The sequence below is a fragment of the Manduca sexta genome, chromosome 22 (genome assembly GCF_014839805.1).
Source record: "Manduca sexta isolate Smith_Timp_Sample1 chromosome 22, JHU_Msex_v1.0, whole genome shotgun sequence".
Taxonomy (NCBI): domain Eukaryota; kingdom Metazoa; phylum Arthropoda; class Insecta; order Lepidoptera; family Sphingidae; genus Manduca; species Manduca sexta.
This window is the reverse complement of record NC_051136.1, coordinates 13965889-14110067: the sequence shown is the minus strand read 5'-3', so window position 1 is coordinate 14110067 and position 144179 is coordinate 13965889. Positions and strand designations below refer to the sequence as shown.

The 144179-nt window shown below is 37.2% G+C and overlaps 5 protein-coding genes across 7 annotated transcripts; all 5 read left to right on the top strand.

The window, feature by feature from the left end:
- The first annotated feature begins 44867 nt into the window (after positions 1–44867).
- LOC115448025 (protein toll) lies at positions 44868–52520 on the top strand. 2 transcript variants are annotated; one of them, XM_030175325.2, is made up of 7 exons: positions 44868–45692; positions 46335–47286; positions 49628–49791; positions 50352–50497; positions 50587–50700; positions 50967–51326; positions 51412–52520. In XM_030175325.2, the coding sequence occupies exons 1-7, from the start codon at positions 45527–45529 to the stop codon at positions 52393–52395; spliced, it is 2886 nt and encodes a 961-aa protein (XP_030031185.2). In that variant the 5' UTR covers positions 44868–45526; the 3' UTR covers positions 52396–52520. The 2 variants fall into 2 exon arrangements, with proteins under 2 accessions (XP_030031185.2, XP_037297515.1); XM_037441618.1 differs by having other exon boundaries at positions 44869–45692; positions 50349–50497.
- A 6191-nt stretch (positions 52521–58711) lies between these two features.
- Positions 58712–70767, top strand: LOC115448022 (protein toll-like). The gene is made up of 7 exons (XM_030175323.2): positions 58712–59224; positions 60083–61037; positions 67574–67737; positions 68293–68441; positions 68531–68644; positions 68896–69255; positions 69341–70767. The coding sequence occupies exons 1-7, from the start codon at positions 59059–59061 to the stop codon at positions 70322–70324; spliced, it is 2892 nt and encodes a 963-aa protein (XP_030031183.1). The 5' UTR covers positions 58712–59058; the 3' UTR covers positions 70325–70767.
- An 11630-nt stretch (positions 70768–82397) lies between these two features.
- Positions 82398–93364, top strand: LOC115453732 (protein toll). Of its 2 annotated transcripts, none has more exons than XM_030182455.1 (7): positions 82398–83013; positions 83861–84815; positions 90349–90512; positions 91079–91227; positions 91317–91430; positions 91698–92057; positions 92143–93262. In XM_030182455.1, the coding sequence occupies exons 1-7, from the start codon at positions 82848–82850 to the stop codon at positions 93124–93126; spliced, it is 2892 nt and encodes a 963-aa protein (XP_030038315.1). In that variant the 5' UTR covers positions 82398–82847; the 3' UTR covers positions 93127–93262. The 2 variants fall into 2 exon arrangements, with proteins under 2 accessions (XP_030038315.1, XP_037297278.1); XM_037441381.1 differs by having other exon boundaries at positions 82507–83013; positions 91082–91227; positions 92143–93364.
- Positions 93365–105318: 11954 nt separating this feature from the next.
- LOC115442023 (protein toll-like) lies at positions 105319–121706 on the top strand. The gene is given in 8 exon segments (XM_037441380.1): positions 105319–105790; positions 106550–107504; positions 118823–118986; positions 119544–119692; positions 119782–119895; positions 120163–120273; positions 120275–120523; positions 120609–121706. Coding segments are annotated over 8 exon segments (2895 nt in total). The 5' UTR covers positions 105319–105621; the 3' UTR covers positions 121593–121706.
- Positions 121707–126769: 5063 nt separating this feature from the next.
- On the top strand, positions 126770–139545 carry LOC115442022 (protein toll-like). Its single transcript, XM_030166972.2, has 7 exons — positions 126770–127623; positions 128467–129421; positions 136661–136824; positions 137390–137538; positions 137628–137741; positions 137993–138352; positions 138438–139545. The coding sequence occupies exons 2-7, from the start codon at positions 128538–128540 to the stop codon at positions 139419–139421; spliced, it is 2655 nt and encodes an 884-aa protein (XP_030022832.2). The 5' UTR covers positions 126770–127623; positions 128467–128537; the 3' UTR covers positions 139422–139545.
- Positions 139546–144179: the final 4634 nt, after the last annotated feature.

Here is a 144179-nt window from a genome sequence, read left to right as displayed (position 1 = left end):
AGAGCAGGTGTTCTGAAAACTTCAAATTAATACAATTAATTTGATCCTTAACAAACTTTACCTTAAATATACAAACAGTTCATTAAGTTCAATGAAATACTCGTATTTGTGTTCGAAAACTAATAGTCAACAGCTCTAAATAAAATTATTTTATCTTTATTTAACCAAATAAGACAGACGTTGACTCCCCTTAAAAAGTAGTAATACAACCTAAAAAAAAGAATTTACAAAGCACTACATGACATTACGTTTTCGTTCTAGAGATCTTAGATATTAAAGGTGCCTCGCACATCATCTTCATCCACATGAAGTCCACTGACAAACACAGCCATAGTCCACTAACGTCCCCTAAAAATTTTCAGACAATCCTTTCCAAAGTGTCCCGCATTCAATGTATTCCTGTAATCTTTATTGTTTCTTGCACAAGGACTTACTAAACATTAACGCAAATTATATTTTAAATAAAAGTTCTGTCTTTGTCAACTTCTAATAGATGATAGTGACAGCAAGAGGTATAAAAATGTTTAGCGCTAAATATATAGTAAGTCGCTACAATCTAGCCTAAGTTTCATAATAATCTCATTCATTATACTCACTAAATTGCACCGAAACTCAATAAAGCACCCTCGCGTTTGTTAGAAGCAATAGATAAAACATAGCAACCTTCCTAACATAAATCCTTACACACATACTGAAGCGTGGTTATAAAGTTAGTAAATGTTGGAATTGTAAAAAGCGTCACATCATTCCATTTTATTTTGTTTTGAAAGCGTGTGTGGAGTTAGCTACGTTTCAGTTTGTTTCAGGAGGCTTTGAATTATTGTTCTGTAAAATATTACGCGAAACAATGTGTTCTGTACGAAATACAACGCTAAGCGCGTCGTTTGTTTGGAAATGTATTTCACATATTATTATAACCGTAGCTTGTGTCCGTAGGGGTAAATAAATAAATATAGCTAGTGAACAATATTTAACACATATTATTATAATATTATGTGCATAATATTGTTTTATCAATATTTACCAGTGGCGAAAGGTGAAATTTTTCTAAAGGTAATTCGATGCAAAATAAATTTGCCTTAGTTAACATATTGCAGCCAATTTAACAGAAAACAAAAACTAATACAAATATGAGTAAATCTAAAAGGGAAGCCGGTAGGAATCTGGTTCTATGGACGCTTCGCCACTGATATTCTCAAAGCCACGTTAGTTTTGTTGGGAATGGTACGTTCTGCCAAGATGAATGTCGCCAGGTTCAAAATTCCTGGCAAACACATCTGAATTTTCAAATTAACATGTGCATAGGTTATGATCATGCGTTTTTTAAGTATTCCAAGGGTGTGTAAACACGCCAAACCGCACTAGGTGAGCGTGGTGGACCAAGGCCAAAACCCTCTCAGTAATAGAGAAGGTCCATGCCCAGCAGTGGGCAGTATATGATACTGAATTGTATGATTCATATTGGCAATTATTTCGAACTTGTGAAATAGGTTCTACAATATAAAGTATAGTTCGTTTATAATGAAGAATAAAGATAGTAAACAGTGGTTTCCGTTTTGAAAATTCTTATTTCTTTGTCCCATCTGCAGTTCTTCTGTTATTTTGCATTTATAGGCACCTCCACTAGTAAGACTCACACACATAAGACGTGCCACAACATATTTTTTAACACTTCTGTCTCATATTCCACGAACAACCCTTGCATAACACATTATCAAGATTAAATCCCAACTGACAATCGTTACGTTCATTTATTAATCTCACATCACTAGTCAATAGTTTATCGTTGGGTAGACTTTTCTGTCGCAACACTAGTTGTTCAATAGTTGTCGTTGACGGTAGTTCCTGATACAGACGGGCATTCGAATACTAACTGTCGGCAAGGAAACAAATAGCGAAGTGTGCTAGAATAAAGTGATTTCAATCAATTGTGTTTATCCTGCAAATTTCTTCTGAGCGTTTTACACAATATTCGGTATTCCTCGAGTTTGTTAGATATTAGAACATAAACTGCGCATCCAAATTGTAAGCAACAAACGCTTTCGACATTTCATACTAGCGTATAATACTGCCCCCAGGAGGGTAGTTAGACAGATCTTAACAATCATGAGTACGTCCCTATTTTAGATGTACTTCACCAAATATAGCCTTGTCTAAGCTATTTTCAAGTATTAAGATTTATGCTTATAATTAATTATTTTAGACTATTAGCACACTTACTGTTAAGGACATTTGAACTTGCTTCAAAATTATTTCTCAGCTAATGTTATTTATTACTTACTTAATAATATTATTAATGTTTATGTTTGGATGTTTGTTACAAGTAAACTCAAAAAATGTTGAACGTACGTATATGAAATTAGTGTCACAGATAGATCACATCCTGTATTAACTTATAGGCTACCTTTTATCCGAGCAAGCTTTTTTAAGAAATATTTGGTATTTTTTATCTGATTTTTCTAAATAAATAGCGTTGGTGACGTACAGACTGGGGCTATAGATGGTTTCAGTGATTTATATATTATTATGGCATATCGGGCAAAAATTCGAGACTCCGGGCTGATACTGAGAAGAAAAACCTAAATATCATTTAGCAACAACTAGTCGACAAATATTTTATAAAACTGTAGTGATTTTTTTACACAGGGGGTTAAAGTGTAAAATACCGTATTGCTGGAAAAATTGTGATCTTCAAGGAAAGTAATAGGAATTAGCTTGAATAGAGATTTTAAATTGTTTGTTTGCAACAATGATGTTGTTGCTAACATCTATTTAGCTTCTAGAGACCACGTTATTTCAAGTTAATATAAATGTGTGTTTTGAAATAAAAGCAATCTAAATATAAAACGACCTGATTTCGGGGCGATAATTACGTATATCATGTTAACGAGAACAAACACTAAAAGAACAATTTCGCAACAGTGAAAATTTATTTTGTTGGTTATTTTTAGTGAGAATCGCGGTAATTACGCACGCTCTGCGTGAGTGGCAGACGATTTTAATTAATATCAGATTACCCCGCACAGTCGGACCGGTACAACATTTTGATGGAACATGTTGGGATTATAGTTATGTTAATTTTTTTTTATCATAGTTTAAAATTTTGATGAAATATGTTAAGATTATGATTGTGTTAAAACATATTTTTATTATAATCTTTAAAGTGTAAAAGTTAAAAAGGAAGAGGATAAAATCTTTGGTGTTGTTGCATTTCGTCCAGCCCGCAATATTGACAGAATAAATCCTCTGTTCCTTCCATTTCTCTTAACTAAGCCCTTCCCCAAGCAATCGGGTTTGAGCATTAGTTCCGAACATTTAAAGCGCACGAGCTGTGTGTGGACTATCCAAAGATTCGCAAATAATTTCTTTACAAAATCAATTTACGGACTTGTTGAAAATTTTAAGCTACTGAAATATTCTTTACTAAATTGTCTATCTAATAGTGTTGCTTACAATTCGCAATAATGTGTAAGAAGAGATGCACGGACTCAACCATTTAAGTTGCCTTTTCCGGGAAAGATAATATTTTTTTTTTTTCTATATGTACTATGATATTTTTTTTTTAATAAAATAGAGGTAGCGAAGGGTCCACATAACCCTATTCTTGTCGACATCCCTTATTATATCAGATGTAATACAAGATTTATATTTTAATCTTTTCTTAGAATTATTGTAACATTATTTGATCAGAATAAATTTGTATAAAATCATGATTTTAATTATCAACATATTATTTTATAATAATGTGTTCTTTAATTCCAGTTAATTTATTCATTTCACAGAATAATTTCCAAAAGGGACAAACGCCTACGACGTCGTCGCAAATGAGATCACGTAGAATAAACATTAAACAAGAATGTCACACAAACCTTCAGTCTAACAATGTATGAAAATATTTTATATTATTTATCACCAACGCCATCTCGTATCGCTTACTCACTCATAAATTGTCCCTCCGGAGAGCGCTTTTTTCGCTCAGATAAGAGACATCATAAATTATTATTAACCGAAAGATAATATTCAGGGTGGAAAACTTGCACATATCGGGTTAAATAGATATTGGTGCTATATTTATTATCAATGAAATATGATTGAACGAGGTTATAAGGCAACAATCGCGATATGTCCGAAAGCTGATTTAGAGTACACAAAAACAAGCGTCAACTAAAGTGGTCATTGAGTTATTTTATTGCAGTAAAAAAAAAACAAAGAGCCGTTTCAAAATACAATTCCGATCAGAATAACAATCTGATAAAACAAAATCCTGTATAGTTTGTGTTGATTCTGGCTTTGCTGCGCCGATCGCCGTCGGACGCGCGGCTCGGGTAATTTTTAACAGTTTTTTACAGCCTTTTTATTACTTTTTCCATGTAATCTGGGGATGATGGTGGTTTCATCGCTTCGTATAAAAATAACTTCGGGACTTTGTTTTATGGGAGATATTTTTAGGAAGTTCAATTTAATGTTTTTATTTTTCTGCTTTAGCAAAGCTGGCACGTTGTCCTACTGACAAAGAGTATTGCTTAACTACAAACAGTTATAAACCGTATAACTTTGATTTACTAAGTACTGCGTTTTACTGCTTGTTAACACTTGTAAAGTCTTATCATGCTCAGTTGCATGTATAATAATAATATTAGCCCTATATTCTATATATCCCACTGCTGGGCAAGGGCCGACTCTATTACTGAGAGGGATTAGGCCGTAGTCCGACACGCTGCCTATTGCATATTCACATACCATAAAATTTGTTATAGAGAACAAGAATGCAAGTTTCATAACGATGTTTTCGCTGTTATAGCAAATGATAAATCCCAAAGAATACAAATAAATTTAAGTTAATAAGAGGTAAGTGCCCTTGTGTTTTGCACCTGCGGATATTCCTTGGCAGTACATTCTACTGCCAACAAGGCTATCGCCACTACTAATTCCATGTATAATAGTAATGTATATAAAATATTATATATATTGCAAGATTTTGGTCTGCAACAACGGAAGCAGACACTTCATAAACTATAAAATGCATGGAACATGATTTTATTTAAATATTTTTAATTCTGTATATAGAATCGACTAAACTAGCAAACACCATTGGAAAATGAAAAAGTGTATTAAGAGGCTTTTAGTAAAGTGTTTTAGGTTTAATTGTCTGATATCCAAAATGCCTTTGAGCTATATGAAACTTATATATAAAGGTTACCAAAATCATTAACATTAAAATATTTGAAATCCAGTAACAAACCCAATAATAAATATAAAATGTGTAATCCCAATCCAAATAATCATGATACATAGCGGGCACCTACGTATCGTGTCCATCATTGCGATAATTAATTCTATCATACGAAAATGTGGCTTCAACATAACTGACATTCTATTTATTAATGGTATTAATTTGATCGAAAACAAAAGGATTTGTGCTTTTTAAATCCATTTACAATACAAATATTTCCGTTTGTTTAATTAAATTTTATCGCAAGAATAATCCCAATAAATCAAACCGCAAATTAATACCAACATTGGATAATTAATGTTAAATAATTCACATTTAAATTGTAAACACAATTGGATGTTAAAATAATGGAATTGTAAAGTCGGTGTGTTAATAAAGTGACTATTGCATGATTCGTGTCCTCGCTTTCATTCAAATTATTTTGTTGTTTAACGAACGGAATTATTATGTAAATAATGTATTACTTGCATGGACATAATTTTTTTTACAGTGGTAAGTTTTTTTAATCTACGTAATGCAGTAAACCATTTGATCTATCAGTTTTAATCTAGTTTATTTTTTGTTGAGAGCATTATTTGAATTACAGTTAATTGTCTAAACAATATTAAATATTTTTTTTATAAAACCTTTTTGTCACTCCATGGCAATCCCATCAATTATCTACATTATTTCATATTTGACTATTTACGTCATAGGAATTTTCAAGCACCGAAATTAAATAAATATGATTTAAATGACAAATTCAAATTCTATTTGTAGTTCGTAACAACGGCTTGGCGTGCCGTTCGAGAGGGCCAATGTTTTATGGATAAATCTCAAAGGAAGTAAACATTTTAATACAATCGAGGGAATGGAGCGTTGACTGGAGTATAAACTAATAAAGGGAATTCAAAGTTTCATTCTGGAATATTACTTTCAATTTTAATTTGAACGCTTCTTGTATTATTTAAACTGCTTGAGTATCACTTTCCGAAGAATATAATAACTTTATATGTAAATTCATATATTTTAGACTCTGCTAGCTAAATATTTTGGGGTCCTATTCCCATTTAGTCAAGAAGCATTCCAAAGGCCTTCAAGGACATAACAATTCAGCTACTATGAATGATTGTTGTCAATAGAAATAATTTTATATGAGATCCGATGCTCATACATACCATATTTTGATGATTTAAGACTCGGATTTTAAAATAAAGTTTGTAATATTATCTTCTAGGAAGAACTTAAAAGTAAATGCCCTGTCTCTTGACACCAGTCAGTCCAATTATATACTACAATATACATTTCTATCGCAAATCAAAATGCAAGCACTATTGTGTCTCGGTGAAACGACATTATAGTCAGCATACAAATAATTACTGGATATATTTACTGAGAATCAACACTTAAGCAGTATAATGTTCTGGAGTGAAAATCTCAACTACAAGGTGGATAGACGACCTCGTAAAGGTCGTAGGAAAAGGATGCAAGCCGCATCTAACAGCTTAGTCTAATCCTCTGATGATGCAGGACATCTTAACGGGAGGCTAATATTCCACAGTAGACTTTCAAAACTCGAAAAAGCAAAAAGCAGTACGATTTATTTTCACGTATTTCTTTTTTTCTATTCACCTAACTGGTTCTGTCCTTTGGGACAATAGGCCAACGTCAAGTAAGATGGATACACTATAAACTTCGTGGCATACACATATAGAAAAAAAACGATATCAGAATTCAGATGTCAAAGTAGAAACAAGTAAAAACATCGAAGAACAAAACCATACATGAACAAGAATAAACACATTACAAAGAGAAACAGTGGGAGAAGAAAAGTGACGGAAGGAAATTAATATATTGAATATAATATTCAATATATTAGTTTAATGTTATTAATAAAATAAATTTTGATAAAGTTTCAATACATGGGGAATGAACACGAGAAAGCAAGCAGTTAGAGTTTGTGTTGTGAGATTAAATCATATAAGGAAACAGATAATCTTGAGTAATCCACGTATTTCAAAATTGTGGACATTTATGTCACCCGTCATTCAGAATTAAAAATAGAATCGCCATTGAAACAAGCAAAAGATAGCAATAGTATTGAAAATATATAGAATAAAAGCATTTGATTTATGAAATATGTATATTGCATCTCAAATGCGCGCTCTTGTAATATCGAGTTATCGGTGCAATAAAATATTCAATAAAATTGTACAACATGTCGTGTGCATTTATTTCGAGACAGTACGATGAAACTATTTGCTCGGAGCGAATAGCTCAAGCGTGTCAATAGAGATGTCACTCCACTGAGGTTTAAGTTATTGAAATTTATGTGTCACACTGAATGTGATTTCCAATTTGTTATTACTGGTTTCATTTACCAAAGGCTGAACCAATTTTTTTTCTACTAGCATTCACGATAACTTATTTTTGGGTGCACGGCAACTTGCTCTAGTTTGACATCTCATGTCTCAAGATGGCGAGCGCAGTGGAGTACCAAACAGTATTGTATAATTCAAGGTGTTGTATAATTTTTGTACTGGTTATGTGCGGTCGTATTGCTTATCAGGCGAACGGCAAGCTCGTCTCGTCATTCAAAGCAATAAAAAAAATAAAAACGAAGTCGAACGTAACGGCAAGTCAGTGAACTCACAAATCATTTCAATAACATTTTTAGCTTCATTTACACAATGTATATTTTATTACATCTGAGTTGTTATCTTGGTTTCTTATAAAATTAAGATTCGTGAGACGTGAAAGATAATTAGACGTCTACGGGGAAAATTACGCTGTTTATCATCGTCACAGAAAATTATCGCGGCAAATAAAAAATATTACGGCTTTGTTTTGTCTTTTTATAAAAGAAAACATTATGTAACGAAGACTTTGTACCAGAGATTCGAAGAACAAAGTCGAGAAATGCGCATCAAAATAAATTGTTATTATTGTATTCTAAATATAGACCTTAGAACAAATAATCTGACCTTATTAATGTAACTACTATATAGAAAGCACAACACCTATACTAAAGCGTGCAAAAAGGGCTCGCACTAAGCGCTTTGCTTCCACCTTTATTGTGCGGACAGCCAAATTGCGCTACGGTCGTGTCTATTTCCTCATAGATACAATTTGGGGCTCAATTCACGAGTGAATCGGTTTCTTGCTTCACCTTAAGCTACATCATCGCTTAACATCAGGCGGATAGCGGTTAAACCCGAGCCTATTTAGCATAAAAAAAAAGTTTTGTGTCGTTATGAAAGTATACATAAAAAAACCCTTCCACGGTTCCCCATATCACTCACAGTATCAATTTTGGTAGTATCAACGTACTTCATTGCCTGAACCATTGTTTTTTTTTTAGAAATTGTTTATAAATGTTTGTGTGTGCCAGTATTTTGTAGACGAAAAATGTTTTGCTTCTTCCAAATTCAAATTTCTCTAACCAAAATAAACCACTTCAAAACATGCAATAACAAGCTGTAACTTCACCTTGGTTTCTTGTATGTCACCGGGAATACTTCCCACGAGCTGCCCCATTTATTATTACACAGATATAACCTCTCTACTAATTTCTTATATCTAACTAAACAATTACATCTTCTAAATGAAATAGAATTATAACAAGTTTGCCTGTTTTTGCCACCACGTTTTATTTCATTACATATATTTTTTGCTGGCAGCAAGAAGTTTCCCGACGTTACTCAGCGAGGACTTGTGATAAATGTTTGCGCTGGGAAAATATTTATGACAACGTCCCGGTCTGCTGAAATATTCAAGTCGGTGCTCAGGTCTCTTGCTGTGTGATGGCGCTATCTTACTTTGATTGTTTATGATCATGGCATTAGGTATCGAAATGTTGACGGTTATAAATCTAAACTCAGCGAATGGTCGGATGTAAGTTCGAGAATATATAGACGCATTATTCGCATCTTAACCCTATGATAAAGTAGTATGCTTTAATGTTTTTGGAAGTATTATTGAGGGATGAGAAGTTTATTCTATTTTAGTTTATTGTTTACTATGCTTTGTACCACGGCTATACATATAATTTTATAAAGCACTGTGAGTTGATTTTATGCTTAAATATGATAAACGCAGTGAAATAAAGAGCGCTTAAGTTCTAAGTGCTATTGCTTCTGTTTATGGGCAAGCAGAAAGACTATCAGGCAAAAGACTTGCATATCTCACCTCTAAATAATAAACAGTTTATCTATGACTAGATTTCGCCCGCGGCTCCGACCGCGTGAAAGTCTTGTCACGGATTATAAGTCCAATGTTATATAGGGATAAAATTAGCTTATATTTGAATCCATATGCTAGTCTATCTATGTGCCATATTTCATTAACAACCACCCAGTGGTTAATATGTTTCCTTACAAACGTTCCAGTTTCCTAACATTCATACTATCAAACATTTGAACATCGAACATCTACACACACAACAAAGGATACATTTATAATATCAAGACATTACGAAGTCATAAAATACAGCCAAGAAAATTGCTTTATTTGAATTTAACATGTTACTAAACAAAACGCACACAACCCACTTGTTTCAGATGAGCGAAAGTCAGAATAAATTACTGAAGGCAGGAAATTCCGTAAGCCTATGTGTCCCGCGGGCGTAGTACGGAGTACACATCGCATTGTATATTGTTATTTACTTTCCCTTGTGTAGATTGAGGGACTTTCTGGAGCTGTGCCCAAATGTTAATGCTTTACATCCGTGGCGGAGCAGGGACGTGGCAGGACCGTTACCGTGTGACTGCGGAATTGATAATAATTATTGGAGATATATAACGTTCATGAGTTGCTGGCGCGGAATGTAAGCCAAGCTTATATTGCTTCCCTTTCTAAATATTCGTTTCCTAATATATATTCCTTTCTTTCAAGGCTAGTAATGCATACATAATTTTTTGGACTAAGTTGTCTCCATACTGAATCAACTTGAAATTTATAACATGAGTTAATATTAATTTTGAATCGGTAGGGGGCACTCTTCGACCCAAAAGCCTATTCCACAATGATCTTTAAAAAATATGTTTATGTTAGCGCACACACTCGGAAGAATCACTATTGTCTCAATTGGTACATTTGCATTACTACACGTAAATAATAAATACAAGCGGTCTCTTCTGTTCGTACTGGTTAAAATACCTCAACCTTGACCTCCACACTTACATGATACACAAATATCAAAGATGTATATGTGGACTGCTTGTCATGTCAATTCTTTGTTTGATTTATTAGCAATAACAATATCAGCCCAGTATTATATACTGTCCCACTGCTGCGCACGGGCCTTAAAGGGGTTAAGTTAAGTCCACCATGCCCTAGTGCGGATTGACAGACTTCACATATCCTCAAAATTCCTTTTAATGAATTTGTGGTGGTACAATCGATGTATACACCGCCATCTTGTCAACATCGCCGGAACTGCAAGAGGAACTACAGTGATATCACACAGCAATCACGATAGATGGCGACGTCGATCCTGAATCACGCTTGCACAATTTGAGCGACGTGTAGAATATATACCACCTCCGAATAGGAACTGTTGAAGGGGCCGCGGCCGGTCAGGCGCAACATCTGCCTGACTGGGAATCTTCCCCTTCCATAGAGGAACGTAACCATCTGTTCCTCTACAGCGGCGTCTACCTCTTCTCGTCTTACGCCGCTACAAATTTATTAGGTGTTCAGGTTTCCTGGCGATATTTTCCTACACCACTAAAGCAAGTCATAACTCATAGAGAATACACACAACTTTATAAAAGTCACAGGTGTGTGCCTTTGGGTTTTGAACCTGCGGACATTCGTCTCGGCTGTCCGTTCCACTCCCAACTAGGCTATCGTCGCTTTAATTGGTATATACTTTTTGAATATTATTGCTACATCGTGGATTCATTAACTCATTTAAGACGACGTAAAATTTTACACCAATTAAGATGAAAACTTTGGTTCGCGTCGGACCCTTGCCAATTTCGCAACTTTGAATTCAACATTCCAGAATTTGATTTAGCGTCTTTTGAAATGGTCGTGTCTTGAAATTATTTACATTTTAATGTTTTGTGTTTAAATATGTTTCTTAATTAACATGTTTATGCAGAAAAGTTAGGTCTTCTGTTTGTTATCATTTATGAGTTATATTATCGCCCTATTGCTCTAGTGGCAACATGCTTGCATACAGCGAACCGAGGGGCTTAGCACGCAATTCTCAAATAAATATTTTTGTGAATTGTGATCCAAAAATAAACATCTATATATAATATGATATGAAAATTTAATGATTTCTTATGTTTACGCGAATGTTATGGCGGCTGTACACTCTCATGCGAGTGCTTTCGCGAGGTCTCGTCGAGAGCTCTCGCGCGAAAGGTGGAGGGACGAACGTGACCTTGTACACTCTCGTTTATTCAGAACGCATTGGGAACGCCGAGAAAATGGACGCGTTACAGGTTACGGCAGCTGTTACTTGGTTTACAGTGTTTACTGTTCCTTTACATTTGTATAAGTGTGCCAAAAACGAATTCATTAATTCGAAAGCAAACCAAGTTGGTTTGTGAACTTCATCACACCCTGCACCAGATTTCAAAGACGTATTGATGTCCTGTATGTGCCCTCTGAATGTTGCCATAAGCGAAAGCTTCTTTTTTTAACTCATCGATAGGAAAGCCTGAATTAACTGAATGACGCGAGAGTATACAGTGATGCACTTGCGCCGCCTCGCGGCGGGACACTTTGACTCGCGCTCAAACAACCGACACCGAATGGAGAGCCCACGAGTGACTGCGAGGCATCGTGAGACAGAACGAGTGTACCCTGTACACTCTCGCGCTCGCCTAGGCTCGCCGTCCCTCGACGAGAGTGTACAGCCGCCGACATTGAAATTAAACTAATTTTCGGATTCTATCGCGGTTAGTATTTTATTTTTCTCCCGACGTTTCGAAGACTTTGTAGCCTTCATGGTCACGGGGGGACTGAGGTGTTGTTCATCCGTAAAGTCAAAGTTACAATATCTACCTACATTGTACAATTATACAACTTTAAAAAAAAAATGATATTCACAATATAGCATAATCTCCCCTGAGACAATTGTTGTAAGCTCATGGGGGGACATTTGTCACCGCTCTAGACTCACAGTTTAGTGTGTAAGTACCTCATGGTTGCCAATTCACACTGAGGCTCATGTGGGCTCACGAAATTTTTTTGGCCTCCTCCCCTGTATATCAAAACTTTCACATTTATTTCTCTACGAAGTGAGTAGGGGTAAAACGACTCCCGTGGGTATAAATACATCAATGTGGTTTGTAACATTAAAGGCCCTTTTTCACTAAGCTCGTCACAATCTGACAAAGGCACATTTCGCATAAAAGCTGAGTACAAAAACCTCACAGAGGTATGATAAGGTTATCTCGGTTGTTAAGAACAGTATAAGGTTATTTACGTACATTCATTTTTTCCGACTACGGCGACGCGAGGAACGGTAAGGATTTTAATACTCTATTTATGTATCAGTTTTACGTCCTACTTTACGTGGCTTTTGGTAGACTGATTTTGATAAATGAGCTAACAGTCAATTCGTCTTTATTTAATATTTTCTCATGGTAGTGCGACGACTTTTAAGGCATCCTTTAAGTGGAATTTTGCTTGAAAATAAGATCTTAGATTCGATCAAATCGGATCAGAGTGAGAGCTAATACCAATTTTTCTTTCGAAAAAATATATTTTGCCTCCGGCATTAAGTCCGCCTTTACACGTTTTATATGAAGTGCACTAAATAAATAAATAAATATCTAGATTTAAATTAGACTCAACGTGGTGATGAACTAGCATCGTGTCATAATAATGGTATAAAAGTGAAAATATTATAATAGCTACACCTCTGTATTCCCTTTCAGAGGCACAAGCGTGGGATTTTATAATGAATTATATCATTACAATAACATCTTTGACACTTATTTGATTCGTATGAACCAGATCAGAGATTCTTCATCATAGGACGGTATTGGAGCATGCGATTGACTTAATAATAAGAGTTTTCACCGGCTATTAACATCCGCAATACCAAAAAATATGTTACTTCCTAGCCTAGATTCGAACAAAAGACCGGGAATTAGATTGTCCTTAGACCTCCAATATCATTCCGACATAACGCAAACCATACTGTTCCTGAGTACACTCAGATGGACATGGCACTTTAATTTATAAAGTCTATAATTTAATCTTCACTTTCTTCTCCATAAATACTATCGTGATGATACACGAGATTCGCCAAAATTAATAATGTTTAATAACAATAGCCGCGGAAATATAATTTCGGTGATATAATGAAATCTGCCAATTTTCCCCGCTCTCCCGCGCTGGCCCCGTTCCCTCCCTCAACCGTTATTGTGTTTTAAACTGAATTACAAGTTAAACTGCCATTTGTATCGTTTATCTTTATTTTTATCTTTTCCTTTCCTTTGTATGTTTTCTCATTTCCTTTTTCCTATTAGAGGTCGAGCGTTTCGTACTTGGTAATGTTGCTTCGTGGAATAAAACGGAATAATGTGATTTTTGTTTTTATTTTAAGTTACGTACTATTTTATATATTGGATTAGAATAGTGTTCTTATTTTGATTTCAATCTAGTGCTGTAAAGTGTCTACGATTAATATAAAGACAAGTACATTATAGTTAAAATAAGAAAGACTAGTGTATGCTAAACTACATTTTAACATTTATAAAATAAGGATTATAATACCATACCTGAAACTCTAGCCACATCTTAATAGCATAAAGTGAATAAGTAAAGAGAAGAGCCATAAAACGCGAAAGTAAACAGGCAATATGGCGCGGACCGCTCATAAGCAATAAATACAGCAATATTTTAACTTTATAACTCCATTAGTACTCCATCGTGAGCTTACGGAAATTGGCGTTCTCTTCGCGAGCACCTCTGCCCTGCCAGCGCTGCTCAAACTTTACTTTCTTAAATTTGTTTTTGCTTTTCAATATTTTAAAGGCAGTCCATCAATGACATTGAGTGATATTAGGTTTACTTGCCCAGTATCAGTCCGACTACCTCGATAGCATAGGCTCCGAAATCTTGAGTTCGAATTCCTTGTATATAAGATTTTTCTGATACGTATCATCCCGAAGTTTGGAATTTGTACCCGAGACACATGGCAAAAAGAGTATGCACTAGTTGTGCTTCTGCAATTAATAGTCGATGATCATTTTTGAAAAATAACTAAATATTGATTTGTTACACTGACTTATTAAAAACAACACAATTTACATCAACGAGTAAATGAATTAAGTACTTGGATAGTGTAGTGTGTACTTAGTATATAAGTAATGTATTGTATTAAGTCAGTATAAAGTGTCTCAAACGTACAACACATTTCAATATATTCATCCTCCATTACAATAGAAATTAAAAAAAATATATATTTCACTGCGAAAATGCTAAAATTCCATCGTGAACACTAAAGTAATTTCAGTCGAAAGTTTGATAACCATTGGTGAAGGTAAAAGTAGTCCGCAGTTCGCTGTAGTAGAGCACGCTGGTGCTATTAAGAGCTAATGAAAAAGGCCTTGAGCGGAGACTGAACCGATCACTATGGTGTAATTACACCGAGCCATCCGCGCCGTCGCTGGCATTTTATCTGGCTCGAAGGATCATTTCGAAATGCCTCTGAATGTAACAATGTAAGGTCTTCCTTACGCTTTTATAATGTTTATTGAAATGGTGAAATATGTTTTTGTTCAAGCGAGCTACTGGGGTGAATGTTAGGCGACGCGCAGACGATGACTTGTTGAGAAACCCAACACTTCTATGAAATAGACAGTTAATGAAGTAACTATCAGTAGTAGTGGTACTTTTATCTCATAAATTTTTGTGTTGGTTGTGTTTCTCGTAAGTTCACATTGTCCGGGCGATGCAACCATTAACTTGCAATATTGAGAATCCATCATTTTGGCCTGGTTTTGCCATGAATATACAAGATATGTTGTCGAGTATTAAACATACAGAATAATTATAATCTCATATAAGATGTATAGAGCTTCCAATTTAAGAGGCAATTTGGTGTCTCTTTGTTACAAAAATATTAATAAGGTGATTCCAAATCTATCAATATGAATTGCCAATCGAATTTCAAAAGTTCTCTTTAATTCCGCACGAAACAGCAACAAAATTGTAGTCTAGATAAAACCGTCCGAATGCCAAAATTCAATTTCAGATTTCATAAGTGATCCGGTAATCCCCGGGCGAGGTCGTTTCGCCACATCCGCAGCTATTTGCATAATCGATGGCGTTTCAATACACCTATGGGCATGCTGGGATGGATCCAACTAACCGGCATTATGTGGCAGATTACACGCTTTTATATAACTAGGACTACGTGCAGGTCTGTGTGTAAATAATTATTGGGATTAAATAGAATATAATAGCTGATAAAATAGTTTCTGGTTATTAAAACGTAATCAAACCGTGAGCTGTAGTTGAAATAAGCGCGTTCAAACAAAAATTAAAGATCACGTTCTTTTACCTGTAAAGTAACTCCGTTGCATCTGATAGTAAATAAAACGGGATAAGTGTTTCATTCCATACTTGTTTTGGCATACCTAAGACTACATGAGACAAAACACTGATTAACATAATTACTGATGAAATCGTTATTATCAGTTCTTTAACATTGTGTAGGTTTTTCGCACATTTGTTCAAGGTTGTCCCCATAGGGTTCGACATCAGGTAAGGGATCGGTGGCAAAGCCTACAACATGGTCAAAAAATTGACGATCGAGAAACCCTCTCCTTCCTCCCTAAAGTAGGTTCAAAATTAATAAACGAATTAGTCCATGCTTCATTAATACCTCATTCACAAAAAATACAAGGGTACAGTAAATTATAATAGAAGTTACTGAAAAAAATCTTCAAATCGTCTCTATAATATGGTACCCTTCTATACTTGATTTGGTACATTACGTACGAAAAAGAAATATTTTTATGAAATTGCGTTAAAATTGGCCAAGGAATAAGGCAGTTATTTTTTTTCTAACATTACAAAGTGCCTAGTGGGGATATCAGACCATCTCATTCTTTTCCACACATTGATATTCCCGATGACGTCACGCGCACATAGCTGCATATTGCGCCTCTTTTCTTGACTCCGAGTTGCGACTGAGTAATTTTTAAGACAAAAAAACACAGTCTCAATTATTTTGCCCCAACCCTGGATTCGAACCCGGTACCTCAGTGCGGTTGTCGTACTGTACTGTCGTACGTAAACATCGTGAGAGTGATGTTTGTAACAATAGTCTCCGAATGTAATTCAAACGGAATTTAATCAGTTCCTTATAAACAGAAAGGAGCAGCAATTCCAATATAAATATCTGGAAGCTTTAATCTCAGATAAACACTTAAATATTTAAGTGGCACTCGAATCGTTTCTTTCTTTGTATTTCTCGTAAACAGCCTCTCACTAACAATCCGAAATATCTATCCGATAAGTAGAATATTAAGTGACAATACTTCGAGTGCGCACTTGAGAGTTCTAAGCTACATTTATAATTCAGCTTTCATATTAGAGAGTGTGTTTCTTTGTTTATATATTTTACTAGTTGTGACAGCGTCCCGACCCACGCCGTTTATTTACCTGTATTTCTGTATCTTATTACCTAATGTTGCCCTAGAAACTACGCGGGGAAACTTGTTTATGGCCCAAAATAATATATAATATATCTGTCCCACAGCTGGGCACGGGCCTCCTCTACTACTGAGAGGGATTAAGCCTTAGTCTACTACGCTGGCCTAGTGCGGATCGATAGACTTCACACACCCTCTAAAGTCCTTATGTCCTATTTAAAAAATATAGTGTGATATTCTCTAGGGTCCCAAATTCCACAATATTTTTGCACCAGATCGTCCGCCATTACAGTATAATAATTTATACGCATAATATAATATCCATAATATATGACAATAAATCGGAACCAAAGCGAAAAGGCTCATAAATTCGTTTACATCCACGTGTTCCGAACTGGCGTGCAAAGTGCGCGGCGTCACGCCATCACGCATTCTACACGCGTGCCGTATAACGTTACCAAAATCATATCAATTTGTTACAGTTCTGCTAACATGTGATAATTAAATGAAACTATGTTCAGATATCAAGGGAATGTATTTTGATGATATCCTAAGGGTGTGATCATCTTGGTATATCGGTAACAGGAGTGTGCAAACATTTGTCAGACTGCCTTGGTGGCGTAGTTATGTTGCATGCGCGGTACGACAGCGCTCTAAGGTCTTGGGTTCGAATCCCGGGTCGGGCAAAGTGATATTTGAGTTTTTCTGCTCAGTATCAGCCCGGAGTCTGGAATTTGTGCCCGATATGGCGATAGACTCGCCCTCTATCACATCATGGGACGGAACACACTTAACGAAAAGTGGGTGCCCCGGTTACGCCTCTGTATACGCCTTCGGGGATAAATGCGTGATGATGTGTGTGAGTGTGTGCAAACATTTGTGTACCTGTTTAAAAGATATTGTATCTAATTACTGAGTAATAAGCATTATGAGGTATTTATCTGCTTATCTCAGAGCGGCGGGCGCAGTGAAGTTTGTAATAGTTTATTTTAAAATTCTTAATATTTTTCTATTGCAATAGTTCGCTTAGTCTAAAAGACTACGTACCTCACTCGTCTACCATTCATGTGTAAAAGCTTTCAACTTTATTTCCACACATGCATCATTAATGTTTTTAATCCAACTAGATTGTCGGAATCCATTTAAACCCACGTCCGCAATAAAGGCAGCGTAAAGATATTTTTATTATACGATTCGTATCTACTGTTGTTATTTCATTTCGTGCAATTTTCATTCTGCTAAAACACACGAATTTCTACTTTATACCCTAATATTTAAAGTTTTATTTCATTCGGTAGTGCCGTTGAGCTATTGACCCACTATAAATCTCGAAGGCAACACCATAAGTCCAGGAGATAACCTTCGTAATTCTTTTCCGGGACAGATCACTCGGTTCAACATCAGGTGGAAATATGAATGCGTACTAGGGTTTACGTGACTTTTCTTCCAAAAGGTTTATTTTAATAGAGAATATGTTTTTTTATAACTACGAAATAAACGGTATTGTCGCCAGTGCAACTGTTTGATATATTCTATGGAAGTAGTATTCGGTCAATGTAATGTTATGCAATTTTCTGATTCATAGTTTTGAGGGGATTTGTTTCTCTTCGTGGAAGGCCTATTAGTATTCGAGTAGGGTTCTTTGTACTGAATTAAAATGGTATATAAAAGGCATAAGTCTGTCATGCTGGTTTAACCCCGGCTAGAGTTTATAATTTTTATAAAGAAGTCTCAAGTATATCGGTTTCCTTATGATTTTATTTCTCTGATATTTACATATACCCACTTGTTATTTAATTAGGCAATGTAAAAGTATATTTTTGATTCCTTCTGATATAATTTGGGAGTATGCTTCAACTGAGTTTTATATTAAAAAAATTCACGTCGAATTGATAACCTCCTCCTTTTTTTTGAAGTCGGTTAATAATTGGCTACATGTTACTGTATTCAAAAATGAATGAGTTATTTTTGATAGAGATATTACAAATTTATTTTTATTACATAAAGTTATTTATTAGGTAAAAAACTTATACCGTCTAAGAGTGAGAATATTATGCATACTCATGCATTGCATTCTAAAATTTAGAGCTATAAACATGTTTTAAAATTCTTGGTGTAAAAATAGCTCTTGCATAAACCCGTCCAAGCTCGCAGGTACCAAAACCGAAACAATACGAGGCGTGTTCACAAGCGAGAAATACAGTGATATCGCAGAACGCAGTGCCGAGTGGCAAGGCGCCAGGCCGTTGTAAAATTGCCGATAAATTTGCGTCGCAGGTGTTGGACCCGTGACCCAGCGCTGTTTAGGAGCCTAGATTTGTACGGCCTTCTAAATTCGCTTTAAAACATACAAGGCTAGATGCCGCGCTGATTTTGGTGTTACGTTGTTACAGCTTGTGCTTTTCCGTACGTTATACAAGCGTGCTGGCCATAGCCAGTATATAGATACGGTTGTAAAGAACCATTTATTGGAAATTTTAAATTTCGAACACTGAACATGTGCTCACATTTGCCGCTAACAAACAACAACGCAAACAAGGTATATAGTGTTCAGCATTTGCCCACAGCCGTCCATCTAGACATGTATGTAATCAAAGTGTTTGCATTACGGCATTTGTATTTGTTATGAGGGGGCAGCGCTGAGTTATTCAGGCTGTACACGAGTTTCTTGGCTGCTAGTCAAGAGCTTAATACTAAAGCCTTTTCATCTGTACCTTCACACAAATAATAGAATGCAACTACCAACTACCTCGGCGTCTCGACTCGGATTTTCATTTTAAACTCTCGCTTGCATCCTTAAAATGGAAAAGGTTTACCTAGTCCCCGTACTTTTTGGGTAGCGTTATATCGAGGATAAGCTAGCCTGAGCTATTCAGATGTTTATGAAATAATATAAAATTATTAATTTTGATTTCCATAACTAATTTGGAATTTAAATAATAACTGGTTTTAATGTAAGATCTGACGTTCTTGGATTATATTTATGAAAGTAAAGTGACACTTTCCAACTATGTCTTATAATGTATGAATTAAAAACCCCTTAAAAAGGTATTAAGTAATAGTTTACAGCATTTTTTCCTAAACGTAAGAATAAATTGTTAAAATATAATATTGACTTATTTTAATATAATCGTAGTGTGGGTACTATAATTTCCTTTAGAGGAAACAGAACGTAAACTCATAAATAAAGTCGCTGATGTCCAAACTTCGCATATTTCGCGGTCTGAAGAGTTCTTTTACTATAGTTTCAACGGCAACCCGACGATATTAAAAATAGAAAGGCGGAGTTTGTCGCTCGCCGGCGGGTAAACAAGCATTTTCTTTGGAATTAAACTATACATTATAAAACTGACGCAAACTGGCGAAGGTTTAAAAGTTTCGTTAGGGGAATTTATAGTGAGAATTTGAGGACTTATTTTACGTCTATATGTAATATATTAATATTTGTATATATCGTATTATACATATTTATAGTTGAATTTGTATACGGGAACAGTTTTATTTGATGTATCCACCGTGCATATCTTTGGACCACCCTAAGGTTGACTGGGAGAGAATGCCTCCGCTATTAAGCCCGCTTAACAATATAACATTGTATATGATGTGTAAATAAATTAATAATATACGCTATCAATGGCCCAACAGTGGTATCTACAATAACTCGTGTACAGCTAATACGTCTCTACTAGAAACAAATTTAAGTCACATTCCCGACTTAACAAAGTAAATACACTGAACGGGAATTCCCGCCGAACGGTTTCAATGAATAGGTAATTTGAGCAGACTCCTTACTTCGAATAGCTGGCTCGTAAAACGTACCTGAGCTAATCTGTACAGTAGCGATCTTTATCTTAACTCTACTGGCGACGCGATAGAGATGTCTTTAAGACTCTATCTTTTACAAAGTGAACATAGCCTTTAAACACTTAGAGCATTTATTAAAATGTCTTTATTTATATACACGATTATTTAAGTAATAATTAAATATTGTGTAAGTTGTCTTATCATAAACGCAACCATGTTCGCCTACGTGATGAATAAAGTATTTTTTTTATTTTACTCGTGATATCATTTACTTATTTTTTATATAGTTTGATATAATAATATCAGACGTGTAATTTATATTGTCTCACTGCAGGGCACGGGTATCTACTACTGAGAGGGGTTAGGCCCTAGTTCATTACGCTGGCGTAGTGCGGATTGGTAGACTTCACACACTCAAAATTCCTATAGAGAATTTCCCAGGTATGCAGGTTACCTTACGATGTTTTCTTTCACCGTTTTAGTAAGTATAATAAAAATTTAATATAGCTAATAATGTCAACCTCTACTAGTTGATAAAAGAATTTAATAAGGCATTTCCCGAGGTAGAAATCAAACCCTGGATTAGGATCAGACGCTGCCATGAGATCGCCAAGGCGAAAGTCCTCTAAAATGCCTGCACTTAATATTAACGAACGCTATTTTAGTATCATTACACTTTAAACAGAGTTCATTGAGCACTCATCTCATACATTCCACTTAAGTGGTCCTAAATATTTAAGTGATGTTATAAAGTTCAAAAGATCGTGTATTAACTCAATGTCAACCGGCCTGTGCGGAGAAGTCACGTACAGACTTTGGAATGCAGTGAACGCATATTTATTGATAATTTATATCGAATTTGTTTTAATCTATTTTATCGATTAAGTACTTAAAAGAGGCATTTTATAAAAGCGAATGATATGAATTGTCCTTAATGAAAACCACCACGTCTGCCTGCGAACAGTGTTACCATATTCTAGTGTTGTACTCTACCAACCTGTGTTCCTTATTTTGTACTAGATGTTATTCGCGACTACGTATATGTGACAAGTCTTTCACGCTATAATAGTCCTTAAATCACTGCTATGATTCATAATGCTATCTGAGCGACGTAAAGCCACCCAATTATAAAGTCAAATTAAAATGTCAAATATTTCCTACGGCATCAAATTACTGCGATAAAAAGTATATGTTAATCCGGGATGTGTTTTATCCATGTGTAAAATTTCATCCAAATTGGATCAGTGATTGCGTTGACTTGTAATAAAAATGTTCACAAACTTTCGTAGTACACACTTATAATGTATGAGTAAAATAAAATAAATATGTAGGACTTAATGATAATATTAACTGCTCTACTTGCTCTACTGATTGTCATTTTGAATTACAAAAAACTGCATAGAAGTACGTTGCATCCGTCATCCTGAAACATTAGGAATTAAGTCTCGAAATTGATTCTTAATCCGCAAAGATTGTAATTGAATACGATATGCTGTCAATAAAGTTTTCATTAACATAAACAATATTATAGTCAAATTCCGTAAACTGGCTACTCGTTCAGTTAAAAGCCAAATAAGACCCCCACCCGCAGTAAAAGGAGACTGTGGTGCCCGTGGAAAACTAGTTTCACCGACAACTCTGCATATTCAGTTTTTCTTTACGTAGCTCTTGCGTCCGCTTTCCACTAAATATTAAGTAGTACTTATGAACTGAAAACGTGTTTAAAAGGTTCATAGACTGGCATTCACTTGACGGAATTACTTACCAATTTAGAGGGTGAAGTTTTCATAAGTTTTAGAGTTGTAAGCTCTTTGAAAACTTCAGTTAAAATATTTGTTTATTGTTCTTGCTATGTAGGCATTTTACAAAACTATTCAGATCTTATGTCTTACATAGAGACCAAATTAATGACAGTGAAAATGTTGTTATCTACATAAAATGTAAAATAATGAACAAATAATCTTTTGCTGCTGCCTTATCGGGATCAATTCCACAGGATAAACTATGGTTGACTCCGGATTGCTTCTCGTCAAAACTAGCTGCTATGACGGAATTATCGTCACGTCTAAATTGCTCTCACTGATGATGGGTCATAATAGGATTCCTCCTGGGCTTATCTTAGTAATATTTTCGAATAGTACTATATGCTACTATACTTTAATAGCAAAAATATCTTCCTACCAAATGTTTTACTCTCTTATCGTCTAGTCCAAAAAATATCCGTTACCACCTATCAATCTTTTTCTTTGCAAAAATTCCCAGAACAGAACCAAGTCTGACATTTTTTCACCTTACATTTCATTTAGACTATCTCATAGTTGCTCAGATAAAGAAAAACAAAGTCCCCGAGTCGTTTTAAATTTGTTTCAGTCTTATTTACAAAGTCGGAGTTGCGCCAGGGCTTTCTTGTTAACAAGTAAAAAGCGTTGAAAGAAAACCACCTGTCACAGTATAAGCGATACGTAGATATATAGCCTGAACACCAAAAAAAATCTTTAGAGACACCATTTTTGCTTTTTTGTTTTAAAGATATCGTTGTCAATACAAGAAATTAGTTCCATATTCTACAACGTGGCTTTATTTTTTTATTTCCTTGTCAGGTTATACATATTATTAGAGATCTAATGTACGATAGTCTTGTACGTAATGTTTACGCTACTGAGAAATGACCCTTATTGCAAATCAAACGGAGAGCTGTATTATATTTGCGTAATGTAAATACAGAACCTTCGTGCCGGCAAGCTGTTTAGGTCAACTGTGTGTTGAGCTCTTAAATTGTAGAGCAGTAAAAAACCACAGTGACAAACATATTATTCCGTCAATAAATATATTATACTTTATTGAAATACCAGTACCTACTAATGACAAAAATCACTAATTGTTATTTATTTACATAAAAAATTGCAATGAAAAAGTATTTCCTCATATTTAATTATAATTATAATTATATATTCCTCATATAAAATATAATAATTCTACTAAGCATAGATAAACCACTAAAATATAGCCTAGAGCTTTCATAAGATTGTTATTTATCTTAAAGCTTTGACTACGACAGTATCCTATCTCCGGGCCGAAGGAGATCTTTTAATTCCTTAAGTAGTCCATCTGGATTATAGACGTTACATTCCGGTAACACTTTCATTTGAATTAAGTCCCGTTCCATCCCCCTGGAAGTACCCAATTGACAATCCTCGCTTAATGTTATTAACTCTTGGACCTCCGAGTACAGAATTAATTTTTATTGCACTTTGTGAAATTTAGGATTTTCCTCTTAGTTAAGAATTCTGATTTAAGTCAAGTGGTAGTATATCATTATGTTTTTTTGATTTAAAGGTTTGGTTTTGTAAAGTAGTGTACTCTCAGGGCGGTACATTTTCATAACATGCGTTTTTATATCCTTGAGTTTAACTGACATAGACCTAATGTATCTATGATTCGCTAAACTAATTTTTGACCCATGATATTCTAAAAAAGGAGCCTATTGTCCTTTTTTTAATGCTTTATATGATGAGACGAGCTTGTCGTTCGCCTGATGGTAAGCCATACGACCGCCCATAAACAGATGAAACACCATCTAACACCTTGAATAATAAAATATTTTTTGGTGTTCCACTGCACTCGCCATTCTAAGACATTAGATGTTATATCCAGTAGTTACACTGGCTACAATGTCCTTCAAAACGGAACACAACAGTAACTACGAACTGTTGCTTGGCAGCAGAAATAGACATTGCGGTGGTACCTACCCAGACGGACTCTCACATATGAGAGACCTACCACCAGTAAATGTGTATAACATAAAACTCAATTCCCAACTCCAATTAACACCTATTAATTTAAATGGAACGCGAAATAAAACCATTGTGAAATACAACTCATATTAGGTACGTATATCATATTTCCCAACCTGAGCTACTAAAACCAGAAATACGAGAATTCTAATATTACAAAGTCTTTCTCAAATTAGAATCTAAGACGGTCGCTCGCCTGTTCTACACAATAACTCGCAAATGAGGCGTTTCCCGACGCTGCGCTTACCTGCATGTTACGTCACAATTAGCTTATGACGTCACACAGCGACGGCTTTTACCTTTGCTAGCAGTCTTCACGGACTGACTTCACTTATAAATTTGTTCTTGGATAGAAAAGGTTTAATGAGAGCAGATTTTATACTTAGTATTACTATAAATGAAGTGGTGGTTGTGAAATTGAAGAAATTAGCTTTATACCGTGATCATTAAAAAATAAAGTTTGTTTTAGAAACATGGAAGTTATTTAAAATTATACTTATTTAGGATATATAAAAATACATAAGTGAAATTAAAACCGATCTCTATGATACAGGCAGGCTAGTGTGAACTGTTGAACAGAATTGTGCACTTGATTTGGATAAACATGGGTCAATTCTTTACATTTTTACGTAAATATTTAAAATAAAAACATACATATAAAAATATTAAAAAAATAATGACCCTCCGATGGCAAAGCTCAAGATCCAGGCTACCGGCAGTTAGAGATTCAAAGTGAGGAATCTCGTCAAAATGCGCGCCGAGTCCAGCAATACTGCCTTCTGCATCTGGCCTCCGACCTAAGGGCCAATTGAGAGCTTCCGAAGATGTTGGTCGAGGCTCTTTGGTATCAACCCATACGCAGAAACGACAATCGGGACAATAATTGCAGAGTCTGGAATGGATTTGAATCTTGAGTAGATAATTACTATCACGAGTATTGTAAACTGTTTAAATTTTCCCAGATGAATGTGTAAAATATCCAGACAAGAATAATATTAATAGTTCTAGAATATTTTTCTTAGTTTAGACGTGCATTAAAATTCACAAGCTTTTCGCAGAAAATAAATTATTTATAATCCATTAAATTTGTAATAAATATTTCAGTATTTCCAAACGAAGGCTATATATTTTTTACAGTAAATTACTCTCATTTTGCGAGACAACACTGATGTAGTCCATAAAGAGTGATAAGTAGTCTTCTTAAAAGCATTTTAGAAAAAAATGTCTGGAGCTATATAATATTTTAGCCCGTTATTGTTGGACCTGCTGCAGACTCCTTTCATCAACAAATATGCGCAGTGACATTCACGTCAGGGAGAACCACGTATCAAATAACGGAAACTCATCCCTTCTCCCTCCCTTCGAACCCTTTCATGCGAAAACACGCATGCATAATAATTGATGTGAAGTATAGTGTAAAAAGGCCTAATCCCTGTCAGTAGTAGAGGAGGCCCGTGCTCAGCAGTAGGCAAGTATATAATACAGGGCTGATATTATTATTTATTATTATAGTGTAAAAAACAAATCACTTGCCATTTTTTTTTATCACAAAAATAAAAGGGTTTTACTTAATTTGACACTCAAAAAACAAAATTTTAAATAAACTTTTCATGTACGGAGGATTTGAAGTTTTAAATTCAACCTTTGTGGTCGACGTTACTTAGATCGGTATTTCAACGTGTTTTATTTAAAAACGTACCAAAAAATGTGTAGAATGCAGAACATTGCGCCAAAATAACACCGAAAGCGGAAAATGCAATACAAAACACAATTTATCTTTAACAATTTCAACGCTGTAACTCAACAAGTCTGCAGAAATGGCACGCACGTTCCGGGTTCAAGTCCGGTGAAGTGATAACTCTCAGTCCACGAGATAAAGCGAAAATATTGCGCAAACACTCCGTGGAAATACTTTCATATATTTATTGTTTAAATGCCATTTTAGAACTTGATTCTCGTTTTTCTTTTTCGCCCTGTTTATTACCTATTATTTGTTAACATTTGGATTCCTGGATTGTATTAGGATTGGATTATCGGTGAAGGAAAACATCATGCGGAAATCTGCATACTTGAGAAATACTTTATAGGAATTTCGAGGGTGTGTGAAGTCTACCAGTCCTCACTAGGCCAGCGTGGTGGACTAAGACCTAATAAGTCTCAGTAGTACACGAGGCCCGTGCCCAGCAGTGGGACAATATTTAACACAGGGCTCATATTATTATTTATTTGGATTTCTTTTGAACTACATTTTGCCCGTACCTCCGCTTTGCATTCAAAGCAAAGGCCTTCATTGCAAAATAATTTAAACTGAGCAATGAAAAAAAAGCGTCATGCCAATTTTCTTTCATAATAGGGAGCACGCACTATGTCCATGTAAAAAACGGTAGGAGAAAGCTTAGCTATATAATATTACTAAAATAGATATGTAAATATATGATTTAACCAATAGGATGATCAGATAGATCAGAACCATCAGGATATCGACCTCAATACAACACCACACGGTGCTTCATAATTCATCATTCTAGCTTGTATTACTAGGGTTTACGGGAAGTGACAACTATCGTCGGGAACGAGGTATCCATATAAAAAAATCCTCATCACCCCTACACCATAAACACTCCTAACGCAATAATTTCCCTTAACATACTCTATCTAGAATCAATTATATTGTGAATGTGATTTGTAAGCCTCTTACACGCTCGTTACACGCCATGCGACGCCTCATGAATATTCCGAAGGATTTAAAAAGCAATCTGGTATCGCGTGTGTTCCTGTTTATCTTCGCAATTGCTTGCTGCTAGCATTTCTCTTATATATTTGACGTCTGCGATTTCTGCGTAATTGTTTGCATCGGTTTTATTCGTCACTAGCTTTTTCTCGTGGTTTTTTTCGTGTGAAAGTTTCCCGAGATAGCAACTAGCCTATATCTTGCCGGATCTCGTTTCCGGGCAGAAATTTATTCTCAGAAAAAGATTTAAGGTGAAAAAGCATTTTTTTAATCAAATTCATTTTACTTTAAAAAATTATTATGAATCGATGCCCAGCTAAATTCATAGGTCAAGCTTGTATCTGATAAATTGATTTTCAAACGCGACGCCTTTACAAACTTTGAGCGCGTTTCCGGGAAATTGCGACCGGCTCCCGTGGGAACTTGCTGGGCGGTAGAAGCAGAGTATCTATTTGTTTCTAGTGAGGATCAAATTTTAGTGAATAAATCTTCTTTCCTGGGTCATGACTGAGCGATCCACGGGACAGATTACACAGTAGAGTGCAAAAACATCCTGAGACTTGCTAGATTTAAAATGTTCAAGCATGAGCATCGAATATCTGGCAAGTTTGTGATCTGTCACTTCACGTTGGATTTCGAACATTCGAAAATCATTATTTTCCCAGGCTTAAACAAAACCTCTATTAGTATATGGATAGTGGCAGCCCTTAACGCTGCGAGGCCCAAAGGAAAGCAAAAGAAAAAATGACGTGAGTTCCCGGGCGGAGCAAAAAAACAATTCCACGGTTTTAACAGTTTCGTCCGTAACATCTTAAAAAAGGCTCCTCCAAGGCACCGCGCAAGGCCGCGGGCGGTTGCCCGGTTGGCCTCCTGCTAAGGCCACCACTACATATGGATCTAAGCGATGTGACCAGTGCCCAATGTTTAATTCATCGTTAGTGCTTCTTAAGTGGACACAGTAAGTGATTGGAACTTTATCTGATACATTCGGCACAAATGGACATATCTTGTTTACTTTGGGATATTACGCTCTGGCGTCTGTCTGTAAGGATTGTGTTGAAGAGGAAAATGTGTTTTTCCAGTTTCTCCGTAAATTTAATGTATTGCGTAATGTTGAGGATTGATTTTAGTTCTTCAATCCATACTTTATCTATACATACTATGTAATATAATTGTAATAGGCCGTTATTCGTGCATTATAGATATGAAAAAAAAAAACTAATACGTGCAGTCTTTATTTTTGTCTGTCTGTATATTTATACATGCAACACGCAAAACTACTGCATCGAATTTGAATGCAGTTTTACCAGATGTATTGCTAGAAGTTTAACAAAAAATGTTGGAAACATTTTACCCTGGATAATTATAAAGCGTGATCTACGAGCAAAAGCTATAATTATAATATAATATATGTAATTTGATAAGTAATAAACGTTATTAATGGTGTTTTATTCCCTACATTTCATCTTTTAATGACAAATAGTTTAGATCAAAGGCCATCAGTTAAACGTAATGATTTTGGCTTACTGAAATTACAGTAGACACTGCGTAATGTCTGGTGAGTTGTGCCTTTTTAACACGGGGATTTGTGGGTAGTACCATAATAAAATGTGATTTAAATGAAGCAAAGATATTAAACATTATAGTTAGTTATAGACTGGACATCAGGACAAAATTTGTATTCCAAAAGTTATTACTAATTTGTAATAAGTCGTTGTCTTAATTTAATGTCCATGTAACAAGATATCAAAGCGTCCTTAGATACTAATGATCAGCTGTAAATATATATCGGTCTTGCGAAATAACAAAGGCGTTAATTGGTATCATTTTTATACTAATAATAATTAATATTAAGCGGCGATAGCCTAGTTGGGTGTGGAACGGACTGCCAAGAGGAATGTCCGCAGGTTCAAATCCCAAGAGCACACACCTCTGACTTCTAATAAAACATGTGTGTATTCTTTGTGAATTTATCATTCGCTTTAACGATGAAGGAAAACATCGTGTGGAAACCTGCACATCTGAGTAGTTCTCTATAGGAATTTCGAAGGTGTGTGAAGTCTTCCAATCCGCTTTAGGCCAGCGTGGTGGACTAAGGCCTAATCCCTCTCAGTAGTAGAGGAGGCCCGTACTCAGCAGCGGGCAAGTATATAAGACAGGGCTGATATTATTACTATACATATTAATTAATATTCAATTATCCCATTTTATCAATACATTTTTAATAATCTTTCTCTGTGTTATCGAAAAATAATTTACCATTTTCCACCGAAGGTCAAGCTAATGTACAGAGTTCACGAATTTCAAATAACTTACAATTTTATGGCCCTCAATAAAGATATCAAGTCTGGAAAATTTGGACAATTTAAATAAAATAGTCGAATGAATTTTTGATTACGAACCACTAGCTTTTTGTCGCGTCTCCGTTTGCACGAGATTTTTAAAATAAAAGGATACCTAAGTATATATACGTACAAGATACAACCCTAGGGAACTGGTGCGTATTTTTATCGAAAACATTTTTTCTGCCCCACCTGAGAATCGAGCCTTAGTCCTCACGCATCAAAGCTCTAGTTCGCCACCCCAACAAGCCCATCATCGCAATTTACCAGTGATACTGCAGTACATATTAGCAATTCTAATAAAGGCAGTTATTCACGTTCCGTGCTATTTATTAAAGTCTTTTGTATGAACGTTGGAGCGAAATTCCTTGCAATTTATTATATTTGCGTTAAGGAACAGCCTGTTATTGGACTGCTGCTTGTAATAAGCTGTTATAAATTGTATTTATTTATAGTAATAACCTGCATTGTAGTTGCGAATTGCAATGTTACTTCTAACTAATAAAGCCGAAAAACCAGAGGAGCGTCAGACTATAACAATTTAAAAAAGTGCTTTAACGATGCTAGTCTGATTTGAGAATCATTAAACAACGGCTGTGACCACTTATCATCAGATGGGCCGTTTGCTTGTCTTCCTTTGGAGGCAATAAAAAAAAGTGTCAGTATCCAACACAGTCCGAAAATTGAAATAAAACAATTTTACGGATTTTATCGCGTTTTTTTTTATAATATAATTTACTCCCGATGTTTCGAAGATTGCAGCCTTCATGGTTTGGGGGGGGGGGGGGACGTCTGCGGTATTGGTCGTCCGAAAAATCAAAGTTACAATATTTACTTCATTTTACATTTTCGTATTACTGTGGCTATGAAGGCTGCAAAGTCTTCAAAACGTTGGGAAAAAATAATAATATAAAAAACTGCGTTAAAATCCATAAAATAATTTCATTTTAATGTTTAACATTCGCGTAAACATAAGAAATCATTATACTGTCCGAAAATGTAATAAAGCTACACGAAGCGATGTCGTTTATACGAAATAATCACGCCATTTTCGGTAATAGTTTCCATAATTACAATTCCAGTGATGGCTGAGTTATGGCTCACATTCATACACGGATAAACAGACCGACAGCGCTTACCCGTCATATAAACATCATTTAACGCCACGTACGCACTTTGGCTTTCATTTTGCTGCATCGTAATTTGCTTAGATAAATTATTTTCACGAGCAGTACATTTCGATTTGTTTGCTTTTTGAGTTGTACTTGGAAGCTGGAAGAATGTCAAATTAGTATTACCTTTTGAGTAGACCCTCATCAAACTTTGTGACTTCTACTAGTAATGGTGGTTTGAGTGTTACGTAAGCACTAATGGAGGGAGTGTGTTATGATTTGCTTATTATTGACGACACGGGTCTGAACAGTGATTACGTCAACAATATTTATTTAATATTTTTTGATACATAAGTAAAATTAAAAAAAATCACAAGATTTTGTAAACTTTATATTTATGTTTTCGTAAGCATAAGAGATGAGGGTAAGCATACTTTTGCTGCCAAGGGGGAGGGGAGAATGCTGCTTCGTAATACTTGGACGGTCCTTAAGCACTACATTATTGGCATTCTGATAACGTAAATCGACATTGGATAGCGGTAGACTAATTTGGTAGTACGATTTTTGCTTACCCTAAACACAATTTCATTAAGTTTTACTATGTATTATAAATCTTAACACGTCTGTCCTAAAGGTTTGAATACAAAGTTGAAAATTTGTGTTATTTAAAGATCCGGCCTATCTATAATCTATCTATAATATATAAATAATCCCTATTTCCCTTGGTCGCGCCATCACGCGTGAACGGCTGGACCGATTTCACTTTTTTTTTTTGTTGTGTTTGTAATTGTCAGGAGATGGTTCATATGAAAGAAAAAAATCAAAAATTTGCGCGGAAAATTAGAAAATTTAAGAAAACTTAACGAAAATATGAATTTTATATAACTGTCAATTGTTTGAAATAGCTGTCAGCGATTGACAGAATGCGCGCTGCAAATTCATAATTAAGACGGGACAACGTCTATCAGGTCAACTAGTATTAATATATTATTCAGTTCGTATTATAAAACCACAAACATCAAATATGATAATAAATTATAATTATGTGGTATCCATTTTATCATCAAACCAAAGCGTTAAATAAAGCCCTGTTGTACCGTTCAACAAACTATCTTCTGGCTATAAATCTAATGACGTATTAACCGTACTAGCCGACAGTTTTTATAAACGCTCAGCGCGAACGACGTATGTTGATTTATTTGACAGATATGTGGAAATACGCCGGGGTGATATATTTGGCTACGGTAGGGAATTTCGCAGTTTTTGTGCTAGAATAAGTAAGCACAAACTTCTCTAGTATATAAAACATGATTTAAATGAATCTTTATGGAATTTTATGTGGCGTATGGAAGTTGTATTGCGTCCGCGGTACTGCTTTCGCTCTGAGGTCTTGGATTTCTATCCCAGGGTGGGAAAAGTGATATTGGCTTGACTTTTCAGAATCAACTATCCATCTGGAGTCTGGAGTTTGAGTCCGTCATGGTGATATGCTCGCCCCCTACCACATCAAAGGACGGAACATATATGGCGAAAAGAGGGTAGTACTACACTTGCGCCTTTGCCTATCTCACCGCCATAGTGGCCCACGTAAGAATTTCGCATTCCGGTATCGGCCTTTATATATCTGGTTCTAACAGGCCGGCATAATTCTGTCACTGTTGAAAGGTAATTAGCTCTAGTCAGTGGACATTCTATTAGACGCCACTTCATATACCATCAGATGCAATGCGGTCAATTTCTCTTGCATGTATAAAACAAGATCGTGCACTAAGAAACCTGACCACAATATTCTTCACACTAGAACATAATTATTATAATAAGTTAATTATTATAATATAATATAATAATAATAATATCGGCCCTGTATTATATACTGTCCCACTGCTGAGCACGGGCCTCCTCTACTAATGAGAGGCATTAGGCCTTAGTCCACCACACTGGCCTAGTGCGGATTGGTAGACTTCACACACCTTCGAAAATCCTATAGAGAACTTCTCAGATGTGCAGGTTTCCTCACGATGTTTTCCTTCACCGTTAAAGCGAATGATAATTCAAAAAGAATATACACATGATTTTAGAAAAGTCAAAGGTGTGTGCCATCGGAACCTGCGGACATTCGTCTTGGCAGTCCATTCCACACCCAACTAGGCTATCGCCGCTTTAATAAAACAACTTAATTATTATTCTGGGGTTATCACCGTGAGTCAACTGGCGTTATACATAAATAAATGGACGTTGACACAACACACGAAAAGATGACATCATACGGAAAGGTGCGTGTCTCCGCCATATACCTATTTGTATAATCCTATTGTATATATCTATATAATCTATATACCCTATTGTATAATCTTTATAGTTAATAGGCAGCGCGCCGATGTTAATAGGTGTCTTATGCTAGCTGTGTCCATGTATCATGTCTACATAACCTAATAAAATTAATAAACATTTTAGCAGAAGTTTCTGGACGGTATTTTGATTAATAAAATACTCATACCGCAGGACACTTGTACGTTGTCACTTATTGTAGGTATGTCTCTTGTATGCGAAGGTTCGTCTGGGTAGGTACTACCGCAATGTCAATGCTGACAAGCAACAGTCCGCATGTATTATTGTTTTCCAGTTTGTAGGACAATCTAGCCAGTGTAATTACCGAGTATCATGAGACTTAATTATTATTAATACACAAAGCATCTACCTGGCTGTCCGTGACCAAATCGTGACGTTAATTATAGTTTAATATAATTCAAAATAATTGAATTAGGTAATCTATATTATATAGGGTTACCTTAATTACAAAGCTTTGAATTAGTTACTTTATACTTTAAGGTGAAAGAAGCGGTAACTAGTATCCTTTTTTTTTATTGCATTGAATGATGAGACGAGCTTACCGTTCGCCTGATGGTAAGCGATACGACCGCCCATAAACAGTAGAAAGTAGAAACACCAACCAACATAAATTATAAAGTATTTATTGTTTGGTATTTCTCTGCGCTCGCCATCCCCAGACAACAGATGTTAAGTCTTATTATGTCAAGTAATTACACTGGTTTCAATGTTCTTCAAACTGGAACACAACAGTGACTATACACCGTTGCTTAGCGGCAGTAATAGAAATAGCGATGTTACCGACCCAGGCGGACTCTTACACATTATGAGAGACCTAACACCAGTTATTTAATGTATTTACAATTTTTTATTTAAAATAAGTGTTCTTGAATGGTAAATATTTATAAAGAAGTTGAGCATTTTATATCACTTAAATTTATTTCACATGATTGATCCTTTCACATACTTATAAATACGTTTAAAAGCGTATTTGATAAACTAAATGATTTGATTATATCAATACCCATTCAAATCGTTGTCGAACCCAACTGACCCATTTACAAATCCAAATATAGATTACCCAAACTCCCTTTACAGATAGTGGGCGGGTTGTTATCAAACATTGCAGGCGGCTATAATAGCGGCGTCCATATGGTTTTATGCCAAAACGTTTATGGACATTGCTCCAGTTCGTGCGATCATTAAAAGGCCAAGCTCGCGGAGCCGCTGCGAGCGGGCTCTGGTACATATTTACGTAAAATTTTATGATCAGACACGTGTCTACTGCTGGATATAGGCCTCTAAGATTTTTCCATTGATTTTTTGGTAGCTATATCTAACGATTTCCTACGAATTTCTACAAAGTTCAATTGAATCTAAGTACTTGGATTTATTAACATTTCACGAATTATATTCTTTAACATCACTATGTCCGTTTACGAGTGAATGTTTTACCTGGTAGTGGGTAAAATAAACTGGTTTTATAGAATACTTAAAAACCTAAAGTCCATTAGTTTTACAAGTTTTAAAAAGGAATATGAATTCACTCGTAACATTTTTGGCTTCTTGGACAATCTATCATCTACTCTGATTGAGGTAGGAATTTTGCTGTTTCATTTGGTTATTTTTTGGAAGGCAATTACTTCTCTTATATTCTTTTCCTTAAAGAAGGCATTTACAATACCTTTCCTTTGGTTGTACCTGGGTATTCACCATCAATTAACCTACTTTCTAGATTTTGAGCTCTATGCTATAAACAAAAAGATACATGCTTTGCATAACAGTACTAACCTTTTAAAAGTTTGAGTTTAGCAAGTTTGCGAGCGAGTTTCGCTGCAAGTATGGCCACAGCCGTCGACGCGTCCGCTGCTTGTCGATAATTTTGCGAGCTCACCTACATTACACTACGGAACTTCGCAATTGTTTCCTGTACACTTCACGACGAAAATATCCGTCTATTACCCCAAAGAGTTTTCGAAGAACTTGTAATATATTTAACTTCAGGAATTTTTTAATGGGTATATCTGAAAGTTATAATTGTTTATAGACTTAAAATAATATATTGACGTTTTTATATCTTGTTATAACGATATTAGCAAATTACTGGCCTAAAAGTTAGTCGGGACTGTCCCAACAGCTTCTAAATAGTTGAATCCCAAATAACCACATGGTATCTCAGCGGTCGCAAACAGAAAGAACTTTGATAATTTTTTTGTTTGTTGTCTCTGCAATCAACCCCGTGGAATACCTGCAAATGAAAGACTGGAACCCTGGCTTAGCAACTGCAGGGGCAGTCGAGAGTGGGGACGGGAATAGGGGAAGATATAGTGGAGGAAGTGTGGGAATTTCCTAGGCTGGTCGGGTAAAGGGAGGGTAAATATTCGCCTTTTTAGGCCTCAATGTGTAAGTGCCAACTAAACATACCGAATTGTGTGCCTAGGCTGAGCGCCCTAGAATTGCCCGGACGGTGGGAGAAAGTGAATAAATTAATTTAAAAATAATACATAGTAATTGCACTATGTATTATTTTTAAAAATCAGAAAAATGCCTTGATATTTATTCCTTTCGGCTTAAACAAAGTCGTGATAGATACACAATCACTCTTTTAAGCGACTTCTGATATTACAGAACTCAAAACGAATAATATCCGCAAGCACTAGTAACTGATAAAAACAATTCCTCCACATAACGTCCATCCAAAACCAACACGAAACTTTCGAAATCCCGGTATTCAGACGAGTTCTGTAAACTAGTTAAAACGGAGCTGATTTCGTTGTTGGAGTGTACTTGGCCGGTCACGCGATGGCGCGGGGCACGTGAGGTCACTGGAACTGTAACGCTCAAGCTAAGGCCGCTCTTGGACGGTGAGTCGAACCACAGGAGCGGTGCGAGCGAACAACAGCCCCGCAATTGTCCGTTAATTAATCTTATTCATCAGAAGTTGAAGTTGATGATGTGAGTTAAACGATTACTTATAAATTACTATTGTATTCACAAATAAGACTTCAAAGAAGCATAGTACGTCGGCATTACCATATTTTTCTTTAGCTTAGTTTGTTTGATAGCCAAAAGAATTTAAGTTGTGTCTGAATATTGGCAAATCACAGCGCCCTTATATCAACGCACTGCGAAGGCTACCATGCCGAAAGCAAGGAGAAATACACTTATTATTGATGTACAGCATTGCTCTGTACTAAACTAAATAACGTTTGTGAATACAGGTCGTAGGTACTATGATAATCTTTACAGATGTAGTAGTTTTCTTTGTGCCTATGATTATGCAACATTTTATATTTAGACATTATGTATTACTTTCCAACAACCCAGTGGACATACATTTTTATAATTCTTCTGTGTTTGTAATTCATGTTAATTTGTACTAAGAATTTCATACATTTAATAAGGATTATTCTAATCTCCTAAGTTCTACGTAAACACTTCCGATCCTCGGCGCGGAAGTCGACTTCGCGTCGACTTTAGCGTGCGACCTGCCTTATTACATAAAGAAGAACCGTCGCCCGTCTCTGCCTAATTAACTCCACACTTAAGTGCCGTTATACCGTTCAGAAATTACCTGCCATTTAGATAGTTGCATGTTCTAGTAATAGTTTTTCGTGTTTTTGGAACAATTGTGCCAGTTTTATTTGTGTTTACACCAAATTGTCCACTCGTGTATATAATCTCTTTAGTTTATTATTTAAACTCAATAATGAGATGATTCGCCCGCTTGATTGAAAGAACAGCGTCTACTCGTACGTAGATGCACTACCGTCCAGAAGTTTAAATTGGAAGATGCTATGTGGCACCTCACTAGGTTCTTTGCTCATATTTTAAAAACCATTCAGCTACATTCAACATCAGTATTATGGTCGTCCAGATAAGCAACTCTATGAACATATGAATGCTATTTTAGCTATCAGCATGATCTGCTCTTTAGAATGTTACGTCCAAAAATTACCCAGAATTTAGTTGTAAAGTTGCGTGCTGTTGGGTCAACAGTTTTTCGCGTAAATTGTAATAGTAGTGGTGGTGTTATCGCTCGGTGGTCACAGTATATTGTTTTTATGAAACAGTTAGTGGAATAGTTTTTTTTTGAGAAAAGTTTCATATTCGGTCTACAAATGAAGAAATATTTTATGTTATTTCGTTGGATTAGACCGCTAAATATTATACAGTTATAGAGGGTAATTTTAGGCAATAAAATTATAAATAAGTGCGAATCAATCGAGTAATTTGTTAGTTTTTTCCTTCTTTGTTTATGAACATTTTTATGAAGTTTTAATATTGGTATGAATGTGGGAATACAACGTTAATGTGAATATCATAGAAAGCACAGTGATTAAGCATGATGAAAAATAGAAGAGTGGATGACAGATGAAATTTGGAATTGGCTAGAACGATGGACAGAAGACGGCATAAAAAGACATTTAGAATGAGAAATGAGAAATATATATGTTATTTTAAAACTATCCGATATTTTAGGCTTAAAATAAAAGCACATATGAATATTTTTTTTCATGGCAAAGTAACCTTATTGCATCTGATGGTAAGTGGAGTATGTTCTAATGGAATGTCGACTGACGAGAGATTATTACCTCTCAATAGTCGACACAATTATGCCGGCCTATTGGAACCTGATATACATAGGCTGGTAGGTTTTAACACCTGATAAATAACAATCCCTAAATATATAAATATATTCCTATTTGTTTTCACTACGTCATGACATTTTTAAATAAAAGGAATACTTGTGTTTTTGATACGATTACTCTCTGTAAAGCTTTGTAGTATTACTAAGTAGATACCTTCTCAGTTACCGAGTTCAATGAGCTTGCCGCGCGTTATATGTATATTTGCTTCAAATATACATCGTCAGTAGGTTCATAAAGCATTGTAATATGTCTGTTCTTCTGTACTAATATAAATAAAGCTGAAAGGTTTGCTTGTTTGAACGCACTAACCTCGGGAACTACTAAACCGATTTTGAAGTTTTTTTTTCACTAATAGGAAGCTATATTATTCCTGAGTGCTACTTTGTATCTACTTTTCCACGCGGGTGGAACCGCGAGCAAAAGTTAGTATTAAATAAAGTTTCTGCGTGATGATAATGGTAAATCGTATAAAAATTGTCTTAGTGTGGGCTTCGAACTCGATATTTAAGAACTGATTCATCACCCGCTGCGCCACGGAAGCTATCCCGAACATAAGCATTTGTTTCAAACTTTCCTACGCCAGCTTGGATGTTAAAAAGATCCATTAAGGCGTCGTTACCCATTTAAAATTTTGTGTAATGTACCATGTTTCTACTATTTTAACATAAATATAATTTACACTAAGTTTCTATTCACTTTGCTACGTCTTTCGTACGCGAGGGTCCGTATGGGTTTGTAACAACCGCAATGCCTATCACTGCCGCGAAGCTTGCAGATACATGCATTGTTATGATCCAGTTTGTAGGACATTCTAACCAGCGCCACATGATCATTAACGTCTCTGTGTGACGACCATAGTGGACGCACTAGGTACTTGCTTTACTCTGTATGGTGTTGCTTCCATTTATAGTCGGACATGTCGCTTACCATAAGACGAGCGTCAAACTCGTCTCGTCATCCAATCAAAATAAAAAACAAACAAATTCAACAGTGTGTCGTTCGACAAATTGTATCAATTTACATACAAGTTTTTAACAAAAAATTAAATTACAAAAATAAAATGGAAAAAAATATTTTTATATGACAATTATGTACTGGTTACCAATTTAGGAGGCGGTGACTAATAAAAATGCGATCTAAGTTAGATAAATAGTCTTTAATATAGTACGAAACGCACTAACAAGCCTTGAATTGTCGGTTATTCTACTGAGCTGACAGAAAAAACTTCCCGCTAATAAAAATATATGCAAATCACCAACAAACTTCACCTTAATAATTGAGTTTTTGCGCCGTATTCAGCAGCAGCGAAACCTTATTACAGTATCCAATCTCTATCGTGATAACAATGTATTTGCATTTTATATAAAATTCCCTTCAAAATGTTGTGTTTACGCAATGTTGGGAGTTAAACCGGAGATGTATTTTAATGTTTAAGTTTAATTTATAAAAAAAATACTTATATTTAAACACAACATCGCTTGTATGATAATAAAAGGGGACATGGTCGAGAATTTAATCTAGATATTACACAGATCACACAGAAATGCGCTATGGATCGGGAGGGCTTGTGTTCGAATCCCAGTTCGAACGTTACGCATGGGTTTTAGTAACACAAATTGTCTAAAACGTGATTCTTCAGGGGGTGGGGGGGGGGCTTTACACTGCACGCAATTGTTAAAACTATGTTAAACCATTCGATGTCGCCACGTGGTTGCGCCGACGCAACATCGGAGCTAAGTGAGTTAGATCGAAACACTTAACATTCGATTGACCGATAGATTGATAGACGTCAGATCTAAAATTGGCTCACAGGTACATTATAATTCAATGAATTGGATTCTGTTTAGAAACTGTGGTATACCTACATACCAAGTGAGGTATATATACAGCAATATATACTAAGAGAAACTTTCGCATATGAAAGTAGTCGCATTCTCCGTATTTTCAAACGTCGCCAAAGGAGGAGGTTCTCAATTCGATGTTTATCAAGCATATGTATAAAATTGCTAGTAAAGCTAGATAAACCAGTAAGCTTAAGCTAAGTAACAATTTTTTATTAGACACCGACTCCAAAATTGCTAACCAGTGTTTAGGTAATGATAAATTATTTTTTGTTTTTTAGTGGCTTTTTAAAGTGATTTTAAATAAAATGTTATTGTCGACTTTACTAAAATTCGGTCACTGTATAACTATTCCGAAGAGTTCTTTCAATAAGTTTTTGAGTAGTCGTAACATGGAACACGAGTCCTTAATGTACTGTCTTTGTAGAACTCTCTATTACTCTTGGGTAGGGCTGCCATCCGTCCGGAATTCCCCCCGCATTTGTCCTAGTTTGAAGGGTGTCCTGGATCCGTCCGGCAGGGATTTTAAAAAGGATCCGGGGGTAACTCGGATAACCGATAAATTAGATAATTCTTAGTTAAAAATTCTGTCATAAACCCGCATTCAAGGAGGCACGGCAAAATAGTGGATGATCGAACGCCCTCACCTGTGTCCCTGCGCGATGTAAAAATATTTCTTCAATGGATGGTGTCCGGGGATTTTTCGCCCAAATGTTCGGAATTTTTGCCGTATTTATCCGGCGTCGGCCATTCAGGTGATGGCAGCCCTACTCTTGAGTAACGTGAAGTGATACGTGTATCCGAAGTTAACCTGTGTTCATAATGAGTGACGATGATTTTTAATACATAGATGACAAGTTGCGACGAACAGAAATCGGTGGAGACAAATAATCCGCTCTAAACGCAGTACATCCAATAATGACCACTATCCGCAGTTTGTTGGAGGGAGGATATATTTTTTGTTCTCCCGGATAGCGACTGTCGTACATGAGGTGCTAATACCCGTCGTAGTGGCTCACGTACGTGTGTCGCGTTCCGGGATGAGTCTGTGTGTACCGAGTTCCAAACTGGTATAATTATAGGGGTATCATCACTCCTCTACTCCACTTACCATCATGTGCTGTAGGCTCACTTTGCCATGTCCATATAAAATTCAGTTTCTTCACTGAATTAAGAATAATAATACCAGTCCCCCAAAGATTGCAAACGTAGACTCTAAAGAAAATAAAAGACTTTGAACATGATTGGTATATCTCCGACTTTAGATGCAGAGAAAAATCCATTCGAAGAGGGCCTCGGGTATCAGCTCTCGATGTGACATATTGCTCGCTAGTTCACGTGACTTACTTTATTGCAATACGACTTTCGACTTAAGGTGCGTTGGGGTTAAATCGGACGCTTTTTCGACGTGTTAAACAGTCTCCTCGAATTATTTTTTTACAAGAATTCTATAGAAGTTATCATAATGAATCATTAACTTAGCTATATGTTATTAAATATATTAAATGGGATATATTTTTTCAATTCCTTATATATAACAGTTAATGTTTTATAAGGTTTTAAAAAAGTACCGTACTTTTAGAAATGTGTGAGAAAGATAGGACCTTCACAGGTATAGTTCGGACTACTCTCTAAAACCGTTTATGTTGAAGGGATTCTAAAATCCATAAAAAGAGTATATTCTGATCTAGATAATCATTTATACACATTCAAAAAATTTTATAAATTGCGGTAGAAATTTTTAGAAGCGAACTTTGTTTTTTTAATAGTTCTAGGCTTTCGATCTTACCCCTCATGATTGACACTGTAGATATTTTTAAAAATATTCGAAGAAATAGTACATGCACATGTAAATAAATAACAAATAAACAAAATTAATCATTCACCTGAGCTAAAAAAAATTACATAATTACTGAATTCAGACGTTTTCGTGTGTAAATTTTGACACAAACTTGCAATATTTTACAAGTGCTAGATCGAACGATTTTTATCCGTTCTTTAACGACAAATAATTGTATGCGTAAAGATCGGATCTCTGGGAATATAGGTGTTTCGACAAATGTGAATAAACAAGTCACAAGATTTATTTCCTTTTTGATACTATACAACTACTAAATTAATTTAAAACAGTAAATACTAAATTAAAATTAGGCAAATTCTTGCTTGGGGTTAATCCGGATCTGCCAGGGAACGACGAAATGCCGATATTCTGTTTGTTAGCACCGTAAACATTATTTACTTGACGAAATCATTTATGTGAAATAGTGGAACGTAGGGAACAAAATGGGGTCTCAGGTAGTGTTGTCTAAAAACAAAAATTATAAGACAATTGCAAGTTATTTGATTTATACGATGTTACACCTCCTACGATCTTACCCCAACGCGCCTTATATGCTTTATTTTATTTTACCTTGAGATTGCCTGATGCATGCTATTTATTCTGCTTGACTGGATATCTTCCCCTTCCATAGAGGAAAGTAACCATCTGTTCTTCTACAGCGGAGACAAACTAATTATCCACTGCTAAAGTCCCAATTGCGTCAGTATTTTCGTGTTGTAATATTATTTATCATTTCGTACTTTACATTTTGAACCTCACCTTAAAAGTACAATCAGATTGCGCTCAAATCTCACTCAATCCTTATTCTGAAACGATTCAAGTCCGCGACTCTCACCCATTCACTCCTAAATGTTGTCCATTAACAGGCTTATACCAATGTCTGGGGTTGGATATACTTTCTATCCACCCGAATTACAACCACTGCCACACAGAGGTGGTAAAACCCGCTATAGTGGCAATAGGGATTTGGATCCAATAAATGATGGCAAAAGGAAGAGCGTCAAAATGTGGGGCTGATTACAGCGGGAGGGATTAAAGATTCGAGTTTATTTTATAAAACAAAAGGCATTTCAATTCAACAAATATTTTTTTTTTTATTGTACGGGTAATTAAGAAACTATTACAACACGAGCAATGAAATCTTCTTGACACTTTGTTTTGTTATGTTTATATTATGCACATGCAAAAAAAGTCTTTTAGTCGGTGCCTAATTCAAATTGATCAAATTGTTTCTGTCTTGTATTTTGAATGCGTACCTAGCTTAGTTACTAAATTAAGTGTTTATGTCAATATTCCTGGCACCACTCGACTCAGTCACAACTGTTTCGATCTGTCAACTTACTGGATTTATACAGGCTGAACATGGACTGTGACTTCTTGGAATCGGCCTCTATAGTTTCACAATGTGGTATTTAATAACGTATTAATGTAACGAATAAGAAAATTAGCCGCACGAACATTGACAACATAAAATATGGCTCATTAAAATAATCATTATTAATACTTATAAATATGGGTTTAGAGAATTTATTTTACTTATTAAAGATAAGATGTCCACTTACAATGAGTATTAGTAAATTAAAGTTACTTAAAAACTATGGTCAGCACAATCAATCTTACGTGTATTTAAGATATTTCTTCCCTTACAAATTTTCTAAGCCTTGTTTTAAATATCTCCGTTGATTTACTATATTTTATATTATTTGGAAGACTATTGTATAATTGCGCACCCTCAAACATTATATTTTTCTTACCGTGACTGCTGGTTCTGTGGTGTCTTAATTTAATTTTGTTAGTGTTTCTCAAACTATGATGATTGATGGTATGTTCTCATTGTAATTGAATGTCTGATTGTATTTTATTAGTCAATATTTTCCTAATTAGAATAGAGGTTGTATATGCATACAATTGTTTTATATTAAATATACCTATCTCTATTATGTCTTTGTTAGAATTCATAATTAGCTGCTTTATAGAACATCGCAAAGGTTTCTAATACGCAATTTTCATGATCATGTTATAGATATGAACGACAAAAGACGCGAGATCTAAATGGGTGCCAAGCTCAATGGTCAGTCCTGGAATTTATTGTAACAACATACAATATTTTTTAGCAACTAAAATATAATTTCTTCTTATAACTTAGGATAATATATTGAAGTCTAAGGTCTAACTTGGCTAGTTCGAATATACGAATTATAATAATGGAAAGGTCGGGAGAAAATTATAAATATAAAATCCGCAATAAAATCCGAAAAATAGTTTAATTTTAGTAGGTACTTAATCATAATCAAATTAATTAAGAAGGTATTCCGCTCGGTATATATTCACGTGAAGATCTCAAAATCCACATAAAGCCAGGATGTCATCAATTTTGATTACTGATTCTTACATTACACGCATACATGAAACAATTAATTGAAAAATTTACTAGATGCCTATTTATTCCTTTATATTTACCCAACTATCTATCTGGATGCCAAATTTGAACATTCTAGGTCATCTGGAACGGGGTTAGAGCTTTGATCTATAGGTATTAATATCTAAATAACTGTTTGAGGTGTGTATATGACATTTGAAGCACATATCGTGTATCTCGAAAGTCAATATATGAAACAAATTTGACGTGTTTATATGAAATAGTTTTTTAGGTATGAAGAAGTTAAAAGGGGCTCCAAATGGTACGGGTAATATAATATACAGTACTGCTCAGATTCAACGTGACTCGACACGCTACTGGTAGAAATCTACGCAAATACGACAGAATGTGCTTATTAAATATTTTATTATAGAGATTTCAAAGTTAACTGAAATTGTTATCGAAATCTTACGAGAAAATTGGTATTATCAAATTAAAATTCTTCAAAGACCCTATAAAAAGTGCGTGAACCATCCACTGTGAACATTTTTATATTTATCAAGTATAATTATTGAATAAAATCACCAGGTTATTTGCGAAACTATTTTCTTTAACTAAGTAATACCAAATACACGTTACCTCGGGTATTTAATGTTAACAATTTCCTGTACATTACTTAAATTAATATTTTAGTCAGGTATAAAACTAACTTTAAGGGGGAAAAAACGGATGGAATTTTGCATACACTGATGCAAAATTCCATTATCCAACAAACAACTAGTTTGTTATAAAAATCTAACGAATTTGAGCCATTGATTTGACGTCATATATTCTCGAATAACCTCTCACAAACGTTTCTGTCGCAACTCTGATAAGCAGTTCCCAGTACGGCAGGAGCTATAACGACTTTTGTGACGTGTAAACGCCAGAGGTGACGCACTTATCAACATGTAAGTAGTTAGACTATTATTATTTGTTATCCTAACTACACATTTGTTCGCCTGGCAGGGCCGGCTCATACAAACATATTGGACTTTTGGGTGAGTGGTTTAGGCACTCGGACTAATAATTGTTGGATTACGGATTGCATTGATACAAATAAAATATATATCTTCCCATACGGCCTACGGGTCACGGCGATGTGTTTATTAAATAGGTAAGTAAAATATATGTTTTTATACGTTACTTATATAATAAAAACAAATAAAGTTGGATCTAAAAACATTACAAATCAAAGGAACTTTAGCTTTGTATAAAATTATTAAAAAACTACGCAAATCGGCCTACGAATTCAGAATAATCGAATTACATAGGTACATAAAAATATACTGGAATTTTTGAAAGAGAAAAAAAATTTGTAGGTATCTAGAATTGCAGTTCAAATAAAATTGTAACCGATGAAAGCTTACCACGCATAATTATTGTTAAATCACGATAAGTTTTGGCACGGCATTGTAAGTTATTCACAATATGACCCGAAGTGTCAGCGCCGCACATGCGCGGGAGCACTCGTACTTATACCCGACATTGTGACTAAATACCTAATTTTATGTTTTGCTCATCGCCCGTTGCGCGACATTAAGCAGTATCCAGTAGTCAGTGATCAGTGTTACTACACTATTTTGCTTCTTAGCGATTAGTGAACACGCGCATATCGTTTACTTCAACAAACAATTATTACGACAAGACGAATCAACGATTATTCAAACGTTATTTTCGCGGGATGTTTCTCTGTTGGCGGGTACTGTTGCGTGGTGTGCAGTCAACGATTTATTCGATCGGATAATGTGCTCTTTAAGTGTTGACGCGGCGGAATATCGTCGGTTAGACTAATAAATCGTGTCGATTTATGTGTGACCCACTACGGTGTCGTGCGACGTGATGCAGGCTCGGCGGTGGTGCGCGGCACTGCTATTAATGCAGACGCTGAGCTGGCTCGGAGTCAGTAAAATCATACCGCGTCCCGAGTGCGCGCCAGTCGCAGACTGCCAACTTATACGAAACTACATAACCTATGAATATGCACAATTCTACTTCAACGTATCAGGTAACTATCTGTTCTCAACTAGCTCACGCTGCGGCCTAGGTTTACCCAAATACGTCGCCAACATAATATTATAGAACGTGTTTATTACTACTGCCGACTATACCTAATTTTAGAGATATATATTGTTTTATTAATATCTATATATATAATATCTTTTTTTTGTAACCGGCTTTAAGAAAGACAAGGTTCTTATTAAGATAAATATGAATTGCTCAATCACGGTGTAGTCTGTAGATCCCTATGTACATGATGATCACCAAACGAGCTAATGAATTGGTGTGTTTGTTTTCTTAACATCAAAATCTATCATCTAATCTCTTGGGAAGTTACATAACTGTATGCTACGAATTTAAAGTCAGATGCCAGTAAAATCAAAGTTGGACCGTTTAGATATATTACATGACTTAATAACTTCAGAGTGGATTTATCCTAATACTATAATGAATGTCACTGAACCACTTCGTCCTTATAACTGGTCCTAGTATAGTGTCACATTTTTAAATTTCACAACAAAAATTTCATTTCCTATTTGGAATTAAACATAAGTGCCTTTGGAATTTTAATACAATGTTAAATGTATACACGTAACCTCAGCTTATGAGTCGATCTCCCCCATTCACGCACATTTGTCTTATTTCACAGGACATGAAGTGGTATTTATATATCACGACAAAACCTATGAAGTTGAATTGTCATGCAATTACATCGCCATGGACAATGCAATGCTGCCGCGGTTCTCAACGACCTTGTCAGTCTACGTAATGGTGGTTAATGAATGTGCTTTGCCAAGAAGTGGGTCAATCGATGCCGCTGTCGGTGCACTTAATATCAACATTTTGTCGGAGCTGACTCTGAACAAATTCCAAGAGCCGGCGGTGATAACGCGCACACACCTTACCGGTTTACAGCGGCTACAGAAGCTGGTGCTATACGGTAACTCAAACACAAGCCTCGCCCCCGGCGCACTGGCCGCGCTCTCCGCCGCGTCCGCACTGAAATTTCTTGTATTGCATACAGTACGCGTGCCCGCCGCTGACCTGGCGCGCTTGCCGTCGTCACTGCAAGAACTAGAGTTGTGGGATATGGGCGTTGCGAGTATGCATTTAGATTCATCGGTTAATTTGACGTTACTCTTAGTAATCGATACACATTATCCTGTCGTCGTGAATGTGAGCAATGCCGTTGCGCTCAGAGACTTGCACATAAATACCCCGAGTACTGTGTTGACCGAAGACGCGCTCCCGTCGTCACTCAACTCACTTCTTCTACGGAGGTGGAACGAAACGCATCCGGTGCCTAAGACACGTTGCGCACTACTTCAGGTACTTAATGTAATCGGCACCGACAATGCTACCTATCCGGTGTCACTCCCGGACGAATGGCTGTCCAACTGCGGGCAGCTGTGGTATCTCAAAATGGAGTCCGTGCCGATTAGCGGCGTACTTCCGGCGCGGATGCTGGCCAAAACGACTGCGCTTAAAGTGATTACTATCCGGAACTGTAACCTTACCGCGTTGCCGTCGGGCCTGTTAGACGACACGCTGAACCTCGCCACACTCGACTTGTCCAACAATCAACTTGCGTCGTTGCCCAGGTTTGTGTTTTTCTTATTACATTGGATTGTCAAAGTATACTAGTCATTTGATTGTAAAAAACATGACATCACTATGTGTTATGTTTTATACAATCATAATGACATTTCAATAATTCTAATTTGACATAATCATATACCTATATCTTAATGAAATGTAATTTTTGAAAGACGACCAACCGATTATGTTGTGTTTGCCTGTTTAATATTACTATTTTTTTTCTTTTCTCATGACTGAAAATTATGATTGTAAATGTAGGCGAATGCACGCTGTACGCCGTTATTTAAGTATGAATCTATGTTCTCTCTTATTTCCTATCTTTAATTTTATTTTATGCCGCTCCAGGTTTAATCGATTGAATTTCATCTTATCCCATGTTAACGGTGACATGCGTGAATAAGCTAATATAACTATTGTGACTATGTACAAGAAAGACTTGTTTTTTTTTTTACAAAAGATGTACTGAACAATTGATGACAAAAAAGAAAGCCCGGAGTTTCTTTCTGCCTTTCTTATTCGGGTAGTCATCACTTAGGTAGCTAGTGAAAGGCTGGTAGGTTAGCTAGGTTAGGGCTCATGTCCTCGCCGGTGAGGATGGCGACGCGTTATTCTTCTATTTCCCCCTACTCGCCAGCCCGAGCTGGTTACTTTGGTTTGTACCTTGTTTTTATTATAAATTTTATCCCTAATTTAAAATGTCCATAGTTATATAAGTAATTTTAATAGTCGTCTAGAAAAATTATAATTATTCTTATGCTTTGTTTTAACTTATCAGAAGTGCAACTTTGTTCGCCTACGTGATAAATAAAGTATTTTATTATTTTTATTTATGATTTTATTTGTGAATGTTGGTACATCTTTATTTAGTAAGCACATAAGAACAATATTTTACTAAGGAAACTGAACTAATATTAATTGTATGTGTAAACTGTTGATGTTCCTGTGTATAATAAAAAATAAAAAATTTTATACAACTCATCGAGCCTGATCCCTAATTAGAAGTATTGTGTTCGGCAAGTGTTATATGTTTTTTAGTAAACTTGGCTAACGGCTCCATTGATTGTCCTGAACTCCTAAAGTTGATATCCTTACGCACTAATCAAATTGGCCCAAGGCAACGAACCTTGTTGCAAGTACCGATAACTAGTACAAACTATAGGCGTAACGCATTTACCTTACGAAGCGCCCACGACTTTAAATAATATTCCACCTGAATTGAATATTGACTTATTGTGCGCCAACGCTAGCACAGTGAGCAGAAAGCTTAACGCGAAATATTACCTTGAGGACATTGGTTCGCATCGGACACAGCAATTTTGTTGACGTTTATTGCGTTTTAATTTTCTTTTATTCTTTAATTAAGTAATACAATATATACATATCTATATATATAAAAATCAATTGCTGTTCGTTAGTCTCGCTAAAACTCGAGAACGGCTGAACCGATTTGGCTAATTTTGGTTTTGAATTATTTGTGGAAGTCCAGGGATGGATTAAACGGTGACGAACATAAATAATAAATAACGGAAAATACTAAAAACGACAATATAAGTTTTCAATACAAAATGTTCCTACCTGTCAAACATTTCATGTCTTTTTCTCTTTTTAGAAATAAAGAACTGTAACATATATATAGATGTATTCAGAAATAAGTCTGTTTCATAGTTGTATTATGAGGTCCGATTTCTTTGGTTTATTTTGTTCAAATACAAAACATTTCAGAAATAAATAAAGTGTAAAAGTGTCAGTGGGTTCTTAAAAATAGAAAATAAATAAATAAATTTCAAGACTATTATTAAAATCTATCATCAATTTGTCAGTGCGTGAGAACTTTATTTATCGTTATTGTCGCAAAATGCCACGGAGAAGATGACTTAGATAGTCGAAGTTAATCAAATGTACGACGAGCTACTTCACGTGCAAACCGTACTCTCGACTAGCGAGAGACAGATAATGATAACATACGTATTGTATGGCAAAATTGTGTTTCACAATAAATAACAATAATAAATGTATGTAGGTGATACGAAGTTCACCGGGTCATCTAGTACTTAATATATATTTAACTACATAAGATATTCAACAATCTTTGTGCATATTTGATTTGTATTCAAATGCGGAGGCTTGTTATTAGCAATAGTTGTTATGTTTCATATTATATATTTATTTTGTTTATTAGTCTGTAAGCCTTCTTCAAAATAAAAATAAAAAAAAGTGGCAGTAGGCACATTGCTACCAACGTGGCAAGATGTACCTTTGCCGGCTCATTCCAATATTGCCCTCTACACAAATAATACTGTTCACAATTAGAGTACCTACAACATTACGCACTTTTTTGTACAGAGAATTATTTGAGCACACGAAGTTCCTACGCAATCTCATACTATCGAACAACCAGCTGACGAGCGAGGTAGTGGAGGCGCTGTCGACCGTCACCTCGCTTGTTAAACTAAAGCTCAGCAATAATAACCGCATAGGCGACTTATGTTCCCACGACTCAGTGTCAGGTAAATATTCAACGACTTACTGATAAATATTGTTAATAAGTGTAATTATCATTCTGTGTTTCGCCTTGCTATGATCAGTGACATTTACCGTCAGAGGAAGAGATACAAAACATTGTATAGTTATAATAAACGCATGCGGCATTCATTAGTGTTACACCAATATAATTAAATAATTTCTTATTTAATTACCACTTCACAACACTTTTATTCAGCGATATTATACGAGACGTCTTTACTTCAAGAGAGCTCAAACAAGAATGCCATCTTCCCGACTGCTATCAATAAAATTATCCATGTCTATCGACAGACGTCGGTTATACCGAAAGTCAATATTAATAAAGTGACTACCGGATGTATCTGTTGGGAACATACTTTACATCAATAACAATAATTAACAAATTAATGTTAAAACAAAAGATAATATAATTTTTACAATTTCTAACACTAGGTAGGTCTTAGTTTGGTAAATCACGCACCCACTAAATATTTTGTAATCACAATGCTCATTTTAAAGCAGTTTTTATAAATGGTTAAATGCAAAGACTTTAACTTATTAGCAGGTCCCTCACCACTGAGTTCACTGACGAGGCTAAACGATCTCTATCTGAGCAACACAGGAGTATCACACGTGTGCTCCGACTGGCTTGAAAAGCTAACCTACCTCACGGATCTCTACTTAAGTGACAACCCCATCACTCTCTACAATGTGCGTATACTGCTTCAGGCTGCTAATCCTTCCGTATATACATTTTTGTGGCTATAGTGAATAAGTAATATGATGGATGCTGTCCACAGTTGGCGGATCTACAGTTTCGTCGAATGCACAAAGGCGCTCGTGTGTATTTAGGACATTTCAAGCAGCAGTTTACGCGCACAGATTACGAACTCGCCCGTAATAACAACATTGAGGTGAGTTGCACCCCCTGTGCCCGCTGTATCAGCATTAGCTCCAAATCCATAAAAAAGTACAATGTAATTAACCCAAAGCGACGGTAATTGCTCCAAGACAGTCGCGAAACGAACACTGTAGCACCTGTAGGTGAAAGTATAGTAGTAGTAACAGTATGTAGTAGTAACAGTGAACGTAAATTGCGTTCTAAAATGCAATAATATTTGTCATTAGACTCCACAGTATATTATAGTATAATGCAAGGGTAACGCACTCTCGGTTTCAGGCTGTCGTAACTCTCTCCGGTTCGTTAGAATGCGACTGCAATTCATACTGGGCAGCACAGGTGTTCCGTATGAAAGCTTGGCGGGCATCCAGCTCCATGATATTTTGTGAAAAAAAACCAGTCATTGAGGTGGATCCCGACACCTTTACCTGCCTTGACCCAGCGAAGTGTGCTAAGCTGGCGGATAGTTGTACGTGCCGTATCCGCGACGACATTCAGTACAAACAAGTGGTCATTGTGCACTGCAGCGGACTCGCCGAGTTCCCGCGCCTGCCACAAACCATGGACAAGTGGATCCTGCACCTGCCCCACAACAACATATCATACATCGCCGCGGCCGACGTATCCCCGAACATCGTGGTGAGTATATCCAGTCGTGGACAGTGTTTATTTTCCACTTCGAGGATTACAATAATATGAAAGTTCACTTTCTGTTTTAACTTAGGAACTCGATCTAAGAAACAATTCAATCAAGAAAATCGACGTACAGGCGTCAGCAAAACTAGCCATCGTCCGGCTGCAATTGGGTGGTAACCCGATCGAGTGTGACTGCGAGGCGTTGAAGCTGCTGGCGCCGCTGTTCAAACCTGACTCAAAGCTGCTTGACAGAAAGAACGTGAAATGTGAAAACGACACGCAGATTACCTTGACGATGCTGAAATTATGTACTAAGTCATCCAATGGGCTGGTGTACTTGCTGTTCCTGTTGCTGTTACTCGCATTTGTCGTAACCGGACTGCTCGCACGAACCGCAATACGCCTGCGCATCAAAATGATCCTCATGAGGCTGGGCTGGATGTCGAGGCTACTGGAGCCCGCGGACGACGATCGCCCGTACGACGCGTTTGTGTCTTTTGCACACGAGGATGAGGAGCTGGTGATGGAGCAGCTGGCGGCACGGCTCGAGAGCGGCTCGCGGCCGTACCGACTGTGTCTGCATTACCGCGATTGGGCGCCAGGCGAGTGGATCCCGGCGCAAATAGCGGCTTCGGTGCGGGCTTCTCGGCGCACGGTAGCGGTCGTGTCGGCGCACTACTTACAGTCGGGCTGGGCGCTTGCCGAGATCCGCGAGGCGACCGCAGCCTCGCTGCAGGAAGGCGTGCCCCGCCTCATCATCGTGCTGCTCGACGAGACCGACCGGTTGATGCTCGATATAGACCCTGAGTTACGTGCCTATGTGCGCAACAATACCTACGTGCGCTGGCATGATCCATGGTTTTGGGAGAAGCTGAAGCAGGCGCTGCCTCCACCGCGGGAACAACGGTCGCAGATAGCTCCGTCGTTACCAGCACTGGCGCGGACTCATGACAGCCTAACTCTGCGCACTTACTCTCCCCGAGAAAGTGACCCAGCGCCCGCTGCTAAGCCGGCGCACACTCCGCACGAGACGGACGAGCCAGCGCCGGACGCGAGTCCTTGCTACATATAAATCCAGAACTTGCGTGTACCCATCGATATACAGGGCGATTTTGACATTGTGTTACTAAATGAAACCACATTCTCGTCTTCACTTTTGCTGACATTGTGCCAAAAATCATTCATTAATAACGAATATTTCCACCAAAAATTCTGGTTTTAGTATCCTGATTTTTTTATCATTTTGTATTTTAATGCGAATACGACATGTGCATGAGTGTATTTCTCACCGAAAGTATGATGTTGCCGCTGCGGAAAATTACTTTAGAGTAGTAGTAGTAGTGGCACTAGGACATGTAAAGTTAAAATTACTTTTTATTAATATTTATTTTTTTCAAAACTTACACGTTTTCGTTTTACATCTACGGCTCAAGTAACTTATTGTAAAGTGTAAAGTTTCATTTAGTACCGCAATGTCAAAATGACCCTGTATATGTAGTCGTTACTGCTCATTTTTAAATAAATTACTGATTATAACATTAAGTTTGCTACGTTGCTCAAATCTAGATATAGTTACTAAGTGTAGAACAAAGCTGATTGGACGCACTAATTGAAAAGATAAACGAACTTTAACTAACTGAAGTTCGACTGGAATTATACGTTCCGCTGACTTAATATGGACTAAAGATATGAGATTGCAAAATTATAGATTATATCAAGGAATAATGTTTTTTTTATGATCATTGCATGAGGTAGTATTATCTAGTAGTTTAGTATAATTACTGACACACATTTCTATTTAAGTACTCTGTACGTTGATTTTAAATTAAGGAAATCAATTTTTAAGAATCATATCGGAGAATTAGTCTAAGAAGGTAATATGAAGTCTGCCAACACACAGTAGACCATCGCGTGGTCGTGTACTGACGCGCTAAACCTCTTATTATCCTGACCTGTCATTATCATTTAATATTATTTAACGGAATCAATATATTATAAAACCAAGACCCCAGCCATATCTGTCGCCTGATTGAACGCGATAGACTCAAAAACTACTAAATGGATTTAGATAAAATTTGGATTGTGATAGTTAGAGACTCTGGAAAGAACATAGGCCATTTTATATGACGGGAAAATATATACCGTAACTTTTATAACAGAAATCGTTAGCCCGGAAAAACTTTGTCATACAGTTGGAGCCGCGGGCAAAAGCTAGTAATTAAATATTGCGGCTTTTTAATCCAAGTGAATACTAGGAATGGAGCAATAAATTAACTAACCTAACCTAACATGACCTAGCCTAACAGGGCGCATTACCGTAACTTAATATTATAGTGTGATGTCATCAAAGGCGCAACGAGGAAAATTACCTAAATGTAATGATATGCAGACTGTAGTCCAGGCATTTACCTTGTATTTATATTTTGGCTTGAACCTAAAGTTTTTACGTACCTACACCGAGTTACATGATGTTTTTTTTATTCTCGAAAAGACAAAAAAGTCATTTACCTACATGAGAATAACATAACAAAACAGAAGTAGTAATAGAAATAGAATAGTCGCCGTGCACTCAACAAAAATGTTCTATTTATTATTGTTCGAAAGAGCAGTTTTTTTATTTTTATTATTTTAACGTATAAAACTTGACTGCTCTCAAATTTAGACAAAGAGTTACTGATTTTCAATGATGTAGCTTGTTAATCCAGATTTGAAAATGTTAAGTGAGCTTACATTTTTGATGTTAGATGGTATACTATGGTAAAATTGCGCTCCTTCAAAGGTAATATTTTTTTAGCATAATTAGTTTGTATTCTTGGTAGAACAAGTAAGCCAGGTTACCAAGCAGGGGCAGGGAGGGGCAGCTGCCCCCACCTAGATTCGAAAAAGTCGCCAAATGTAAAGCAACCAAGTCCTAAGTCTTTGACTTGACTTGCTTGATCGATCATTCCCGTATTTCAAAACTAGAACGAATTCACTGCTGCCCTCGACTTTACTTACAATTCTTACTTTTCTCATTCTCCATTTAACTCGGTTGGCTTTCAAAATGAGGGTGCGACAACTATTACTGAATTGGAAGTGTCACCTCCCTAATTCATTTATCTTATGATTAATATATAGGTATACAATATAGTATGCATTTTATATATTAGTATATTTAACTTTATTTTATGTCTACATTAAATTTATTTATAATTCATTAATATTTGTATATATCCTATTAGTTTTATCTACTGTTGTATTTGCTTATCGCAACAGATTTCTTTGATGCACCATCTTCTTCATCTGCTCCACCTTAAGGTTGACTGGGAAAGAATGCTTACGGCATTAAGTCCGCCTATGTACAATTTTTTGTATATGAAGTGCAAATAAATAAATATATAAATAATTATTTATTTATTTCTTGAGGTATACATCGAGAAATTCTATTGAGCGCTCCAAAAGACTTGAAAGCTTTCCATTAACGTAGTCAATCTGGCTGTTCCGCGTTAGGTTATTGACTATTCTTAAACCAAAGTACTTCCCGAAGTTTTTATTTTCTATTGGTGTATTGTTAATGGTCAGTGGATCATGAGGTGGTATATTTTTATTCTTAGGTTTGAAGGTAATGAAACATGTTTTAGAAACTTTCATAGTCAATAGATTATATTGAAACCATTCATTTAAAAGATCTAGGTCCTCTTGTGCATGTGTAATGTGTTGTATATTAGCCCCGAAGTAATACTAACATGTATCATCTGCACATAGAGTTATATGACCATGTAGTATCAAATCTGCAATATTATTAACATAATATATTTAATATATCAAAAATAAGTAGCAGCAATAGATTCCTGCGGCCCACCACAAGTGACAGGTAGGATGGGGCTCTGACAGTTTTCTATCTTCACGGCTTGGGATCACTGTATAATTATTTCGAAGAGTTCTTTCAATAAGTTTTTGAGTAGTCGTGGCATGGAACAAGAGTCTTCAATGTACTGTCTGCAGAACACTATTACTCTTCGATAGGGCTGCCCCCGTCCGGAATTCCCCCCGCATTTGTCCTAGTTTGAAGGGTGTCCCGGATCCGTCTGGCAAGGGTTTTTAAAAAGTATCCGGGTGTTACTCGCATAAGCGGTAAATTGAAATAATTCTTAGTTAAAAATTCTTTCATAAACCCGCATTCAAGAAGGCACGGCAAAATAGTGGATGATCGAACGCCCTCACCTGTGTCCCTGCGCGATGTAATAATATTTCTTCAATGGATGGTGTCCGGGGATTTTTCGCCCAAATGTTCGGAATTTTTGCCGTATTTATCCGGCGTCGGCCATTTAGGTGATGGCAGCCCTACTCTTGGGTAACGTGAAGTGATACGTGTATCCGAAGTTAACCGGTGTTCATAATGAGTGACGATGATTTTTAATACATAGATGACAAGTTGCGACGAACAGAAATCGGTGGAGACAAATAATCCGCTCTAAACGCAGTACATCCAATAATGACCACTATCCGCAGTTTGTTGGAGGGAGGATATTTTTTGTTCTCCCGGATAGCGACTGTCGTACATGAGGTGCTAATACCCGTCGTAGTGGCTCACGTACGTGTGTCGCGTTCCGGGATGAGTCTGTGTGTACCGAGTTCCAAACTGGTATAATTATAGGGGTATCATCACTCCTCTACTCCACTTACCATCATGTGCTGTAGGCTCACTTTGCCATGTCCATATAAAATTCAGTTTCTTCACTGAATTAAGAATAATAATACCAGTCCCCCAAAGATTGCAAACGTAGACTCTAAAGAAAATAAAAGACTTTGAACATGATTGGTATATCTCCGACTTTAGATGCAGAGAAAAATCCATTCGAAGAGGGCCTCGGGTATCAGCTCTCGATGTGACATATTGCTCGCTAGTTCACGTGACTTACTTTATTGCAATACGACTTTCGACTTATATGCTTTATTTTATTTTACCTTGAGATTGCCTGATGCATGCTATTTATTCTGCTTGACTGGATATCTTCCCCTTCCATAGAGGAAAGTAACCATCTGTTCTTCTACAGCGGAGACAAACTAATTATCCACTGCTAAAGTCCCAATTGCGTCAGTATTTTCGTGTTGTAATATTATTTATCATTTCGTACTTTACATTTTGAACCTCACCTTAAAAGTACAATCAGATTGCGCTCAAATCTCACTCAATCCTTATTCTGAAACGATTCAAGTCCGCGACTCTCACCCATTCACTCCTAAATGTTGTCCATTAACAGGCTTATACCAATGTCTGGGGTTGGATATACTTTCTATCCACCCGAATTACAACCACTGCCACACAGAGGTGGTAAAACCCGCTATAGTGGCAATAGGGATTTGGATCCAATAAATGATGGCAAAAGGAAGAGCGTCAAAATGTGGGGCTGATTACAGCGGGAGGGATTAAAGATTCGAGTTTATTTTATAAAACAAAAGGCATTTCAATTCAACAAATATTTTTTTTTTTTATTGTACGGGTAATTAAGAAACTATTACAACACGAGCAATGAAATCTTCTTGACACTTTGTTTTGTTATGTTTATATTATGCACATGCAAAAAAGTCTTTAGTCGGTGCCTAATTCAAATTGATCAAATTGTTTCTGTCTTGTATTTTGAATGCGTACCTAGCTTAGTTACTAAATTAAGTGTTTATGTCAATATTCCTGGCACCACTCGACTCAGTCACAACTGTTTCGATCTGTCAACTTACTGGATTTATACAGGCTGAACATGGACTGTGACTTCTTGGAATCGGCCTCTATAGTTTCACAATGTGGTATTTAATAACGTATTAATGTAACGAATAAGAAAATTAGCCGCACGAACATTGACAACATAAAATATGGCTCATTAAAATAATCATTATTAATACTTATAAATATGGGTTTAGAGAATTTATTTTACTTATTAAAGATAAGATGTCCACTTACAATGAGTATTAGTAAATTAAAGTTACTTAAAAACTATGGTCAGCACAATCAATCTTACGTGTATTTAAGATATTTCTTCCCTTACAAATTTTCTAAGCCTTGTTTTAAATATCTCCGTTGATTTACTATATTTTATATTATTTGGAAGACTATTGTATAATTGCGCACCCTCAAACATTATATTTTTCTTACCGTGACTGCTGGTTCTGTGGTGTCTTAATTTAATTTTGTTAGTGTTTCTCAAACTATGATGATTGATGGTATGTTCTCATTGTAATTGAATGTCTGATTGTATTTTATTAGTCAATATTTTCCTAATTAGAATAGAGGTTGTATATGCATACAATTGTTTTATATTAAATATACCTATCTCTATTATGTCTTTGTTAGAATTCATAATTAGCTGCTTTATAGAACATCGCAAAGGTTTCTAATACGCAATTTTCATGATCATGTTATAGATATGAACGACAAAAGACGCGAGATCTAAATGGGTGCCAAGCTCAATGGTCAGTCCTGGAATTTATTGTAACAACATACAATATTTTTTGCATCAGTGTATGCAGTGTTTCAAAAGATCATATCCGAGATTAACATACAAATTATTCCAGGAAAATATAAAAAGTGGGTACAGATGGGGCCTAAATCCGAAGATCTTTCCGAAGATTCAAACTGGTAATTTATTATAAAAATCCAACGAATTTGAGTCATTGATTTGACGTCACATATTCTCGAATAACCTCTCACAAACGTTTCTGTCGCAACTCTGATAAGCAGTTCCCAGTACGGCAGGAGCTATAACGACTTTTATGACGTGTAAGCGCCAGAGGTGACGCACTTATCAACACATGTAAGTAAGTAATTAGACTATTATTTTTTGTTATCCTAACTATACATTTGTTCGCCTGGCAGGGCCGGCTTTTACAAATATCGGACTTTTGGTTGAGCGGTTTAGGCACTCGGACTAATAATTGTTGGATTACGGATTGCATTGATACAAATAAAATATATATCTTCCCATACGGCCTACGGGTCACGGCGATGTGTTTATTAAATAGGTAAGTAATATATGTTTTTATGCGTTACTTATATAATAAAAATAAATAAAGTTGGATCTAAAAACAATACAAATCAAAGGAACTTTAGCTTTGTATAAAATTATTAAAAAACTACGCAAATCGGCCTACGAATTCAGAAAAATCGAATTACATAGGTACATAAAAATATACTGGAATTTTTGAAAGAGAAAAAAAAATTGTAGGTATCTAGAATTGCAGTTCAAATAAAATTGTAACCGATGAAAGCTTACCACGCATAAGTATTGTTAAACGATGATTAACAATCATACTTGATATTTGATGAGGCATTATTTAAGTTATTCACAATATGACCCGAAGTGTCAGCGCCGCACATGCGCGGGAGCACTCGTACTTATACCCGACATTGTGACTAAATACCTAATTTTATGTTTTGCTCATCGCCCGTTGCGCGACATTAAGCAGTATCCAGTAGTCAGTGATCAGTGTTACTACACTATTTTGCTTCTTAGCGATTAGTCAACACGCGCATATCGTTTACTTCAACAAACAATTATTACGACAAGACGAATCAACGATTATTCAAACGTTATTTTCGCGGGATGTTTCTCTGTTGGGGAGTACTGTTGCGTGGTGTGCAGTCAACGATTTATTCGATCGGGTATTGTGCTCTTTAAGTGTTGACGCGGCGGATTATCGTCGGTTAGACTAATAAATCGTGTCGATTTATGTGTGACCCACTACGGTGTCGTGCGACGAGATGCAGGCTCGGTGGTGGTGCGCGGCACTGCTATTAATGCAGACGCTGAGCTGGCTCGGAGTCAGTGGACGCTTACTGCGCCCCGAGTGCGCGCCAGCCGCAGATTGCCAATTTATACGACAAAATATAACCTATGGAATAAAACATTTCTACTTCAACGTATCAGGTAACTATCTGTTCTCAACTAGCTCACGCTGCGGCCTAGGTTTACCCAAATAAGTCGCCAACATAATATTATAGAACGTGTTTATTACTACTGCCGCCTGTACCTAATTTCAGAGATATATATTGTTTTATTAATATATATATATATATATATATATATAATATCTTTTTTTGTAACCGGCTTTAAGAAAGACAAGGTTCTTATTAAGATAAATATGAATTGCTCAATCACGGTGTAGTCTGTAGATCCCTATGTACATGATGATCACCAAACGAGCTAATGAATTGGTGTGTTTGTTTTCTTAACACCAAATCTATTAAATGTTTCTTGTGTAATAAAATTTATCTTTTCCTGCTACCGTGTATTATTCTTCATTTGCTGCACTTCACCACCTACCATCCCCCATAACACCTATGTGACGTAATTTATGCCATATAGGCCTTTGCAGTCTGTAGTTACCTACCAATATCTTGAAGCTATACCAAATCCCACATAAAAATAATCATTAAAGTCGTATTAGATTTTGGGAAGTAACATAACTGTATCCTACGAATTTAAAGTCAGATGCCAGTAAAGTCAAACTTGGACCGTTTAGATATATTACATGACTTAATAACTTCAGTATGGATTTATCATAATACTATAATGAATGTCACTAAACCACCGCGTCCTTATAACTGGTCCTAGTATAGTGTCACATTTTTAAATTTTATAACAAAAATTCCAATTCCTATTTGGAATTAAACATAGTACTTTTGGAGTTTTAATACAATGTTAAATGTATACACTATACACGTAACATTAGCTTAGCTTATGAGTCGATCTCGTCCATTCACGCACATTTGTCTTATTTCACAGGACATGAAGTGAAATTTGAACATTCCATCGGAAACGACGTCGATGTCGAATTGTCATGCAATTACATCGCCATGGACAACGCAATGCTGCCGCGTTTCTCGATGATCTTTCCAGTCAAAATAGTGAAGTTCAGGGAATGTGCTTTGCCAAAAAGTGAGTCATTCGCTTCCGCTGTCGTTGCACTCAATATGACCGGTTTCTCGCAACTGATACTGGACAAATTCCAAGAGCCGGCGGTGATCACGCGCGCACATCTTACCGGTTTACAACGACTAGAGAAGCTGGTGCTATACGGTAACTCAAACACAAGCCTCGCCCCAGGCGCACTGGCCGCGCTCTCCGCCGCGTCCGCACTGAAATTTCTTGTATTGCGTACAGTACGCGTGCCCGCCGCTGACCTGGCGCGCTTGCCGTCGTCACTGCAAGAACTAGAGTTGTGGGATGTGGGCGCTGCGAGTATGCATTTAGATTCATCGTTTAATTTAAAGAAACTGAACGTATTCGATAATTATTATCCTGTCGTCGTGAATGTGAGCAACGCCGTTGCGCTCAGAGACTTGAACATAAATACCCCGAGTACTGTGTTGACCGAAGATGCGCTCCCGTCGTCACTCAACTCACTTGAACTAGCGGGGTGGAACGAAACGCATCCGGTGCCCAAGACACGTTGCGCACAACTTGAGGGACTTGTGATATTGGGCACCAATAATGATGCCTATCCGGTGACTCTCCCGGACGAGTGGCTGTCCAACTGCGGGCAGCTGACGGATCTCGAAATGGACTCCGTGCCGATTAGCGCCGTACTTCCGGTGCGGATGCTGGCTAACGCAATTAGGCTTAAAACGATTACTATCCGGAACTGTAACCTGACCGCGTTGCCGTCGGGCCTGTTAGACGACACGTTGAACCTCATCACACTCGACTTGTCCAACAATCAACTCACATCGTTGCCCAGGTTTGTGTTTTTCTTATTACATTGGATTGTCAACGTGTACTAGTGTATAGTTAGTCATTTGGTTGTAAAAAACATGAGACATCACTATATGATATGTTTTATACAATCATACAACTCATCGAGCATGAATCCTAGTTAGAAGAATTGTGTTCGGTAAGTGGCAGTAGGCTCACACGCTCTTGTAGGGACCTAACATCGCTAGCGACGTGGCATGATGTACCTCTGCCGGCCCTTAAAATTGAGAAAAGGCAGTGGTGCTATGTATGTAAATTATAATCGATGCCTACATTACATTCCAATATTGCCCTCTACACAAATAATAGTTCATAATTATAGTCTACCTAACGATAATGATTTAACAATGTTACGGCGCAAGTCACTGCGACGCACGCGGCCGAGTAGGCTGTGTGATCTTGCTGCCACGACCAAAAAACGTTCTACGATTGGCAACACTGAAGAGGAGACGTCACTTCATTCCTTCATTTTTTTCTATCTTCGCCGCACGAGCATTATATTGTTATTTTGTTAGTACAGTTTCAATACAGCATTATTAACTATGTGCCTATATTATTTCCATAAAGGACATTAAAAACTACTGGATGCTCCAATGTATACACGAATATACATATTGGTGGCCCATGAGGGGAACTAACGCGACAAACCAACAAGAACAATTAATTGCAAAATTCGCCGGTCAAGATGGACGCTTGCCGCTTTGAAGACTAAATACAAAGGGGTTTCAAGCACGAAGTACAAAATTGCAAGCTACAGCGTGGCCAACCAGCTTTTTATCCAGCAGTGGTGCAGCGAAAGTACCAGGGGAGTGCGATAAAGCTAAGTGCCATTTCCAATTCCTTTGAATTTCCGATTCCTAAAGTTCCTATACGCCATTTTCTAAAAATTGGATACGTATATTTCCACTTCGTAATTTCATTAATTTTTGTGCATGTGTATGCCTATAATATACACATTAATTTCATTGGCTGGATCGTTTATCAAAATTAATCATGTCTCACGACTCAGATAAACTTCTTAAAGATTTAATTACAAAACGGTCGTCCGCCAAAGGACAAATTACAAAATTTAAAAATTACTTAACTAGCCTGAAAAGCAAGCAGGAGTTAAACAATATTGAACTCACCGAGTTGAATCTTAAACTGGCTAAATTTGAAGCCTTGTCAATCCGAGTAGATGACTTGCAAAATGAAATTGAGGTTCTTACTCCTGATAATATTGATACCGAAATTGATGAACGCGAAAAAAATGATAGTGACATCATTTCCAATATTGCCACAGCTAAGACTTTGTTACAAAAATTTACACAGTCAAACAAATTAGTACATGATCAACAATGCAACTCTAGTGTTGACAATTCTTGCTGTGGGAATCATCAAGAGGTTGGTCTAAAGCTTCCTCAGATTCAAATAGCTAAGTTTGATGGTGAATATTTCCGCTGGTTGGAATTCCGGGACACATTTGAGAATTTAATTCATAAAAATGCTCGGCTTTCAGATATTCACAAATTTCATTATCTCAATTCATATCTACAGGGCGAGGCAGCTAGAATTATTTCCAATTTAGAAGTTTCAGCCGTTAATTATCTTGAAGCTTGGAAATTAATTTGCAATCGCTATGACAATAAAAGAATTTTAATTAACCAACATATAAGTGCATTACTTAGCATTAAGCAGCTTCCACGCGAATCAGAAAAGTCTTTAAGATTTTTGGTTGATCACATTACAAAGAATCTCCGGGCACTGACCAGCTTAGGACAGCCCACGGACAAATGGGATGGATTATTAATTTTTATGTTGTGCTCAAAATTAGATAGCAACACTTTAGTTAAATGGGAGGAGCACCGCAATGGTTTGGAAGTTGATGTACCATCATTAGAGCAATTTTTTAAGTTCATTACTGATCGGGCAGATGTACTAGAGTCACTCAGTCGAAATAAATGTGACAACAATACGTCTAAGGTACCACCAGCCCATACACGTGGCAGTTATGTTCATAATAATAATAAGGCAGGACAAGGTGCCTGTACTAAAACATTTACAAGTTTACAAAAAAGGCCAAATCAAAGGGTTAGTTTTTTATGTGTCATTTGTAATGAGAATCACAGAATTTATGATTGTCCTAAATTTAAGTCAATGGGAGTTGATGATAGGTGGATTGAGGTAGACAAGTATAAATTGTGTGTAAATTGCCTTAGGCAAGGTCATCCCATTAAAGAATGTCGTATGGGCTCATGTCGTGAGTGCAATAAACGCCACAACAGCTTACTGCATCGTCCGGAGTCCTCCCATAACAACCATGTTTTAGTGGAAGAACCCTTAGAATCTGTTGTCAATTTTACAAATCAGAATTTAAACCAAATATTGTTGTCAACAGCAATCATTGAAGTCATGAATCCATTAACACAACAAAGGGAAAAGGTTCGTGCTCTCTTAGATTGTGGCAGCCAGTCATCTTTTATTACTAAATTGTTAAAAGATAAAATTTCTTTAAAATCCTTCCCCGTTGATTCACTAAAGGTCATAGGGATTGGCAATAATGTTTCTACTAGTGTGGTTGAAGGTTGCCACATACAAGTTAAGTCTTTAAATAGTGAATTTATTACAAATTTATCTTGCCTGGTATTAAATAACCTTACTGGAAATTTGCCAAGGTACCCGGTTAATATCAGTGAACTAAAGTTGCCTAAAGATATTTTGTTGGCCGACCCTAAGTTTTATCAACCAGGACCCATAGATGTTCTAATAGGAGCCGATATCTTTTGGGACCTCCTAGGAAATGACCAATTATCACTTGGTCTCAATGGTCCTAAGTTGAGAAATTCACATTTAGGTTGGTTGATGTCAGGTCCAATAAGTTTAGCAAAAACAAATAAGCACAGTGTCCGCTGTAATCATGCTATGGTTGATGTTACAACAGAAAGTAGTATTGAAAATTGTTTATTAAAGTTTTGGGAATTAGAACAAATTCCATCAAAAAATACTATAAGTGATAACGACAAAGCTTGTGAAGATCATTTTGTCAGACACACTCGCAGAGATGAATCAGGTAGATTTATTGTCAAATTACCCTTATTAGATGCACCTGATTGTCTCGGAGACACATTCAATTTAGCTAAAAAACGTTTTCTTTATTTAGAAAAACGGTTTAAAAGAAACTCATTGTTAAAGGTTGAATATACAGACTTTATGCATGAGTATGCTCAATTAGGACATCTTTCTCCGGCAGTTAAGGAACAAAATACAGCATATTACTTATGTCACCATGCTGTCTTAAAACAGGATAGTGAGTCCACCAAGCTCCGGGTAGTGTTCGATGGCTCCGCGCCCTCATCTTCCGGTTATGCTTTAAATGACATTTTGATGGTAGGTCCAAATCTCCAAGATTCTCTTTTCGCCATATTAGTACGCGCAAGGCAATATAAATTCCTTTTAACAGGCGACGTAGAAAAGATGTATCGTCAAATATTATTGGATGAAGGGGACCGTGACCTTCAGCGCATATTATGGCGTGATGACGAATCAAGCCCTATTAAGGCTTTTACTTTAAATACCGTTACTTATGGCACGGCGAGTGCTAGTTACCTCAGCACTCGCTGTCTATGGCAGTTGGGTGAAGAGAATAGTGATGAACTCATGAAAACTATAATTCAAAAGGACTTTTATGTAGATGATTTAATAACTGGAGCTGACGATGAGGAAGAATTGCTCCGCATTCAGCGTTCTGTTGCTGGCGCGCTAGAAAAGGGTTGTTTTAATTTAAGAAAATACAAAAGTAATCACCCAACAATTTTTGAAAATCTTGACATAAATAAGCAAGACAACTTAACTATTAGTGAGTCATCGAGCACTCTCGGACTTGGATGGACACCATCTAGTGACACATTGCACTTTCCAATTAAGAACTTTTCGCATGATGGCGAGGCTATTGTAACAAAACGATTTATTATGTCAAATGCTTTTAAAATTTTTGATCCTTTAGGTCTTTTAAGTCCGGTTGTAATACAACCCAAGATTATATTGCAAAAGATCTGGCAGCAAAACCTAGATTGGGACCAACCAGTTCCGCAAGGCATTAAGGATGATTGGCTAAAGTTTGTAAAAAACTTACCTCATTTGACTCATTTAACTGTACCAAGATTAGTTCTGTGTGATGCACCAAATACTATCGAATTGCATTCATTCAGCGATGCATCTCAGTGTGCATATGGTGCATGCATCTATTTGAAATCTGCGAATTGTAACGGCCAAGGCAGGGTTAGACTATTATGTGCAAAATCTAAAGTATCTCCGTTAAAGCCGACGACAATTCCGCGTCTGGAGTTGTGCGGTGCGTTACTTGCAGCTAGGCTCTGCCAGTCAGTGGTGGAGGCTTTAAGGTACAGGCCTGAAAGGATAGTTCATTGGTGTGATTCTAGTGTTGTGTTGAGCTGGATCAATGCCGATCTAAGTAGATTAAAAACGTTCGTAGCCAATCGAACCAGCGAAATAGTAGAGTTGACATCGCCTTCAGCTTGGCGATATGTACCGACCGAGTCAAATCCAGCTGATTTGATTTCTAGGGGTGTAAATGCGAAAATTTTAGGTTCTCTTGATTTGTGGTGGTGCGGTCCAGCTTTTTTAACCAAAGATGAATCAAACTGGCCCACCTTAAAAACGAACAATTTAGATGACTTACCGGAGATAAAGGTGCATGCAGCGGTAGTAGGTGAAGCTATATTTAATTTTGATGATTATTCATCGTTAACTAAACTACAAAGAGTATGTGCATATGTTAAAAGATTTATATTTAATCTTAAATGTCCTAAAAATAAACGTTCAGGATGTCTGTCAGCTAAAGAACTGCGCGAGTCATTTTATTCACTTTGCGTTGTGGCTCAACGTCAAATATTTGTTAATGAGTATGATTTGTTAATAAAGGGAAAACCCTTGCGTAGTAAGGATAGGATTCTGTCACTTTCTCCCTTCCTTGATGAAACGGGTTTGATCCGTGTAGGCGGTCGCCTAGATGCTTCTGCATATTCATATGATAAAAAACACCCTATATTACTTCACGCCTCGCATAGGCTAACTAAACTTTATTTTGAAAGAGAGCATTTGAATAATTTGCACTCTGGTCCCCAGCTGCTGTTGGCAACAGTCAGGGAGGTAATATGGCCAATTAATGGTAGATACCTAGCAAGACGTACAGTTAACAACTGCTTCCGATGCAGGCGACTAAGTGGAAAAACCTTGTGTCCAAAGATGGGTGATCTGCCTGCTCAGCGCATTAAGCCTGGTTTTCCATTTTTGTCTGTGGGTCTAGATTTTGCTGGTCCTTTTTTAATACTGAATCGCAAGGGCCGTGGAAGCCGTTTAATAAAATGCTATTTATGCATATTTGTGTGCCTACGTTGTAAATGTGTACATCTTGAGGCTGTTAGCGATTTAAGCAAAGATGCTTTTCTCATGACACTTCGACGATTTATTGCGCGTAGAGGCAAGCCATTAGAAATATTCAGCGACAACGGTCGTAATTTTGTTGCAGCCGCCAAAGAATTAGGGAAATTTTTAGAACAGAACAAGGAGCCGCTATTTGATTTTGCAAGCCAGCAAGGCATTACTTTTAAATTTATTCCCACCTATGCTCCGCATTTCGGTGGCATATGGGAAGCTGGGGTGAAGTGAGCAAAACATCATTTGCGTAGGGTAATGGGTAATAGTCACTTAACTTTTGAGGAAATTTCTACATTATTTGCTCAAGTGGAAGCTATACTTAACAGTCGTCCCTTGTGTCCCTTATCGTCCTGTCCTGATGATCTCCTATCCCTCACTCCCGGGCACTTCATAATCGGCCGACCTCTAACTTCACTACCTTCACCTGCACTGCCTCACAACATCACTCAGAGGAAACGATATGAACATCTAGAGAGTATAAGGCAACACTTCTGGAGAAGGTGGCAGAAGGAATATGTCGCAGAGTTGCAGCAAAGAACTAAATGGAAAAGCAACTCTTCTCAGCTTAACATCGGGGACATGGTTTTGGTCTCTGAAGATAACGCCCCGCCATTAAGCTGGCGCTTAGGTCGGGTTTATCGGCTGTTTCCTGGACCTGATGGAATATCAAGAGTAGCGGAGGTCAACGCCGTCAGGGGCAGCGTGCGGCGGCCCTTAACCCGTCTTTGTCCACTACCTACGGCGCAAGAGCTTCAAGGTTGAAAGCGGCCTTTCAACGGGCGGGAGGATGTTACGGCGCAAGTCACTGCGACGCACGCGGCCGAGTAGGCTGTGTGATCTTGCTGCCACGACCAAAAAACTTTCTACGATTGGCAACACTGAAGAGGAGACGTCACTTCATTCCTTCATTTTTTTCTATCTTCGCCGCACGAGCATTATATTGTTATTTTGTTAGTACAGTTTCAATACAGCATTATTAACTATGTGCCTATATTATTTCCATAAAGGACATTAAAAACTACTGGATGCTCCAATGTATACACGAATATACAAACAATATATAACATTACGCGCTTTTTTGTACAGAAAAATATTTGAGCACACGAAGTTACTAAGCATTCTCATACTATCGAACAACCAGCTGACGAGCGAGGTAGTGGGGACGCTGTCGACCGTCACCTCGCTTGTTGAACTAAGTCTTGTAAATAATAACCGCATAGGCGACTTGTGTTCCCACGACTCAGTGTCAGGTAAATATTCAACGCCTTACTGATAAATATTGTACATGTGTGTAATAATTATTTTGTGTTTCGCCTTGCTATGATCAGTGACATTTACCGTCAGAGGAAGAGAGACAAATCATTGCATAGTTATAATAAACCCATACGGCATTCATTAGTGTTACACCAATATAATTAAATAATTTCTTATTTAATTACCACTTCACAACACTTTTATTCAGCGATATTATACGAGACGTCTTTACTTCAAGAGAGCTCAAACAAGAATGCCATCTTCCCGACTGCTATTAATAAAATTATCTCTGTCTACCGACAGACGTCGGTTATAACGGAAGTCAATATTAATAAAGTGACTACCGAATGTATCTGTTGGGAACATGCTTTACATCAATAACAATAATTAACAAATTAATGTTAAAACAAAAGATAATATAATTTTTACAATTTCTAACACTAGGTAGGTCTTAGTTTGGTAAATCACGCACCCACTAAATAATTTGTAATCACAATGCTCATTTTAAAGCAGTTTTTATAAATGGTTAAATGCAAAGACTAACTTATTAGCAGGTCCCTCACCACTGAGTTCACTGACGAGGCTAAACGATCTCGATCTGAGCAACACAGGAGTATCACACGTGTGCTCCGACTGGCGAGAAAAGCTAACCTACCTCACGGATCTCTACTTAAGGGACAACCCCATCACTCTCTACAATGTGCGTATACTGCTTCAGGCTGCTAATCCTTCCGTATATACATTTTTGTGGCTATAGTGAATAAGTAATATGATGGATGCTGTCCACAGTTGGCGGATCTACAGTTTCGTCGAATCTGGGTGGACTCTCGTGTGTATTTAGGACATTTCAAGCAGCAGTTTACGCGCACAGATTACGAACTCGCCCGTAATAACAACATTGAGGTGAGTTGCACCCCCTGTGGCCGCTGTGTCAGCATTAGCTCCAAATCCATAAAAAAGTACAATTGAATTAACCCAAAGCGACGGTAATTGCTCCAAGACAGTCGCGATACGAAAACTGTAGCACCTGTAGGTGCAAGTATAGTAGTAGTAACAGTGAACGTAAATTGCGTTCTAAAAATGCAATAATATTTGTCATTAGACTCCACAGTATATTATAGTATAATACAAAGGTACCGCACTCTCGGTTTCAGGCTGTCGTAACTCTCTCCGGTTCGTTAGAATGCGACTGCAATTCATACTGGGCAGCACAGGTGTTCCGTATGAAAGCTTGGCGGGCATCCAGCTCCATGATATATTGTGAAAAAAAACCGGTCATTGAGGTGGATCCCGACACCTTTACCTGCCTTGAGCCAGCGAAGTGTGCTACGCTGGCGGATAGTTGTACGTGCCGTATCCGCGACGACATTCAGTACAAACAAGTGGTCGTTGTGCACTGCAGCGGACTCGCCGAGTTCCCGCGCCTGCCACCAACCACGGACAAGTGGATCCTGCACCTGCCCCACAACAACATATCATACCTCGCCGCGGCCGACGTATCGCCGAATATCGTGGTGAGTATATCCAGTCGCGGCCAGTGTTTATTTCCCACTTGGAGGATTACAATAATATGAAAGTTCACTTTCTGTTTTAACATAGGAACTCGATCTAAGAAACAATTCAATCAAGAATATCGACGTACAGGCATCAGCAAAACTAGCCTTCGTCCGGCTGCAATTGGGTGGTAACCCGATCGAGTGTGACTGCGAGGCGTTGAAGCTGCTGGCGCCGCTGCTCAAACCTGACTCAAAGCTGCTTGACAGAAAGGACGTGAAATGTGAGAACGACGCGCAGATTACCTTGGCGATGCTGAAATTATGTACTAAGTCATCCAATGGGCTGATGTACTTGCTGTTCCTGTTGCTGTTACTCGCATTTGTCGTAACCGGACTGCTCGCACGAACCGCAATTCGCCTGCGCATCAAAATGATCCTCATGAGACTGGGTTGGATGTCGAGACTACTGGAGCCCGCGGACGACGATCGCCCGTACGACGCGTTTGTGTCTTTCGCACACGAGGATGAGGAGCTGGTGATGGAGCAGCTGGCGGCACGGCTCGAGAGCGGCTCGCGGCCGTACCGACTGTGTCTGCACTACCGCGATTGGGCGCCAGGCGAGTGGATCCCGGCGCAAATAGCGGCTTCGGTGCGGGCCTCTCGGCGCACGGTGGCGGTTGTGTCGGCGCACTACTTACAGTCGGGCTGGGCGCTTGCCGAGATCCGGGAGGCGACCGCAGCCTCGCTGCAGGAAGGCATGCCACGTCTCATCATCGTGCTGCTCGACGAGACCGACCGGTTGATGCTCGATATAGACCCTGAGTTGCACGCCTATGTGCGCAACAATACCTACGTGCGCTGGCATGATCCATGGTTTTGGGAGAAGCTGAAGCAGGCGCTGCCTCCACCGCGGGAACAACGGTCGCCAATAGCTCCGTCGCTACCAGCGCTGGCGCTGTCCCATGACAGCCTAACTCTGCGCACGTACTCTCCCAGAGAAAGTGACCCAGCGCCCGCTGCTAAGCCGGCGCACACTCCGCACGAGACGGACGAGCCAGCGCCGGGCGCGAGTCCTTGCTACAAATGAATCCAGAACTTGCGTGTACCCTTCGATATACAGGGCTATTTTGACATTGTGTTACTAAATGAAACCACATTCTCGTCTTCACCTTTGCTGACATTGTGCCAAAAATCATCCATTAATAACGAATATTTCCACCAAAAATCCTGGTTTTAGTATCCTGATTTTTTTCGACTGGAATTATACTTTCCGCTGTCTTAATATGGACTAAAGATAAAGGCTGAGATATGAGATTGCAAAATTATAGATTATATCAAGGAATAATGTATTTTTATGATCATTGCATGAGGTAGTATTATCTAGTAGTTTAGTATAATTACTGACACACATTTCTATGTAAATACTCTGTAAATTGATTTTAAATTAAGGAAACCAATTTTTAAGCTGAAGAAAAGACATCGTCACGTCGGACACATATCGGAGAATTAGTGTAAGAAGGTAATATGAAGTCTGCCAACACACAGTAGACCATCGCGTGGTCGTGTACTGACGCGCTAAACCTCTTATTATCCTGACCTGTCATTATCATTTAATATTATTTAATGGAATCAATCACTACATAGTATAAAACAAAATCGCTTTCTCTGTCCCTATGTGTGCTTAAATCTTTAAAACTACGTAACGGATTTTGATGCTGTTTTTTTAATAGATAGAATGATTCAAAAGGAAGGGTATATGTATAATAATAACATCCACTAAATAGTGGAGAAATATTGTTATTTTGTTATGTTATACCCGGGCGTAGCCAGAGCGGGCCGCTATGTTTTATATACAACGTTCACAGTTTTTCTGTAGTGTATTTAGTATCAGCATTGCACCCGTGCGAAGCCGGGCGGGTCGCTAGTAGATTATAAAACAAAGACTCCAGCCACATCTGTCTGCCTGATTAAACGCGATAGACTCAAAAACTACTAAATGGATTTAGATAAAATTTGGATGGTGATAGTTAGAGACTCTGGAAAGAACATAGGCCACTTTCTATGACGGGAAAATATATAGCATAACTTTTGTAACAGAAAACTTTAGCCCGGAAAAACTTTGTCATACGGTTGGAGCTGCGGGCAAAAGCTAGTAATTAAATATTGCGGCTTTTTAATCCAAGTGAATCTTAAGTATAAAGGAATAAATTACCGCAACTTAATATTTATAGGTACGAGATGTTTTCCTGTTATATTATTAATTTATACTTGAGATCATAGTGTGGTGTCATCACAGGCGCAACGAGGAAAATGACCTAAATGTAATGATATGCAGACTGTAGTCCAGGCATTTACCTTGTATTTATATTTTGGCTTGAACCTAAAGTTTTTACGTACCTACACCGAGTTACATGATTTTTTTTTTATTTTCGAAAAGACAAAAAATTCATTTACATGCGAATAACATAAACAAAACAGAAGTAGTAATTGAAACAAAGTGGTCGCCGTGCACTCAACAAAAATATTGTATTTATTATTGTTCGAAAGAGCCGTTTTTTTATTTTTATTATCTTAAGATATAAAACTTGACTGCTCTCAAATTTAGACAAAGAGTAACTGATTTTCAATGATGTAGCTTGTTAATCCAGATTTGAAAATGTTAAGTGAGCTTACATTTTTGATGTTTGATGGTATACTATTGTAAAATTGCGCTCCTTCAAAGGTAATATGTTTTTAGCATAATTACCAAAGTCCTAAGTCTTTGACTTGACTTGCTTGATCGATCATTCCCGTACGTTGACACTAGATTGACTTCACTGCTGCCCTCAACTTTACTTACAATTCATACTTTTCTTATTCTCCATATTAACTCGATTGGCTTTCAAATTGAGGGTACGACAACTATTACTGAATTGGAAGTGTCACTTCCCTGATTCATTTATCTTATGATTACTATATTCATTACTATATACTATTATATATATACAGGGTTACAGGTTAAGAGCGTTTACGCATCCGCGCGCCGTATGTCTCAAAAACAGCACTTTTCGAAGGAGATAATATCCATCAAAACATTATTTAAAAAACATATGAATTAGTATTTATTATAGAAAATTTTGTTGTCTAAAAAGTTAGTAGAGAAAATTTTTTGATTTATTGAGTATTTGTAAATTGTTTAATGATTACTGAACAGAGGTTTTCAAATTTGCGCTTCGAACGTCTATTTCGAAGCTCAAAATATCTTAAACCACTAAGGAACATAACAATATGTTTATTTATTTTTATTTATTTATTTATTTATTTATTAAATATAATCTTACAGGAGTTACACCCAATGCGATTATATTTACATTGTCATATAGCCAATTCAGATACAGATAGTTATGCATAGTTATTTCATATGGTCGATACATTATTGGTTAGAGTTTCTATAGTTACCCTTATGAATTCCGCCAGTGTACAATTAAAGATATCTATGTTCCGCGCAACTTCATTAATTATGTTTATGGCTCTTAGCACTGGAGCGAATTGAGCAGTCTTAGTGCGAGTCGACGGGACTTCGAGCAGCTTCTCTCTTACTTTGATTCGCAACCTTGGGTTCGGGACAATCAGACGCAATGAAGCCAACACTGATGGATTATTTAGTGTACCTCGGAAAACCTCAAATACATATTTGGCTAGCGCTACGTTACGCCTAACTTCTAATTTGTAGTAGCCGACCATACCTAGGACAAATAGGGACGGATACATAAGCGGGTAAAAAGGATAGACTCCGTACTGTTTCATATACAGGTAACGGGTGAATTTGTTTTGTATCTTTTCCACCATGAGGCTATATTTAACCTCATGGGGGTTCCAGATAATAGCACTTGTCTCCAGCTGGCTCCTGACCAACGTGTTATATAAGCCCTTCACAGCTGCTAAATTCTTAAAATCCCTGCTTTCTCGCATTATAAAGCCCAAGTTCCTATATGCTTTAGAGCACACCTGTAAAATGTGCTCTCGAAAGATTAAATCTTTAGTGACCCTTACACCTAGGTCTTTAACAGATGTAACACGAGGTATGGGTGTCCCGTCCATCTGATACTGGTAGTGCAAAGGCAAGGTCGCACGCGAACAAGACATAACATTGCATTTGGTGACATTAAAAAACAGCCTGTTCTTTTGACTCCATTCTGCCACCAAATCAATATCTTTCTGTAAACGGCCACAGTCACTCTTGTCATTGATACGCAGAAAAAGTTTAAGGTCGTCAGCAAAGAGTAAGCAACCCGCGTTTTTATCACATCCGGTAGGTCGTTTATCATTATGATAAATTCTAATGGGCCAAGGTTGCTTCCCTGACTAACACCCGATCGAGTACGGTATGAGCGTGAGATGCAACCACCATATTCCACATATTGCATACGGCTCCTTAAATAACTTGCGAAAAACTGCAGTAGATCTGGGGTAAAGCCAATCAATGCAAGTTTAGATAGAAGAATGTCGTTGTTTACGCTATCGAAAGCCTTTTGAAAGTCAAAATAGGCGATGTCTAACTGTGCACCTTCTATGGAATCGAGCACTGGCGACGCGTGGTTCATTAAGCACATGAGGTTAGAATTTGTGCTGCGACCAACTCGAAATCCGTGCTGTGCATCACTGAGATGCGCGCTCACCTGTGGAGTTATGCATGCAGATAATGCCGATTCGAACACTTTAGCGAATGTAGATATTTTTATCTAACTAAAAAGATCCTGAAGAAAAAAGTTAGTAGAGAAAAAATATTTTTTTAGGTTTAATTCATGAGAAATAAAATATCAAAGAATTCGAAAATTTCAGAAATGTTGGTCATTTAAATGATTTTTTTTTATCACTATATCTTACTTAATTGAATATAATATTGGATTACTATAATAGAAGAACTCCTTAAAAACATACAATTTAAAAATTCTACAAAATTAGTTCTGTTATTTTTCTATAAATATTTTAAATACCACTATAAAACGCAACGCGCAAATCGTTTCAAATTAGTCCGCCTTGAGGCTTTCTAGAGAGAGGACGTATCGCTCGTCGCTCCGGCGAGACTCCAGTTGGACTTTGCTGTGCGTAGAAAAATAGTCACGTGTATACAGTGATTGCCACATCTTAGTACTTTAGTAAGTAAAATATTTTTTTCTTTAATGATTGACAATAATTTTAGTAGTTACTATAAATTATTATTATATTATTATGTTTCAGACACAATGGGAAGTAAAACTATTTCTAGGCAAGAAAAAGAAACGTAACAACGCTGAAACTTCGGCTAAAGCAAAAGCTAAAAGATTGATGTACTAATGTTATAACATGCGTCTGTAGTTATGGTTGTTGCTTTTTTTACTCATTAAACACTTGAGCATAGTTACTCGAAGGAAAAAAATGGAACCTTAAGCCAAAAACAATTAGCCCATTTAAATGTTACATGAGCTTTGTATTTTTTAGAGGACCCAATTTTATTTTTAGAACATGTGTGGGGGGTCAATAGAAGCTTAATCTCAAGTTTGTGAGGTCGCCCCCCTTGTCCCCTGGCCGCCATCATGGAAAAAGGGGTGAAAACACTTTTTTCGCGATATCTCGGAAACTATGCGTCTTACATAAATTTTGTAAAGTTGTAGCGGCGTAAAGGTTAACGCCACTGTAGAGGAACTGATGGTTACGTTCCTCTATGGAAGGGGAAGATTTTCCAGTCAGGCAGATGTTGCGCCTGACCGGCCGCGGCCCCTCCGACGGTTCCTATTCGGAGATGGTATATATGCAACGCGTCGCTCAAATTGTGCAAGCGTGATTCAGGATCGACGTCGCCATCTATCGTGATTGCTGTGTGATATCACTGTAGTTGCGTCACTGCATCGATCCTCTTGCAGTTCCGGCGATGTTGACAAGATGGCGGTATATGCACTAATTGTACCGCCACAAAGTCATAATTTGTAGCAAATTGTTTTGCCTACAAATATGTTTATATAACTTTTTGCCCTAAATTAAAAATTAAAGAAGTTATAAGCAAAAATGTGAGAAAATGTTTATAAAAGTTTTCTTTTTTGCTCTATAACTTTTTTTTTACATTTTACAAAAAAATTACCTCAAACTAACTTGTAAATGATCTTTTGAGGAAAATTGTTCCCTATAATTTTTTTTTATTTCATTCATTTAAAACGCTGTTACAGCGCTCCAAAGTTTACCGGGTTCGTCAATGCTCATGAGAATCCGGTCGAAACAAAATGTTTAACTTATTTTTGATTTTTTTTTATTGTAAATATATTATTACAATTTTTTTGTTAAATTCGTACAACTTTACTTATTTATTCCTAACTCTTTTCTTTGCCATAGAACTTACCAAATTTAACTTATCGAATGTTATGCAGGTAGAAAAGGTATGAGTTACCATTTCGGGATAAAGGGGAAAAAAAACATATTTGCAGGCAAAACAATTTGCTACAAATTATGGCTTTACAAAATTTTTGTAAGACGTATAGTTTCCGAGATATCGCGAAAAAAGTGTTTTCACCCCTTTTCCAAGATGGCGGCCGGGGGACAAGGGTGGCGACCCCACAAACTTGAGGTTAAGCTTCTATTGACCCCCCACACATGGCCCAAAAATAAAATTGCGTCCTCCAAGAAATGCAATATTCGGTCCTTAAATTGTAACATTTCAATGGACTAAACGCACATTTCAAAACTCGTTTTACGCCCGCGGCGTGCGCGGTTGTATGCGGTAACCGCTGTATTGGCGGCCAACTAGTAGAATCGTGCGGGCCACGGTAGCACCAGCGCGCTCTGTGGTTAGTAGGTGGGCGACTGCAGTAGTCGGTAGGGGAGGGGTGGTTACAGAAATCTGACGCCATTTTCCTCCATCGTGATCGTTTCTGATATGTGTCCATGGCGTTCTGGAACTCAACTGACCGTTAACTGTCCATCTTGTAACCGCCCGCCTTGCGATAATCGCTCGCCAAGTTTGCAGAACATAATCGAAACCGCGGTGGTTACAAATCGCACTGATCTCCGGTCGTCATGAGTTAGGAAATAAAACAGCCGTTTCTCAACCACGGCGGGCGCGAGTAAAAACCGCTTCGTGAGTTCTTAGCCTTATAGAATCACTTTGCTGTCCCGTTGTCAAAACGTTTACAACTCGCCAAATACCCAGTGCGCGAGTCCCACTCGCACTTGGCTGATTTTTTTGCATAATGCATAGGTACGCTTACTTTCAAATAACAAGGTTTTTGTGTTCACTGATGCGCACTGTTAAGAAAATTCAAGTGACGAGAGACGGAATCCTATATCTTTCTCCTCTTTGAACCATAGAAATAAGGGATTTGGTAATTTATGTAGCTAGTGAATAAAACTACTAGTAGTAGTTAGTATACCTATCTTCTTAACTATTTGGGCTAGTTTAGGTTTACACGCTCACATCAATTTTACATATAATTTTATCCTGACGTTTAACCCTGTGCAGGTTTCGGCGTCATTATACTTGTATAAATTAAACGCGTCTAGATCCATATGCAGTTTTACTTAAGTATGTAGTGTTAGCGTAAACTTCGATAACAATAATAGTATATTCTATATTTTTTTTTTAATTTTTAGGTAATCGTGCCTGATATCACACTCAAAATAAATAAGGTTATTAAAAGCCGCAAAATTATAGATTTTCAATATTTTTTGGATCAAATTAAAACACTCAATAACCACAACAGAGCAACAGGTTGTAGTATCGAACATTTACAACTATTGAAAGAGAATGTTTGCTTGCAGTCAACATTTTTAATGAACTGTAATATGTGCAATATGGAATTTAAGCTATTTAAGCGCTAAGAGATATACTGATAGTATGGACGTATATCGTGGAACTGTGAATGGAGCTATTATGACTGAAGTTGGTAGATCAAATTTAAACGAACAGTTAGCTTTCATAGATTTACCAATATTAACGCAAAATGTTTACATGAAATGTTACGACGAGTTAGCTAAATGATTGAAATTAGCTGCAGAGGACAGGATGCAAGAGGCCGCTAGGGAAGAAACTGATAAAGATGTTGCCTGTGGCGATGTAAAAGACGGTATTCCCATACTTACAGTCAAAGCTGACTGCTGTTGGTCAAAAAAAAAGTACAGAACCAACTATTTTGCTTCGTCGTGTGTCGCAAATATTATGCAAAACTATGGATATAAAACTGGTAAATTGTTATACATGGATGTACAATCGATCGATTGATGATCGATGTCACTGAGAAGCAATACCTATTAAAAAAAAAAACTATCCAAAAAAATATAACCAACTTCCGAAAAAAGAAGTCTTTTATTTCTCACTTTTTAGTTATACACCTAAAAATGACATCTCATTACATACACCAGACACACCCTTCTGACTCAAAATAGTCAGAAGGGTGTGTTATTGTTAATTCATAAATCATAAGTTACATTCCAATTAGATAATTAAAGCGAAAAGATCAAAATTGGTTTGTCTGACTACAAAGATAGCCGACGCGCTAACTCTACGCACACAGCTACGCAACGGCTCTGTGTGAGTGAATTTTGCGAAGAATTACCTATAGTTGACTTCACGCGCGGCACGTAAACGCTCTTAAGTCGACCTACATCCTCTAAGGCGTTGTAGTTTCCATCATTTCTGACTACTTTCACTATGAAACACAATATCCCAAAACTAACCGTTTTAGAGATATTGGACTTTGAAGTTTTTTTTAGAAAATCCAGTCATTTTTTCCGATGGCTTATTTTTTTTGGTTTTCTAACATTTGATTTACATGTGTTTGCTATTTTTGTGTAGGAGATAAGTTGTTTTATTATTATCAATACTAAAATTTCCGATTCATAAAGCGACTGCGTTGTAGTAGACTATAGATTGTAATTAATTTAAATAAATCCGTGATAAGTTTATTTTTCTTTGTAAAATATTTTTATAAAATCAATGAATGTTATTAGGCAGATATGTTTAAAAATATCTACTTTTCATTAGCTACTACAGAAGAAGTGTCAGAGAATGGTTAGACATTAGTTTCCCTAACAAGTGGATCGGTAGAGGTGGACCCATACCATGGCCAACAAGAAGTCCAGGCCCGACCCCATGGATTATTATGTATGGGGTTTTAAGACAAAGAATTATCGATGCAGCTAATAAAATGAGAAGCACTCTAACAACGTAGTAAAGATTGAATTAAGACGCAGAATGAGAGATGTGTGCGAAACAGAGGTGAACATGTGGAACATGAACTTTAGATAGATACCATGTTAGAAATTAATGTAAAATAAAAATAAACATAATTACAATAAATTTGACTTTATTCCTTAGTTCTACCTGGAAGCCTTTCATCAATGTTTTTTTCCAAAAATATAGATAAAACTCTAGCTTGTTATACCTTGTTGGGTAGCTAATGAAAAGAAGATATTTTTAAACATATCTGCCGAATAACATTCATTGATTTTATAAAAATACTAGTAAACCCGGCGAACTCCGTTTCGCCACCAGATGGCTTCGTTTTTTGTAACATTTCGTTTGGGGATTAAAAGATAATTGCAATTAATAACAATAATTGCAGCATCATCATCAACGGTGGGTGCATTGAATCTTCGCACATGTTCACCTGTTGGGGTACGATCGAATGATTTTAACTCAATCCTTATTCTAAAACGATTCAAGTCCGTGACTCTCACCCATTCACTCCTAAATGTTGTCCATTAACAGGCTTATACCAATGTCTGGGGTTGGATATACTTTCTATCCACCCGAATTGCAACCACTGCCACACAGAGGTGGTAAAACCCGCTATAGTGGCAATAGGGATTTGGATCCAATAAATGATGGCAAAAGGAAGAGCGTCAAAATGTGGGGCTGATTACAGCGGGAGGGATTAAAGATTCGAGTTTATTTTATAAAACAAAAGGCATTTCAATTCAACAAATATTTTTTTTTTTATTGTACGGGTAATTAAGAAACTATTACAACACGAGCAATGAAATCTTCTTGACACTTTGTTTTGTTATGTTTATATTATGCACATGCAAAAAAGTCTTTAGTCGGTGCCTAATTCAAATTTATCAAATTGTTTCTGTCTTGTATTTTGAATGCGTACCTAGCTTAGTTACTAATGTAAATTTAGTGTTTATGTCAATATTCCTGGCACCACTCGACTCAGTCACAACTGTTTCGATCTGTCAACTTCCTGGATTTATACTGGCTGAACATGGACTGTGACTTCAAGGAATCGGCCTCTATAGTTTCACAATGTGGTATTTAATAAGGTATTAATGTAACGAATAAGAAAATTAGCCGCACGAACATTGACAACATAAAATATGGCTCATTAAAATAATAATTATTAATACTTATAAATATGGGTTTAGAGAATTTATTTTACTCATTGAAGATAAGACGTCCACTTATAATAAGTGTTAGTAAAGTTACTTAAAAACTACGGTCAGCTCAATCAATCTTTACATGTATTTAAGATATTTCTTCCCTTACAAATTTTTTAAGCCCTTTTTTAAATATCTCCCTTGATTTACTACCGTTTATATTGTTTGGAAGACTATTGTATAATTGCGCACCCTCAAATATTATATTTTTCTTACCGTGACTGCTGGTTCTGTGGTGTCTCAATTTAATTTTGTTAGTGTTTCTCAAACTGTGATGGTATGTTCTCATTGTAAATTGAATGTCTGATTGCATTTTATTATTCAATATTTTCCTAATTAGAACAGAGGTTGTATATGCATACAATTGTTTTATGTTAAATATACATAGGTATAGAGATAGCTCTATTATGTCTTAGTTAGAATTCATAATTAGCTGCTTTATAGAACATCGCAAAGGTTCCTAATACACTATTTATGATCATGTTATAGATATGAACGACAAAAGACGCGAGATCTAAATGGGTGCCAAGCTCAATGGTCAGTCCTGGAATTTATTGTAACAACATACAATATTTTTTAGCAACTAAAATATAATTTCTTCTTATAACTTAGGATAATATATTGAAGTCTAAGGTCTAACTTGGCTAGTTCGAATATACGAATTATAATAATGGAAAGGTCGGGAGAAAATTATAAATATAAAATCCGCAATAAAATCCGAAAAATAGTTTAATTGTAGTAGGTACTTAATCGTAATAAAATTAATTAAGAAGGTATTCCGCTCGTTATATAGCCACGAGAAGATCTCAAAATCCACATAAAGCCAGGGTGTCATCAATTTTGATTGCTGATTCTTACATTACACGCATAGGTACATGAAACAATTAATTGAAAAATTTACTAGATGCCTATTTATTCCTTTATATTTACCCAACTATCTATCTGGATGCCAAATTTGAACATTCTGGTTCATCTGGCACGGGGCTAGAGTTTTGATCTATAGGTCAGTCAGTAAAAAATTGTAAATTTTTGGACGTTAATATCTAAATAACTGTTTGAGGTGTGTATATGACATTTGGAGCACATATCATGTATCTCGAAAGTCAATATATGAAACAAATTTTAAGTAATAATAATAATAATAATATCAGCCCTGTATTATATACTTGCCCACTGCTGAGCACGGGCCTCCTCTACTACTGAGAGGGATTAGGCCTTAGTCCACCACGCTGGCCTAGTGCGGATTGGTAGACTTCACACACCTTCAAAATTCTTGTAGAGAACTTCTCAGATTTACAGGTTTCCTCACGATGTTTTCCTTCACCGTTAAAGCGAACGATAAATTCACAAAGAATACACACATGATTTTTTAGAAAAGTCAGAGGTGTGTGCCCTTGAGATTTGAACCTGCGGACATTCGTCTTGGCAGTCCGTTCCACACCCAACTAGGCTATCGCCGCTTTTTACGTGTTTATATGAAATAGTTTTTGAGGTATGAAGAAGTCAAAAGGGGCTCCAAATGATACGGATAATATAATATACAGTACTGCTCAGATTCAACGTGACTCGACACGCTACTGGTAGAAATCTACGCAAATACGACAGAATATGGTTATTAAATATTTTATTATAGAGATTTCAAAGTTTACGGAAATTGTTATCGAAATCTTACGAGAAAATTTGTATTATCAAATTAAAATTCTTCAAAGACCCTATAAAAAGTGTGTGAACCACCCACTGTGAACATTTTTATATTTATCAATTATAATTATTGAATAAAATCACCAGGTTATTTGCGAAACTATTTTCTTTAACTAAGTAATACCAAATACACGTTACCTCGGGTATTTAATGTTAACAATTTCCTGTACATTACTTAAATTAATATTTTAGTCAGGTATAAAAATAAGTTTAAGGAAAAAACGGATGGAATTTTGCATACACTAATGCAAAATTCCATTCGTTTCAAAAGATCATATCCGAGATTAACATACAAACTATTCCAGGAAAATATAAAAAGTGGATACAGATGGGCCTAAATCCGAAGATCTTTCCGAAGATTCAAACAGCTTGTTTATTATAAAAATCCAACGAATTTGAGTCATTGCTTTGACGTCATAATTATATTCTGTAATAACCTCTCAGTTCTCACAAACCTCTCTGTCGCAACTCTGATAAGCAGTTCCCAGTACGGCAGGAGCTATAACGACTTTTGTGACGTGTAAGCGCCAGAGGTGACGCACTTATCAACATGTAAGTAATTAGACTATTATTTTTTTAACCTAACTATACATTTGTTCGCCTGGCAGGGCCGGCTCATACAAACATATTGGACTTTTGGGTGAGCGGTTTAGGCACTCGGACTAATAATTGTTGGAGTACGGATTGCATTGATACAAATAAAATATATATCTTCCCATACGGCCTACGGGTCACGGTGATGTCTTTATTAAATAGGTAAGTAAAATATATGTTTTTATACGTTACTTATATAATAAAAACAAATAAAGTTGGATCTAAAAACATTACAAATCAAAGGAACTTTAGCTTTGTATAAAATTATTAAAAAACTACGCAAATCGGCCTACGAATTCAGAATAATCGAATTACATAGGTACATAAAAATATACTGGAATTTTTAAAAGAGAAAAAAAAAGTTGTAGGTATCTAGAATTGCAGTTCAAATAAAATTGTAACCGATGAAAGCTTACCACCCATAATTATTGTTAAACGACGATTAACAATCATACTTGATATTTGGTGAGGCATTATTTAAGTTATTCACAATATGACCCGAAGTGTCAGCGCCGCACATGCGCGGGAGCACTCGTACTTATACCAGACATTGTGACTAAATACCTAATTTTATGTTTTGCTCATCGCCCGTTGCGCGACATTAAGCAGTATCCAGTAGTCAGTGATCAGTGTTACTACACTATTTTGCTTCTCAGCGATTAGTCAACACGCGCATATCGTTTACTTCAACAAACAATTATTACGCAAATCGTGATATTTGAATGTAGAGACACGAATCAAAGATTATTCGTTTAACGTTATTTTCGCGGGATGTTTCTCTGTTGGGGGGTACTGTTGCGTGGTGTGCAGTCAAAGGTTTATTTTATCGGGTATTGTGCTCTTTAAGTGTTGACGCGGCGGATTATCGTCGGTTAGACTAATAAATCGTGTCGATTTATGTGTGACCCACTACGGTGTCGTGCGACGTGATGCAGGCTCGGCGGTGGTGCGCGGCACTGCTATTAATGCAGATGCTGAGCTGGCTCGGAGTCAGTGGACACTTACCGCGTCCCGAGTGCGCGCCAGCCGCAGATTGCCAACTTATACGAGACAACATAATCGATGGATATGCACAATTCTACTTCAACGTATCAGGTAACTATCTGTTCTCAACTAGCTTCCGCTGCGGCCTAGGTTTACCCAAATAAGTCGCCAACATAATATTATAGAACGTGTTTATTACTACTGTCGACTATACCTAATTTCAGAGATATATATTGTTTTATTAATATCTATATATATTATATCTTTTTTTTGTAACCGGCTTTAAGAAAGACAAGGTTCTTATTAAGATAAATATGAATTGCTCAATCACGGTGTAGTCTGTAGATCCCTATGTACATGATGATCACCAAACGAGCTAATGAATTGGTGTGTTTGTTTTCTTAACATCAAATCTATTAAATGTTTCTTGTGTAATAAAATTTATCTTTTCCTGCTACCGTGTATTATTCTTCATTTGCTGCACTTCACCACCTACCATCCCCCATAACACCTCTGTGACGTAATTTATGCCATATAGGCCTTTGCATTCTGTAGTTACCTACCAATATCTTGAAGCTATACCAAATCCCACATAAAAATAATCATTAAAGTCGTATTAGATTTTGGGAAGTTACATAACTGTATCCTACGAATTTAAAGTCAGATGCCAGTAAAGTCAAACTTGGACCGTTTAGATATATTACATGACCTAATAACTTCAGTGTGGATTTATCATAATACTATAATGAATGTCACTAAACCACCGCGTCCTTATAACTGGTCCTAGTATAGTGTCACATTTTTAAATTTTACAACAAAAATTCCAATTCCTATTTGGAATTAAACATAGTACTTTTGGAGTTTTAATACAATGTTAAATGTATACACTATACACGTAACATTAGCTTAGCTTATGAGTCGATCTCGCCCATTCACGCACATTTGTCTTATTTCACAGGACATGAAGTGAAATTTGAACATTACATCGGAAACGACTTCGATGTCGAATTGTCATGCAATTACATCGCCATGGACAACGCAATGCTGCCGCGGTTCTCAACGACCTTTTCAGTCAACGTAATAGTGGTTAAAGAATGTGCTTTGCCAAGAAGTGGGTCAATCGATGCCGCTGTCGCTGCACTTAATATCAACGTTTTGACGGAGCTGACTCTGGACAAATTCCTAGAGCCGGCGGTGATCACGCGCGCACATCTTACCAGTTTACAACGACTAGAGAGGCTGGAGCTACACGGTAACTCAAACACAAGCCTCGCCCCCGGCGCACTGGCCGCGCTCTCCGCCGCGTCCGCACTGAAATGTCTTGTATTGCATGCAGTACGCGTGCCCGCCGCTGACCTGGCGCGCTTGCCGTCGTCACTGCAAGAACTAGCGTTGTTGGATGTGGGCGCTGCGAGTATGCATTTAGATTCATCGGTTAATTTGACGTCACTCTTCGTAATCGATACACATTATCCTGTCGTCGTGAATGTGAGCAACGCCGTTGCGCTCAGAGACTTGCACATAAATACCCCAAGTACTGTGTTGACCGAAGACGTGCTCCCGTCGTCACTCAACTCACTTGAACTAGAGGGGTGGAACGAAACGCATCCGGTGCCTAAGACACGTTGTGTACTACTTAAGGAACTTAATGTAATCGGCACCGACAATGATGCCTATCCGGTGACTCTCCCGGACGAGTGGCTGTCCAACTGCGGACAGCTGAGGGATCTTGAAATGATCTCCGTGCCGATTAGCGCCGTACTTCCGGCGCGGATGCTGGCTAACGCAATTAGGCTTGAAACGATTACTATCTGGAACTGTAACCTGACCGCGTTGCCGTCGGGCCTGTTAGACGACACGCTGAACCTCGCCACACTCGACTTGTCCAACAATCAACTTGCATCGTTGCCCAGGTTTGTGTTTTTCTTATTACATTGGATTGTCAACTTGTACTAGTGTATAGTTAGTTATTTAGTGGTAAAAAAACATGAGACATCACTATATGACATGTTTTATACAATCATAATGACATTTCAATAATTCTAATTTGACATAATCATATACCTACATCTTAATGAAATGTAATTTTTGAAAGACGACCAACCGATTATGTTGTGTTTGCCTGTTTAATATTACTATTTTTTTTCTTTTCTCATGACTGAAAATTATGATTGTAAATGTAGGCGAATGCACGCTGTACGCCGTTATTTAAGTATGAATCTATGTTCTCTCTTATTTCCTATCTTTAATTTTATTTTATGCCGCTCCAGGTTTAATCGATTGGATTTCATCTTATCCCATGTTAACGGTGACATGCGTGAATAAGCTTATATAACTATTGTGACTATGTACAAGAAAGACTTGGATTTTTTTTTTACAAAAGATGTACTGAACATGTTGACAAAAAAGAAAGCCCGGAGTTTCTTTCTGCCTTTCTTTTATCACTTAGGTAGCTAGTGAAAGGCTGGTAGGTTAGCTAGGTTAGGGCTCATGTCCTCGCCGGTGAGGATCGCGACGCGTTATCCTTCTATTTCCCCCTACTTGCCAGCCCGAGCTGGTTACTTTGGTTTGTACCTTGTTTTTATTATAAATTTTATCCCTAATTTAAAATGTCCATAGTTATATAAGTAATTTTAATAGTCGTCTAGAAAAATAATAATTATTCTTATGCTTTGTTTTAACGTATCAGAAGTGCAACTTTGTTCGCCTACGTGACAAATAAAGTATTTTATTATTTTTATTTATGATTTTATACAGCTCATCGAGCCTGATCCCTAATTAGAAGTATTGTGTTCGGGAAGTGTTATATGTTTTTTAGTAAACTTGGCTAACGGCTCCATTGATTGTCCTGAACTCCTAAAGTTGATATCCTTACGCACTAATCAAATTGGCCCAAGGCAACGAACCTTGTTGCAAGTACCGATAACTAGTACAAACTATAGGCGTAACGCATTTATCTTACGAAGCGCCCACGATTTTCAATAATATTCCACCTGAATTGAATATTGACTTATTATGCGCCAACGCTAGCACAGTGAGCAGAAAGCTTAACGCGAAATATTACCTTGAGGACATTGGTTCGCATCGGACACAGCAATTTTGTTGACGTTTATTGTGTTTTAATTTTAATTAAGTATTCTTTAATTAAGTAATACAAATAAGTAAATAAATATATATAGTCGTTTTCCCTCACTTGTTTGATCCAGCAGAATTACAAGAGTATTTTGTTGATCCACCTTTTCGTGAAGATTTACTGGCTCCTAAGCTTTATTATCAAAACAGGAAGCCATATATTTGAACAGCATATTGTGTCGCTTACACATATTTCGAAATTCATCAATATGCTTTGATTTTGTTTTATACTTTTCTATGATATTTGTGGCTCCGCCTAACGGTTTTTTTTTCAGGCAAAATGTAATCATTTCTTGATCCTTGTGAGCGCGCACATTCGGCGCGACGCGACGAAGGTGTTTGTAATAAGAACTGAATTCCGTTCTACGTTATTTGTTGCGTAACATTTAAGAGTTTAACTGATACAGCTGACCTGGAGATGGTCATACGCTATTTTACGCTAAACATAGTTCATTAATTAATAAGTACCATAAGATGTTAAGGATTTTTTTATTGGTGGCGATATTACCATAAATAAATCTGTGGGGCGTTTATCATAATTGCGCCGATTCGGATTGTACACCGCAGTGTTTCCGCTTTAATGATTTTAATTATCCCGAGAATTTAGAAGAAAATTCCTAAAGTTCCTTCAAAGATCTTAGGTAATTTAATATAAAAATAAAAAAGGTACCTAAGTACAAAAATATTTTGTTCTATAAGGCCTCCTAACCTGGATTAATGTTTTATATTGTCTAAAAACGATTCTTGCTACCGGCAAAAGAACAATTAACATGATAAATATTGATTGAATACATAACACTTACTCAAAATCGATTCAATTTTCAATTGCTTAGCCACGAGAAAAATAAGATAGCTATCAAATAGTTTTATTATACATTGGGAAAAAGCGCTGCTCTAAATTAGTTTAAACGGTGTGCAACGGTATATCTAATGTGGATGCTTTTGTCATAAGTAGATTTTGTTTTTATTAAGTACTTTTTATGTTAGTTACCACATAACGCAAAATTCGCTAAATTGATCGACTTGAAGCTCAACATGCTGTACTGAGATGTAGGTAGTTAGTTATCCAAATATTATCGCAAGTCGAGGTGCGGCGGCGAACTACGAGTTCAAACGTAAGTAGAAATAAACATTTTAGGTAATTCAGCAACGGATCAACAACGGTCGTAATTTCACGCGACAGATGAGAAAGTATTATGGAAATATTTGTTTAGAAAGATAGGGATGACAATATTTTGATTTACACTGTTGTTAAACTTGTATACAAACAATTCCTTACTCAGCTTATTGTCAAATACGAGACCGTGGTGACAAGAACTAAAATTACTATTTTTATGGATCTAGCAATCAACTGTGTTAAAATTATACAAAATAGTGATATTCAGTGTATTTAAATTGGGATATGCACAAGCAATATCTGAATTATCGAAAAATTCAAAACTGGCAGGATTAAACGAAAAGTGAGTGATTTTTATTTAATTTATTTTTTGCTAAGTAGGTAATATGTACGAATATAGGTTTAGTACCTACTCATAGGGTACATTTTTTCTCGATTTAGCTAAAATTTGTCAATATTTTGGATATCGGAGGACGTAGGCTATAAAAAGTGGGCGGGAATAACGCGAAAACTATATTATATACCAATGTCGACACTCCGGAGTATAGCATTGCCTGAGCGTGCATTGGACCGAGTCCCTAACCCTGTCTGCGCCCTACTCCAGCATACTTACCAAAAATCGCGGTGACCTTCGGTGCATACGGGGTGGCCCCGGGGCATCTTATTGCACTAAGATACCCGTGCGGAATTGCCCTGTCCCAATTTATTTTGAGTCGGCGCAGTATGTCCTTTTTTTCCATTCATCCCTATCTTCAAATCAGCCGTAGGTATATACTTCCCAGAAACACCTTTCTTTTTAAGGGTCCACCACAGGACCTTTTCATTTCTGTGCTTCTCGCACATTAAACCGAACTGGTTCTCTGAAATTTCGAATAAACACACTAAGTATATGCCGCCGCGCGGATTCGAACCCGCGACCTCAGGGTTAAGGTTACGAAGTTGTGGCTATTAGACTACGGAGGCAGTCAGAGATGTCCCATTATTAAAAAGTTAATTTATTAATACTTAACTCATAGATACTCTATTGTATATGTTTTATAATTTCAGATCTTTTTGAAGAATAAGTGCAGTAAAAGGGTTTGTTACTAAATAATTTTGAATTGACAAATTACAACGAGCTACAACAATGGTAGTTTTTATGGACGTGGATAAGTTCTTAAACAAGGGAGATTTTTTTCTGGGTGTTCAATATAAGTTGGCATGGCCATGGCCTGAGACTCATTTTGTTAGACTTCAATTGTGTTTTGGTTGTAATTCTATGGTTAAAAATTTACCATATGATCATTTTACAATTAATCGTAACTTAGTAAAAAAATTACTATTTTGTGATTTTTTTTGGTGTAAGACGTGCGGATATGCCGTATATGAACACTATCTTTACGATGAATGTCAAATTTGTTATTGATTAATTATAATATTTTTAGTTCCTTTTTGTGACTAAGTCTCTTACCTCAATCGTCAAAATTACATTTTATATTTTAATTAATGATAGTTTTACCTAAGATGAACAGCTATTTAATAATTAGCTAATTTATGAATGTTTAAGTTCAAGTTTTCTGTTTCTTACAAATTGTCAAAGAGTGCCTAAAAATTACTATTTTATAAGATGATTGTTTTTGATACCTGACTATTTTTATAGCGTTAATATTAAGCATATTTACTTAAGATTAAATAGAGACAATCTTTATGACCTAAAATGCAGCTCTGAGCCTTCACCCCTCTGCTTACGTTATATACAGATTTCCGAGTGAGTTTTCAAGTGAGCGTAGACGGCCAAATCCGATTTTTTTATAAATATCGAGCTCGAGACTCCAATGAGCATTTTTCGATATTCCTTATAAATAAGAATTTGGCCATCTACGTCCACTTAAAAACTAACTCCCGCTATTAGTCCATTAAAAAGTTACATTTGGGGTTGCGTTTTTTAGAGGACGCAATTTTATTTTTTTGATGTGTAGGGGGGGTCAGTGTAAAGCTAAAACCAAGTTTGTGGGGTTGCCACCCTTGTCCCACGGCCGCCATCTTGAAAATAGGGGTTGAAATGGTTTTTACGATGTATCTCTTAAACTATTTATCTGACAAAAAAAAAATTATAAACATTTTTTGTTGCAAATTAAATTCTCTACAACTTTGGTCCAGTAACTTTTTGTCGTAGAACTATAAATAAAAAAGTTATAAGCGAAAATGTTATTAATTCTATGTTAAGCAATGTCCATTGCAACGTCATCAGAACGTGTGTTTATAAGGTTCATAATACTTTTTTTTGTACTCTCACTACGTACAACACAAGGCTGTAGGATTCATGATAGTGACTGATCGAGTTGGATCGTTGAGAATATTTGTTGGTTAAAATAAGATCGGTGCCCTAAATTTTACCCTGATGACGCCCACTAAGTCCGCAACCACTAATGACGATGGCGACGGGAACAATGCTTCTCCGACATATATATATATATATATATATATATATATATGTCGTCATCGAGTTGATTTTTAAATGGAACGCCAATGCCATCTTATGGCATTCGACAGAATCTTCGCTACACAGCGCAATGAGGATGTCAGACGACATCAAGAAGGCCGAAAAGCTAGCAGTCAAAGAGAATGACAAGCCTATGAAAAATTAGTAATTCAGTTGGTTTTAGATCAAGTTGGATCAAGTGATCAAATAATATTATTGGAGACTAGTGCTGTGGGTGCGTGGAGACTTACTCGCGTTCCGTAGTAGTTTGTGTTGTTGGAATTATAATTGTTTTGGGACAAAAACTACAACTACTAAAATCTGACATCAGCTATTGTTATCTGACATATCCCCACATACGCCCACGATACTTAGTAGTAACAAGCTATGGAAGACGATAACGTGCATACACCAAGCCTGCCGTTATATATATATATATATATATATATATATATTTAACTACATATGATATTCAACAATCTTTGTGCATATTTGATTTGTATTCAAATGCGGAGGCTTGTTATTAGCAATAGTTGTTATGTTTGATATTATATATTTATTTTGTTTATTAGTCTGTTAGCCTTCTTCAAAATAAAAATAAAAAAAAGTGGCAGTAGGCACATTGCTACCGACGTGGCATGATGTACCGCTGCCGGCTCATTCCAATATTGCCCTCTACACAAATAATACTGTTCACAATTAGAGTACCTACAACATTACGCACTTTTTTGTACAGAAAATTATTTGAGCACACGAAGTTACTACGCAGTCTCATACTATCGAACAATCAGCTGACGAGCGAGGTAGTGTGGACGCTGTCGACCGTCACCTCGCTTGTTGAACTAAAGCTCAGCAATAATAACCGCATAGGCGACTTATGTTCCCACGACTCAGTGTCAGGTAAATATTCAACGACTTACTGATAAATATTGTTAATAAGTGTAATTATCATTCTGTGTTTCGCCTTGCTATGATCAGTGACATTTACCGTCAGAGGAAGAGATACAAAACATTGTATAGTTATGATAAACGCATGCGGCATTTATTAGTGTTACACCAATATAATTAAATAATTTCTTATTTAAGTAAGTAACACTTCACAACACTTTTATTTAGCGATATTATACGAGACGTCTTTGCTTCAAGAGAGCTCAAACAAGAATGCCATCTTCCCGACTGCTATCAATAAAATTATCTCTGTCTGCCGACAGACGTCGGTTATACCGGAAGTCAATATTAATAAAGTGACTACCGGATGTAGCTGGTGGGAGCATGCTTTACATCAATAACAAATAATTTATTAACAAATTAATGTTAAAACAAAAGATAATATAATTTTTACAATTTCTAACACTAGGTAGGTCTTAGTTTGGTAAATCACGCACCCACTAAATAATTTGTAATCACAATGCTCATTTTAAAGCAGTTTTTATAAATGGTTAAATGCAAAGACTTTAACTTATTAGCAGGTCCCTCACCACTGAGTTCACTGACGGGGCTAAACTATCTCCATCTGAGCAACACAGGAGTATCACACGTGTGCTCCGACTGGCGAGAAAAGCTAACCTACCTCACGAATCTCAACTTAAGGGACAACCCCATCACTCTCTACAATGTGCGTATACTGCTTCAGGCTGCTAATCCTTCCGTATATACATTTTTGTGGCTATAGTGAATAAGTAATATGATGGATGCTGTCCACAGTTGGCGGATCTACAGTTTCGTCGAATCTGGGTGGACGCTCGTGTGTATTTAGGACATTTCAAGCAGCAGTTTACGCGCACAGATTACGAACTCGCCAGTAATAATAACACTGAGGTGAGTTGCACCCCCTGTACCCGCTGTGTCAGCATTAGCTCCAAATCCATACAAAATTACAATTTAATTAACCCAAAGCGACGGTAATTGCTACAAGACAGTCGCGATACGAACACTGTAGCACCTGTAGGTGCAAGTATAGTAGTAGTAACAGTATGTAGTAGTAACAGTGAACGAAAATTGCGTTCTAAAAATGCAATAATATTTGTCATTAGACTTCACAGTATATTATAGTATAATGCAAGGGTAACACACTCTCGGTTTCAGGCGGTCGTAACTTTATCCGGTTCGTTAGAATGCGACTGCAATTCATACTGGGCAGCACAGGTGTTCCGTATGAAAGCTTGGCAGGCATCCAGCTCCATGATATATTGTGAAAAAAAACCGGTCATTGAGGTGGATCCCGACACCTTTACCTGCCTTGAGCCAGCGAAGTGTGCTGCGCTGGCGGATAGTTGTACGTGCCGTATCCGCGACGACATTCAGTACAAACAAGTGGTCGTTGTGCACTGCACCGGACTCGCCGAGTTCCCGCGCCTGCCACTAACCACGGACAAGTGGATCCTGCACCTGCCCCACAACAACATATCATACCTCGCCGCGGCCGACGTATCGCCGAACATCGTGGTGAGTATATCCAGTCGCGGCCAGTGTTTATTTCCCACTTGGAAGATTACAATAATATGAAAGTTAACTTTCTGTTTTAACATAGGAACTCGATCTAAGAAACAATTCAATCAAGAATATCGACGTACAGGCATCAGCAAAACTAGCCTTCGTCCCGCTGCAATTGGGTGGTAACCCGATCGAGTGTGACTGCGAGGCGTTGAAGATGCTGGCGCCGCTGCTCAAACCTGACTCAAAGCTGCTTGACAGAAAGGACGTGAAATGTGAGAACGACGCGCAGATTACCTTGGCGATGCTGAAATTATGTACTAAGTCATCCAATGGGCTGGTGTACTTGCTGTTCCTGTTGCTGTTACTCGCATTTGTCGTAACCGGACTGCTCGCACGAACCGCAATTCGCCTGCGCATCAAAATGATCCTCATGAGACTGGGCTGGATGTCGAGGCTACTGGAGCCCGCGGACGACGATCGCCCGTACGACGCGTTTGTGTCTTTCGCACATGAGGACGAGGAGCTGGTGATGGAGCAGCTGGCGGCACGGCTCGAGAGCGGCTCGCGGCCGTACCGGCTGTGTCTGCATTACCGCGATTGGGCGCCAGGCGAGTGGATCCCGGCGCAAATAGCGGCTTCGGTGCGGGCCTCTCGACGCACGGTGGCGGTCGTATCGGCGCACTACTTACAGTCGGGCTGGGCGCTTGCCGAGATCCGCGAGGCGACCGCAGCCTCGCTGCAGGAAGGCATGCCCCGCCTCATCATCGTGCTGCTCGACGATACCGACCGGTTGATGCTCGATATAGACCCTGAGTTGCGTGCCTATGTGCGCAACAATACCTACGTGCGCTGGCATGATCCATGGTTTTGGGAGAAGCTGAAGCAGGCACTGCCTCCACCGCGGGAACAACGGTCGCAGATAGCTCCGTCGCTACCAGCGCTGGCGCTGTCTCATGACAGCCTAACTCTGCGCACTTACTCTCCCCGAGAAAGTGACCCAGCGCCCGCTGCTAAGCCCGCGCACACTCCGCACGAGACGGACGAGCCAGCGCCGGGCGCGAGTCCTTGCTACAAATAAATCCAGAACTTACGTGTACCCTTCAATATACAGGGCCATTTTGACATTGTGTTACTAAATGAAACCACATTCTCGTCTTCACCTTTGCTGACATTGTGCCAAAAATCATCCATTAATAACGAATATTTCCACCAAACATCCTGGTTTTAGTATCCTGATTTCTTTTATCATTTTGTATTTTAATGCGAATATGACATGTGCATGAGTGTATTTCTCACTGAAAGTATGATGTTGCCGCTGCGACAAATTATCTTAGAGTAGTAGTAGTAGTGGCACTAGGACATGTAAAGTTAAAATTATTGAAATTAAACTAATTTTCCGGATTCTATCGCGGTTAGTATTTTATTTTTCTCCCGACGTTTCGAAGACTTTGCAGCCTTCATGGTCACGGGGGGGAGTGAGGTATTGTTCATCCGCAAAGTCAAAGTTACAATATCTACCTACATTTTACAATTATACAACTTTTTAATTTTTTTTTGCTGTTGGTTGTCCGATCTACGCAGAATGAGCTCACAGTGTCTTGAAGTCTGGTAGCCGGTCTTTTGGGTTCCGATTTAATTAAATGTAGAACTGGATCCCAGGCTTGTGCAAGCTTCCAACCATCTTCCCAATTGAAATTAGGATGTTTTTTAATTTCAATAACCACGCGAATCATCCTGGGCAGGAATCGGTTTTCTTTGGCGAGGATTTGTGGCTTGGCTAGTCGCAGATAATGATTGGCGCCTCTTTCAGAGCGTTCAGCGACTGCAGACTTCGTCGAGCGTCGGTTTTCACGTCAGCTATATGTTCTTTCACGCGGGTTTCGATATTTCTTTTTGTTTGCCCGATATAAGAGAGGCCACAGTTGCAATCTATTTTGTATACTCCCGGTTCTTGTAGAGGTATATGACATTTGACAGGTGGTAAAAAATCGGGCGGGCGGGTGGTAAAAAAAATGAGGTGTCACCTCAGTCCCCCCCGTGACCATGAAGGCTGCAAAGTCTTCGAAACGTCGGGAGAAAAATAAAATACTAACCGGGATAGAATTCGGAAAAATAGTTTAATTTTAATATCTAACATTCGCGTAAACATAAGAAATCATTAAGTTAAAATTACTTTTTATTAATATTATTTTTTTTCAAAACTTACACGTTTTCGTTTTACATCTACGGCTCAAGTAACTTATTGTAAAGTGTAAAGTTTCATTTAGTACCGCAATGTCAAAATGACCCTGTATATGTAGTCGTTACTGCTCATTTTTAAATACATTACTGATTATAACATTAAGTTTGCTACGTTGCTCAAATCTAGATATAGTTACTAAGTGTAGAACAAAGCTGATTGGGCGCAATAATTGCAAAGATAAACGAACTTTAACTAACTGAAGTTCGACTGGAATTATACGTTCCGCTGTCTTAAAATGAACTAAAGATAAAGGCTGAGATATGAAATTGCTAAATTATAGATTTGCTAAATTTTATGATCATTGCATGAGGTAGTATTATCTAGTAGTTTAGTATAATTACTGACACACATTTCTATGTTAATACTCTGTAAATTGATTTTAAATTAAGGAAACCAATTTTTAAGCAGAAGAAACGACATCGTCACGTCGGACACATATCGGAGAATTAGTGTAAGAAGGTAATATGAAGCCTGCCAACACACAGAAGACCATCGCGTGGTCGTGTACTGACGCGCTAAACCTCGCATTATCCTGACCTGTCAGTATCTTTTAATATTATTTAACGGAAGCAATATATTATAAAACAAAGACCCCAGCCACATCTGTCTGCCTGATTGAACGCGATAGACTCAAAAATAACTAAATGGATTTCGATAAAATTTGGATGGTGATAGTTAGAGACTCTGGAAAGAACATAGGCCACTTTCTATGACGGGAAAATATATAGCGTAACTTTTATAACAGAAAACTTTAGCCCGGAAAAACTTTGTCATACGTTTGGAGCCGCGGGCAAAATAATAATAATATCAGCCCTGTATTATATACTTGCCCACTGCTGAGCACGGGCCTCCTCTACTACTGAGAGGGATTTGGCCTTAGTCCACCACGCTGGCCTAGTGCGGATTGGTAGACTTCACACACCTTCAAAATTCCTATAGAGAACTTCTCAGATGTGCAGGTTTCCTCACGATGTTTTCCTTCACCGTTAAAGCGAACGATAAATTCACAAAGAATACACACATGATTTTTTTGAAAAGTCAGAGGTGTGTGCCCTTGGGATTTGAACCTGCGGACATTCGTCTCGACAGTCCGTTCCACACCCAGCTAGGCTATCGCCGCGGGCAAAAGCTAGTAATTAAATATTGCGGCTTTTTAATCCAAGTGAATCTTAAGTATAGAAGAATAAATTACCGCAACTTAATATTTATAGGTACGAGATGTTTTCCTGTTATATTATTAATTTATACTTGAGATCATAGTGTGGTTTCATCACAGGCGTAACGAGGAAAATTACCTAAATGTAATGATATGCAGACTGTAGTCAAGGCATTTACCTTGTATTTATATTTTGGCTTGAACCTAAAGTTTTTACGTACCTACACCGAGTTACATGATTTTTTTTTTATTCTCGAAAAGACAAAAAAGTCATTTATATGCGAATAACATAAACAAAACAGGGCCCTTATTCTGTATGATAGTGTAAACGCGTAACGCGGCCGTGTCATGTTATCTTCAAGAAATGTGCGCGGAATGGTATTCTGTAAGCCAAATTTCTATAGTCCTAAACATGATGCGTTGTGTTACGTGCTTGTTACGCACTGTCAAAATAACGTGCGGGATAGAGAATATGGCCCCAGAAGTAGTAATTGAAACAGAATGGTCGCCGTGCACTCAACAATTATGTTGTATTTATTATTGTTCGAAAGAGCAGTTTTTTTATTTTTATTATTTTAACATATAAAACTTGACTGCTCTCAAATTTACACAAAGAGTAACTGATTTTCAATGATGTAGCTTGTTAACCCAGAAAATGTTAAGTGAGCTTACATTTTTGATGTTTGATGGTATACTATTGTAAAGTTGCGCTTCTTCAAAGGTAATATTTTTATAGCTAGGTGTGCGCAAGGGCGTCGCTAAGGAGGGGCAGGGAGGGGCAGCTGTCCCCACCTAGATTCGAAAAAGACGCCAAATGTAAAGCAACCAAGTCCTAAGTGTTTGACTTGACTTGCTTGATCGATCATTCCCGTACGTTGACACTAGATTGACTTCACTGCTGCCCTCGACTTTACTTACAATTCTTACTTTTCTCATTCTCCATTTAACTCGGTTGGCTTTCAAAATGAGGGTGCGACAACTATTACTGAATTGGAAGTGTCACCTCCCTAATTCATTTATCTTATGATTAATATATATAATATAGTATGCATTTTATATATTAGTATATTTAACTTTATTTTATGTCTACATTTAATTTATTTATAATTCATTAATATTTGTATATATCGTATTAGTTTTATCTACTGTTGTTTTTGCTTATCGCAACAGATTTCTTTGATGCACCTATCTTCTTCATCTGCTCCACCCTAGGGTTGACTGGGAAAGAATGCTTACGGCATTAAGTCCGCCTATGTACAATTTTTTGTATATGAAGTGCAAATAAATAAATATATAAATATTTATTTATTTATTTCTTGAGGTATACATCGAGAAATTCTATTGAGCGCTCCAAAAGACTTGAAAGCTTTCCATTAACGTAGTCAATCTGGCTGTTCCACGTTAGGTTATTGTCCATTCGTAAACCAAAGTACTTCCCGAAGTTTTTATTTTCTATTGGTGTATTGTTAATGGTCAGTGGATCATGAGGTGGTATATTTTTTATTCTTAGGTTTGAAGGTAATGAAACATGTTTTAGAAACTTTCATAGTCAATAGATTATATTGAAACCATTCATTTAAAAGATCTAGGTCCTCTTGTGCATGTGTAATGTGTTGTATATTAGCCCCGAAGTAATGCTAACATGTATCATCTGCACATAGAGTTATATGACCATGTAGTATCAAATCTGCAATATTATTAACATAATATATTAAAAATAAGTAGCAGCAATAGATTCCTGCGCCCCACCACAAGTGACAGGTAGGATGGGGCTCTGATAGTTTTCTATCTTCACGGCTTGGGATCACTGTATAATTATTCCGAAGAGTTCTTTCAATAAGTTTTTGAGTAGTCGTGGCATGGAACAAGAGTCTTCAATGTACTGTCTGCAGAACACTATTACTCTTCGATAGGGCTGCCCTCCGTCCGGAATTCCCCCCGCATTTGTCCTAGTTTGAAGGGTGTCCCGGATCCGTCTGGCAAGGGTTTTTAAAAAATATCCGGGTGTTACTCGCATAAGCGGTAAATTGAAATAATTCTTAATTAAAAATTCTTTCATAAACCCGCATTCAAGGAGGCACGGCAAAATAGTGGATGATCGAACGCCCCCACCTGTGCCCCTGCGCGTTGTAAAAATATTTCTTCAATGGATGGTGTCCGAGGATTTTTCGCCCAAATGTTCAGGATTTTTGCCGTATTTATCCAGCGTCGGCCATTTAGGTGATGGCAGCCCTACTCTTGAGTAACGTGAAGTGATACGTGTATCCGAAGTTAACCTGTGTTCATAATGAGTGACGATGATTTTTAATACATAGATGACAAGTTGCGACGAACAGAAATCGGTGGAGACAAATAATCCGCTCTAAACGCAGTACATCCAATAATGACCACTATCCGCAGTTTGTTGGAGGGAGGATATTTTTTGTTCTCCCGGATAGCGACTGTCGTACATGAGGTGCTAATACCCGTCGTAGTGGCTCACGTACGTGTGTCGCGTTCCGGGATGAGTCTGTGTGTACCGAGTTCCAAACTGGTATAATTATAGGGGTATCATCACTCCTCTACTCCACTTACCATCATGTGCTGTAGGCTCACTTTGCCATGTCCGTATTAAATTCAGTTTCTTCACTTCCTTAATAATAATAATAATAATACTAGTCCCCCAAAGATTGCAAACGTAGACTCTAAAGAAAATAAAAGACTTTGAACATGATTGGTATATCTCCGACTTTAGATGCAGAGAAAAATCCATTCGAAGAGGGCTTCGGGTATCAGCTCTCGATGTGACATATTGCTCGCTAGTTCACGTGACTTACTTTATTGCAATACGACTTTCGACTTACATGCTTTATTTTATTTTACCTTGAGATTGCCTGATGCATGCTATTTATTCTGCTTTTACACCATAGATTTCCGAAAGAAACGACGCGTTACCCTTCTATTTCCCCCTACTTGCCAGCCCGAGCTGGTTACTTCGGTTTGTACCTAGTCTTTTGTATAAACTTTATCCCTAATTTAAAATCTCCATAGTTATATAAGTAATTTTAATAGTTGTTTAGAAATAATAATTATTCTTATTCTTTGTTTTGACGTATCATAAGTGCAACTTTGTTCGCCTACGTGATAAATAAAGTATTTTATTTTTATTTTTATTTTTTAAACCTACATCATATTTTTTATTCATTAACGTCTTATTGAACGTGAAAATACAATAATGCACCAATTGCTAATGTAGGCAAAATAATAAGTAATTTCAATATTTAAATACCCTGTGGCGGTACAATTAGTACACTCACCGCCATCTCGTCAACATCAATGGAACTACGAGAAGATCGATGTGGCATTGACACAACTATAGTGATTTATCGCATAGCAATCACGCAAGATGGCAATAAACGATCCTGGATTGCGATTGCAAAATTTGAGCGACGCGTTGCATATATACCACCTCCGAATAAGAACCGTCGGCGGGGCCGGTCACAAGCAACATCTGCTTGACTGGATATCTTCCCCTTCCATAGAGGAAATTAACCATCTAATAAATGTAAAAGTACTAATTGCATCAGTATTTTCGTGTTGTAATGTTATTTATCATTTCGTACTTTATATTTCCAACCTTACCTTAAAAGTATAATCAGACTGCGCCCAAACCTCACTCAATCCTGAATGATTTTAACTCAAACCCTATTCTGAAACGATTCAAGTCCGTGACTCTCACCCATTCACTCCTAAATGTTGTCCATTAACAGGCTTATACCGATGTCTGGGGTTGGATATACTTTCTATCCATCCGAATTGCAACCACTGCTACATAGGGGTGATAAAACCCGCTATAGTGGCAATAGAGGTTTGGATCCAATAAATGATGGCAAAAGGAAGAGCGTCAAAATATAGGGCTCATTACAGCGGGAGGGGTTAGAGATTCGAGTTTATTTTATAAAACAAAAAGCATTACAACTCAACAAATAATTATTTTTTTATTGTACGGGTAATTAAGAAACTATTACAACACAAGCAATGAAATCTTCTTGACACTTTTGTTTTTTATGTTTATATGCACATGCAAAAAAGTCCTGAGTCGGTACCTAATTCAAATGGAACATTGTTTCTGTCTTGTATTTAAGTGGGTACTCAGCTTAATTACTAACTGTCAACTTACTGGTTTTATACTGGCTGAACATGGACTGTGACTTCTCGGAATCGGCCTCTAGGTATAGTTTCACAATGTGGTATTTAATAACGTATTAATGTAACGAATAAGAAAATTGGCCACATGAACATTGACAACATAAAATACGGATCATTAAAATAATCATTATTAATACTTATAAATATGGGTTTAGAGAATTTATTTTACTCATTAAAGATAAGATGTCCACTTACAATGAGTATTAGTAAATTAAAGTTACTTAAAAACTATGGTCAGCTCAATCAATCTTTACGTGTATTTAAGATATTTCTTCCCTTACAAATTTTCTAAGCCTTGTTTTAAATATCTCCGTTGATTTACTATATTTTATATTGTTTCGAAGACTATTGTATAATTGCGCACCCTCAAACATTATATTTTTCTTACCGTGACTGTGGTTCTGTGGTGTCTTAATTTAATTTTGATAGTGTTTCTCAAACTGTGATGGTATGTTCTCATTGTAAATTGAATGTCTGATTGCATTTTATTATTCAATATTTTCCTAATTAGAACAGAGGTTGTATATGCATACAATTGTTTTATGTTAAATATATATAGGTATAGAGATAGCTCTATTATGTCTTAGTTAGAATTCATAATTAGCTGCTTTATAGAACATCGCAAAGGTTCCTAATACACTATTTATGATCATGTTATAGATATGAACGACAAAAGACGCGAGATCTAAATGGGTGCCAAGCTCAATGGTCAGTCCTGGAATTTATTGTAACAACATACAATATTTTTAGCAACTAAAATATAATTTCTTCTTATAACTTAGGATAATGTATTGAAGTCTAAGGTCTAACTTGGGTAGTTCGAATATACGAATTATAATAATGGAAAGGTCGGGAGAAAATTATAAATATAAAATCCGCAATAAAATCCGAAAAATAGTTTAATATTAGTAGGTAAGTACTTATTCGTAATAAAATTAATTAAGAAGGTATTCCGCTCGTTATATATCGACGCTAGAAAGCATAAACGCTGTAACCCTGAAAGTATAAACTTTACACCAGAGACAAAAAACTTTCGAAATTTTAGAAAAAAAATCATAACTCGTGAACCGTTACACCGACAAGCTTGCGGTTTTTAGCAAAGATGTACAGTTTGTGCTCAGCTATAATATGGTCATTAGCTATTTCATCTAAAGTTCCCTGGACAAGATTTAATATGGGTTACACCAAATAGAACTTTTTTTTGAGACCTTGAAAACGCTGTAACCATATTAGACAAAGTATGAAAGATTCATTTTGTCACGTTTTTTGGGAAAGCATAAACGTTGTAATTAGCATACCCTCTATTTTAAAATGCTGTAAGCAATGGAACAGACTGTACTTAAACGTCAATAAAATGCTGTAACTTTGGTAGAAGTTGAAATAAAAGACTTTTAAAAAGTTAAAAACTAATATTTTTATTAGGTACTCTCTTTTTGACTACAAAATTATTATATTAAATTAACTTTTATTACTCTACTGATATTCCTTTGTAGAAATCTCTCTTATATTAAATGGTAAGCAATAAAAACAATATAAAAATGAGTAATCCTTTACTTTTATGATTCAACCTCTCATTGATTTTTAACTCTACTATATTATAGACTTTTTCTTTCTCATTAATCTTCTGAACATCTTTATTCCTTTTGAACAGCGTTCTTCGGAATCAGCTTCTTTTGCTTTGGAATCTTCGAAGAAATAACTTAAAAATGAAATTCTTAAAAAAAAATCATAATCGAATCATAACAACTAGCTTTAAAAGCTATTTAAGCAATATTAATAATTAAATAAAACAAATAATATAAATACAATTTATAAAATAAATGAAACAAATACAATAAATAAATAGGTAATAATAATTGTTTTCTTCAACTAAATATTATAGAGAAAATTAACTTTGGTCAATATTTCCTTATCATAGTACGTTCGATTATTGAGGATCTTTTGTTTCTTCAGAAACATTATTGTTATTATAAGGTATTGACGACGAGTATGGAGCTGGTGTCGAAAAAGAAAACACGGTACCTTTTTGGTTCCAACGTTTTTCTTTTTGGAAATTTCGACCTTCAGAATAAGCCCCGTGGACGGCTGGAAACGAAAGTGAATACTGAGGAATTAAAAGTTATTATGGAAGCGGATCCATCGCAAACCACTTTAGAGTTAGCTGCAGGGTTAGGTGTGAGCGATAAAAGTATTTTAATCCTTTTGAAGCAAATCAGGAAAGCAAAATAGCTTGAAAGGTACCTCATACATTAAGTCAATCAAACCAGCAAAATCGCGTCGAATGCTGCGTTACATTGCTCAACCGACACTATCATTATAGGATTTGTAATCGAATGATTACCTGTAATGAAAAGTTCTTCACAATGGCTGGATCCTAGAGAACCATCCAAATCCTGCCCCAAGCGAAAATTGATTCAAAGAAGATTAGTTTTGAGTGGTTGGTGGACTAGTGCTGGTGTCGTTCACTAACGCTTTCTAAAATCTGGCCAAACGATTATGGCAGATATCTATTATCAGCAACTGCAAACCATGATGGGCAAACTAGCTGCCTAAAGGAAGCTGGTCAATCGCTGTAGGCCACTGCTGCTTTAGGACAAGGCTAGACCACACACTGCACAACAGACAGCCACTAAACTAGAGGAGTTGCAATTTAAATGTCTGCGACATCCGCCGTACTCTCTCCGGACCTTGCTCCAACAATTACCATTTTTTCAGTAAATTCAATAACTTTTACAAGGAAAAAAATTCGACTCCGATGTGGCATTCCAAACCGCCTCCAGAAAGTTTATTGATTCTCGCCCCCATGTTTTTTTTAGTAAAGAGATCAATGAACTCCCTACAAATAGTAAAAATGCATAGATAACAATGGCACATACTTTGATTAATTAATTATATTTATAAAAAAAATCCAGTATGTATTTTTCCCATACAAAATGCCACTTTCTCATGTCAAAACCTAGTATTAAGAATTTCTATCAATTTTCCGTTTATTTCTTTATAGATTTTTTCACTGAGAATCGTTATTTTTTTATTATTATAATTTTCAGTTTCATCTGTCATAACATCATTATTTGAGATGGAATTACACTTTAGTATTAAATATTTTCGCCATATACGACGTTCAAACGACATCTGAAATCAAATTACTAAATATATTATTTAATTAAGTAATTTTAACATTTATTCTTAAAATGAAAAAAATCTCAGGACGTTTTTATTATAACTCACAGACTTATTTTATCTACTGCTTTTGCTTATCAAAATTACAAAATTTTAGTCGATGTCAATTAAGAGATATACAAGATCTCAAGAAATGCTTCAAAATTGTATTACTAAAATTAATATTGCTCCTACATTTTACATAACGATAGTAGTTAGGTTATAATTTACCTATTACAGTAAATCATAATAAAAGGAAACATTGGACAATGGTTAATTAGTGTATAATCAATAAAAAAAATATGAATGTAATTAAAAACTTATCGTTAAAAGAGCGCCCAATTGGCGGAAAGCTCCAACTTACAGCAAACACAACACTGCACGACACGAAGCGACTAAGACGTTTCGTCGGCTGCAAAAAGGTGCCACGCGACTGTATTAACGCAGTAATTTAAATATTTTCAAACGATCGATACGGTACGGATCGTATTTTCAAACGATGTAAAAGGATTTAAATTAGTAATCTCCTCATGTCACATACCATGTAAACGTTGTAACCTTTAGAGTGTATATTATTTACATACCGTATAAACGTTGTAACCTGAGTGTGTCTAAAAATATTATCCCGTACTAACGTAGTAACCATGGTCACACTTTAGATTACAACTGATCAAATGGTGTAAGTACCTTTACTACGAAAAACACTAGTTTTTCGGTGGGTTACAGCAATATAAAGTCTGAGATATGTAAAAAAATCACCAAAATTTTACGCTGTGCAAAAATTTTTTTTCATCCTAGAGCAACGAGCATGGGTTCATTCGACGCAGAAAAATTTCCTGATTCCAACGGTGTAAAAAACGTATTTTCGATATTTCAAGGGTTACAGCGCTTATGCTTTCCAGCGTCGATATTCACGTGAAGATCTCAAAATGGCTGTCATCAATTTTGATTGCTGATTCTTACATTACACGCACTAAGTTCCTAAGAGAATCAAATAATTGAAAATTTACTAGATTCCGTTTTATTCCTTTATATTTACCCAACCGTCTATCTGGATGCCAAATTTGAACATTCTAGGTCATCTGGAACGGGGTTAGAGCTTTGATCTATAGGTATTAATATCTAAATAACTGTTTGAGGTGTGTATATGACATTTGAAGCACATATCGTGTATCTCCAAAGTCAATATATGAAACAAATTTGACGTGTTTATATGAAATAGTTTTTTAGGTATGAAGAAGTCAAAAGGGGCTCCAAATGGTACGGGTAATATAATATACAGTACTGCTCAGATTCAACGTGACTCGACACTCTACTGGTAGAAATCTACGCAAATACGACAGAATATAATTATTAAATATTTTATTATAGAGATTTCAAAGTTAACTGAAATTGTTATCGAAATCTTACGAGAAAATTGGTATTATCAAATTAAAATTCTTCAAAGACCCTATAAAAAGTGCGTGAACCACCCACTGTGAACATTTTTATATTAACAAAGTATAATTATTGAATAAAATCACCAGGTTATTTGCGAAACTATTTTCTTTAACTAAGTAATACCAAATACACGTTACCTCGGGTATTTAATGTTAACAATTTCCTGTACATTACTTAAATTAATATTTTAGTCAGGTATAAAACTAACTTTAAGGAAAAAACGGATGGAATTTTGCATACACTGATGCAAAATTCCATTATCCAACAAACAACTAGTTTGTTATAAAAATCTAACGAATTTGAGCCATTGATTTGACGTCATATATTCTCGAATAACCTCTCACAAACGTTTCTGTCGCAACTCTGATAAGCAGTTCCCAGTACGGCAGGAGCTATAACGACTTTTGTGACGTGTAAACGCCAGAGGTGACGCACTTATCAACATGTAAGTAGATAGACTATTATTTTTTTTAACCTAACTATACATTTGTTCGCCTGGCAGGGCCGGCTCATACAAACATATTGGACTTTTGGGTGAGCGGTTTAGGCACTCGGACTAATAATTGTTGGATTACGGATTGCATTGATACAAATAAAATATATATCTTCCCATACGGCTACGGGTCACGGCGATGTGTTTATTAAATAGGTAAGTAAAATATATGTTTTTATACGTTACTTATACAATAAAAACAAATAAAGTTGGATCTAAAAACATTACAAATCAAAGGAACTTTAGCTTTGTATAAAATTATTAAAAAACTACGCAAATCGGCCTACGAATTCAGACTAATCGAATTTTTGAAAGAGAAAAAAAAAAGTTGTAGTTATCTAGATTTGCAATTCAAATAAAATTGTAACCGATGAAAGCTTACCACGCATAATTATTGTTAAACGACGATTAACAATCATACTTGATATTTGGTGAGGCATTATTTAAGTTATTCACAATATGACCCGAAGTGTCAGCGCCGCACATGCGCGGGAGCACTCGTACTTATACCAGACATTGTGACTAAATACCTAATTTTATGTTTTGCTCATCGCTCGTTGCGCGATATTAAGCAGTATCCAGTAGTCAGTGATCAGTGTTACTACACTATTTTGCTTCTCAGCGATTAGTCAACACGCGCATATCGTTTACTTCAACAAACAATTATTACGCAAATCGTGATATTTGAATGCAGTGAGACGAATCAACGATTATTCGTTTAACGTTATTTTCGCGGGATGTTTCTCTGTTGGCGGGTACTGTTGCGTGGTGTGCAGTCAAAGGTTTATTTTATCGGGTATTGTGCTCTTTAAGTGTTGACGCGGCGGATTATCGTCGGTTAGACTAATAAATCGTGTTGATTTATGTGTGACCCACTACGGTGTCGTGCGACGTGATGCAGGCTCGGCGGTGGTGCGCGGCACTGCTATTAATGCAGACGCTGAGCTGGCTCGGAGTCAGTGGACACTTACTGCGTCCCGAGTGCGCGCCATTCGCAGATTGCCAATTTATACGACACGATTCGAGTGAATTTCATAAACTACGGTTCTACTTCAACGTATCAGGTAACTTTGTGTTGTCAACTAGCTCACGCTGCGGCTTCAGTTTACCCAAATTAGTCGCCAACATAATATTATAGACCGTGTTCATACTACCGCCGACTGTAATTTCAGAGACATATTTTTTTATTAACATCTAGTTTTTTGTAACCGACTTTAAGAAAGACAAGATTTTTATTTTGATAAATGTGAATTACCCAATCACAGTGTAGATCCCCATGTTAGATACTCTATGGACACTAATATTCACGAAACGAGCTAATGAATTGATATGATTATTTCTTGACATCAAAATCTAATGTTTCCATCTACCATCTTCCATAACAGCTCTGTGACGTTGTTTATGCAATAAAGGCCTGTGCATTCTGTGGTTACCTACCAATACCTTGAAGCTATACCAAATCCCACATAAAAATAATCATTGAAGTCCTATTACATTTCGGAAAGTTATAAAACTGTATCCTACGAATTCAAAATCCGATGCCAAGAAAAAATGTACTGTTTAGATATACTTATTATATGACTTAAAACTTCGGTTTTATCACAATACTATGATGAATGTCACTAAACCAATACGTCCTTATAACTGGTCCAGTTTAGTGTCATATTTTTCAATTTTACAACAAGGTTTGAAATTTCTTTTTGGAATTAAACATAGTACTTTGGCGTTTTAATACAATGTTAAATGTATACACTATACACGTAACATTAGCTTAGCTTATTAGTCGATCTCCCCCATTCACGCACATTTGTCTTATTTCACAGGACATGAAGTGAAATTTGAACATCACATCGGAAACGACTTCAATGTCGAATTGTCATGCAATTACATCGCCATGGACAACGCAATGCTGCCGCGTTTCTCGATGATCTTTCCAGTCAAAATAGTGAAGTTCAGGGAATGTGCTTTGCCAAAAAGTGTGTCATTCGCTTCCGCTGTCGTTGCACTCAATATGACCGGTTTCTCGCAACTGATACTGGACAAATTCCAAGAGCCGGCGGTGATCACCCGCGCACATCTTACCGGTTTACAACGACTAGAGACGCTGGAGTTACACGGTAACTCAAACACAAGCCTCGCCCCCGGCGCACTGGCCGCGCTCTCCGCCGCGTCCGCACTGAAATGTCTTGTATTGCGTACAGTACGCGTGCCCGCCGCTGACCTGGCGCGCTTGCCGTCGTCACTGCAAGAACTAGCGTTGAGGGATGTGGGCGCTGCGAGTATGCATTTAGATTCATCGGTTAATTTGACGTCACTCATAGTAATCGATACACATTATCCTGTCGTCGTGAATGTGAGCAACGCCGTTGCGCTCAGAGACTTGCACATAAATACCCCGAGTACTGTGTTGACCGAAGATGCGCTCCCGTCGTCACTCAACTCACTTCTTCTACGGGGGTGGAATGAAACACATCCGGTGCCTAAGACACGTTGTGTACTACTTAAGGAACTTAATGTAATCGGCACCGACAATGATGCCTATCCGGTGGCACTCCCGGACGAGTGGCTGTCCAACTGCGGGCAGCTGTGGTATCTCGTAATGAAGTCCGTGCCGATTAGCGGCATACTTCCGGCGCGGATGCTGGCCAACGCAACTATGCTTAAAACGATTATTATCCAGAACTGTAACCTGACCGCGTTGCCGTCGGGCCTGTTAGACGACACGCTGAACCTCGCCAGACTCGACTTGTCCAACAATCAACTTGCATCGTTGCCCAGGTTTGTGTTTTTCTTATTACATTGGATTGTCAACTTGTACTAGTGTATAGTTAGTCATTTAGTGGTAAAAAAACATGAGACATCACTATATGACATGTTTTATACAATCATAATGACATTTCAATAATTCTAACTTGACATAATCATATACCTATATCTTAATGAAATGTAATTTTTGAAAGACGACCAACCGATTATGTTGTGTTTGCCTGTTTAATATTACTATTTTTTTTTCTTTTCTCATGACTGAAAATTATGATTGTAAATGTAGGCGAATGCACGCTGTACGCCGTTATTTAAGTATGAATCTATGTTCTCTCTTATTTCCTATCTTTAATTTTATTTTATGCCGCTCCAGGTTTAATCGATTGGATTTCATCTTATCCCATGTTAACGGTGACATGCGCGAATAAGCTTATATAACTATTGTGACTATGTACAACAAAGACTTGGATTTTTTTTTTACAAAAGATGTACTGAACATGTTGACAAAAAAGAAAGCCCGGAGTTTCTTTCTGCCTTTCTTTTATCACTTAGGTAGCTAGTGAAAGGCTGGTAGGTTAGCTAGGTTAGGGCTCATGTCCTCGCCGGTGAGGATCGCGACGCGTTATCCTTCTATTTCCCCCTACTTGCCAGCCCGAGCTGGTTACTTTGGTTTGTACCTTGTTTTTATTATAAATTTTATCCCTAATTTAAAATGTCCATAGTTATATAAGTAATTTTAATAGTCGTCTAGAAAAATAATAATTATTCTTATGCTTTGTTTTAACGTATCAGAAGTGCAACTTTGTTCGCCTACGTGACAAATAAAGTATTTTATTATTTTTATTTATGATTTTATACAACTCATCGAGCCTGATCCCTAATTAGAAGTATTGTGTTCGGCAAGTGTTATATGTTTTTTAGTAAACTTGGCTAACGGCTCCATTGATTGTCCTGAACTCCTAAAGTTGATATCCTTACGCACTAATCAAATTGGCCCAAGGCAACGAACCTTGTTGCAAGTACCGATAACTAGTACAAACTATAGGCGTAACGCATTTATCTTACGAAGCGCCCACGACTTTCAATAATATTCCACCTGAATTGAATATTGACTTATTATGCGCCAACGCTAGCACAGTGAGCAGAAAGCTTAACGCGAAATATTACCTTGAGGACATTGGTTCGCATCGGACACAGCAATTTTGTTGACGTTTATTGTGTTTTAATTTTAATTAAGTATTCTTTAATTAAGTAATACAAATAAATAAATAAATATATACAGGGTCATTTTGTAACCCTAGACTTAAATTTAACTGCGAGAAAGTCATCTTGAAAGAAGCAGTTTACTATAAGTTACTCTAACCTAAGGTCAAAAACAAAAAAGTAAAATTTTCAAACAAAATAAATATTTAAATAGTCATTTTATTTTTACACACCTTTTGCCATTACTACTATACTAGAATTCGTCGGAGCGGCAACATCGCACAGTCATTGATAATATTATGCTCACGCACACAAACGAGTGATGCACACTCGGAGCGCAAGGGTAGTTCGTCGCACCGCGCGCCGCGCCGCAACCGAACAGCTGATGTCGGCACTTTAACTACCTAGGATTTTGTGTCGTGCCACATCACTTAATCAACAATTAGACCAGCAGCGACGACGCTACGCCGACGTTACAAAAAGACACATACCTAAACATCATTATCATCATCAGCCACATAAAGTCCACTGTTGAACATAGGCCTCTCCTAAAGATTTCCAGACGGACCTGTCGAAAGCTGCCTGCATCCAATGTGTTCCCGCGACGTTTATCAAATCCATTTTAGTAGATAAATAGGTATAATAAATACGTTCAACGGTTAGATTTATAACACTCATAACAATAAAATATCATTCTGCAAGTCTGGCAATTCACACGAACAATTAATAATGAAGTTACAATCTTGATAATAATTAGGTAATGTGATAGTTTGAGGTAAAAATGTCGAGCGACGGGATACGTCACGGCGCGGCGCGGCGTCCCAATAGGTATCTAAACATGTTTTCAAAAAAGTAAATGCGTTTACCAATACCTAATGATGTTTAGTAGATTGCTCGTTCCTTTAAAAGTTGTTTCATACTTGCTGATGCTTTGCTAAGGTCACGGGATCGAATCCCGGATCGGACAAAATGATATTGGATTTTTCCATTCAGTACCTATCGCAAATTCATAAATCTACATTAAAATCGTAATGACAGCCTCCGATAGAAACATAATCAATAGATTGTGATTAGTTCAGTTTCGCGTACGCGTCAACGATGCAACTTCGCGATCGTAAAATATTCAAAATGACAAAAAATATTTTTAAAAATAGACTCTATTTTATACACGTTAAGGTCGCATTTAGGGGACCACTTTAAATTTCTTTGTGCCTGACCGACCAACACGCGACACACGAGTTTAGCGAATTCCACAAAGTAGCGGCAAGGGTCTGGAGTGGTGTTGCCTGATGTCCCGATTTGCGCGGGATGTCCCGATTTTCAGAATTCTGGGGACGTGACCCGTTTTGAACCAATAAAATTATTAAAACCATTAAGTATTATGAAAAAATAAACTACGCATTCATCACTGTGTTGAGTGCGACGATGCAACCAAAATAGCACGTATCATCTCACTAGCGCTGAAGGTACAGTTTTGTTTTATTCTCTTGCTTAGAGATGGGACTACCCGGCGATCTGTGCTTTGATGTTAAAACAGACATCCAAATTAAAACACAACTTTAGCATGACTTGGCAGTGATATTTTTTGTAAAACGCAATACATAAAACTTAAATTAAAAAAAAAATACTTGCTTTATTATGTCCCGATCTACAACACTAAATCTCGATTTGTTTTACCTTCTTGATTTTAAACAAATTAACCCTGGCAACACTAGTCTGGAGGTACACGATATTTGACGAGCCAGAGTTTTACAACTAACACGTGCCCTCGCAGTGTTACCAAACTTTTTTTTATTATTACCTTATTTTGCAATATCTTGTTTATTTTATACCCTGTATGCCTATTGAAAATGAATGATTGATTCCAAAATCTCTATTATACTTTATTACTTAAAATAATGTTTCAAAAATACTAAAATATTGCTGTGTATTATTTTAATTAGGTAGACTTTTCATTAATCATTTCATCATAAATCATTACTTATTTTATTTTGTAATACAATTGTGTGTTAAATCTGTTAGAACATCATGTAATAAAAAAATCTAACAGAATTTTTGAAATGCTGTGTCGTTTTAGCAAGCTTTTTGGTAAAAATGTTTATACTGACAACACTGCGAGTTTAGGCGAGAAAGAGTACGACTATTGTATTGAATAATCGCGCGCTCTTCGGACTCGGTCAAAGACTCGGACGCGTTGCCATAATGTCTATCTAGCAAAAGAAATGGTACAGAAAGCATAATATGACGTTCGGTAATGTCTACGTAGTCTTCTTTTAGATATTATGACAAACCGAAATATTAATGTTGGAATTAAAATAAATGTCGGAATATCATGTAGAATCTACAAAAGATACGATACCAATAGATTTAAATCTTGTAACTTTAATAATTATGTAGGTAATTTTTGGTGAGAAAACTATTTTATTAACTAAAATAACGTTTATAATTGACGAAATATTTTTTGTAGTAATTAATTATTGACTCAATGAACTGCTGCAACCAAGTCAGTGAACGTATTGGGAGTTCATTTGTGAGCTGACCTTCTGAACCCTATAGGTTCGGTAATAATATCATCAGCTGTGACGTAGTTCATTCACTTCAGTTAAGCGCGCTAAGAGACAGCGTGATCAAAAAACCATAAATCTAAAATCGGGATTATTGACGTAAATATTCGTTACTTATGAATAATATTTTGCACGGTGTTAGCAGAGGTCACCACGAACCTGTGGTTTCATTTAGTAACGCAATGTCGAAATGACCCTGTACATATATATATATATATATATATATATATATATATATATATATGTGTGTGTGTGTGTGTGTGGCGGAGGAAGCTATGAGTCCGGTTGATTGTTCTTTGTGTGCATAACGCACAATAATTGTTAATCTAATTTTATTTGATTTGTTACATTTGTCTATTACTTAAAACCTTACCATAGCCTTGCCTTAGCCATAATGTAATAAAAGTTTATTTAAAAATTATAATTTACGAAACGACCAATCAGAGCAAGGCACGTGCCTCGAGCGGGGTCGAGGCGCCATCTATACTATTCAGGTAGGCCTTGAGTGCTTTGGACATTCGTTGGAGGATTCATGATAGTGACTGATCGAGTTGGATCGTTGAGAATATTTGTTGGTTAAAGTAAGATCGGTGCCCTAAACCCGCTGCTCGGTCTTAATTGTCCACTTTTCTATCGTCATTATTGTAAAGTGACAAATATTGCTTAATTTAAATTCAAATATAAAGATATCTGTGATCATTGTGTTTTGTGCTCGCATTTTACCCTGATGACGCCCACTAAGTCCGCAACCACTAATGATGATGGCGACGGGAACAATGCTTCTCCGACATATACAGGGTTACAGGTTAAGTCGACCTAGATCCTTTAAGACAGCTATACTCTGTGTGTTCCGCGGAACCCTAGGGTTCCGTGATACCTCTGTCGGGGTTCCGCTAGAATTTAGAAAAAAAAATCAAAACACCTCTCTCTGGTCGCTCCGCGGCCGCGCGGAGACAAAACGCTATGAACGTTATTTATTTATTTATTTGTATTTGTAGAAACATGTGTTACAATAGCTAGTAAAATATCTCATAAGTTTGGTATCAACAATTTTATACTTGTACAACCCGTTCGCTCTAAGTTTGCCGGTCTGTGGAATGCGCTTACCCTCCCCCACGTGACAACAAAATTTATAATGTGTCATAGTTTTACCCAAATATGTATGTACACAATTTTTATTGTTACAATTAAATAAAAAATATTTTTTTATTATGTTGACGCCGAAGCTGATATGAGACTCCAACTTTCTTCCATCAAACCTGATATCAACCAATTGATGAAAAATAAAAAACAGTTTCATACCTCCCACTAGTTAGATTTTTTCTTTTTTAATGTTTTCTATTATTGTCCTTGCCAAGTGGTGAAGTAAATAATAATTAGTAACTATTACATTGTACTTTTATTATGCTGATTAATAAAGAATACACTTATAAAAACAATTATTTTATTGTAGGGTTCCATCAAGTATTTTGCTTCCCAAAAGAGTTCCGTCATTTAAGAGCGTTTACGTGCCGCGCGTGAAGTCAACTATAGGTAATTCTTCGCAAAATTCACTCACACAGAGCCGTTGCGTAGCTGTGTGCGTAGAGTTAGCGCGTCGGCTATCTTTATAGTCAGACCAACCAATTTTGATCTTTTCGCTTTAATTATCTAATTGGAATGTAACTTATGATTTATGAATTTATGATAAATGAAGAATTCTATTATTAAATATATAAGAATTCATCATGAAATAGTTTATATGTATCATTTTGTAATTATAAAAAAAATAAACATTTTTAACAAATTTTAACGGCAATTTTACAAATTGTTATATTCACTTTTTAAATGCAAATGCTTAAAAAATTTAAGCATTTTCATTTAGAAAGTACCCTTTAGTAAAGTGGAGCTCATCATGAAGCCGAAAGATAGGCACCAGAACTCCGTAATCAGACAATAAATCAGGAAAATTACTGTGCTACGATGTTTATAATGGACCACATAATTACTCCATAGATCTGCAGTTTTTAATATTTAGCGTATTGAAAGTTTAAATTAAGTCATTAGAAATTACATATTGGAATTTATATTTTGAGTCAGAAGGTGTATGTAATGAGATGTCATTTTTAGGTGTATAACTAAAAAGTGAGAAATAAAAGACTTCTTTTTTCGGTATTGCTTCTCAGTGACATCGATCATCAATCGATTGATTGTACATCCATGTATAACAATTTACCAGTTTTATATCCATAGTTTTGCATAATATTTGCGACACACGACGAAGCAAAATAGTTGGTTCTGTACTTTTTTGACCAACAGCAGTCAGCTTTGACTGTAAGTATGGGAATACCGTCTTTTACATCGCCACAGGCAACATCTTTATCAGTTTCTTCCCTAGCGGCCTCTTGCATCCTGTCCTCTGCAGCTAATTTCAATCATTTAGCTAACTCGTCGTAATATTTCATGTAAACATTTTGCGTTAATATTGGTAAATCTATGGAAGCTAACTGTTTGTTTAAATTTGATCTACCAACTTCAGTCATCATAGCTCCATTCACAGTTCCACGATATACGTCCATACTATCAGTATATCTCTTAGCGCTTAAATAGCTTAAATTCCATATTGCACATATTACACTTCATTAAAAATGTTGACTGCAAGCAAACCTTCTCTTTCAATAGTTGTAAATGTTCGATACTACAACCTGTTGCTCTGTTGTGGTTATTGAGTGTTTTAATTTGATCCAAAAAATATTGAAAATCTATAATTTTGCGGCTTTTAATAACCTTATTTATTTTGAGTGTAATATCAGGCAAGATTACCTAAAAATTAAAAAAAATATATAGAATATACTATTATTGTTATCGAAGTTTACGCAAACACTACATACTTAAGTAAAACTGCATATGGATCTAGACGCGTTTAATTTATACAAGTATAATGACGCCGAAACCTGCACAGGGTTAAACGTCAGGATAAAATTATATGTAAAATTGATGTGACCGTGTAAACCTAAACTAGCCCAAATAGTTAAGAAGATACGTATACTAACTACTACTAGTAGTTTTATTCACTAGCTACATAAATTACCAAATCCCTTATTTCTAAGGTTCAAAGAGGAGAAAGATATAGGATTCCGTCTCTCGTCACTTGAATTTTCTTAACAGTGCGCATCAGTGAACACAAAAACCTTGTTATTTGAAAGTAAGCGTACCTATGCATTATGCAAAAAAATCAGCCAAGTGCGAGTGGGACTCGCGCACTGGGTATTTGGCGAGTTGTAAACGTTTTGACAACGCGACAGCAAAGTGATTCTATAAGGCTAAGAACTCACGAAGCGGTTTTTACTCGCGCCCGTCGTGGTTGAGAAACGGCTGTTTTATTTCCAAACTCATGACGACCGGAGATCTGTGCGATTTGTAACCACCGCGGTTCCGATTATGTCCTGCAAACTTGGCGAGCGATTATCGCAAGGCGGGCGGTTACAAGATGGACAGTTAACGGTCTGTTGAGTTCCAGAACGCCATGGACACATATCAGAAACGATCACGATGGAGGAAAATGGCGTCAGATTTCTGTAACCACCCCTCCCCTACCGACTACTGGAGTCGCCCACCTACTAACCACAGAGCGCGCTGGTGCTACCGTGGCCCGCACGATTCCACTAGTTGGCCGCAGGCGTAAAACGAGTTTTGAAATGTGCGTTTAGTCCATTGAAATGTTACAATTTAAGGACCGAATATTGCATTTCTTGGAGGACGCAATTTTATTTTTGGGCCATCTGTGGAGGGTCAATAGAAGCTTAACCTCAAGTTTGTGGGGTCGCCACCCTTGTCCCCCGGCCGCCATCTTGGAAAAGGGGTAAAAACACTTTTTTCGCGATATCTCGGAAACTATACGTCTTACAAAAATTTTGTAAAGCCATAATTTGTAGCAAATTGTTTTGCCTGCAAATATGTTTTTTTTTCTCCTTTATCCCGAAATGGTAACTCATACCTTTTCTACCTGCATAATATTCGATAAGTTAAATTTGGTATTTAACAAAAAATTGGAATAATATATTTACTATAAAAAAATCACAAATAAGTTAACCATTTTGTTTCGACCGGATTCTCATGAGCATTAACGAACCCGGTAAACTTTGGAGCGCTGTAACAGCGTTTTAAATGAATGAAATAAAAAAAAAATTATAGGGAACAATTTTCCTCAAAAGATCATTTACAAGTTAGTTTGAGGTAATTTTTTGTAAAATGTAAAAAAAGTTATAGAGCAAAAAAGAAAACTTTTATAAACATTTTCTCACATTTTTGCTTATAACTTCTTTAAGTTTTAATTTAGGGCAAAAAGTTATATAAACATATTTGTAGGCAAAACAATTTGCTACAAATTATGACTTTACAAAATTTATGTAAGACGCATAATTTCCGAGATATCGCGAAAAAATTGTTTTCACCCCTTTTTCCATGATGGCGGCCAGGGGACAAGGGGGGCGACCTCACAAACTTGAGATTAAGCTTCTATTGACCCCCCACACATGTTCTAAAAATAAAATTGGGTCCTCTAAAAAATACAAAGCTCATGTAACATTTCAATGGGCTAATTGTTTTTAGCTTAAGGTTCCATTTTTTTCCTTCGAGTAACTATGCTCAAGTGTTTAATGAGTAAAAAAAGCAACAACCATAACTACAGACGCATGTTATAACATTAGTACATCAATCTTTTAGCTTTTGCTTTAGCCGAAGTTTCAGCGTTGTTACGTTTCCTTTTCTTGCCTAGAAATAGCTTTACTTCCCATTGTGTCTGAAACATAATAATATACATAATAATAATTTATAGTAACTACTAAAATTATTGTCAATCATTAAAGAAAAAAATATTTTACTTACTAAAGTACTAAGATGTGGCAATCACTGTATACACGTGACTATTTTTTCTGCGCACAGCAAAGTCCAACTGGAGTCTCGCCGGAGCGACGAGCGATACGTCCTCTCTCTAGAAAGCCTCAAGGCGGACTAATTTGAAACGATTTGCGCGTTGCGTTTTATAGTGGTATTTAAAATATTTATAGAAAAATAACAGAACTAATTTTGTAGAATTTTTAAATTGTATGTTTTTAAGGAGATGTTCTTCTATTATAGTAATCCAATATTATATTCAATTAAGTAAGATATAGTGATAAAAAAAAAAAATTCAAATGACCAACATTTCTGAAATTTTCGAATTCTTTGAATTTTTATTTCTCATGAATTAAACATAAAAAGATATTTTTTCTCTACTAACTTTTTTCTTCAGGATCTTCTTAGTTAGATAAAAATAACATATTGTTATGTTCCTTAGTGGTTTAAGATATTTTGAGCTTCGAAATAGACGTTCGAAGCGCAAATTTGAATACCTCTGTTCAGTAATCATTAAACAATTTACAAATACTCAATAAATCTAAAAATTTTCTCTACTAACTTTTTAGACAACAAAATTTTCTATAATAATTACTAATTCATATGTTTTTAAAATAATGTTTTGATGGATATTATCTCCTTCGAAAAGTGCTGTTTTTGAGACATACGGCGCGCGGATGCGTAAACGCTCTTAAAAAGTTTGAGAACCACTGCTTTAAGAGGTTATAGTTTCCATCATTTCTGACTACTTTCACTAAGGAACACCATATCCCAAAACGAACCGTTTTCAAGATATTGGACATTGAAGTTTTTTTTAGAAAATCCAGTCATTTTTTCTATTTACCTATATTTTTTTTTACTTTCTATCATTTGATTTACGTCTGTTTGCTCTTATTGTGTCGGAGATAAGTTGTTTTATTATTATCAACACTAAAATTTTAGATTCATGATCCGACTGCGTTGTAGCAGATGATTGATTATAAAAAATATAAATAATTCCCTAACGACTTTACTCTTATCAGTTTATCTATTTGAAATATTGAAAAATACATGTATGAAAGATACTCGGCAGATGTGCTTAAAAATATCTACGTTTCAATAGCTATCTAACAAGGTATAACAAGCTTGGGTTTTATCTATACTTTTGGAAAAAAACATTGATGAAAGGTTTCCATGTAGACCTAAGGAATAAAGTCAAACTTATTACTTGGATCAGAAAATAAAATAAAATAATGAAATGGTTAAAAAATTATGTTCTGTTCAACGTCCACCAATATCGTGGCCCGAGAACTTGAACTATCGCAGTGGAAAGTTTAGTTTACGATGAATACTGCCGGATTACATCCCTACCATTACCCGCCGGTACACGTTTTCGTAGAAGGAGATCCTGTCAGGAGTTCGAATTTCTGCAGATTCATACTCAATACAGATTTAGAAGAGCCCAAATACATAAAAATCCATCGAGGTCAGGACTGGAGTTTTTGCTGGCCACGGTATAGGTGTCCATCTTTCGATCTATTTGTTAGGGAAACTATCATATAATCATTCCCTTCTGTATTGAGCAGGGTTCCTGTCATGTTGATAGCACATTTCTCGAATGAGCTTGAGTGATATGTCTTTTAATAATTCGGGTAAATCTTCTCTTAAAAAGTTTTCATAGTTTTTTCCGTTTTCAGGGAGAAAGAAAGGCCCAATCAAATGGTACGATATTATTCCGATCCATACATTTAAACGGAATCGTCTTTGTGACCTTTGTGGCCGTTTCTTTTGGGATTACCTTGATTTTTTGGAGCCCAGTCATGAGTGTTGAGGTATTTTAGATGATCCGGCAGTATTCATCGTAAACCAAACTTTCCACTTTGACTTTGTTCCTTAGGTCTACATGAAAGCCTTTGATGTCAATGTTTTTTTCCAAAAGTATAGATAAAACCCAAGCTTGTTATACCTTGTTAGATAGCTATTGAAACGTAGATATTTTAAAGCACATCTGCCGAGTATCTTTCATACATGTATTTTTCAATATTTCAAATAGATAAACTGATAAGAGTAAAGTCGTTAGGGAATTATTTATATTTTTTATAATCAATTGTCTGCTACAACGCAGTCGGATCATGAATCTAAAATTTTAGTGTTGATAATAATAAAACAATTTGTCTCCGACACAATAAGAGCATACAGACGTAAATCAAATGATAGAAAGTAAAAAAAAATATAGGTAAATAGAAAAAATTACTGGATATTCTAAAAAAAACTTCAATGTCCAATATCTTGAAAACGGTTCGTTTTGGGATATGGTGTTCCATAGTGAAAGTAGTCAGAAATGATGGAAACTATAACCTCTTAAAGGATCTAGGTCGACTTAACCTGTAACCCTGTATATATATATATTTAACTACATAAGATATTCAACAATCTTTGTGCATATTTGATTTGTATTCAAATGCGGAGGCTTGTTATTAGCAATAGTTGTTATGTTTGATATTATATATTTATTTTGTTTATTAGTCTGTTAGCCTTCTTCAAAATAAAAATAAAATAAGTGGCAGCAGGCCCACACGCTCTTGCAGGGACCTAACATTGCTACCGACGTGGCAAGATGTACCGCTGCCGGCTCATTCCAATATTGCCCTCTACACAAATAATACTGTTCACAATTAGAGTACCTACAACATTACGCACTTTTTTGTACAGAGAATTATTTGAGCACCCGAAGTTACTACGCAGTCTCATACTATCGAACAACCAGCTGACGAGCGAGGTAGTGGGGACGCTATCCACCGTCACCTCGCTTGTTGAACTAGGGCTCAGCAATAATAACCGCATAGGCGACTTATGTTCCCACGACTCAGTGTCAGGTAAATATTCAACGACTTACTGATAAATATTGTATATGTGTGTAATTATCATTCTGTGTTTCGCCTTGCTATGATCAGTGACATTTACCGTCAGAGGAAGAGAGACAAAACATTGTGTGGTTATAATAAACGCATGCGGCATTCATTAGTGTTACACCAATATAATTAAATAATTTCTTATTTAATTACCACTTCACAACACTTTTATTCAGCGATATTATACGAGACGTCTTTACTTCAAGAGAGCTCAAACAAGAATGCCATCTTCCCGACTGCTATTAATAAAATTATCTCTGTCTACCGACAGACGTCGGTTATAACGGAAGTCAATATTAATAAAGTGACTACCGAATGTATCTGTTGGGAACATGCTTTACATCAATAACAATAATTAACAAATTAATGTTAAAACAAAAGATAATATAATTTTTACAATTTCTAACACTAGGTAGGTCTTAGTTTGGTAAATCACGCACCCACTAAATAATTTGTAATCACAATGCTCATTTTAAAGCAGTTTTTATAAATGGTTAAATGCAAAGACTTTAACTTATTAGCAGGTCCCTCACCACTGAGTTCACTGACGGAGCTAAACTATCTCTATCTGAGCAACACAGGAGTATCACACGTGTGCTCCGACTGGCGAGAAAAGCTAACCTACCTCATGGCTCTCGACTTAATTGACAACCCCATCACTCTCTACAATGTGCGTATACTGCTTCAGGCTGCTAATCTTTCCGTATATACATTTTTGTGGCTACAGTGAATAAGTAATATGATGGATGCTGTCCACAGTTGGCGGATCTACAGTTTCGTCGAATGCACAAACTCGCTCGTGTGTATTTAGGACATTTCAAGCAGCAGTTTACGCGCACAGATTACGAACTCGCCAGTAATAACAACACTGAGGTGAGTTGCACCCCCTGTGGCCGCTGTGTCAGCATTAGCTCCAAATCCATACAAAATTACAATTTAATTAACCCAAAGCGACGGTAATTGCTACAAGACAGTCGCGATACGAACACTGTAGCACCTGTAGGTGCAAGTATAGTAGTAGTAACAGTATGTAGTAGTAACAGTGAACGAAAATTGCGTTCTAAAAATGCAATAATATTTGTCATTAGACTTCACAGTATATTATAGTATAATGCAAGGGTAACACACTCTCGGTTTCAGGCGGTCGTAACTTTATCCGGTTCGTTAGAATGCGACTGCAATTCATACTGGGCAGCACAGGTGTTCCGTATGAAAGCTTGGCAGGCATCCAGCTCCATGATATTTTGTGAAAAAAAAAACAGTCATTGAGGTGGATCCCGACACCTTTACCTGCCTTGACCCAGCGAAGTGTGCTACGCTGGCGGATAGTTGTACGTGCCGTATCCTCGACGACATCCAGTACAAACAAGTGGTCATTGTGCACTGCAGCGGACTCGCCGAGTTCCCGCGCCTGCCACCAACCACGGACAAGTGGATCCTGCACCTGCCCCACAACAAAATATCATACATCGCCGCGGCCGACGTATCGCCGAACATCGTGGTGAGTATATCCAGTCGCGGCCAGTGTTTATTTCCCACTTGGAGGATTACAATAATATGAAAGTTCACTTTCTGTTTTAACATAGGAACTCGATCTAAGAAACAATTCAATCAAGAATATCGACGTACAGGCATCAGCAAAACTAGCCTTCGTCCCGCTGCAATTGGGTGGTAACCCGATCGAGTGTACATGCGAGGCGCTGAAGATGCTGGTGCCGCTGCTCAAACCTGACTCAAAGCTGCTTGACAGAAAGGACGTGAAATGTGAGAACGACGCGCAGATTAGCTTGGCGATGCTGAAATTATGTACTAAGTCATCCAATGGGCTGGTGTACTTGCTGTTCCTGTTGCTGTTACTCGCATTTGTCGTAACCGGACTGCTCGCACGAACCGCAATTCGCCTGCGCATCAAAATGATCCTCATGAGACTGGGTTGGATGTCGAGGCTACTGGAGCCCGCGGACGACGATCGCCCGTACGACGCGTTTGTGTCTTTCGCACACGAGGATGAGGAGCTGGTGATGGAGCAGCTGGCGGCACGGCTCGAGAGCGGCTCGCGGCCGTACCGACTGTGTCTGCATTACCGCGATTGGGCGCCAGGCGAGTGGATCCCGGCGCAAATAGCGGCTTCCGTGCGGGCTTCTCGGCGCACGGTGGCGGTCGTGTCGGCGCACTACTTACAGTCGGGCTGGGCGCTTGCCGAGATCCGCGAGGCGACCGCAGCCTCGCTGCAGGAAGGCGTGCCCCGCCTCATCATCGTGCTGCTCGACGAGACCGACCGGTTGATGCTCGATATAGACCCTGAGTTGCGTGCCTATGTGCGCAACAATACCTACGTGCGCTGGCATGATCCATGGTTTTGGGAGAAGCTGAAGCAGGCGCTGCCTCCACCGCGGGAACAACGGTCGCAGATAGCTCCGTCACTACCAGCGCTGGCGCTGTCTCATGACAGCCTAACTCTGCGCACGTATTCTCCCCGAGAAAGTGACCCAGCGCCCGCTGCTAAGCCCGCGCACACTCCGCACGAGACGGACGAGCCAGCGTCGGGCGCGAGTCCTTGCTACAAATGAATCCAGAACTTGCGTGTACCCTTCGATATACAGGGCTATTTTGACATTGTGTTACTAAATTAAACCACATTCTCGTCTTCACCTTTGCTAACATTGTGCCAAAAATCATCCATTAATAACGAATATTTCCACCAAAAATTCTGGTTTTAGTATCCTGATTTTTTTATCATTTTGTATTTTAATGCGAATACGACATGTGCATGAGTGTATTTCTCACCGAAAGTATGATGTTGCCGCTGCGGAAAATTACTTTAGAGTAGTAGTAGTAGTAGTGGCACTAGGACATGTAAAGTTAAAATTACTTTTTATTAATATTTATTTTTTTCAAAACTTACACGTTTTCGTTTTACATCTACGGCTCAAGTAACTTATTGTAAAGTGTAAAGTTTCATTTAGTACCGCAATGTCAAAATGACCCTGTATATGTAGTCGTTACTGCTCATTTTTAAATAAATTACTGATTATAACATTAAGTTTGCTACGTTGCTCAAATCTAGATATAGTTACTAAGTGTAGAACAAAGCTGATTGGACGCACTAATTGAAAAGATAAACGAACTTTAACTAACTGAAGTTCGACTGGAATTATACGTTCCGCTGACTTAATATGGACTAAAGATATGAGATTGCAAAATTATAGATTATATCAAGGAATAATGTTTTTTTTTATGATCATTGCATGAGGTAGTATTATCTAGTAGTTTAGTATAATTACTGACACACATTTCTATTTAAGTACTCTGTACGTTGATTTTAAATTAAGGAAATCAATTTTTAAGAATCATATCGGAGAATTAGTCTAAGAAGGTAATATGAAGTCTGCCAACACACAGTAGACCATCGCGTGGTCGTGTACTGACGCGCTAAACCTGTTATTATCCTTACCTGTCATTATCATTTAATATTATTTAACGGAATCAATATATTATAAAACCAAGACCCCAGCCATATCTGTCTGCCTGATTGAACGCGATAGACTCAAAAACTACTAAATGGATTTAGATAAAATTTGGATGGTGATAGTTAGAGACTCTGGAAAGAACATAGGCCATTTTCTATGACGGGAAAATATATACCGTAACTTTTATAACAGAAATCGTTAGCCCGGAAAAACTTTGTCATACAGTTGGAGCCGCGGGCAAAAGCTAGTAATTAAATATTGCGGCTTTTTAATCCAAGTGAATACTAGGAATGGAGCAATAAATTAACTAACCTAACCTAACATGACCTAGCCTAACAGGGCGCATTACCGTAGCTTAATATTATAGTGTGATGTCATCAAAGGCGCAACGAGGAAAATGACCTAAATGTAATGATATGCAGACTGTAGTCCAGGCATTTACCTTGTATTTATATTTTGGCTTGAACCTAAAGTTTTTACGTACCTACACCGAGTTACATGATGTTTTTTTATTCTCGAAAAGACAAAAAAGTCATTTACCTACATGAGAATAACATAACAAAACAGAAGTAGTAATAGAAATAGAATGGTCGCCGTGCACTCAACAAAAATGTTCTATTTATTATTGTTCGAAAGAGCAGTTTTTTTATTTTTATTATTTTAACGTATAAAACTTGACTGCTCTCAAATTTAGACAAAGAGTAACTGATTTTCAATGATGTAGCTTGTTAATCCAGATTTGAAAATGTTAAGTGAGCTTACATTTTTGATGTTAGATGGTATACTATTGTAAAATTGCGCTCCTTCAAAGGTAATATGTTTTTAGCATAATTACCAAACTCCTAAGTCTTTGACTTGACTTGCTTGATCGATCATTCCCGTACGTTGACACTAGATTGACTTCACTGCTGCCCTCAACTTTACCTACAATTCATACTTTTCTCATTCTCCATATTAACTCGATTGTCTTTCAAATTGAGGGTACGACAACGATTACTGAATTGGAAGTGTCACCTCCCTGATTCATTTATCTTATGATTACTATATTCGTTACTATATACTATTATATATATACAGGGTTACAGGTTAAGTCGACCTACATCCTTTAAGGCGTTGTAGTTTCCATCATTTCTGACTACTTTCACTATGAAGCACCATATCCCAAAACTAACCGTTTTAGAGATATTGGACTTTGAAGTTTTTTTTAGAAAATCCAGTCATTTTTTCTGATGGCTTATGTTTTTTGGTTTTCTAACATTTGATTTACATGTGATTGCTATTTTTGTGTAGGAGATAAGTTGTTTTATTATTATCAATACTAAAATTTCCGATTCATAAAGCGACTGCGTTGTAGTAGGCTATAGATTGTAATTAATTTAAATAAATCCGTGATAAGTTTATTTTTCTTTGTAATTTTTTTTTATAAAATCAATGAATGTTATTAGGCAGATATGTTTAAAAATATCTACGTTTCATTAGCTACTACAGAAGAAGTGTCAGAGAATGGTTAGACATTAGTTTCCCTAACAAGTGGATCGGAAGAGGTGGACCCATAGCGTGGCCAACAAGAAGTCCAGGCCCGACCCCCATGGATTATTATGTATGGGGTTTTAAGACAAAGAATTATCGATGCAGTTAATAAAATAAGAAGCACTCCAACAACGTAGTAAAGATTGAATTAAGACGCAGAATGAGAGATGTGTGCGAAACAGAGGTGAACATGTGGAAAATGAACTATAGATAGTTACCATGTTAGAAATTAATGTAACATAAAAATAAACATAATTATAATAAATTTGACTTTATTCCTTAGTTCTACCTGGAAGCCTTTCATCAATGTTTTTTTCCAAAAATATGGATAAAACTCTAGCTTGTTATACCTTGTTGGGTAGCTAATAAAAAGTAGATATTTTTAAACATATCTGCCGAATAAAATTCATTGATTTTATAAAAATACTAGCAAACCCGGCGAACTCCGTTTCGCCACCAGATGGCTTCGTTTTTTGTAACATTTCGTTTGGGGATTAAAAGATAATTGCAATTAATAACAATAATTGCAGCAACATCATCAACGGTGGGTGCATTGAATCTTCGCACATGTTCACCTGTTGGGGTACGATCGAATGATTTTAACTCAATCCTTATTCTAAAACGATTCAAGTCCGTGACTCTCACCCATTCACTCCCTAAATGTTGTCCATTAACAGGCTTATACCAATGTCTGGGGTTGGATATACTTTCTATCCACCCGAATTGCAACCACTGCCACACAGGGGTGGTAAAACCCGCTATAGTGGCAATAGGGATTTGGATCCAATAAATGATGGCAAAAGGAAGAGCGTCAAAATGTGGGGCTGATTACAGCGGGAGGGGTTAAAGATTCGAGTTTATTTTATAAAACAAAAGGCATTTCAATTCAACAAATATTTTTTTTTTTTATTGTACGGGTAATTAAGAAACTATTACAACACAAGCAATGAAATCTTCTTGACACTTTGTTTTGTTATGTTTATATTATGCACATGCAAAAAAGTCTTTAGTCGGTGCCTAATTCAAATTTATCAAATTGTTTCTGTCTTGTATTTTGAGTGCGTACCTAGCTTAGTTACTAATGTAAAATTAGTGTTTATGTCAATATTCCTGGCACCACTCGACTCAGTCACAACTGTTTCGGACTGTCAACTTACTGGTTTTATACTGGCTGAACATGGACTGTGACTTCGCGAAATCGGCCTCTAGGTATAGTATCACAATGTGGTATTTAATAACGTATTAATGTAACGAATAAGAAAATTAGCCGCACGAACATTGACAACATAAAATATGGCTCATTAAAATAATCATTATTAATACTTATAAATATGGGTTTAGAGAATTTATTTTACTCATTAAAGATAAGATGTCCAATTACAATGAGTATTAGTAAATTAAAGTTACTTAAAAACTATGGTCAGCTCAATCAATCTTTACGTGTATTTAAGATATTTCTTCCCTTACAAATTTTCTAAGCCTTGTTTTAAATATCTCCGTTGATTTACTATATTTTATATTGTTTCGAAGACTATTGTATAATTGCGCACCCTCAAACATTATATTTTTCTTACCGTGACTGCTGGTTCTGTGGTGTCTTAATTTAATTTTGTTAGTGTTTCTTAAACCATGATGGTATGTTCTCATTGTAATTGAATGTCTGATTGTATTTTATTAGTCAATATTTTCCTAATTAGAATAGAGGTTGTATATGAATAAAATTGTTTTATATTAAATATACCTATCTCTTTTATGTCTTAGTTAGAATTCATAATTAGCTGCTTTATAGAACATCGCAAAGGTTCCTAATACACTATTTATGATTATGTTATAGATATGAACGACAAAAGACGCGAGATCTAAATGGGTGCCAAGCTCAATGGTCAGTCCTGGAATTTATTGTAACAACATACAATCTTTATAGCAACTTGAAATATAATTTCTTATTTTAACTTGGGATAATATATTGAGGTCTAAGGTCTAACTTGGCTGGTTCGAATATACGAATTATAATAATGGAAAGGTCGGGAGAAAATTATAAATATAAAATTCGCAATAAAATCCGAAAAAAGTTTAATTTTAGTAGGTACTTAATCGTAATAAAATGAATTAAGAAGGTATTCCGCTCGTTATATATTCACGTGAAGATCTCAAAATCCACATAAAGCCAGGCTCTCATCAATTTTGATTGCTGATTCTTACATTACACGCACTAAGTTCCTAAGAAAAGGAAAAAAGTTCCTAAGTACTAACTTTAAGGAAAAAACGGATGGAATTTTGCATACACTGATGCAAAATTCCATTATCCAACAAACAACTAGTTTGTTATAAAAATCTAACGAATTTGAGTCATTGCTTTGACGTCATATATTCTCTAATAACCTCTCACAAACGTTTCTGTCGCAACTCTGATAAGCAGTTCCCAGTACGGCAGGAGCTAAATCGACTTTTGTGACGTGTAAACGCCAGAGGTGACGCACTTATCAACATGTAAGTAGATAGACTATTATTTTTTTAACCTAACTATACATTTGTTCGCCTGGCAGGGCCGGCTCATACAAACATATTGGACTTTTGGGTGAGCGGTTTAGGCACTCGGACTAATAATTGTTGGATTACGGACTGCATTGATATAAAATATATATCTTCCCATACGGCCTACGGGTCACGGCGATGTGTTTATTAAATAGGTAAGTAAAATATATGTTTTTATACGTTACTTATATAATAAAAACAAATAAAGTTGGATCTAAAAACATTACAAATCAAAGGAACTTTAGCTTTGTATAAAATTATTAAAAAACTACGCAAATCGGCCTACGAATTCAGAATAATCGAATTACATAGGTACATAAAAATATACTGGAATTTTTGAAAGAGAAAAAAAAAGTTGTAGGTAGGTATCTAGAATTGCAGGTCAAATAAAATTGTAACCGATGAAAGCTTACCACGCATAATTATTGTTAAATCACGATAAGTTTTGGCACGGCATTGTAAGTTATTCACAATATGACCCGAAGTGTCAGCGCCGCACATGCGCGGGAGCACTCGTACTTATACCCGACATTGTGACTAAATACCTAATTTTATAATTTTATGTTTTGCTCATCGCCCGTAGTAGTCCAGTAGTCAGTGATCAGTGTTACTACACTATTTTGCTTCACAGCGATTAGTCAACACACGCATATTGTTGACTTCAACAAACAATTATTACGCAAATCGTGATATTTGAATGCAGTGAGACGAATCAACGATTATTCAAACGTTATTTTCGCGGGATGTTTCTCTGTTGGGGGTACTTTTGCGTGGTGTGCAGTCAAAGGTTTATTTTATCGGGTATTGTGCTCTTCAAGTGTTGACGCGGCGGATTATCGTCGGTTAGACTAATAAATCGTGTCGATTTATGTGTGACCCACTACGGTGTCGTGCGACGTGATGCAGGCTCGGCGGTGGTGCGCGGCACTGCTATTAATGCAGACGCTGAGCTGGCTCGGAGACAGTAAAATCATACCGCGTCCCGAGTGTGCGCCAGCCGCAGACTGACAACTTATACGAGACAACATAACCTATGAATATGCACAATTCTACTTCAACGTATCAGGTAACTATCTGTTCTCAACTAGCTCCCGCTGCGGCCTAGGTTTACCCAAATAAGTCGCCAACATAATATTATAGAACGTGTTTATTACTACTGCCGACTATACCTAATTTCAGAGATATATATTGTTTTATTAATATCTATATATATAATATCTTTTTTTTGTAACCGGCTTTAAGAAAGACAAGGTTCTTATTAAGATAAATATGAATTGCTCAATCACGGTGTAGTCTGTAGATCCCTATGTACATGATGATCACCAAACGAGCTAATGAATTGGTGTGTTGGTTTTCTTAACATCAAATCTATTAAATGTTTCTTGTGTAATAAAATCTTTTCCTGCTACCGTGTATTATTCTTCATTTGCTGCACTTCACCACCTACCATCCCCCATAACACCTATGTGACGTAATTTATGCCATATAGGCCTTTGCATTCTGTAGTTACCTACCAATACCTTGAAGCTATACCAAATCCCACAAAAAAATAATCATTAAAGTCGTATTAGATTTTGGGAAGTTACATAACTGTATCCTACGAATTTAAAGTCAGATGCCAGTAAAGTCAAAGTTGGACCGTTTAGATATATTACATGACTTAATAACTTCAGTGTGGATTTATCATAATACTATAATGAATGTCACTAAACCACCGCGTCCTTATAACTGGTCCTAGTATAGTGTCACATTTTTAAATTTTACAACAAAAATTCCAATTCCTATTTGGAATTAAACATAGTACTTTTGGAGTTTTAATACAATGTTAAATGTATACACTATACACGTAACAATAGCTTAGCTTATGAGTCGATCTCGTCCATTCACGCACATTTGTCTTATTTCACAGGACATGAAGTGAAATTTGAACATGACATCGGAAACGACTTCGATGTCGAATTGTCATGCAATTACATCGCCATGGACAACGCAATGCTGCCGCGGTTCTCAACGACCTTTTCAGTCAACGTAATAGTGGTTAAAGAATGTACTTTGCCAAGAAGTGGGTCAATCGATGCCGCTGTCGGTGCACTTAATATCAACATTTTGTCGGGGCTGACTCTGGACAAATTCCAAGAGCCGGCGGTGATCACGCGCGCACATCTTACCGGTTTACAACGACTAGAGAGGCTGGAGCTACACGGTAACTCAAACACAAGCCTCGCCCCCGGCGCACTGGCCGCGCTCTCCGCCGCGTCCGCACTGAAATTTCTTGTATTGCATGCAGTACGCGTGCCCGCCGCTGACCTGGCGCGCTTGCCGTCGTCACTGCAAGAACTAGCGTTGTGGGATGTGGGCGTTGCGAGTATGCATTTAGATTCATCGGTTAATTTGACGTCACTCATAATAATCGATACACATTATCCTGTCGTCGTGAATGTGAGCAACGCCGTTGCGCTCAGAGACTTGCACATATATACCCCGAGTACTGTGTTGACCGAAGATGCGCTCCCGTCGTCACTCAACTCACTTGAACTAGCGGGGTGGAACGAAACGCATCCGGTGCCCAAGACACGTTGCGCACAACTTGAGAGACTTGTGATATTCGGCACCAACAATGATGCCTATCCGTTGACTCTCCCGGACGAGTGGCTGTCCAACTGTGGGCAGCTGACGGATCTCGAAATGGACTCCGTGCCGATTAGCGGCGTACTTCCGGCGCGGATGCTGGCTAACGCAATTAGGCTTAAAACGATTACTATCCGGAACTGTAACCTGACCGCGTTGCCGTCGGGCCTGTTAGACGACACGCTGAACCTCATCAGTCTCAACTTGTCCAACAATCAACTCGCATCGTTGCCCAGGTTTGTGTTTTACTTATTACATTGGATTGTCAAAGTATACTAGTCATTTGATTGTAAAAAACATGACATCACTAGGTGTTATGTTTTATACAATCATAATGACATTTCAATAATTCTAATTTGGCATAATCATATACCTATATCTTAATGAAATGTAATTTTTGAAAGACGACCAACCGATTATGTTGTGTTTGCCTGTTTAATATTACTATTTTATTTTTTTTCTTTTCTCATGACTGAAAATTATGATTGTAAATGTAGGCGAATGCACGCTGTACGCCGTTATTTAAGTATGAATCTATGTTCTCTCTTATTTCCTATCTTTAATTTTATTTTATGCCGCTCCAGGTTTAATCGATTGGATTTCATCTTATCCCATGTTAACGGTGACATGAGTGAATAAGCTTATATAACTATTGTGACTATGTACAAGAAAGACTTGGATTTTTTTTTTACAAAAGATGTACTTACTGAACAATTGATGACAAAAAAGAAAGCCCGGAGTTTCTTTCTGCCTTTCTTATTCGGATAGTCATCACTTAGGTAGCTAGTGAAAGGCTGGTAGGTTAGCTAGGTTAGGGCTCATGTCCTCGCCGGTGAGGATCGCGACGCGTTATCCTTCTATTTCCCCCTACTCGCCAGCCCGAGCTGGTTACTTTGGTTTGTACCTTGTTTTTATTATAAATTTTATCCCTAATTTAAAATGTCCATAGTTAAATAAGTAATTTTAATAGTCGTTTAGAAAAATTATAATTATTCTTATGAGCGTTTACGCATCCGCGCGCCGTATGTCTCAAAAACAGCACTTTTCGAAGGAGATAATATCCATCAAAACATTATTTTAAAAACATATGTGTTGGCAACACCGAAAAAAGAAGGACATGGAACGGGTTGAAGTAAGCGCGATTGATAGCGTCTGACCGCCATAGAAGTTTATTATGAAAAGCGAACTTCTGTTTAAGAAAAAGAAAAAGGGGTTACTGTCTAGACTACGTTTCGCTTGGGAAATCTATGCCCTAATTATTGTAATTCCACGCGTAGCACTAACTTATATATTATAATTCTCTTTGCACCAACTCCTGCCGTGTGTTTTGTTGATTTACATATGAATTAGTAATTATTATAGAAAATTTTGTTGTCTAAAAAGTTAGCAGAGAATTTTTTTAGATTTATTGAGTATTTGTAAATTGTTTAATGATTACTGAACAGAGGTTTTCAAATTTGCGTTTCGAACGTCTATTTCGAAGCTCAAAATAAGAAAGGAACATAACAATATGTTATTTTTATCTAACTAAAAAGATCCTGAAGAAAAAAGTTAGTAGAGAAAAAATATATTTAATTCATGAGAAATAAAAATTCAAAGAATTCGAAAATTTCAGAAATGTTGGTCATTTAATTATTTTTTTTTTATCACTATATCTTACTTAATTGAATATAATATTGGATTACTATAATAGAAGAATGGCATTTATGTAAATGGCATTTATGTAGCGAACTCTAATTTCACTGTAACTTCAGTGCGTAATCTCATGACGTCACACTGTGCAGTCGCGGAGGTTTCAAATCCGAGCTGTAAGGTTTTCATAGTGAGCTGTTACTTTAAATACTCGGACCCGGTAGGACCACATATACACCATCTCCGCCAGGTTTTACGATCACTTGCAGGTCGTAAAGTAATTATAGGCGCTGACATTAATGCGTCATCTACTCTTTGGTATGGCAAATATCGATCTACCGATACCGATCGGCGTTGCGCCGTCGAAGATTTCATCGCAGAGATGAATCTTGGTATTCACAATACTCCCGATGCACCACCAACTTACTGTAGCCCTACGGGCGAGTCTTCTATTGACGTCACACTTTCTAGTGGAGACGTTCGACTTGATAGGTGGCGTGTCCTGCCGGATGCGTCATGTAGTGACCATCGCCTGATTGTGTACGAATTCTTGCCTAGATTGACACAAGGTTTTATTCATAACAACTATGATTTTAGATATAAAACTAAAGGGGCTAACTGGGACTTTTTTAGCTCTTTATTTGCTAGACATGCCAGAGATTTTACTCGCAATGATCTCTCACCTGAAACATGTGCTGAACTTATGTCGGCCACGTTCACATACTGTGCAGATGTTGCTATCGGTCGAGGTTCAATTACAAATACTCGTAGATGTGATTGGTGGAACGAAAATCTAGTCCACCTACGCCGAATTTTTCGTAGGGCGCGCAGGAGGTTTAATAGGCTTAAAAAGCGTTGTGTCACAGGTGACACTTTTACATCTGCTTTTAATGAACTTAAAATTGCCAGGTCGCACTATAGAGCAGCAGTACAAAAATCGAAAGGTAATTTATTGCGTAAAATCGCCGCGCGGTTAGATAAGGAGGGCCCGTGGTCTCCCCTTATACCAAGAGTTTAAAGCAAATAGACCAATTAATTTATCTTACATCGATAATATTAAATTTAATAATAGCTATACGACTGGTATTGAGGAGACTACGGAAGCACTGTTGCATTCACTTATACCCGATGATATTATTAATGACAACAATTATCACAACCAAATTAGAATGTGGGCCGCGGAATTGCCAAACTCTCCAGTCTCAAACCTTGCGACATTAGATGAATTTATTGCCATTGTTGCATCTCTGCCGTTAAACAAAGCCTCCGGCGAGGATAAAGTGTCTAACAAGATGATTAAAGAAGCGTGTAAATCAGCCGGAGATTCGTTACTATCTGTCTTTAACCGATGTATTGCTGAAGGTATATTTCCGCGAATATGGCGCTCCGGTTTCATTCGAATAATACCTAAAAGTGGCGACAAGGCTCCCGATGATCCCAAGTCATATAGACCTATTACGTTGTTACCATCTTTAGGTAAACTTCTAGAACGCCTCATTGTCCCTCGTCTGCTACCGGGCGGACCAGTATTTCACAAAAATCAATTCGGATTTCCCATAGGTAGGTCGACTACAGACGCGGCAATATCGGTTAGAAGAACAGTAAGTATATCGGAACATAAATATGTACTCGGTATCTTCTTAGACATCTCCGGTGCCTTCGACAATGCTTGGCGGCCTATGATACTTCTTAAGTTAAAAATACGAGGCTGCTATAGGAATATATATTCCCTAATTTACTCATACTTCTCGTACGGAACATCCAAACTGAAACTCGGCCACCATGCCGTGTCGAAGTCGCTGAGTATGGGATGTCCACAAGGCTCAGTTGTAGGTCCTTATTTATGGAACTTGAGCTTCGATGATTTTCTTTCAATTCCCTTACCTGTAGGATGCACTTTAACCGGATATGCGGATGACGGCCTCTTACTAATAGAATCTAATAGTAGATCGGGGCTTGAAAGTTTGGCGGATACGTGTTTACAATTAATATCTGAATGGGGTGAAAGAAATCGCCTTACATTCGCACCTCACAAAACGTTCCAACTGCTTTTAAAAAGTATATTAAAATCACCGCCGCGAATAAAATTTAATAATATTGTTGTAAAAAGGAAAGAATCGGTTTGTTATTTAGGTTTGATTTTAGAACGAAATTTTTCCTTTCTAGAGCATATAAAAAACGTCGGGGAAAAATCAAAACGTAACTTTTACGCCTTGACAAGGATATCGACCTCTACGTGGGGACTGTCTTTCACTACGCTCAAAATCATCTATGGAGCGACTTACTTAGCTTGCATTACATACGGATCACCTGTATGGGCCGATAGGGCAACTATCGGTGCTGTGCGCAGGAAACTGCTCCAGAGTCAACGATTGGCGTTGATATTCTTGTGCAAGGCGTATAGAACTGTTAGTACAGAAGCTTTGCCTGTCCTCGCGGGTGTACTCCCTGTCGATTTGAGGTACAGCGTCGCGCCGCTATGTATTACTCAACCAGAGAGGATATGGATAAAAAGTTTCTTACGTCTCGCGAGCTCTTAAGAATCGATAGACTATTTAAAACGCACACTGATGTACACAACGAGTTATTAAATGAATGGCAATGTAGGTGGGACTCGTCTTCGAAAGGGCGTCATTTATATAAATACTTTCCGTACGTTCGCGATCGCCTAATTAAAACTTGGCTAGAAATAGATTACTGTGTATCGCAATTTCTTACCGGCCATGGTAATTTTAAGGGTAAACTGTTCTCATTTAGGCTGGTTGATTCTCCTGCGTGCCCATGCTCTACACCTGGTTACGAGGTTGAACAATCTGCTCATCACGTACTTTGGGAGTGTGGTCTCTGGCATGAAGAGCGCAACATCATGTTAAACAGTATGCAAATAACATCTGGGGTTGTATACTACATGGACCTTGTTGAGACTAGACGGAATTTCCGTGCTTTCCGGCGTTTTTGCCATGCCTATTGTAATCAAATCTAACAGCTCATGTGATAGGACCCTTTCATTTAATTTTATCCGTGGTGCTTTATACCTAGCTTATCTAGTTGTAAACGTCCCTATCCTTGAGGTTAAATCGCCTCCTTACATCATGATTTTGTCACCCGCATTGCTCTGGAGGGAAGTGGACAATTAATATTTCCAACTCCTCCCTATTTTTTCTATTTGATTAATTTCGTTGCGGGATAATGACATATTAGTTTTCCCTGAGACTCGCCGAGCTTCACTGCTCGGTGTCACAAAATGCGTGCCACTGCTGATCCTGGCTTACAGGAGTTGTAGTGGTGGGTGTGAGGGCGGGAAAGTCTCTATAATAGAAGAACATCTCCTTAAAAACATACAATTTAAAAATTCAACAAAATTAGCTCTGTTATTTTTCTATAAATATTTTAAATACCACTATAAAACGCAACGCGCAAGTCGTTTCAAATTAGTCCGCCTTGAGGCTTTCTAGAGAGAGGACGTATCGCTCGTCGCTCCGGCCAGACTCAAGTTGGCATTTTGCTGTGCGTAAACAAAATAGTCACGTGTATACAGTGATTGCCACATCTTAGTACTTTAGTAAGTAAAATATTTTTTTCTTTAATGAGTGACAATAATTTTAGTAGTTACTATAAATTATTATTATATTATTATGTTTCAGACACAATGGGAAATAAAGCTATTTCTAGGCAAGAAAAGGAAACGCAACAACGCTGAAAACTAAAAGATTGATGTACTAATGTTATAACATGCGTCTGTAGTTATGGTTGTTGCTTTTTTGCAGGCAAAACAATTTGCTACAAATTATGGCTTTACAAAATTTTTGTAAGACGTATAGTTTCCGAGATATCGCGAAAAAAGTGTTTTCACCCCTTTTTCCAAGATGGCGGCCGGGGGACAAGGGTGGCGACCCCACAAACTTGAGGTTAAGCTTCTATTGACCCCCCACACATGGCCCAAAAATAAAATTACGTCCTCCAAGAAATGCAATATTCAGTCCTTAAATTGTAACATTTCAATGGACTAAACGTACATTTCAAAACTCGTCTTACGCCCGCGGCGTGCGCGGTTGTATGCGGTACCCGCTGTATTGGCGGCCAACTAGTAGAATCGTGCGGGCCACGGTAGCACCAGCGTGCTCTGTAGTTAGTAGGTGGGCGACTGCAGTAGTCGGTAGGGGAGGGGTGGTTACAGAAATCTGACGCCATTTTCCTCCATCGTGATCGTTTCTGATATGTGTCCATGGCGTTCTGGAACTCAACTGACCGTTAACTGTCCATCTTGTAACCGCCCGCCTTGCGATAATCGCTCGCCAAGTTTGCAGGACATAATCGGAACCGCGGTGGTTACAAATCGCACAGATCTCCGGTCGTCATGAGTTTGGAAATAAAACAGCCGTTTCTCAACCACGGCGGGCGCGAGTAAAACAGCTTCGTGAGTTCTTAGCCTTATAGAATCACTTTGCTGTCCCGTTGTCAAAACGTTTACAACTCACCAAATACCCCGTGCGCGAGTCCCACTCGCACTTGGCTGATTTTTTTGCATAATGCATAGGTACGCTTACTTTCAAATAACAAGGTTTTTGTGTTCACTGGTGCGCACTGTTAAGAAAATTCAAGTGACGAAAGACGGAATCCTATATCTTTCTCCTCTTTGAACCTTAGAAATATGGGATTTGGTAATTTATGTAGCTAGTGAATAAAACTACTAGTAGTAGTTAGTATACCTATCTTCTTAACTATTTGGGCTAGTTTAGGTTTACACGCTCACATCAATTTTACATATTATTTTATCCTGACGTTTAACCCTGTGCAGGTTTCGGCGTCATTATACTTGTATAAATTAAACGCGTCTAGATCCATATGCAGTTTTACTTAAGTATGTAGTGTTTGCGTAAACTTCGATAACAATAATAGTATACTCTATATATTTTTCTATATAATTTTTAGGTAATCGAGCCTGATATATTACACTCAAAATAAATAAGGTTATTAAAAGCCGCAAAATTATAGATTTCCAATATTTTTTGGATCAAATTAAAACACTCAATAACCACAACAAAGCAACAGGTATATATACTATTACTATGTGTTTATATATTTATGTCTATTACTTAAAACCTTACCATAGCCTTGCCTTAGCCATGTAATAAAAATTTATTTAAAAATTATAATTTACGAAACGAGCAATCAGAGCAAGGCACGTGCCTCGAGCGGGGTCGAGGCGCCATCTTTACTATTCAGGTAGGCCTTGAGTGCTTTGGACATTCGTTGGAGGATTGATGATAGTGACTGGTCGAGTTGATCGAGTTGGATCGTTGAGAATATTTGTTGGTTAAAGTAAGATCGGTGCCCTGAACCCGCTGCTCGGTCTTAATTGTCCACTTTTCTATCGTCATTATTGTAAAGTGAGAAATATCGTTTAATTTAAATTTAAATATAAAGATATCTGTGATCATTGTGTTTTGTGCTCGCATTTTACCCTGATGACGCCCACCAAGTCCGCAACCACTAATGACGATGGCGACGGGAACAATGCTTCTCCGACATATATATTTAACTACATAAGATATTCAACAATCTTTGTGCATATTTGATTTGTATTCAAATGCGGAGGCTTGTTATTAGCAATAGTTGTTATGTTTGATATTATATATTTATTTTGTTTATTAGTCTGTAAGCCTTCTTCAAAATAAAAATAAAAAAAGTGGCAGTAGGCCCACACGCTCTTGCAGGGACCTAACATTGCTACTGACGTGGCATGATGTACCGCTGCCGGCTCATTCCAATATTGCCCTCTACACAAATAATACTGTTCACAATTAGAGTCTACCTAAAACATTACGCACTTTTTTGTACAGAGAATTATTTGAGCACACGAAGTTACTACGCAGTCTCATACTATCGAACAACAAGCTGACGAGCGAGGTAGTGTGGACGCTATCCACCGTCACCTCGCTTTTTGAACTAGGGCTCAGCAATAATAACCGCATAGGCGACTTATGTTCCCACGACTCAGTGTCAGGTAAATATTCAACGACTTACTGATAAATATTGTTAATAAGCGTAATTGTCATTCTGTGTTTCGCCTTGCTATGATCAGTGACATTTACCGTCAGAGGAAGAGATACAAAACATTGTATAGTTATAATAAACGCATGCGGCATTTATTAGTGTTACACCAATATAATTAAATAATTTCTTATTTAATTACCACTTCACAACACTTTTATTCAGCGATATTATACGAGACGTCTTTACTTCAAGAGAGCTCAAACAAGAATGCCATCTTCCCGACTGCTATCAATAAAATTATCTCTGTCTACCGACAGACGTCGGTTATACCGGAAGTCAATATTAATAAAGTGACTACCGGATGTAGCTGGTGGGAGCATGCTTTACATCAATAACAAATAATTTATTAACAAATTAATGTTAAAACAAAAGATAATATAATTTTTACAATTTCTATCACTACGTAGGTAGGTCTTATTTGGTAAATTACGCACCCACTAAATAATTTGTAATCACAATGCTCATTTTAAAGCAGTTTTTATAAATGGTTAAATACAAAGACTTTAACTTATTAGCAGGTCCCTCACCACTGAGTTCACTGACGGAGCTAAACTATCTCTATCTGAGCAACACAGGAGTATCACACGTGTGCTCCGACTGGCGAGAAAAGCTAACCTACCTCACGAATCTCAACTTAAGTGACAACCCCATCACTCTCTACAATGTGCGTATACTGCTTCAGGCTGCTAATCTTTCCGTATATACATTTTTGTGGCTACAGTGAATAAGTAATATGATGGATGCTGTCCACAGTTGGCGGATCTACAGTTTCGTCGAATGCAGAAAGGCGCTAGTGTGTATTTAGGACATTTCAAGCAGCAGTTTACGCGCACAGATTACGAACTCGCCCGTAATAACAACATTGAGGTGAGTTGCACCCCCTGTGCCCGCTGTATCAGCATTAGCTCCAAATCCATAAAAAAGTACGATGTAATTAACCCAAAGCGATGGTAATTGCTACAAGACAGTCGCGATACGAACACTGTAGCACCTGTAGGTGCAAGTATAGTAGTAGTAACAGTGAACGTAAATTGCGTTCTAAAAATGCAATAATATTTGTCATTAGACTCCATAGTATATTATAGTATAATGCAAAGGTAACGCACTCTCGGTTTCAGGCTGTCGTAACTCTCTCCGGTTCGTTAGAATGCGACTGCAATTCATACTGGGCAGCACAGGTGTTCCGTATGAAAGCTTGGCGGGCATCCAGCTCCATGATATATTGTGAAAAAAAACCGGTCATTGAGGTGGATCCCGACACCTTTACCTGCCTTGACCCAGCGAAGTGTGCTACGCTGGCGGATAGTTGTACGTGTCGTATCCGCGACGACATCCAGTACAAACAAGTGGTCGTTGTGCACTGCACCGGACTCGCCGAGTTCCCGCGCCTGCCACCAACCACGGACAAGTGGATCCTGCACCTGCCCCACAACAACATATCATACCTCGCCGCGGCCGACGTATCCCCGAACATCGTGGTGAGTATATCCAGTCGTGGACAGTGTTTATTTCCCACTTCGAGGATTACAATAATATGAAAGTTCACTTTCTGTTTTAACAAAGGAACTCGATCTAAGAAACAATTCAATCAAGAAAATTGACGTAGAGGCGTCGGCGAAACTAGTCTCCGTCCAGCTGCAACTGGGTGGTAACCCGATCGAGTGTGACTGCGAGGCGTTGCAGATGCTGGCGCCGCTGTTCAAACCTGACTCAAAGCTGCTTGACAGAAAGAACGTGAAATGTGAAAACGACGCGCAGATTACCTTGACGATGCTGAAATTATGTACTAAGTCATCCAATGGGCTGGTGTACTTGCTGTTCCTGTTGCTGTTACTCGCATTTGTCGTAACCGGACTGCTCGCACGAACCGCAATACGTCTGCGCATCAAAATGATCCTCATGAGGCTGGGCTGGATGTCGAGGCTACTGGAGCCCGCGGACGACGATCGCCCGTACGACGCGTTTGTGTCTTTCGCACACGAGGATGAGGAGCTGGTGATGGAGCAGCTGGCGGCACGGCTCGAGAGCGGCTCGCGGCCGTACCGACTGTGTCTGCATTACCGCGATTGGGCGCCAGGCGAGTGGATCCCGGCGCAAATAGCGGCTTCGGTGCGGGCCTCTCGGCGCACGGTGGCGGTTGTGTCGGCGCACTACTTACAGTCGGGCTGGGCGCTTGCCGAGATCCGGGAGGCGACCGCAGCCTCGCTGCAAGAAGGCATGCCACGTCTCATCATCGTGCTGCTCGACGAGACCGACCGGGTGATGCTCGATATAGACCCTGAGTTGCGCGCCTATGTGCGCAACAATACCTACGTGCGCTGGCATGATCCATGGTTTTGGGAGAAGCTGAAGCAGGCGCTGCCTCCACCGCGGGAACAACGGTCGCAGATAGCTCCGTCGCTACCAGCGCTGGCGCTGTCTCATGACAGCCTAACTCTGCACACGTACTCTCCCCGAGAAAGTGACCCAGCGCCCGCTGCTAAGCCCGCGCACACTCCGCACGAGACGGACGAGCCAGCGCCGGACGCGAGTCCTTGCTACACATAAATCCAGAACTTGCGTGTACCCATCGATATACAGGTCGATTTTGACATTGTGTTACTAAATGAAACCACATTCTCGTCTTCACTTTTGCTGACATTGTGCCAAAAATCATCCATTAATAACGAATATTTCCACCAAAAAATTCTGGTTTTAGTATCCTGATTTTTTTATCATTTTGTATTTTTAATGCGAATATGACATGTGCATGAGTGTATTTCTCACCGAAAGTATGATGTTGCCGCTGCGGAAAATTACTTTAGAGTAGTAGTAGTAGTGGCACTAGGACATGTAAAGTTAAAATTACTTTTTATTAATATTTATTTTTTTCAAAACTTACACGTTTTCGTTTTACATCTACGGCTCAAGTAACTTATTGTAAAGTGTAAAGTTTCATTTAGTACCGCAATGTCAAAATGACCCTGTATATGTAGTCGTTACTGCTCATTTTTAAATAAATTACTGATTATAACATTAAGTTTGCTATGTTGCTCAAATCTAGATATAGTTACTAAGTGTAGAACAAAGCTGATTGGGCGCAATAATTGCAAAGATAAACGAACTTTAACTAACTGAAGTTCGACTGGAATTATACGTTCCGCTGTCTTAAAATGGACTAAAGATAAAGGCTGAGATATGAAATTGCTAAATTATAGATTTGCTAAATTTTATGATCATTGCATGATGATGCATAGTATTATCTAGTAGTTTAGTATAATTACTGACACACATTTCTATGTAAATACTCTGTAAATTGATTTTAAATTAAGGAAACCAATTTTTAAGCAGAAGAAACGACATCGTCACGTCGGACACATATCGGAGAATTAGTGTAAGAAGGTAATATGAAGCCTGCCAACACACAGAAGACCATCGCGTGGTCGTGTACTGACGCGCTAAACCTCGCATTATCCTGACCTGTCAGTATCTTTTAATATTATTTAACGGAAGCAATATATTATAAAACAAAGACCCCAGCCACATCTGTCTGCCTGATTGAACGCGATAGACTCAAAAATAACTAAATGGATTTCGATAAAATTTGGATGGTGATAGTTAGAGACTCTGGAAAGAACATAGGCCACTTTCTATGACGGGAAAATATATAGCGTAACTTTTATAACAGAAAACTTTAGCCCGGAAAAACTTTGTCATACGGTTGGAGCCGCGGGCAAAATAATAATAATATCAGCCCTGTATTATATACTTGCCCACTGCTGAGCGCGGGCCTCCTCTACTACTGAGAGGGATTTGGCCTTAGTCCACCACGCTGGCCTAGTGCGGATTGGTAGACTTCACACACCTTCGAAATTCCTATAGAGAACTTCTCAGATGTGCAGGTTTCCTCACGATGTTTTCCTTCACCGTTAAAGCGAACGATAAATTCACAAAGAATACACACATGATTTTTTTGAAAAGTCAGAGGTGTGTGCCCTTGGGATTTGAACCTGCGGACATTCGTCTCGACAGTCCGTTCCACACCCAACTAGGCTATCGCCGCGGGCAAAAGCTAGTAATTAAATATTGCGGCTTTTTAATCCAAGAGAATCTTAAGTAAGTATAGAGGAATAAATTACCGCAACTTAATATTTATAGGTACGAGATGTTTTCCTGTTATATTATTAATTTATACTTGAGATCATAGTGTGGTATTATATATATATATATATATATATATATATATATATATATATATATATATATATATATATATATATATATATATATATATATATATAATATATATACTAGCTTTTGCCCGCGGCTCCGCCCGCGTTATAAAGTTTTTCAGGCTAAAGTTTTCCGTTATAAAATTAATAGTTTCCCGGGAGCCTAAGTTCTTCCCAGGGTCTCAAACTGTCTCCATACCAAATTTCATCTTAATATGTTGGGTAGCTTTTGAGTTTAACACGTTCAGGCAGACAGATGCAGCGGGGGACTTTTGTTTTATAATATATTTTTTAGAACTTTTTAAGAGGAACGATCCCGTCATACATCATTGTTGCATAACTTTAACCGTTTACGCAGCGCAGGCAACGCAAGCTCTCAAAACTAATAATTTTCCCCGTATTTGCAACATGTTTCTTTACTGCTCCGCTCCTATTGGTCATAGCGTGATGATATATAGCCTATAGCACTCCACGAACAAAGGACTATCCAACGCAAAAATAATTTTTCAGTTTGGACCGGTAGTTCCTGAGATTAGCCATTACTGCTCCGCTCTTATTGGGTATAGCGTGATGATATATACCCTATAACACTTCACGAACAAAGAGCTATCCAACGCAAAAATAATTTTTCAGTTTGGACCGGTAGTTCCTGAGATTATCCATTACTGCTCCGCTCCTATTGGGTATAGCGTGATGATATATAGCCTATAGCACTCCACGAATAAAGGGCTATCCAACGCAAAAAGAATTATTCAGTTTGGACCGGTAGTTCCTGAGATTAGCCATTACTGCTCCGCTCCTATTAGGTATAGCGTGATGATAAATACTCTATAGCATTTCACGAACAAAGAGCTACCCAACGCAAAAAGATTTTTGCAATTTGGACCGGTAGTTCCTGAGATTAGCCATTACTGCTCCGCTCCTATTGGGTATAGCGTGATGATATATAGCCTATAGCACTCCACGAATAAAGGGCTATCCAACGCAAAAAGAATTATTCAGTTTGGACCGGTAGTTCCTGAGATTAGCCATTACTGCTCCGCTCCTATTAGGTATAGCGTGATGATAAATACTCTATAGCATTTCACGAACAAAGAGCTACCCAACGCAAAAAGATTTTTGCAATTTGGACCGGTAGTTCCTGAGATTAGCCATTACTGCTCCGCTCCTATTGGGTTTAGCGTGATGATATATAGTCTATAGCACTTCACGAACAAAGGGCTATCCAACGCAAAAAGAATTTTTCAGTTTGGACCGGTAGTTCCTGAGATTAGCCATTACTGCCCCGCTCCTATTGGGTATAGCGTGATGATATATAGCCTATAGCACTCCACGAACAAAGGGCTATCCAACGCAAAAATAATTTTTCAGTTTGGACCGGTAGTTCCTGAGATTAGCCATTACTGCCCCGCTCCTATTGGGTATAGCGTGATGATATATAGCCTATAGCACTCCACGAACAAAGGGCTATCCAACGTAAAAAGAATTTTTCGGTTTGGACCGGTAGTTCCTGAGATTAGCGCGTTCAAACAAACAAACAAACAAACAAACTCTTCAGCTTTATATAATAGTATAGATATTAATAGTATCGAAGGCTTTCTTAGTCTTTAAAAATTTGTGCATGATGTTAAAAAGACTTGAGGGTTCAGCAAATGGTAATATCTTCTAATAAACGACATGGTTCAAGTATTTTTTTTGTAGAGGGCAATGTTGCCAACTTGTAACACGGTAACCAGGCCGAATTGAATCAATAGTACATTAGCGCCATTACTTCAGGTGTGGGCGGGCGGGTTTTGGCACGCTGTGTTCAGACACTCGTTTATAACACTAAAAATAAGCATTCGATACCCGTAGTATTCGATAGAGAAATTAATTTATTTTAATTTTATGATTTTTTATGTGTAAAAAGATGTCCTGTGAAAACAGATTTAAAATTCAATAAGAAATGAGGCAGTAATTCATATTTCAAAAATTGCTAGCGCGAAGCGGGTATATCGCTCCATCTCTTTCTTGCGCACGCATCGTAATTACCGATGATATCACTTATGTTAACTTATCACACAGTTTACTGAATAATCACACTTATTCTCGGTTTGAAAGATATATTTGATCACAGTACACAGGTAACAATATGCTTGACACTTGATTTATCGAAGACTAACTCCCTATAGTGGGCTGCATCGCTTTTATAGTATTTGCACCCCACTATTACAATACCACTACCAGCATGTTTGACAGTATCGAACTACCGACAAGAATCAAAAACTATTTATAAAATATGTTAATTATTATCCTTCTACCGCGGCGACAACACTTGCAATTATTTCATCCCTTTTCTGTTTTTTTGGCACTCACCCCTACCACCTAATTTCAATGACTCATAAATTGTAGATTTTCACCATATAAATAAAAATAATTCAAATACCTTATTTTATCACGCTTTTTTATTTAGTATTTTATTATACTCCGCTCTTATCATAATATTATTATATTTTAAATGACAGGACTGGCAATATGTTTTCATAATTGTAACGTCAAGTATTTTGCTAGCATGTTTAGTTTTTTTTTTATTACATTGAGTGAAAACGAGTATGCCTGATGGATAGTTATACGACCGCTCATAAACAGTGGCAACACGGTCTAGAACTATGAATTACAACGGATAGATGTCTTAACATCCACATATATCTATAAGTCTAATGACGCCTGGCTATAATATCCCGCAAACTAGAACACAACAGTGCATGCGCAATACTGCTTGGCGGTATCAATAGACATTGCGGCGGTATCTACCCAAACGGAGCCCCGTATATGGTAGACGAAACCACCAGTAAAAGTTACAGCTCATACGGGAATTCTAATTATAAAGTACTTAGGCTCCTATTGCAAATTAACACGAATCCACGCTAATTTCTCTGGGAATTAAGATATTAGATGGAAAACCTGAATTTTTATATGCGCGCGGCAAAGTTGTTGCACCTGACGGTAGTTGGAGTAGGGTCCAGATAGATTGTTAACTAACTGACCATCACTAGTTTTAACCGAAAATACACAAGGTGATCCCGGTACACAAAATACTTACGAGAGACACTAT

What these genes read in the sequence shown, in the direction of transcription:
- LOC115448025 (XM_037441618.1), top strand. Translation starts at nt 45,527, where the DNA reads ATGCAGGCTCGGCGGTGGTGCGCGGCACTGCTATTAATGCAGACGCTG. An exon ending in ATTCTACTTCAACGTATCAG is followed by an intron (nt 45,693 to 46,334) that starts GTAACTATCTGT and finishes CTTATTTCACAG; the next exon opens with GACATGAAGTGGTATTTATA. An exon ending in TTCCCACGACTCAGTGTCAG is followed by an intron (nt 49,792 to 50,348) that starts GTAAATATTCAA and finishes TTAACTTATTAG; the next exon opens with CAGGTCCCTCACCACTGAGT.
- LOC115448022 (XM_030175323.2), top strand. Translation starts at nt 59,059, where the DNA reads ATGCAGGCTCGGTGGTGGTGCGCGGCACTGCTATTAATGCAGACGCTG. An exon ending in TTCCCACGACTCAGTGTCAG is followed by an intron (nt 67,738 to 68,292) that starts GTAAATATTCAA and finishes CTAACTTATTAG; the next exon opens with CAGGTCCCTCACCACTGAGT. An exon ending in CCCGTAATAACAACATTGAG is followed by an intron (nt 68,645 to 68,895) that starts GTGAGTTGCACC and finishes TCTCGGTTTCAG; the next exon opens with GCTGTCGTAACTCTCTCCGG.
- LOC115453732 (XM_030182455.1), top strand. Translation starts at nt 82,848, where the DNA reads ATGCAGGCTCGGCGGTGGTGCGCGGCACTGCTATTAATGCAGATGCTG. An exon ending in ATTCTACTTCAACGTATCAG is followed by an intron (nt 83,014 to 83,860) that starts GTAACTATCTGT and finishes CTTATTTCACAG; the next exon opens with GACATGAAGTGAAATTTGAA. An exon ending in CAACTTGCATCGTTGCCCAG is followed by an intron (nt 84,816 to 90,348) that starts GTTTGTGTTTTT and finishes TTTTTTGTACAG; the next exon opens with AAAATTATTTGAGCACACGA.
- LOC115442022 (XM_030166972.2), top strand. Translation starts at nt 128,538, where the DNA reads ATGGACAACGCAATGCTGCCGCGGTTCTCAACGACCTTTTCAGTCAAC. An exon ending in ACCCCATCACTCTCTACAAT is followed by an intron (nt 137,539 to 137,627) that starts GTGCGTATACTG and finishes TGCTGTCCACAG; the next exon opens with TTGGCGGATCTACAGTTTCG. An exon ending in CCCGTAATAACAACATTGAG is followed by an intron (nt 137,742 to 137,992) that starts GTGAGTTGCACC and finishes TCTCGGTTTCAG; the next exon opens with GCTGTCGTAACTCTCTCCGG.